General features: G+C 37.5%; 1 protein-coding gene and 1 long non-coding RNA gene across 8 annotated transcripts in view; both read left to right on the forward strand.

Moving 5' to 3' along the window:
* Positions 1-708: 708 nt before the first annotated feature.
* LOC135363890 (uncharacterized) lies at positions 709-44,094 on the forward strand. Of its 4 annotated transcripts, XR_010410184.1 has the most exons (5): positions 709-7,331; positions 11,788-12,003; positions 16,638-16,787; positions 41,076-41,133; positions 42,502-44,094. It is a non-coding gene; the product is annotated as an uncharacterized LOC135363890 (long non-coding RNA). The 4 variants fall into 4 exon arrangements; XR_010410182.1 differs by lacking the exon at positions 42,502-44,094 and having other exon boundaries at positions 711-7,331; positions 41,076-42,491; XR_010410183.1 differs by lacking the exons at positions 41,076-41,133; positions 42,502-44,094 and adding an exon at positions 38,290-41,066 and having other exon boundaries at positions 711-7,331.
* Positions 44,095-91,784: 47,690 nt separating this feature from the next.
* DYNC1I2 (dynein cytoplasmic 1 intermediate chain 2) overlaps positions 91,785-144,179 on the forward strand; it is a 54,984-nt gene continuing 2,589 nt past the window's right edge. The window contains exons 1-15 of one of the 4 annotated variants that reach the window (XM_045868631.3): positions 91,785-92,061; positions 93,767-93,883; positions 96,156-96,273; positions 104,703-104,793; positions 112,136-112,251; positions 124,091-124,186; positions 124,400-124,562; positions 124,686-124,785; positions 125,276-125,401; positions 126,283-126,429; positions 126,792-126,905; positions 127,209-127,342; positions 128,226-128,370; positions 141,935-142,075; positions 143,923-144,048. In XM_045868631.3, the coding sequence (XP_045724587.1) occupies positions 93,776-93,883; positions 96,156-96,273; positions 104,703-104,793; positions 112,136-112,251; positions 124,091-124,186; positions 124,400-124,562; positions 124,686-124,785; positions 125,276-125,401; positions 126,283-126,429; positions 126,792-126,905; positions 127,209-127,342; positions 128,226-128,370; positions 141,935-142,075; positions 143,923-144,048 (1,725 nt within the window). In that variant the 5' untranslated portion in view covers positions 91,785-92,061; positions 93,767-93,775. Of the gene's footprint in view, positions 92,062-92,090; positions 92,310-93,766; positions 93,884-96,155; positions 96,274-104,702; positions 104,794-112,135; positions 112,252-124,090; positions 124,187-124,399; positions 124,563-124,685; positions 124,786-125,275; positions 125,402-126,282; positions 126,430-126,791; positions 126,906-127,208; positions 127,343-128,225; positions 128,371-141,934; positions 142,076-143,922; positions 144,049-144,179 lie in introns of those variants that run through there. The other 3 variants (XM_045868633.3, XM_045868630.3, XM_064586677.1) reach the window with 3 other exon arrangements.

The raw sequence follows: 144,179 nt of genomic DNA on the forward strand, positions 1-144,179 counted from the left end.
TAAGATCATGTATTTTAACAAATATGGGAAACATGGGCCAAAATCAATAGAGACTGGTGTTTTGTTCCAGAAAAACTACACAGGATAAACATGGCCATAAAGGACATAATAGTGTCAGGAAAAGCTATTTTTATACTTCTCAGAAGATATTTAGATACATTGCTAGGCACAGCATTTTGTTTTGGTTTTGGTATATCATAATTTGATTGTTTTTCCTCATTGCACAGCAACATGCTTACCAAGAAAATTTAAAGGGCCACCAGTAGTAAACAACTAGAAAACAAACGAATTGAAAAATGCTCACATAAGGACATGTACTCACACTCAAATGCAAACTCACACAGACATGGATAAATGTAAGAAAAAGATAAAGGGGTGCCTGGGTGGCTCAGTTGGTTAAGTGTCTGCCTTCGGCTCAGGTCATGATCTCAGGGTCCTGGGATCGAGTCCTACATCCGCTCCCTGCTCAGCGGGGAGTCTGCGTCTCCTTCTCCATCTACCCCTCCCCCTGCTCATGCTCTCTCTCTCTCATGTTCGCTCTCTCTCAAATAAATTAATTAATTAATTAAATTAAATAAGAAATAAAAAGAAATAGGGGCGCCTGGATGACTCAGTTGGTTAAGCGTCCAACTCTTGATTTTGGCTCAGGTCATGATCTCAGCATCGTGAGATCGAGCCGTACATTGGGCTCTGTGCTGAGTGTGGAGTCTGCTTGAGATTCTCTCTTTCCTTCTCCCTCTGTGCCTCCCCTTGCTCTCTCACTTTCTCTCTCTCCCTCTCAAATAAATAAATAAATCTTTAAAAAAGAAGAAAAAGAAATATGAGATAATCAATAAGGAAAACTGACCGCTAATCAGAAATTTAACTATGAGAACAAAAATTCCTTTGGGCAAAATTTGGTGAGCACATTCCCTCTTTATGAGACTCCAAAGAGCCCACCCAATGTCATGGGGAACAAACTAGTTGAAACAATGTCATGTTATTTTAAAGAACTCCACCGTGCTCAGTTATCTTAGCCAAATATGGGGGTAGTAAAGTAGAAGTGCATTGTGTGTCAAAGTAGACAGCGGTCAAGGGGTAAATCAAACCTAGTTAGAGGCTCTGAGGTCAGGACTGAAGATGTTCCTGGCCAGTATGACAGTTTGATTCATTAAAAGAACACTAACAGCAAACGAAACTCATTTTTCATTATACAAAAAAGTAATAATGTTCTATGATTCATAACTATATATTTCCTTTACTTGTGTTAAAAAGCTAAGAAAGCTCAATTGAAATTATTAATGTTTACTCTTTGGAATCCAGAAATGTGCCATTTGATGATTTTTCAGCTATTACATGCACGCCCAGGTGCTCTGTATAGATTCTAACATTATTGGAGTATTTTGTATGTGCAAAGGCCTGTTAGAAAACTTCTGCCCTTACCTCCCTCTCCTTCACACACATACATCTCTGCTTTCCTAAGTAAAAGGCTGTAGCATTGTGCTTTATAGATTGTACATTACATATTAGGCAACGAGATATGTGAAGTACACTTGATCCCAAGCCTTATCCCTCACTGATTGTAAGATCTTCAGCAAGTCCATTTCTGAATTACAGCTTCTACATCTGTAGAATGGAGCTAAGAATACCTTTTTATTGGTGGTTTTATAAACAGGTTCTTTAATTTTTTGACACTCCTCCCATCCTCCCATTGAGAGGTAGAATCCAATTCCCTCCCTTAAACATGTCCCAGACTTCGTGACTCATGTCTAAAGAATGGAATGTGGCAGAAATAATACCATGTGACTTCTGAGACGAAGTTCTCCCTGGCTCTCTCCCTTGGAATGATTGCTCTTGGAACCCAACCACTTCACCATTTGGTGGAAAAGCCAAGCTGCCACAAGGAAAGATCCCACATAAGTATTCCAACAACGGTTCCAGATGAACTCCCAGATGACAACCAACATCAGCTACCAGATACGTGAATGAGTTTTCAGATTGTTCTCTCCCCCAATCTTTGAGCCACCCCAGCTGACACTGAGCACAGCAGAAACTGTCTCCTCCAAGTTCTCCCAAAATTATAGAGTCAGGAGCAAATAGATACTGTTACTAGTTTAAGCCATTACGTTTTTGGGTGGTTTGTTGTACAGCAACAAATAATTGGAACAGATTTTGGTACCATGACAAAACTGAAAACATGTAGCAATGACTTCAGGACTGGTCAGACTGCAGAATTTGGGAAGGTCTTCGAGAAATTGTTAGTGGAAGCTTAATGGCTTTTTTTTTTTTAAGATTTATTTATTTATTTTAGAGAGCAGTGGGGGAAGGGGCAGAGGGAGAAGGAGAGAGAGAATCTCAAGCAGGCTCCAAAGCCAATGCAGAGCCCACACGGGGCTCCATCTCACCTCCGTGAGATCATGACCTGAGCTGAAATCAAGAATTGGACGCTTAACTGACTGAGACACCCAGGCGCTCCAGCTTCATGGCTTTTGAAGAGGTTATTGGTGAGGGTTGACAGGAAAGTAAGGAAAATGTTATTGGGAGCTGTCATAAAGTGGTAGAAAGTTCAGCAACACTGTCGATCTGTGGTAATACGGAAAACAGAAAATACACAGATTAACAGAATGACCTAAGGCAGCATGACAGGGGCTGCCTGGTTTTTCCCTGGCTGCAGCAAAATGCAAGAGGAGAGAGAGAAGAAAGAACTGTTGCGTACAAAGGACCCAGGAACTGCCGGGTTGGAAAATAACAGTTTCTCTTTTCCCACCTCTCCAAGTGGCAAATGAAATGGCTTCCAGGTAAAGATCGGATTCAGAGTGATCTCAGGAAACCACAGTTCAAAGGTGAGGCCACCAGTGTGACTAAGTGCTGGCAAAGATTTCAGGTGTTGCTTTGTCGACGTTTGCAAGTGGAGGAAAAGGCCCACAAATGGAAAGGGGGTTACCAGACGGCAGCTTTGGAGAATCTAAGGTAAAGAATGGCTAAGCGAGATTTATGGGAGTAGCTTTTGCCTGAGTTGCTGATACACTGATTCATAAGAAGCCCACAACTTTTTTTTTTTTTAATTACAATCATTCTAGACTGAGAGGGCCAGTCTGGCTATTGGATCCCCAGACTTCTAAGGTCTGAGAGCCACCTGAAGAACTATGAGCGGTAAACATGGGCTCTTTTAGTGGAGAAGGAAGACTGGCTCCAGGGATGGAACCAGGGGTGCAGTGGGTGGAGCCAAAAGCTACTTCCAGGAAGTAGCGCTGAGTCCTGATGGAGGAATTGGCGAATTGAGCTCAGGTGGGATTCGGAGCTCTTGTGTCCCAGGGATGGCTGTACGCCTCCTGCTTTTCTTTTTTGAACAGAAGTGTGTATAGTGCTGATCCTGGGAGTGTCCCACCACCGTATATTAGACGTGGTTGGCAGCTGGCTTGTCTCTTGATTCATCGGCCTTCAGATTGAGAGGAGCTGCATCTGGAGCAGAGTACCCAAGGAGCCTCTGCTCCACCTGCACCTGATTTATGTGTGCAGATCATGACCCTCAAGCTTGAGTGTGAGGCTACAGCAGGTGCAACGTTTAAGTGGTCTAGGTATGGGGTGTGTGTGCGTGTGTGCGTGTGCTGGGTGATGAGTGTATTTTGCATGTAGGGGAAAATGTAAATTATTTATGTACAGTGGGTGCGTTGTGATCATCTTAAAACATATCCATAAATTATTTCAAATTCTTCCCAACAAAAAACAGAGCCTAATTTCCCTTTCTTTGAATCATAGTTGGCTTCAGTGACTTGCTTCTAACAAATAGAATATGGCAGAAGTGATACTGTGTTACTTCTCAGACAAGATTACAAAACGAGAGACAGCTTTCACCTTGTTTTCTTTTTCTTGGGATGTTTGCCTTTGGTAACCCAGCTGCCATTTTAGTAGGAAGCCAACAGCCACATGAAAAGGCCATGAATAGGTGTTTGGCCCCAGCTGCAGCTGAGGTCCCGGCTCACAGCCAGCATGAACCAGCAAACTGTGAGTAAACGAGTTTCCTGAGGGCCTCAGCCATCAGTCTCAAGCCACCCCAGATGATAGGGGTGCCATATCCTTACTGGGTGCAAAGGGAGCAAAGACAAACTGTCCTTGCTCAGCCCTGCTCAAATTACAATTCATGTGAGAAATAAATGCAGTCATTGTTTTAAGACACTAAGCTTTGGGGTGGTTTGTGAAGCAGCAGATACCCAGGTACTGATTTGCAAATCTCTACTAGAAATATCCACATATCTAAACAAAACCTTGTAACAGTTACAACATTTTATGCATTATAAATTACAGTTGCTTTATGGTCCCTAGCTTTATCACTGCCTAACTCTGGGGCCTTCAGTAGACCAGTCTTCTGAGTTTCATTTTCTGTGATTGTAAGATATAAAAATACTTGTCTTTTAAAAAACCATTTATGAAGATTATATAGCAACAAGGAAAATGATGATATATTGTAGGTTATAAAACTGGATTCAAATGATTACAACTGTAAAAATGTGCAGATGAGAAATAGATTAGATTAGTGGGCTTAAAATAATTTTCCAAATTTCTGTGAGATTATTTACTTTAGTAATCAAAAAAACGTTAAGTGCTTAAAAAAATCCCATTGCGAATTCCCAGCCCAAACTTGGGGAATGGGTTGGGTTATTTCTTCTCACTGACCTCCCTGCTGGTTAAATCATGTAAAGTGGCTTGGAAGAGGAATGGGGACAAAATAACATCCTGTTACTTGGAGTTTGGAGGGCAATCAAGGATATACTCCAGAACTCAGATTTCCTGCCTCTCTGGCCAGTGCACCATTCCCTTACACTGTAGGCTCTTAATACTAGTTAGTTTTTTACCTATATGGGTTAAGCATGAAAACCAATGCCACATTAAATATTCTTCTTTTAAATAAGCAGCAATCCCAGCTATCTGAGCTCAGAAGCCATGGAATCCAATGGTCAGGGGCATGGGTTGGAAACCTGCCTCCCCCAAGTACTGTTTGGGGTCTTTGCAGATGTAAGTAAGGATCTTGAGTGGAGATCATCCTGGATTACACAGATGGGTCCTAAATCCAATGATAAGTGTTCTTATAAGAGAGGAAGACAGCAGAAGACCATGTGAGGATGGAAGTAGAGATTGGGGTTATGTAGCCACAAACTGAGGAATGTCTGGAGCCATCAGAAGGTGGAAGTGGCAAAGAAGCGTTTCTCCTTTAGGGCCCCAGGGGGAACACAGCCCTGTGGGCACCTTGATTTCAGGCTTCTAGCCCTCAGAACTGTGAGAGAATACATTTCTGTTGTTTTAAGCCACCGCGTGTGGGCTAATTTGTTATGGCGGCTCTAGCAGACTAGTGGAATGGGTGAATCTCACAACCACAACATTGAACGAAAAAAATACTCAGGATACAGGGAAAAATGATATTTAAATAAAGTTTTAAAAACATGAAAACTGATACTTTGCATTATATTAATATATATTAATATATTATATATTAATAAAAACATAAAGAAACAAATGGGAATGATAAACACCAAATTTAGGAAGTGGGAACTGTGAAGGAAAACGAGGGAACACAGTGGGGGTACACAGAGGGCTCCAGATGTATTGATAATACTGTGTTAAGCTGAGTGAAGAGGTCAAGCATGATCAATATCATATTTTAATTTTTTATTTAATTTTTTATATTAATGGGTCTTGCTGCTTTTTGTTTGTTTTAAGATTTTATTTATTTATTTGACAGAGAGAGACACAGCGAGAGAGGGAGCACAAGCAGGGGGAGTGGGAGAGGGAGAAGCAGGCTTCCCACTGAGCAGGGAGCCCGATGCGGGGCTCGATCCCAGGACCCTGGGATCATGAGCTGAGCTGAAGGCAGACCCTTAACGACTGAGCCACCCAGGCGCCCCTCAATATCATATTTTTAATACCATTGTGTAGGACTAAACTATTTCATAATAAATTTAAAATCATGTTTAAAAGGAAAAAAGGAGAAGGACAAGAAGGAAGGTTGATAGCACCTTGAGGGCGGGAGCTTCTTTCTTGGGTAATGCGTGACCTTTCAAATGTCAGCCAGAACAACATGATTTGGTGCATGTGTTGTCTCCTGATACTTAATAAGCAGATGAAAATCACTTTGTTAGTATTCAGAGTTCTGATGTCATTTATAAATAATTCCAGTAGTAACCTTTTTCATTGGAAAAACACCTGTGTAGTGCTGACTCTGATTACTCCCTGTGGATATTGCTTAGCTAAAAATTAATATATCATACTTTCTAGAATGACAGACTGTGGGCTGGAATAAGAGAAAACAGTAATTTATAAGATGGAGTAATCACTGGACGATCCAGGTACTATTTACTGACTTTCTTCTTTGTTCTCAAGCCAGCAAAATTATTGAGTCCACAATCCCAGAGTCCTTTATTAGGCTTAATCTTAGGTTGTCTATCAAAAACAATACTGTCGTGGATTAATAAGCACCACAAACCCATAATAAGCGGCACAGGCCTTTCGTCCTCCGTGGCAGTAAGTGAGCTCAGCTGAAGCATTATCAAAGTGTGACTGACTAGCTGGGCTGCCAAGCCCTTGCTCCCTTAGTGTGGCTGAAGCGCCTCCCTGGCTGCGCTCTCTGGAATATCCACGAGGTGGCAGCAACTCCTCGGCAGCCAACCAGGGGCTCCACGGGCAACTGCGGCCGCCATTGACTTCCTCCTCACCAACAGGGCGGTTGTAGTTTCAAAGTCAGATTTGGTTGTTTCTTTTAGAGCTGGGATTTAGAGCAGTCTCACATTTCTTCCTTCGTTTTTTTCGGTACACTAGGTGAAATACTTTATTATGTTTAAAACATGCCTATTTTCCAAATTTACTAGGCCTGTGAATAATTTTAAGTAAGACATTTATATTGTGAAGGCACAGGGGAAGTCAACATCTGCAATAACCAAAGAAACAGATGATCTTTCAAACAATTTGCATTTTATAAAGGGCGGAATCATGATAGCAGGTAAAATATGGCTGGTACCAGGGGTCTCTTCTTGCAGGGCGCTTTCGCCCAAATCCAGACTCAGCTGGGAAATGTCACATCAAGTCTCTAGTCTGCTTACTCTGTCTTACAGTGCCCAGATTCGGAAGCTCTGAGCCCTTGAGCACCTAGGCCCCTAAAAGGATGATTAGATAATAGTGGTCCTCAGAAATTTCTGAGCTGACACTGCCTTTTTTTTTCTTCTTTTTTTAAGTTGGCTCCACACCCAGCATGGAGCCCCACAGGGGGATGAACTCAAGACCCTGAGATAAGATTTGAGCTGAGATCAAGAGTCAGATGCTTAACTGACTGAGCCACCCAGGTGCCCCACCTAATTTTCAGTGTAAGGAAGACTCTCTCACATTCCTCAGATATAAACATTCTAAGCATGCTTGGGATGTATAAAGAAAAAGAACCGTGAACTAGAAAAATGCCTTCTCTCAACTGTTCATAAATGTAGAACACTAGAAACAATGTGGTGAGAGAATGAACACTGGCTTTGGCATCTGGGAACACAGATTTGAGCCCTTTGCCTAAGGAACTGTGGGATCTGGGATATCTCTTCTGTGTAATGGATTTAATAATATCTCTCCGCCTGACCTCCTGGGTCTGTGAGACTCACAAAGAACACATAATCTAGATGCTCAATAAATGTTTGTTGAATATAGTTGAAATCAGTATAAATGATGGTGACAGGAATTTGAAAGATGTATTTTAATAAACAACCCAAAATACATAACTGTAGGGTTTTATAACTAAAACATAATGTAGTAATGGTTTTCAGAAATGAACAATGAATATCCTTCCACCCATCCTGAGTAGTGGTTTTCAGTTCTGGGAAGATTTTCAAAATTCCCAGTGACCAGGGGTTTTTGTGTTGTTTGGTTTGTGTTAATTGGTTGGTTGGTTAAGCCCTCTGGGTGATGATAACAAACAGCCAGGATTGAGAACCACTGCTCTAGGGCAAAAGTAAGTTAGTGCCATTACTGAGTATTGGTTATAATTGAATCAGAGTAGAAATGAGTTTCTAGTTAAAAAAAAAAGTCTACTATTTCTGGCCGGAAATACAGGGCTATGTCTGGATCGCTTTTCTTTATTATGACACTCTTCTTTTTCTCTTTGTACAAAAGAAAAACTGCTTGATGCAGAAAATGTGAAAAACATGATGAAAATAAAACAACAAAAAAAGCACTGTATATCTGTAGCCCCCGGAAATACGGGGGCATGCCCTTGCAGTGTCTTTTTTCTTGTGTATATTTCTAGAATGAAAATGGAATCAGGCCACGTTTTGTAGCCGGTTTGTTTACTTGGGAATATGATGTGGACATCTTCCCATACCAATGAACTTTCTTCCAGGACATGGCTTTTAATGGCTACTTTGCGGCTATTAGATACGTCATCATTTCTTTATTTTCTTGTTATCTAACTTTAGATTGTTTTCAGTTATTCTATTCTTTTTTTTTTTTTAAGATTTTTATTTATTTATTATTGAGAGAGAGAGAGAATGATAGAGAGAGAGCATGAGAGGGAGGAGGGTCAGAGGGAGAAGGAGGCTCCCTGCTGAGCAGGGAGCCCGATGCGGGTCTCGATCCCGGGACTCCAGGATCATGACCTGAGCCGAAGGCAGTCGCTTAACCAACTGAGCCACCCAGGCGCCCCTCAGTTATTCTATTCTTTTTTTTTTTTTTTAAAGATTTTTATTTATTTATTTGACAGAGAGAGACACAGCGAGAGAGGGAACACAAGCAGGGGGAGTGGGAGAGGGAGAAGCAGGCTCCCTGCAGAGCAGGGAGCCCGATGCGGGCCTCAATCCCAGGACCCTGGGATCATGACCTGAGCTGAAGGCAGTCGCTTAACCAACTGAGCCACCCAGGCGCCCCAGTTATTCTATTCTTATAAAGATATTACGATAAATTCCTGTAATACAGTTTTTGCACAAAGCTCTGATAACTCCTTTGAATAATGGCCCCACCTTTTATATTTACTCCTGATCAGTTTGAGCAGGCTTTAGATGAATCACAAACAGGAAGATGAACTTCTCAGAAGTCCTGATGCCAATGACCTACCTCCACATTCCAGAAGTAGCTCCAGAACAGCTGAATCTGTTAGCCAATACTGTCAGGTAGGAGAGCTCAAAATTAGCCGAATATTCACTAGATTAGTGGTGCTCAAAGTTCAATGTATGTATGAATCTTGTCAAATGCAGAGCTTGTCAAATGCTGATCTGGGGTGGAGGCTGAGGTTCTGGTTTTCCATCTGGCTCCCAGGTGATGCTGATGCTGCTGGTCAGTGGACCACATTTGAGCAGGAAGGACCAAGATTATATTCCCATTAGACCAAGTATACCTATGTCTCATCTTTGCGTTTCCTAATTGTATAAAACACAATGACGTCCACAAATAAAGGGGCAGAGTTGAAATGACTATCTATTTTCAATAATGTGTTTATTCAAGCCAGTTCATTTGGACCTTGCTTTTGGAAGAAAAATTTAGCTCTTTATTTTTAGCATTCTCTCTAATTTCCAGAGGACCATAGGCAGCTTTTCTTTCCATATTAGTAATTCTATAAAAGAGAAAAATCAAGGATTTATATCTGAGACTGATGCTATATCATGGATCCCCAAATGTGAATGAAGCAGCTTGCCCTTTCCTCCATTCATTATTGGAATCTTTCAACTATCACCGGTGGCCTGTTGGAAATCTGAATTGTGAAGAACACGCTTAGTGATTTTCAGGAAATATCACATTTTTTTTTTAACCAGGAAAAAATAAATAAACAAATACTTCACCGTTTTTGTTTTAACAAGGTAAGGTAACCCACCATATACTTTGAATATTGACAGTTGGCATTTAAACAACTTCTATTACAAAAGAACAATGCATGTTCATTGTAGGAAATTTGGACACGTTAGAAGGTAGAAAAAAGAATTAAATGCCATCACCCAGAGATAATTATCATTGTTAATAATCTACTACAGGGATGCCTGGGTGGCACAGTTGGTTAAGCATCCGACTCTTGGTTTTGGCTCAGGTCCTGATCTCAGGATCATGAGATCTAGCCCTGTGTGGGGCTCTGTGCTCAGGGCAGAGTCTACTTAGGATTCTCTCCCCCTCTCCCTACCCCTCCAGCTCATCCTTGTGCGCTCTCTCTCTCAAATAAATAAATAAATCTTAAAAAAATCTATTACAAGCATCCCCATGTACCTCAGCAATTTAGGAAAATCCTCATCCCCTCTTTGGTTCATAAAATCCACTTCCAGACACAAATCTCATGCAATTTTTCTGCTCCTTATCCTAGGAAGTAGGCATAGTAAATCCAACACACCCTTAAGAACTATTTCTTTTTCACATCCTTTGTCAGTCATATTAAATTGTTTTATTGGGGGAAAATTATTAAATCACCTAAACTTTTATAATATTTATTCACATAGTAATATTATTCTACTTGTTTTTATAAGTGGATATTTAATTATTTAATGGTTTCTAGGTTTTTTTTTTTTAACATCAGTTTAGCAACCCTTCCTTACCGAGTCAACAGCCCACAATATGACAAGCTAATTAAATTAATTAACCCCTGCATGTCAGCTCACATACTGTGTTCAGTCAGTTAAAATACCACAGATACTGTAGAATAATTATTAGACCCATGATTTGATCAGTGTTTCAGACTTTATAATAGGTCCACATACAGATATTTCGTATATACTTTATTATGTTGTCACCACAGCAACTCTGTGAAATGTTAGTTTTATCTCTGTTTTATAAGTGACAGAATTGAGGTGCGAAGATGTTAAGTGATTTACTAAAAATCTCACATTCAGGGAGTGGTGAAACAGTGAAAATGGGACCTTTTAAAATTTTCTTCTACTGACTCATTTTGTTCTTAATTTCTCCATTAAAATGTTCAGAATAAAAACGTCTTCATTTAAAAATATAAGATACAAAGATGCAGATGTTTATGCTTCTTCCTATGCTGTAAAAATTCCTTTATCTCTGAAAATAAAGGTATAAGATACATACGGGAACCCTGCACTATCTTTTCAGTTTTTCTGTAAATCTAAAACTACTCTTGAAAAGTTTATTTAAATGGGGGTGCCTGGGTGTCTCAGTCAGTTAAACTTCTGCCTTCGGTTCAGGTCATGATCTCAGGGTCATTTAGGTCATGAATTTGGGGTCCTGGGATTGAGCACCGCATGGGGCTCCCTGCTTGGTGGGGAGTCGGCTTCTCTCTCTGCCCCTCCCCCCTCGTTTTCTCTTTCTCTCTCTCAAATAAATAAATAAAATCTTTTTTAAAAAGTTTATTTAGGGGCGCCTGAGTGGCTCAGTTGGTTAAGCGACTGCCTTTGGCTCAGGTCATGATCCTGGAGTCCCGGGATCGAGTCCTGCATCGGGCTCCCTGCTCGGCAGGGAGTCTGCTTCTCCCTCTGACCCTCCCCCCTCTCCTGCTCTCTCTCTCTCTCTCAAAAAAAAAAAAAATCTTTAAAAAAAAGTTTATTTAAAAGTATAAAAAGATAATCTTATAAAATGACATACATCAAAAAAATTTTACATATACCTTGTCAAAATATCTTTTATGTAAATAGTTGTTAACTAATTTCCACTTCTGCCTTCACAGCCTTATAATCCTGTGGTGTCCTACAACCACAGACCTCTGGTCCTCGTGATATTCAAGACGGCTGAGACCATCCAGCCAAGAGACACACCCCACAGAATCTAGAGTCTCTCAGTACAGTGGAGTATCTTTTCTAGTGTGGCCAAAGACACATTTCTCATCTAGGTTTCTAATTCTTTCCATCCCAGGAACATGCTGGCGTCCATAAATTAAATTTCACCCTTTGGAAGATGAGCATTGCTCGGGGTGATTGCCTCAGCACCCTGGCTGCCCTTCAGGGCCAGTTCAACATGGATGTGTCCCCTCACTGTCCAGGAGCCCACAATCCCGCCATAGGCTTTTCTGGAACTGCACAACCACGACTGGCTGACAAGTCTTCCTGTAGAGTGATAGCACAGGATCAGGTCAGTTTGCCTGCCTGATGGCGTTATACTAAAAGTTACCTTTCTTTTAGGAGTAAACAGAATTTAAGTGTTTATCAACCCCTTTTTGTTAAAAAAGACTCATCTTTGCCTACTCTTTTCCTTTCCATCTTTTGCTTCCAACAATGGATCTGCCAGAGAGTTTCTTGGAGCTTTGGGAAATTGAATTTGGAGGAAAGACTGAGAATGAGAAGTGCTCAGGCTGGTGGTGGTAGAAAAATTGAACCTCTGATTTTTAGGTGGGCATGCAGCCTTCCAGAACCTCTAGCTCCCTTGCAGCTAGGCATGGCCATATGATGTGGCCATATGGCTAAATTCTGGCCAATGGGCCGTGAGCCAAAATAATGTGTGCAACTTCTGGGTTATGCCTCTAAGAGGAAGGGGTGTGACTTCCTTCTCTCCCTCTTTCTGCTAGCAGGAATATGGGTGTGGGAAGGGAACATCCTGGTCATGAAGATGAGAGCAATATTCGAGCGATAATAGAGCAACAAGAGAGAAAAAAACCTGGGCCCTTGACTACTTTACAAAAGAAAGCCACCAAACTTTCACATGGGAGAGAAATAATCTTCCAACTGATTAGAGCCATTGCATGCCATTCTTACCTACTTGAGTGGATTTCCTCCCAATGTCAATATCTGTGTCAGCCCCTGGAGTACCTTTCAGGCGCTGGGCCCTCCCAGCAACCCCTACTCCACTATGATTAACTAGGCCAGGTTTAGGATACTGCGAAGTATAATTTGTTCAGTACTTTCTCTACTCTCTCTTTCTCATGTGGTTTGTAGATATGCTGTCTGTGAAAAGCATTACACAATGTTCTTGTCCTCATTCTGTTCTTTGCTTGAAGCTTTCAATCAATCAATCTTTCTTACTCTCTCTAAGGCTGTTACTAAGCTCACCACTTTTGTGCTGTTGGCATTTATTAAGGCTGTACATTCTGTGGTTCTGCGGCTCATTCCCAGCTAGACTTGTTGCACAGTAGAGTGGGGCAATTTATCGCCTTCAGAAAATTTTATCTGCACTTACGTAGGAAAAGGACAGGCTCTCTCACATAAAACTGCTGGGAAGATTACTTTTCCAAGGAAAACAAACACATTCTCACTGTTCTATCTCTCAACACAGCCCCTCTTGCAAGAACTGGATCTCGACCAGATCCAGAGACTGAAATCAGCTCCACCCCGTCCCTACAGGAAAGCTAGCAACTGTGGGGGATGGAGGGTCATTCACGCCAGCCAGAGAAAATTGCATCTTGAGACAGAACAATTGGTAGTCCAGCCAAGCTGTTGGCGCCAGAAAGATGTTGCAAGAATTACAGTGGCCTCTTTATTGGAAAGAAGAACGTGGCCCTGAGAAACCCAGGAGCAAGTTATATTTGGAGAGCTAGGCTGGTAGTTGGTATTAGAGAGGTCTGTCAGCAGAGAGCAGGACTCTAGGCATCAGGCACAAGCTTAATGACAGGACTTTGGGCCCTAGAGTGGTGATTCCCAACTAGAGGTGATTTTGTCTCTCCGGGAACACGTGGCAATATTTGGAGACATTTGTAGTTGTTATAATTGAGGGGTGCTAATGGCATCTAATGAGTAGAGCCCAGGGATGCTGGCAAGCCTTCTATAATGCGTACAGCAGCCCCTGCACACAGACAGACACAATAAAAAATTGTCCAGCACAAAGTGTCAGTGGTGCCAATGCTGAGACACCCTGTCCTAGAGGGACTAATCTTAAAAGGGCAGAACCCCCCATCTCTGGGACGTTGGGGGTCCTGAACAGCCTGCCAAGGTGCAGGCTCAAGAACAGGAAAGTAAGATCTGGCCCTGATACCAAAGTTAGGCTGTAGGTCAGACAGGCAGGACCAAATCTCATTATCAGAACTGACATAGAATGTCATGGCCAGATTAGGAGCAAAGTACATTCGTACCAAATCCCTAGGGGATCCCACTAGCACAGCTTAAACCCTCGAGAGAACTAGGAGGATTGTTTTACAGCAGGATTCTTAACCTAGTTCCACAAACTTTTGGAGGCAGGGAAAGATCCATGCATATAGATAAGGGGATCTTGACCTTCCTCAAATTATATGCAAAATTATGTGTTTTTGCATTTTGCTGGAGTAAGGATGCAAAGCATCCTTTGGGATCTAAACATGGGCAGAAGACCCAGAAAAGGTCAAAACCCACTGTTGATGGCCTGGGGCATCAAGTTGAGCCTGCAGGAGAGGAACACAAGGTCTTAAGGAAGAGGAAAGATGAAAAACTAATGAAAACATCTAGCAGTAATTACACACAGCATCTGGCTCCTGTTCTGCTGCCTAACCCAGATCATTTAATCTTCGTAATAATCTTATGAAGCACATACTTTTTCAATCCCATTTCATAGATGAAGAAACTAGGGCTAGACTTTCTCTGAGACAATGCTTCCTAACTTTCCTCACAGCATGGCACACGCACACACACACATACACACACACATACACACACGGGCTATGATATAGAAAAACTGTTAGAATTAATAACAGACTTTAGTAAGCTGGCCATAAATCAGATCAATAAACTACAATTGCAAATTTATACTTTGGCAACAAATATTTAGAAAACACAATTAGAAGAAAGATGCCGATTGCAATGATGACAAATTATGAGGCACTTTGGAATAAATCCAACAAAACATATGCAAGATCTTTATGGAGAAATCAAAAAGTTTAGTAATATATATCAAAGGCACAGTGGGGTAAAGGGACAAGGATGCCTATGACCAGAGGCAACTTGGCCAGAGCAGCCCCACGTCTGCTTCTCACCTGCCTGTCTTGGCCTCTTCGGGGCTGAGGGCTTAAAATCTCTAAAACCCATTCAGAACCCGTCAGTTTGCTTCCATGGCACACCAGATAGAAAACCCTGCTATTGCCATTAAAGAAATTGAATTATAAATCTTCCAACAAAGAAACCACTAGGCCCAGCTATTTCTAATGGCAAGAACAGCCAAACATTCAAGAGACAATTTCAATCATACATGAAATCTTGCAGAATAGGAAAAGCGGGCATAGTGTCCAACTCATTATCTGAAGCTAGCGCAACCTTCATTCTAAAACCAGGCAAAAACTGGGAAAAGAAACTTTCAGGCCAATCTAAGGTCAATAGACAAAACATAATTGCAAATCTACAATTCAGCGACACCTACACAGAAAGGAACAATGCTAATTACAATGGCAACAAAAAATATAAGGCACCTTGGAATAGATCTAACAAAAGGTGTGCAAGTCCTTGATGGAAAAAAATCATAAAACTTCAGTAAAGGACTGGGTGGCTCAATTAGTTAAGCTAAGCTTCTGCCTTCAGCTCAAGTCATGATCCTGGGGTCCTGGGATCGAGCCCCCCATCAGGCTCCCTGCTCAGTGGGGAGTCTGCTTCTCCCTCTCCCTCCCCACCTCATGCTGTCTCTCAAATAAATAAATAAAATCTTTTTTTAAAAACTTCAGTAAAAGACATTAAAGATGTCAACAATATTTCCCTAAAACGACCTATAGATTTAATGATATTCTGTTCATGGAAGTTGATAAGCTGGTCCTAAAATATCAGTGAACAAAGAAACAAGAATGGCCGAAACAGTCCTGGAGATGGACAAATAGAAGGAATAACCGAAATACCAACTATTGAGATTTATTATAAGGTCTTTAGTAATTTGGGACGTGGTATCAGTTCAGAGATAGATCAATGGACCAAAACAGAGTCAAGAGTAAGATCCATGAATAGATGAATATACGGAAAACTTATTTATGGCATTGCAGATTAGGAGGAGGACAGACCCTTCAGTACTAACTGATGAGTCATAAGAGGGAAAGAGTTAAGTGAATTCCTACCTCACACTATACACAAAAATCCATTCTAGATGGATAAAAGACTTAAAGGCAAAACTTTAAAATTTTAGAAGACTACGTAGAATATTGTTTCTAATTATGAGGTAACAAAGGATTTCTTGACACAAAACTGGCAGCATAAATTCAACTACACTAAAATAATAAAACTGCTGCTCCTCAAAAGATATCAAGAGAGTGAAAACAGAAGCCAAAAACTGGAGGAGGAGACACTCAGGTTTAGTAACCAGACATACGCACTCCTTTGAATTGATAAGAAAAAGATAACAACCTACTAAACAGATGAACAAATAGCAACAGCCTTGAACAGAAGAACACATCTAGGTGGTAAATAAACGTATGAAAATACGCTCACCCTCATTAGCTGCTAGAGGATTACAATGAGTTCCTGTTTTATACTCATCAGATTGGCAAATATGAAAAAGTCTGACATTAGCAAGTGTTGGTGAGAATTTGTAGTAATGGTTACTATCATATACTGTTAGATGGTAATCTGTAACTATCCAGGAAAGCTGAACATGTGCATTAACCCTCCCACCAAGCAGTTTCTCTTCCGGTGTGGTAAGCAGACTTTCGGGATGGCCCCTCATGAGCTCCCCCTCTTAGTTCCCATGCCTGTGGGTAATTCCCTCCCCTTGAGCTGGGCTGCACCAACAGCATACAGCAGAACTGACGGGCGCCACCTCTGAGACAAGGTTTCCAAAAACTGACTTCTGCCCAACTCTCATTCTCTCTCTTCTTGCTTACCTCTGAGAAGCAAGCTGTAGCTGTGGAGAGAGACCCACAAGGCAAGGAATGAGGACCAGAGAGGACAACCAGAGAGGAACTGAAGCTCTGAGACCAACAGTCCAGGAGGAACGGACTCTTGCCAACAGCCCAGGAGGAATGGACTCTTGCGAACAACCAAGTAAGTGAGCCTGGAGCAGATTCTTCCCCTGAAGATGACTGTAGCACTTGCCCACATCTCGATAGCAGCCTTGGGAGAGCTCAGGGTCAGAGGACCCAGAGGAGCCGCATCTGGATTGCTGATCCAGGGATCCCGGAAACTGTGAGATAATAACTGTGTTATGTTAAGCTGTTAAATCTGGGGGTGATTTTTTATGCAGCAGTAAATAACTAGTACGTCTGAATACAAGCACATCAGTACATGGAGTCTGGGGTACAGGTGAGCCCAGGAGGTTGATCCTTCAATCACTGGGGCTGCCAAGAGCAAGTAGGTCGAGGCGGGGCTGGGATCAATAGAGTTCAAGAGCAGACTCATCTGTTTACCCGAGTGCGCTATACAATATTATGGGGTTTTTCTGTATGTGTGTGCCATTATGTGAAAAAAGTAGGAAAGCATGAGGCTATAAAATAATCTCTCTTTCTTGTGAAGAGTGTTTGGTAATTGATATTTTCTGGGACAATGTCCTCAATGGTTCATCACCTGAGAACTTGCTAAAAATGCAAACTTTCAAACTGCATCTCAGATCTATGAAATCAGGGACTCTTGTTGGGTGGGGGCAGCAATCTGTGTTTTTAAAGGCTTTCCAGATGATTGGGTACAGGTGAAAGTTTGAAAAGAATTGTTCTAAGAATTTGTGCATTTCATCTGTTTTCAAATTTATTGACAAAGGTGTTCCAGTATTTTCCTAAGTCCTTTTAGCATCTAAGTTATGTAGTCTTTTCATGCTATGTTGTTGGTGTTTTCTCCTCATTCTTGGTCAAGCTCTCTGAGGGTTTGTCACTACTCTTACTCTTTTCAAAAGGTGTACTTTGCTGTTTATTTTCTGTTTCATTAATTTTTTCGCTTATTATTTCCATCCTTCTACTTTCTTTAGGTTTATTTGTTATTCCATTCCTGTTAACCAAATATTTGGGAGCACTTTTAACCAAATATTTGTCTTAGATTTATTAGGGAGTAGATAACACAGATGGTATAAATTCTGGCCCCAAACGTGCTGTAACAAATTTGTGGTTAGATATTCTCCAAGTATTTTCCCCCATTTTTTCTTTTTATTTAGATCTAAAGATGACAGGTAAATTCCCCTCACTGTCTCTCTCTGTAGGGTGTTCCACCCTCACCACCACCCCCCAGTTCAACCATCTTGAATGGACCTAGTATAACCTTTCTAGAATTCTGGCTTCATGTGGGAAATTTCCAGGCCGTCCTCTCAGCACTTACAGGCCTTGTGTTTTTGTCTATCCTCTTCAGCATATGGCTACCAAAGTTAACTAGAAACCTCTGGCAAACACCAGCATCAGACAGGCCTACCTCTTGGGACTTTTACTTTTTTATTATCTGTGGCAGGGATATTCTTCCTTTTCCCAATAGGCCAGCCAAGTATTTTAAAAGGTATTTAAAAGTATGTTTTGGGGCCCCTGGGTGGCTCAGTCATTAAGTGTCTGCCTTCGGCTCAGGTCATGATCCCAGGGTCCTGGGATCGAGCCCCACATTGGGCTCCCTGCTCCGTGGGAAGCCTGCTTCTCCCTCTCCCACTCCCCCTGCTTGTGTTCCCTCTCTCGCTGTCTCTCTCTGTCAAATAAATAAATAAAATATATTTTTTAAAAAGTATGGTTCGGGGTGCCTGGGTGGCTCAGTCAGTTAAGCGTCTGCCTTCGGCTCAGGTCATGATCCCAGGGTCCTGGGATCCAGCCCCACATCGGGCTCCCTGCTCAGTGGGGAGTCTGCTTCTCCCTCTCTCTCTGCTGCTCCCCCTGCTTGTGCTTGCTCTCTCTGTCAAATAAATAAAAAATGAATAAATAAATAAAAGTATGTTTCATCCAGAATTTTAAATTCCATATTGGAAGACATTCTCTGGACATCTAGTCTTCCATAGAACTAGAAATAGAAGGTATCCTGTTTATAACATAAACATCTTCTTTGTCTTTTCCTTACTTTCTAAGTTGAATACTCCTTTCATTTTTAAAAGCTTTCTTATTTTTTTATATTTTAAGCTATAAATTTCCTTCTGAACGCTGCTTTACCCCACAATAATGATCTAGATAAAATTTTGTTACTATGCAATATTACTATTGCGTAGGTGCAGTGCAAAATGATCTTTATATATATTCCCAATAATCTTCACCAACACCCAATGAGATATGTATTATTATCATTTATCATTTTATCAAGGAGGGAATTGAAGTAAAGAAAAAGTAAGTAATTTCCCTAGGATCATTAAAGATAGGTAGCATGTAGGGAAGCTAAGATTCCAACCCAAGTTTGCCTGAATTCAAAATGAGTTCTTTCAACCAAATCAATCTATTTTCTGGAAAATTAAAAAAAAAAAAAAAGGAGGGGAATATTTGAATTTGAGATGAGAGCGAAAAGGAAAAAATGACATCATTTGATTTTAGTGTTAGAGTAAAAAGTACCTCACAGTTTGAACTAAGGGAAGGTGCAGGTTGTTAAGGGAATAATAACAATCCAACCCAAACTCAGAGAACATGTTGCAAACTGAGGACGTGTTGCAAGTAGTAACAGGTGTGTACGAACACCGTCTGGGCTCCCAGGTGCTCTGACAGAAACTCGTCTTTCCCAACCATCCAAATTGTTATTAATTTGCACCTCCTTGGCAATATCTCAATTTATGAAAAAACCAACTTGCCATCCAAACGGCCGTATTTGTAATGTATAGAACCATCACTGACCAACATATTTTTAGCCCCAAACAAAATGGTCTCTTCTACTAATCCCAGACCTTGGCTCCAAGCCAACTGGCTTCTTGCTTTTATTATTTGCAACAGAATCCAGGATTCAGAGCGAATAAAAGAGCTGAACAAGAATATAACTCCCGGTAATATTGTCTCTGCACCTCGTGCACTTATCCTTTTTGTCTCTCCCCAGGGGAAAAGCAGTTATTCTTACTTATGCTCAATCCAGTTGTTCCCCACAGCGGCCATGTAAATCTTGGCACCGAGTATGCAGCAGAATAAAAAGTCAAGGCGGTGGGAGGTGCTCACGACAGCAACGGGCGGCCGCAAAGCCCCAAACTGTTCCATCCATTTTCTGCTAAAAATAAAGGGTTCTATTCATCAAAAACTTTTATATATTCTTATGGTTTTTCTTACAAAAAAAAGCGCCAACATGATATGCAGGCAAAGAATAACAACTCCCAGTTCACAAACCATGCCATCCTTTCATTTCCCAGAGTAAGCAAATAATCCAGAGAGAGGACAAGTGGGAGAGGTTGGCATTTGCCGTATTCGCCAGACAAAAAACGTCTTCTGCTAAAAGGGATCTGACCTCAAATTAGACATCGAAATTGTTCAGTTTGAGGGAAACGGTCTCCTTTCTGCACACCCATTTAACCAAATGAATTACCCAGAGCCTGCACGGGAGAGATGTTATAGCTTTGTTTTAATGCGGCTTCTAAATATTCTAGGTTTCTTATCATTTCTTCCCAGCCAAGGAGAACTGATTAGTTTGAATTTACCAAAATTGAAAGGTTATTTAGGCCTTATTTTTTTTACTGTCTCCCATTTCCTTTCAATCTTTAAGAACGATCTTTCTGTTTTAAGTCCAAATTATTGTATGCTTTAGAAAGTTTCCTCTACTTATTAACATAATAGTACTAAAATTTTTAAAGAGTTAAAAAATCACAATCCCACCCACCCTACTAAAAAGTCAGCTGGTTTCCATTTTCTAGGCTTCCTCTCTGCTCTAAATTTGCATGCATTCATCGTATGTCCACACATACATAGTTGTAAAATCCTACATAGATTGGATTTTAAAAATCCCTAACATTTTTTCTGTTTCTTTTTTCCTTTTGTGTTAGCAGATCAGTTTGCCTAGAGAAGGAATCACATTGGCCCAGTAGGGCTACTCATTGTTTGTCATTATTCCACACATGTAAATCCTACCTCTCTAACAAGACCAGAAAATCCTTTTTTTCCTATTTTCTTTTGGGCTTTCCACAGACTCTGGGAGAGTGTTCAGTGCATAGAAAGTGCTTCAATGGTAGAATGTTTTCAGTTATTCATTTGCTTTGCTAGGTATTCCCTTGAGTGAAATGAGAGTTTATTGAATTGGATTTATTGAATTGAATTTAAATTTCCCATTAGTAAGACTTAAGTTACTTGAAAGACACAGGAATTTTACTAACCAACACCTCCAGAGCAGCAAGTCACTGTGTGCATGGTCTCCCAAACATACCAGCCTCTTCCATGCCTGTCTGTCCTTGCTTCTGCTATCAATCTGGAAAGCACATTTTCGTTCTTTTAAAATGTTGTACAAAGTCTGCCTTCTTTAATGAAGGCTTTCTCTAACCCCACCCCAAGAGAGAAACCACCAATCTCTTCTTCAGGCCACTCTAAACTTTGTGCGTACTTTATTATAGTAATTTATTTATTATATGACCACTTCCCCATGAGAATGTAAGCTCCCTGAAGTTAAGAACTGTATTTTATTCATCTTTGTGCTTCCAGCATCTTCCATGGTTCTTTGGATATCATGATCTCTTCAGAGCATACATTGGATGTCACATGGCTACTGGACACACCTACCTTAGTGGTCTTACAGCTAATGTAATGGGAAAGCAAGTTTAGGTAATTTCACAGCATGAGAAGCATGTCAGAGAACAATGCAGCAGACCGTAATGCCACCATTTCTCTGCTTCAAATGTTCTGACAAGGAGAATAAAAAAATATGACAACAAAAAAATGCCAAATGGCTTCAGACCTATTCTATGAATTTAAAAGATAAACCAGTTATTTTAAAAAATGTTTTTTTCTTTTTCTTTTTCTTTTTTTAGAGAGGGAAAAAGAGGGATGGGGAAGGGGCAGAGGGAGTGGGAGAGAGAGAATCTTAAGCAGACTCCACACCTAGCATGGAGCCCCATGTGGTGCTCGATCTCACAACACTGAGATCATGACCTAAGCCGAAATCAAGAGTTGGATGCTTAACCAACTGAGCCACTCAGGTGCCCCTATATGGAAAACTTCAGACATATACAAAAGCAAGAATACTTTAATGGAATGTCCAACATCAAGAGTTATCAACATACAGCAAATCTTAATGCCCTTTATGTCCTGATTAATTTTCTTTGCCTACTGGTTTACTTTAAAGCTAAATATAGACATCAAATCATTTTTTTTGGTAAAAGTTTAGGGTATACCTCTGTAAGATAAGGGATCTTTCATTAGACATAACCAAAAATATCACTATTCCTTAAAAAAATACTTTCTTCCTATCACCAAGTATCATCAATATTTAAATTTTTCCACATTAATGTGTTTCAGAATTTTACCATCAGGATCCAAAGGGCTCATGCTTTACATTTGGTTGTTTTTCTTAAGCCTCTTTTAAATTGTCCATTCCGTCTCCCTCCTTTTTTCCCCTTGTAATTTATTCGTTGAAAGGGCTGGGTCATTTGTTCTATAGTTTCCCATATCCTAGATTTAGTGGTTGAATCCTCATGCTGTGTGAATCACGTTCTTCAGTTCCCTGTACTGCCTGTAAACTAGTAGTTAGAGTTTCAGCCCTGTCCGGTAGAATTTTCTGTGGTGATGGAAATGTTCTATATCTGCATGTGTGGCTATTGTACTAGCGGGACTGAGGGATAGAATTATTTTATTTTGCTATAATTTATATTCACATAGCCACAAATGGCTGGTGCCTGCCTTACTGGACAATACATACAGGTTAAGTCAGGGAAATTGAAATTGAAATAGACATAGGTTGTTGACACCTCTATTGGATTCAGGTTTGCTTATCAAGAATATGTCATAATGGTGACTTTCCACTAGGGGGCGGAAAATGTCTGGTTGTCTTCTGTAATGTTAGCAGCCACTTGATGACCATTGTCTATATGCATTAATTCATTAGAAGGTGGCAAAATGATCATATTCTATTTTTATCATTCTTCTTCACTTATTAGCTTAACCCTATCAAGAAAACTTCCTTTTATCAGCAGTTTTATGGTCCTAAGGTATAATTTATACAGGAAAGGCAGAATAAATGCTGGATTCTTTTCCTTTTTGTAAGAAAAATGATTTGGTTCCCTAGCATTCTCCAAAGATGACCAATATTTTTTTGTTTGCTTAGCATCATTATAACCTCACAGATTTTAATGTGTTTCATTCCATTGCAGTTATTACTCATCTTGATGCTTAAATTTGTCCCATGGGAGCCTCTTCAAATTGGCCTCTGAATCCGTTTATCACGACCCCCATAGCTTTTCATAGCTTCCTTGCTTTCTAATATGACAAGATATTCCAAACTCATCAGAATCATGTTTGCCCCAGTTAATTAGCCATTTCCCCAAGAGGCCAGTTCCTTTTGGTGAGAAGTTGTATTTAGAAACTACAGTCTGGTGCTACGGTAGACTGATGAGCTGGGGTTCATCATTGTCCCTAGGCTTTTCTAATAGATAGAACCAGGGAATATTTTTTAATAGAAATGCATTATGTTGGGGCACCTGGGTGGCTCAGTTGTTAAGCGTCTGCCTTCGGCTCAGGTCATGGTCCCAGGGTCCTGGGATCAAGCCCCGCATCAGGCTCCCTGCTCAGCCGGGAGCCTGCGTCTCCCTCTCTCTCTGCCTGCCACTCTGCCTACTTGTGCTCTCTCTCTGTCAAATAAATAAATTAAATCTCTAAAAAAAAAAAAAAAAATGCATTATGCATTTACATTTCTAATTCAAATTTAGGGTTACATGGTTTTTATTTAACTTCTCTGATTTTATATTTGTAATTTTTTGTTGAATATCTTGGCTCTCCTTGAATTAACATAATTACTTATTTGCTTTATCCTATTACATACATAATAGTTTAGAATAAGCTATAACAATGTTATTGACACTAACAATATGACTACTGGAAAAAATTCAATTTTGTTTGTTTTTGCAGTTCTTTTTGCCTTAGAGTACATCCCAGTCAAATTATTATGTTTTAAAATACCTTGAAATAGTTCTTCTCTGTGCAGTTAAGCTACCCACTCAATACACAGTCCGGTTTACTAACTGGATTTTTAAATTTTCATAGTTATTCCATTTTATTTTAATCACGCATCACATTCACATGATTCCAAAGACATATCTTTAAGTAAAGTAATTTGAGAAATGTCTGACTTCTGGTAGTGTTCCCTCCTTTTGTTCCTTCTACGTCTCTGGGAAATTTATTTTAAATTGGATGTTGGTTTATCTTCCACTTAAGCTAGTAAATCTGGAACTTTAAAAAATCACCGTGTACCTTGAGCCACAAGCATTCCCGTCTTATTTCACCAGGGCTCATCCCATCCCTCATTCTTTCCATTTCATTTGCCCAAAGTGAGGATGACGGCAGCAATGACTCATGTGACAGTTTGCATAAGTGTGGCTCTGGTCAGCAGTTGAAAATACCAAGTCGCTTCATCCTACTTTTATGTTTGTTAGGGTCACAAAGTAGATCTGAAACCATTTCGTATTTTCTGCTGACATAGCCTTCGCTCTCTCAGAAGCAGAACGGTCGCAGCAGGGAAATAGCGGTGTCAAAACTCATGTACCCTCAGTGAGAAAATCAGGACCATGCACTTACTGAATCCTGGAAAAGGAAATCATTTGGGGGAACTAATTTAGCCCATTACTCTGCTCAGAGCTGCACTTAATGCATTTTAGGTAACTATTATGATCAACACCAAAAATATACTTGTAATAGGTCTTCGTGTGTGGCCGCCATGAAAAGGCACCTCCTAGATCTGCAACTGCAGGGAGTGTAATTGACTGAGGCTCCCGTGCTGATGGGCTCTGCAACCCATTGCGGCGTTTTAAAAAAATAGCATCTTTAGTGAGATATAATGCACGTACCATAAAACTCACTTTGAAAGTATACAGTTCAGTAGTTTTTCCTGTATGCGCAAAGTCGGGCGACCGTCACCATTCTCTGATTCCATAGCATTTTAATCGCTCCAAAAGGAAGCTCTGTTCCCATGAGCAGTTGCTCCTCGTCGTTCTCTACTCTCTCCAGCGACGGCAACCACTAAGCTACTTTTTGTCTCTATGGGTTTGCCTGTCTTTACTATTTCGTGTAAATGGGGCCATACAACGTGCGGCCTTTTAGGTCTGGCTTCTTTGGCTTGCCACAACGGTTTCGCGTTCATCCACCTAACGGTACATATCGGTACTTCATTCCTTTTTTTTTTTTTTTTTTTTGCCCATTTTGTTTTGCCCTTTTTGAAATTGTGGTAAAATACACATAAACATGAAATTTACCATTTTAACCATTTCAAGTGTACAGCTCAGTAACATAAAGTCCATTCACATTGTTGTGCAACCAATCTCCAGAACTCTTTTCATCTTGTAAAAATGAAACTCTATGCCCATAAAATGACTCCTCCCTCCCTCTCACCCCCAGCCCCTGGCAGCCACCATTTTATTTTCTGTCTCTATGAGTTTGACTACTCTAGGTACCTCACACAAGTGGAATCAAATATTATTTGTCTTTGTGTATCTGGCTTATTTCACCTAGTATAATGTCTTCCAGTTTCATCATGTTGTAGCATAGGACAGAATTTCCTAACTTTTTAAGGCTGAATAATATTCTGTTATTCATTCCTTTTTATGACCTAGTTATATTCCATTTTATGGATAGACCACGTTTTGTTTATCCCTTCATCAGTTGATGAGCACTTTTTGGCTAATATAAATAATGCTGCTATGAACATTTGTGTATAAGTTTTTGTGTGGGTATAGGTTTTCAATTCTTTTGAATATATACCTAGGGTAGAATCACTGAGTCTTTTTAACTTACGAGGAACAGTCAGACTGTTTTCCAAAGCAATTCCGCCATTTTACATTCCCACACGCAATATATGAACTTTCCAACTCTCTACACTATGGTCAACTCTTGCTACTGTCCATCTTTTTTTTTTTTTAAGATTTTATTTATTTATTTGACAGAGAGAGACACAGCGAGAGAGGGAACACAAGCAGGGGGAGTGGGAGAGGTAGAAGCAGCCTTCCTGCAGAGCAGGGAACCCAGTGTGGGGCTCGATCCCAGGACCCTGGGATCATGACCTGAGCCGAAGGCAGATGCTTAACGACTGAGCCACCCAGGCACCCCACTGTCCATCTTTTTAATCATAGCCATCCTAGTGGGTGTGAAGTATATCTCATTGTGGCTTTTATTTGCATTTTTCTAATGACTAATGATGTTGAGCATCATTTCACGCTTACTGGCTGTTTGTATATTTTTGTTGACGAAACTTCTGTTCAGATTCTTTGCTCATTTTTTATTGGGTTATTTATCTTTTTATTATTGAAGTATTTTCTTTATATATTCTGGATACAAGTTCCTTATCAGATATATGATTTGCAAATATCTTCTCCTATCCTGTGGGTTGTCTTTCACTTTTCTTTTTATTTATTTATTTATTTATTTATTTGAGAGAGAGAGAGAGAGAGAGAGAGAAACAGCATGAGAGGGGATAGGGTCAGAGGGAGAAGCAGGCTCCCCGCTGAGCCGGAAGCCCGATGCGGGACTCGATCCTAGGACCCTGGGATCATGACCTGAGCCGAAGGCAGTCGCTTAACCAACTGAGCCACCCAGGCGCCCTGTCTTTCACTTTTCTGTCCATCCTAGCAGTTACACAGAGACCATGATGCTCATAGCTGCTCCTGTCCAATGGCTGAATAGGGCAGGGATACTAAGGCAGGCTCATTCCTAGGAGGTGTGGGACTTCTCAGCTTTGGTTCAAGGTGACTCTGGCTCCAGAGTCATCACCCTCATAGCTTATTTTGGCTAAGGACTTCCCAAAAGCTTTCTAAGCTTCCTGAGATTGCTTAGTGGTCCAGGAACCTTCCATCTAATCTTCCTTCCCTTTCTTCTTCACTGGGATCAGACTTGCTTTGCAGTCTGATAACTCTCAACCTTTTCTCATTCCTGCCCCATATTCTGCCACATCAACATTTCCCCTAATAAAATCTCTGCACATCTGATCCTGTTTTGGGCTCTGCTTCTTGGAGGACCTGGACTAACACACCATGTGATGGTGATATCTACACTAAAGAATGAGTTGAAAAGTTCAAGGCCAAAGTCCTTCTGTAATGGATGGCAGCAGTGACCAGAAGCAAAAATAGAAGTAGAGATTTGAACTCTCTAGTTTGCCATGGTGTTTCTACTCAGTGAAAGGAGCAATGATTTTCCAGCCAGGTAGATCCTACAAGCTCTGCCACTTGCTAATTCTGTGATTTTGACAAGTTATTTAACCTTCCTATGCTTTAGTTTCCTCATGTGCGTAATGTGCACAACAGTGTTATCTCCTGCACTGTTTTGAAGGATTAAATAAAATAATGTAAGAAGCATCTAGCAAAGTGCCGGCACATAGTGGGAGCTCGCCAAATGTTAGCTTCCTTCCTATATCCCCTCAGTCAAGACTTAACAACATCACACTTGACTATTTGGTTTCCCCCCCACCCCCTTGGCTTTATATTCTTTTTAAAATTTTTTTAACTTAAATTTTAGCGAGTGAACATACAGTGTATATGCGTTTCTGGAGTAGAGTTCAGTGATTCATCACTTACATAGAACACCCAGTGCTCATTACAGCAAATATCCTCCTTAATACCCATCACTCATCTAGCCCATCCCCCACCCTCAACCCTCGGTTTGTTCTCTATCGGTAAGTGCCTCTTATGGCTTGTTTCCCGCTCTCCTTTTTTTCTTTCCCTCTTCCCATATGTTCATCTCTTTTCTTGCTTACATTCCACCTATGAGTGAGATCATACAGTATTTGTCTTTCTCTGACTTATTTCACTTAGCGTAATACACTCTTGCTCTATCCATGTTGCAAATGGCAGGATTTCATTTTTTGATGGCTGAGTAATATTCCAATACACACACACACACACACACATACTACATCTTCTTTATCCATTCATCAGTCAATGGACATTTGGGTTCTCTCCATAGTTTGGCTATTGTTGATAATGCTGCTATAAACATCAGTGTGCATATATCCCTTTGAATCTTAATTTTTGTATCCTTTGGGTAAATATCTAGTAGTGCAATTGCTAGATCATCGGGTAGTTCTGTTTTTAACTTTTTGAGGAACCTCCATACTGCCTTCCAGAGTGGCTACACCAGTTTGCATTCCCACCAACAGTGTAAGAAGCTTCCCCTTTCTCCTCATCCTCGCCAACATCTATTGTTTTTTGTATTGTTGATTTTAGCCATTCTGACCTGTGTGAGGTGGTATCTTATCATGGTTTTGATTTGTATTTCCCTGATGATGAGTAATGTTGAGCATCTTTTCATGTGTCTGTTAGCCATCTGGATGTCTTCTTTGGAAAAGTATCTATTCATGTCTTCTGCCCATTTCTTAAGTGGATTACTTGTTTTTTGGGTGTTGAGTTTAGTAAGTTCTTAATTTTTTTTAAGATTTTATTTATTTGAGAGAGAGAGAAAGAGCACAAGTGGAGGAGTGGAGGGACAGAGGGAGAGGGAGAAGCAGACTCCCCATAGATTATATGGTTTGGGATGTTGAGTTTGGTAAGCTCTTTATAGATTTTGAGTATTAACCCCTTATCAGATATGTCGTTGGCAAATATCTTCCCCCATTCCATAGGATACCTTTTAGTTTTGTTGATTGTTTCCTTCACTGTGCAGAAGCTTTTTATCTTGATGACGTCCCAATAGTTCATTTTTGTTTTTGTTTCCCTTGCCTCTGGCAACGTGTCTAGTAAGAAGTTGCTATGGCTGAGGTCAAAGAAGTCACATGTGGCTATTGGAAGGCAAGTAATAATTTCTCTCTAGGATCAGTCACACACACTTTTTAGAAGTAAGCAGAGTGCTAAGTACCAATTTTTTTCTTGCCTGTTTCTCAGGCTCCCTTTCCTTGATCTACTCTGGCCATTGCCCTCTTGAGTTCCTGGACACTGGATGGATGAGCCTTTCTCAGCAGGGTTCCAAAAGTAGGTCCCAGGCTCAGAGCTACACACCAGGACAACCCAGCTACCTACCCTGGCAAAGCCTCTCTTCCTCCCCCTCACCTCACTAGAACATTCATGTTGCTCTGGAATGTTTGTCTTTGCCTCCAGCACCTATTACTTTTCCAAATGCTATGTCCCTTACACACAGTGTTAACAGCTTACATCTTTCTTTTTTTAAAAAAATTGTTAGAGTCTGCTCCTTTCATGCTTCATCTTGGCATCTCCCCACTCTCTTCCCTTCCACAGACACTCTAATTTCAAAGGGTCTTTGTGTAAGGATGAGTTTTGAAGTAAGTCTCTAGTCATTCTAGCATATCCCTACCCCAGTAAAAACCATGTCATGGTTGGAAGTGTGGATTATGGGTATATACTGCTGTGTGGTGAAAATTACAAAGTTATTTTTTACCTGTCAAAATACATAGAAAATAAAAATATAAGTTTAATTCTGTAAGTTTGTATTTTAAAACTTTAAACACTATAAACACCCTGTTGGCTAGAAATGTTCTAGAAAGCATTATAAAAGAGCTGGGATAATATCCAGGGACTACTTTTATTTCCATGTTAAGTAAAGACATCCGATAAGGCATGGGATTCTGCGTTAAAAAAAAAAAAAAAAAGAGTAGGGACCCCAAACCTGGACCAGTAGTCAAATATTTTTTTCTTAATACAATACTGTTTGGTCTACACTTGATAAGTAAATAAAAATCTCAGCAAGCTGCCCTATAGGCTTGACAGAGTGTTCCAGCTCTCCATCCATTTTCCAACCAATCCCTCGGCTCCCTGCCCCTAATCTCAGCCACACCCTGGGCACAGCAGGCCACCCCCAACCCCCCACTCCTCTCCTGACTCACCTCCTCTCTTCCTTCCTTCTTATCCTCAGATTTGAGATGTAGGAGGGGAAGAGGGAGAAAATAAAACCATTTTTGAGAGAGCCACAGGGCTCTCTTTCTTTTTCCTTGGATTGTTCCTGACTTACTTCATGGTATGATGGTCTGCCACGGAGAACAAAAGAATCTTAATTAATGGATTGGACTTCTATTCACAACTAACTCAGTTGTTTGCTATTATTTTATCTACCATCTCACATGCACAAAGTACTTGTAGACACCACTATCTTACAATTATAGTGGCTTATTTTTTGATTTTGTAAATCATAAATGCTCATTAAAACAAAACCAGACACAGAAAATTATAAAGTTCTAAAACAACAGCAACAACAACAACAAAAAAACAAACAAAAATTATAAAGGTAAAAACCACCTAAAATCCCACCATCCAGAGATAGCCACTGTTTCTATTTTGGCAAACATCTTTCCTGGTATTTCAATATACAACCTATGTACTTTAATATTCTTCAAATAAATCTTGGCTAGAGAAAACAAAGGGAGGGATGCTACTTATTTAGGACACACACATAACAGTTGTGTTGGCTCAGAGCTAACAGTCTCAGAGGAGAGACAAACACAACACAGAACTTTCCCAGGAACTTGAGTTGCCTCTGTCAGATTCCCCAGAATTTCTCTCTGTTCCTTTGTTCCCCCAACCCTGCCCCCTCCCACCCCCGGGGCCACCTCCTCATAGGCACCTGTATCACTCTCAGAAAACATGTCAGGGCTTGTTTCTTTCTCTTGGGGCCATGTTGTGTTGCAGGGGCTCAAAGGCCACCTTCTCTTTTTCCTTCACATCAGTGTTTTTGTTAGGTACCTCTTCTGTTCCTAGGCCAAGAATTTCCCAACTTGGAGGTCATTTCAGAGAAGCTTGAAAGTAAAAACAGGTCAGCTTTGAGTTTATGGAACTATTTGAACACCTGCTGTTTTTCTTGGGAGCCTTTAGCATCCTGTGGAAATTGTGGATACCATTGTACACAGGAGGAGAGCTTCCTGCATTTTTTACTTCTATAAATATATACAACAAATATTTGGAAGACCAAAGTGGCTTTAAGCTAAATTATCTTTCCTTACCATTTTAAATTATGAAAAGTAAAACCACTGAACATATCAATGGTTCTGAAAGTTTAGGTGACTAATATTCATGAGAGGAGCTTGTTAAATAAGCAGATTCTTTGGCCTCATCCCTGGAAACCCAATCAGGTGGTATGGGGTGGGCCCCCGGAATTTGCATCTTTAATAAGCACAACAGGGATTCTGAGGAAGTAGCCCTCTGTTTTGGGTTGAACTGTGTCCCCCTAAAAGGGAGTTGAAGTCCTAACTCCTGGTACCTATGAACATGGCCTTATTTGGAAATAAGGTCTTTGCAGATGTGATCACGTTAGGATGAAGTCATATTAGATTAGGATGGGCTCTAAATCCCAGACTGATGTCTTTAGAAGGAGAAAGAGACAACACAGAGACGCACAGGGAATAAGGCCATGTGAAGATGGAGGCAGAGATTGGAGTTATGTTCCCATGAACCACGGGACACCAAACAACCACCAGAAGCTAGAAGAGGCAAGGAAGGAGTCTTCCCTAGAGCCTTCAGAGGGAGTCTGTCCCCGTTGACACCTTCATTTTAGGCTTCTAGCCTCCAGAACTGTGAGATAATAAATGTCTGTTGTTTTAAGCCACGCCAGTTTATTATGACGGCCCTAGGGGATTAATACACCCTCACACTTCACTTTAAGAAGCACTGATCCACAGCAAACACAAACATGTAAAATGCATATCAATATAATGTACTTGATGGTGGGTACTATGATATTTCAAATTAACTAAAAACTGGGAGCCTTACCCATGGATACCTTAGTTTGCATAACAAACACCCGATTATGGTTAATAGTCTAGAGAGACCCATTTTTTGTTCTAGGGTGTTAAGGACCAGTGCCATCTAAAACATTTTAACCCAATTGTATTAATTTTCTATGGGTGCTGTAACAGATTACTGCAAGATTAGTGGCTTATAACAGCACAATTGATTATCTTACCATTCAAAATCCAAAATGGATCTGACTGGGCTAAAATCAAGTGTTGGCAGGGTAGATCTGGGGGCTCTAGGGGGAGAATTTGTTTTCTTTTCCAGCTGGAGGCCACCTGCATTCCTTGGCTTGGGTCCTCTTCTATCTTTAAAGCCAGCAATGGCTGGTTGAATCTTTCTCACATCACATTGCTAACCCTAGACACTAACTCTCTGCCTCCCTCTTCCACATTTAGAAACCCTGTGATTACATTAGGCCCACCCAGATAATCAAGGATAACCCTAAATTAAAGTTAGCCAATTAGCAACCTTTATTCCATTTGCAATCGGAATTCTTTATTATTTAATGTAACAAATTCACAGGTCGGGGGATTAAGACATGGATAGCTTTAGGAGGCCATTATTCTGCCGCTCACAGTAACCAATCTTTGTACTCATTCAAAATTCTTTTCCTTTCCTCCTTTTAAAAATCTTCACAGTGATTCTCTGAGAGAAGTAGGGCAGATATCATAATTACCATTGCTGTTTTGCAAATGAAGGAGATGTAGTAAGAGGTAATGGTAAACCCCACATCACTGAGGCAATTTGCTTACTCATTCAACACGTATTTATAAATCATAGCAAAGTTGGGATTAGAACTCAGATGCCTGACTCTGGCAAGTTCTCTCACCACCATTTGACTCAGCTCTGCTCTTTTCTAGAACTGAATAAAAGTCATAGCCAGGGCAATTGATGAAGATATTTAAATCTACATTGTCTCACAGTTGTAGGAGATTAAACAAAATAAAAAGGTCATTCTTTTCTCTTCCTGCCTTCTGCAAGGAGAGCCAAACCCTTGGATTCTTGAGGCTAGCCTCTTTTTTTCCAACCCCCACACCCCACAACCTCATACCCCATCACTTCCCCTTTCAGAGAAGAGGATTAAAATCTTCTTAGAGGCTTTTAGGGGCTAGTCAGTGTTTTGTTTTGTTTTGTTTTTTAAAGATTTTATTTATTTGACAGAGGGAACACAAGCAGGGGGAGTGGGAGAGGGAGAAGCAGGCTCCCCGCAGAGCAGGGAGCCCGATGCGGGACTCGATCCCAGGACCCCGGGACCATGACCTGAGCCGAAGGCAGTCGCTCAACCAACTGAGCCACCCAGGTGCCCTTTTTTTTTTTTTTAAGATTTTATTTATTTATTTGAGAGAGAGAGAATGAGAGAGAGCACATGAGAGGGGGGAGGGTCAGAGGGAGAAGCAGACTCCCTGCCGAGCAGGGAGCCCGATGCGGGACTCGATCCCGGGACTCCAGGATCATGACCTGAGCTGAAGGCAGTCGCTTAACCAACTGAGCCACCCAGGCGCCCAGTCAGTGTTTTGTTTTAAAGGTTAACCCTTGAAGGAGCTAAGCTAAGCTTGCTCCCTGAAGCACAATGAGGTGGCTGACTGGTGAGGTAGATTGTGGTGGGTCCCCCAGAGTGGAGAGTGTTAGCTTCCTTGAGACTGGGAGGGAGAGCCGTTAGGCCTGTAGGAGTTTCTATGAGTGTTGTACCCCTGGGACCTACTTGAAAGCAACATTTCAGATGGAGGTGGCTCTATGGATATCTTAACGGAGCTGGGTACATAGTCGATGTTAAATAAGTAAGTAATAAATAAATGTGGCTGAAAATCCCCAAACTGGATTTCAATAAAAAAAATAATAATTAAGCAGTAATTTTGTTTTATCTTCCTGTGATCATTAAATTTGTGTGTCAACCTGGCTAGGCTATGGTGCCCAGTTGCTGGGAAGGTATTTTATAGATGTGATTAATATCTACAATCAGTTGACTTTAAGAAAAGGAGACTACCCTCAATAATGTGGGTGGGCCTCATTCAATCAGTTTTAGATTTTTTTTTTTTAAAGATTTTATTTATTTATTTGACAGAGAGAGACACAGCGAGAGAGGGAACACAAGCAGGGGGAGTGGGAGAGGGAGAAGCAGTCCTCCCGTCGAGCAGGGAGCCTGATGTTGGGCTCGATCCCAGGACCCTGGGATCATGACCTGACCCGAAGGCAGATGCTTAACGACTGAGCCACCCAAGGACCTTTGGCTCTTTAGATCTTAAGAGCCAAAAACTGAGGTTTCCTAAAAAAGAAGGAATTCTGTCTCAAGACTATAACATAGAAATTTTGCCTTAGTTTTCAGGCTGCTGGTCTGTCCCATACATTTCAGATTCCAGGCTGTGCCATCAACTCATGCCTAGTTTCTGGCGTACTGACCTGCCCTAGATTTCAGACTTGCCAGCCTTCACAATCTCATGAGCCAATTTCTTCAAATCTCTCTCTCTCTCTGTATAACACAGAGGAAACACAACTATCACTCACTTATAAAAAAAAAACCCAACTCATTGTAAAGGGATAAATGAAAAAAGAATACAGATCTACTATTAAATTGAAAGATACTAGAAACCAGGAGCTGTCATCAGCTCCACTGAGTTTTAAAGACAAATGGTTTTTGAAAATCCGAAGATGGCTATTTGAGGCTGGTCAGTGGTCCTCATCCTGATTTTCCTTTACACTGTCTATGCCCTATGGCAAGTCTCCATCCTGCCCCCACACAATCTGAAACAGCTTAGGCAAAAGGGGAAATTTGTTGGCTTCCACAGAAGTGGTAGAGCATAGACAAAATGGTCTGCAACCTGGACTCAAACTTCCTGGTCTTACCTTTAATTTCCATGGAAATCTGCCTTATTCTCTTCTACTCTACATTGACTTTCTTCATGTGTGGAGGAACATGGCTTCTGGCAGCTCTAGGCTTTCATCTTTCCCCCTCCCCCACTTTAGAGCAGGGGCCAGCAAACTTTCTGTAAAGGTCCAGATAGTAAATAATTGTAGACTTTGCAGGCTTCTAGTGGTCTCTGGTGTCTCTCATATGGTCTCTGTTGCACCTTACTCAATTTTGCCAGTGTAGCATGGAAGTAGCCATAGACAATACATAAATATTTTTTTACGTAAATATACGCAAGTTTATGTCCCAATAAAAATTTCGTTTATAAAAGTAAAACAGAATTCCAATAAAAATTTATTTATAAAAACAGATAGCAGACAAAATAGAATAAAAGATTTTGCGAAGCATGTATCTTACAAAGAATCCATATCTAAAATATATAAAAAATTCTCTAAACTCAACAGTAAGAAAACAAATGATCCAGTTAGAAAATGGGGGAAGACTTGAATAGACACTTTCCCAAAGGAGATATATAGATGGTAACTAAGCACATGAAAAATGTTCAAAATTGCTAGCCAGAGGGAAAGCAAATTAAAACAATGAGATACTATTACAATCCTATTAGAATGATTAAAATAAAAATGCTGACAGTACTGGAGCCCCTGGGTGGCTCAGTCGATGAAGCGGTGAAGGGTCTGCCTTCAGCTCAGGTCATGATCCCAGGGTCCTGGGATCGAGTCCTGCATCGGGTTCCCTGCTCAGCAGGGAGTCTGCTTTTCCTCTTCCTCTGCCTCTCCCCCGCAACTTGTGCTCCCTCCCTCTCTCTCTCTCTCAAAAATAAATGTAATCTTAAAAAAAATACTGACAGTACTGATTACTTAGAAGGATACAAAGAAGCTAGATCTCTCATATATTGCTGGTAAGAATGTAAAATGGTACAGCCACTCTGGAAATCATTCTGGCAATTTCTTTCTTTTCTTTTTTTTTTAATTTTATTTTATTATGTTAATCACCATACATTACATCATTAGTTTTTGATGTAGTGTTCCATGATTCATTGTTTACGTATAACACCCAGTGCTCCATTCAGTACCTGCCCTCTTTAATACCCATCACCAGGCTAACCCATCCCCCCACCTTCCTCCCCTCTAGAACCCTCAGTATGTTTCTCAGAGTCCGTAGTCTCTCATGGTTTGTCTCCTCCTTGGATTCCCCCCCTCCTTCATTTTTCCCTTCCTACTATCTTCTCTCTCTCTCTCTTTTTTTAACATATAATGTCTTATTTGTTTCAGAGGTACAGGTCTGTGATTCATCAGTTTTACACAATTCACAGCACTCACCATAGCACATACCCTCCCCAATGTCCATCACCCAGCCACCCCATCCCTCCTACCCCCCACCACTCCAGCAACCCTCAGTTTGTTTCCTGAGATTAAGAATTCCTCATATCAGTGAGATCATATGATACTTGTCTTTCTCTGATTGACTTATTTCACTCAGCATAATACCCTCCAGTTCCATCCACGTCGTTGCAAATGGCAAGATTTTGGGTTTTTTTGATGGCTGCATAATATTCCATTGTATATGTATACCACATCTTCTTTATCCATTCATCTGTTGATGGACATCTTGGCTCTTTCCATAGTTTGGCTATTGTGGACATTGCTGCTATAAACATTGGGGTGCATGTGCCCCTTCGGATCCCTACATTTCTATCTTTGGGGTAAATACCCAGTAGTGCAATTGCTGGGTCGTATGGTAGCTCTATTTTCAACTTTTTGAGGAACCTCCATACTGTTTTCCAGAGTTGCTGCAAGTCTGACAATGTCCTAAAAAGTTCAGTGTAAACTTGACATAGCAATTGCACTGCTGAGCATTTATCCTAGAAAATGAAAACTTTTTACATAAGAACCATATATGAATGTTTATTTATAATAGCCAGAAACTGGAAACAACCTAAATGTCTTTCAAAAGGTGAATGGTTAGGCAATCTGTTATATATCTATAGATGGAATACTACTCAGCTATAAAAAGGAACAGACTATCGATACACACAACAACTTGAATGGCTCTCAAGGGTATTATGCTGAGTGAAAAAGCCCAATTTCAAAAGGTTATGTGCTGTTTGTTCCCACTTATATAACATTCTTGAAATGACAGAATTATAGAGATGGAGAAGAGATTAGTGGTTGCCAGGTTTGGAGAAGGAAGTGGGGAGTATGTTATTAAAAAGGGGTAGCAAAAGGGAGTTCTTTTGTGGTGATGGGACAGTTCTGTATCTTGATCATGATGGTGGTTATAGGATTCTATACACATGATAAAATGCCATGGAACTATACATAAAGACAAAAAGAAAGTGAACAGCTGGTGAAATCTGAGTAAGGTCTGCAGTCTAGTTAATAATATTGTGTCAGTGTCAATTTCATGGTATTAATAATATATGATAATTACATAAGATGTCATTGGGTGAAGCTTAATGATGGGTATTGGGATCTCCCTACTATTTCTGAAATTTCCTGTGAGTCCATAATTATTTCAAAAAATAAAAACAGGGCGCCTGGGTGGCTCAGTTGGTTAAGCGACTGCCTTCGGCTCAGGTCATGAACCTGGAGTCCCGGGATTGAGTCCCGCATCGGGCTCCCTGCTCAGCAGGGAGTCTGCTTCTCCCTCTGACCCTCCTCCCTCTCATGCTCTCTGTCTCTCATTCTCTCTCTCTCAAATAAATAAATAAAATCTTAAAAAAAAAAAACCAAAAAAATAAAAATTTAAAAAATAAAAATAAAAACAAAACAGGCAGTACTCTGAATTTGGCCAGGACATAGTTTGCTGATTTCCCTTCTTTGGAGAAAAGAGCTTCTCTCTTCCATTTCCATTTCACAAATATCCCAGAAGAAGACTCTGATTGTCCTGGCTTAGGTCATGTGCATCTCCCTAGGATCAATCACTGTGGATAAAAAAGCAAGATCGTGTGATTACATGTTGGAACTGGCATGGGATGAAGGAGGAGTTGATCCCCCAAACAAAGGAAAGGGCGCAGGGTAGACAAAAGCATATATGTCCACTGAAATGGATAACTTAAAAGTCTCAAAGGTAGGAAGTACAGATGGGCCTCAAGCAGAATGACAGCCAGGAATCCAAAAACCATTAAGAGCTAAAGAAGCTATACTCTTCATGGAACCACATGGCCTCTTGTCTCTTCTCTGTGCATCTGCATCATCCGTCACTTATTCTTCAGTGTGGTTTTCTCTGCTTTTCTGTGGGGGCTCAATATGGTTGCCCCACAGCCACTGTGTTCATATATTTTCCTAATTAAAATGCTTATACTATTATTCTTGCATTTTACATTGTGTTGAAGAATACTAAAAGATAGTAACCTTTTGCTTTTCCACTTTGTGAAATGTGTATTACCAATTACAGGCAATTTTTATTTTTATGGTGCTATACATCTAGCCTAGCCTAATAAGCTGTGTGTATTATTTTTAAAGGCCCAGACATATGTAACATTTGGAATCGATTTAAAACAAAATGTGGCCTCTAGTGAGGGTCTGTATATACCATTTTAGTTAAAAAGTTTAGTAAATGAAGAATACTTAAAAAAAAAACAACCAAACAAACAAACAAACAAAAAAACAGAAAAACTGTCATCTCTTAGTATGTGATCAAAATTTCTAGAAAGATCTTTGGAGCCAATATCATCCTTTAATTCAATAACTATCTATGGCAAGTGGTGGTGTTAGATAGTAAAGACATGGCCAAAGGGGCCCACCCTCTGGAAAGCTATACTTCTCAGAGATGGGGGTCATTTACTGAGCAGATAGCTGCCAAATGTGTCTACCACACTACAAGAGACAAACAGGTCCTGACTAGGCATAGCTATGGCATAGACAGCTTGCTGTCCATCAAAATCATGATCCCACTCACTTCCTTAGGGTTGAATTTGCACTGGGAATCAGCTACTCAGGACTACATCTCCCAACCCTCCTTGCATCTAAGTGGAGCCATATTACTAATGTCTGCCAATGGAATGGGAGTAGAAATGATGTGCACCACTCCAGGCCTGGCTGCCCCCACCACCTCCCCAGCACCCACTTCATATACACTTCGTGTCCCTTCACCGGCTGGAGGCAGAGGTCTAGTAAATATTTTAGGTTCTGTTAACCACATAATCTCTGTTAAAACTTCTCTGATCATTTTGCAATATATACAAATATCAAATTATTATGTTGTATACCTGATTAATATAATGTTGTATGTCAATTATACCTCAATTAAAAAATAAGTAACTAATGGGTCCTGTCCTTATGCTTTAATAAAACCGCCTTTTTGCACCAAAAAAAGGTAAATAAAATGTGAAACAAAACAAAAACAACCTGTTCAATTCTGACAGCATGGCACAAATGCAGCCATCAACAATAGAACAAGTGGCTGTGGCTGTGTTGCAACAAAACTTTATTTCCACAGACAGGCAGGGGTGGGCTGGATTTGGTTCTCAGGAGGTCTATATTTTTGCGCTGCCTTTGTCATGTGACCTTGGCTACATCATGTAAGTTCTCTGAACCTCAGTTTCTTCATCTGTGAAATGAAGAATTTGAACTTGATCTCAATATCTCTGATAACTCCATGACTCTATCATTTTGGTCCATCAACTATTATTTCCACTCAAGTTCTAGCCAGAATGAATTTCGTGTGCACACGTGCATGCGTGTGTGTGTGCATTTTAAGAGTTGCATGAAATACCGATAACCTTCATAGCATCTTATAAAATTCAGAGAAAATTTACTAAAAAATATATAGCAATTAACCTTTTTCTCCAAGTTTGGGGTTAAGTAGAGGAGAAAATTGTTAAGAGAAGACGAAAAACATCAGGTACCGCTACAGTTAATAGAATTTAACAGATTAAATACAGCAAGCAAGGTAGTGAGTGAGTTCCCAGTATACATTCTCATTGAACCAGACTGCAGGGTGCTGGAGCTTGATCACAGCCATCACACAAGAGGAAAATTGGAAGTCTTTCTTTGGGAACTGCACAGCATCATTTATTAAATAAGCATCCTGGGAGCTAAAGAATTGTTTAGTTCAACAGCAACAAGACACATCGAGAAGAGAGGAATGACGACATGAGTCCTCCAAACAACTGAGCAGTTTGTTCAGCGGAGGGAAGTTAATGTGTTAAAAAAGAAACATCAGCTATAATGATAGTAGTAATAACAGATTTATATTTGTGTTTGGGAAGCAACCAACTTCTTCAACTTCACATCAGTGGAACATGAGCCAATGCTATATGATTATTCTATTAAACAGATGAAAAAAGCTTGAAAGGCACGTATTCATGTCACATTTATGTGTTCAAGTTTCAGTGTACCTAATATAACTTTAGGGGACATATTGAATATTGTATAGAAGTTATCCACACCTAAAACAATGGGAGTAACTATTTTGGTATGATCAATAATATAGGAACAGTAAAACTCATTTTTCAAATAGTAGGTTCCATGTTATTTTAATCCTCACAGTCCAATGAGGTAGGCTGAAATCATGGTGTGAATCCCTTAGTTAGCTGAGGAAATCAAGGCTAAATGGCATGTCTTCCCTCACCTACATAGCTACAAGCAGGATAAATGCCAGAATCCAGGTCTCCTGACTTAGAAAACACATCCTTGTGTTATTCATGGTTAATATGCAGAAGTTTCATCTTGGATAACTGAGTGAACTAGAACCAGTAACGTCTTTTCAGGACTGGCATCATAAGTTGTATGTTCTGATGCTCATGCTTCCTTATACTGACATCTGAAGAAGCGTTCACCTATGGTAACAGTGGTACTACTACTCATGGGAAGTGTGCCATTATGGTCACAAAGCAAGCCTGGGACTCTAAGAGGAGCCAGAATGACTGAGGAGGTGAGAGGCAGCCCCTACTCATGTTTTTCTTTAGCTCTGCCAAAGAGGATGCCAACCTATCTTTCAGTTCAACTCTACAGTCATTAATCTCAACATAGACAAGAAGTATTCATTGGTTCCTCCATCTTGAGTACTCTTCCCCCACTCAGTTAAATCCAACCCAGACTTCACCTTTCATTTCAAGCACCACTTCCTTAGGGAAAGAAGCCTTCACTGACCTCTAGTCCTTTGTAATGCGCTCTCCTTTCCTTCAGCACACTTAACTCACTGAGCAATTATATATCTACCTTGGTGATTATATGATTATTGTCACTCTCCCCAGCTGGAGAGGTTGAAAGTCCCATGAGAGCAGGAATCTTATCTGGTTTTGCTTATCACTGTGTCCCCTGCACCTAGCAGAGTGTCTGGTCACATAGCAGGTGCCCAGTTAGTACCTATATGAATGGATGGATGGATGGATGGACGAATGGATGGACAGAAGGACAGACAAATGAATGAGCAAATGAATAAATTATACTTAGGTCTAGGATTAGGGTGGCCAGGTAAAATGCAGGATGCCCCGTTAAATTTGAATTTCAGATAAACAATGAGCACTTTTTAGTATAAGTATGTCCCATAGAATATTTGGTATACACTTTCACTGAAAAATTACTTGTTGTTTATCTGGAATTCAAATTTACTGTATTTTTATTTGTAAATCTAAATGTTGAAGGTAGGGGAAAACTTAGAAGTGATAGCTCAAATGTTTTAAAATTTAATTTTGTTTTAATTTTTCTTTTTTTAATCCCAGCATAATTAACATACAATGTTATATTAGTTTCAGGTGTACAATATAGTGATTCAACAATTCCATACATTACTCTGTGATCATCATGGTAAGTGTACTCTTAACCTCCTTCATCTATTTCACCCATCCTCCCACCTGCCTCCCCTCTGGCAACCACCAGTGCTCTATATTTATGAGTCTGGTTTTTTTTGTCTCTTTTTTTCTTTGTTCCTTTGTTTTGCTTTTTAAATTCCACAGATGAGTGAAATAATATGGTATTTGTCTTTCTCTGATTGACTTATTTCACTTAGCATCATACCCTCTAGATCCAGCCATGTTGTTGCAAATAGCAAGATTTCATTCTTTTTTATGGCCGAGTAATATTACATTATCTATATCTATATACATGTGTGTATGTATATATCTCACATCTTTTTTTTAAGATTTTATTTATTTATTTGACAGAGAGAGATAGCGAGAGCAGGAGCACAAGCAGAGGGAGTGGGAGAGGGAGAAGCAGGCTTCTCGTGGAGCAGGGAGCCCAATGCGGGGCTTGATCCCAGGACACTGGGATCATGACCTGAGCCAAAGGCAGACACTCAACGACTGAGCCACCCAGGTGCCCCATATCTCACATCTTCTTTATCCATTCATCAATCGATGGACCCTTGGGTTGCTTCTATACCTTGGCTTCCATATCTTGGCTATTATAATTAAAGCTGCAATAAACATAGGGGTGCATAGATCTGTTCAAATTAGTGTTTTCATTTTCTTTGGGTAAATACCCAGTAGTGGAATTACCGGATCATATGGTGATTCCACTTTTAATGTTTTGAGGAACCTCCTTACTGTTTTCTACAGTGGCTGCTCCAGTTTGCATCCCTACCAATGGTGTGAGGGGGTTCCTTTTTCTCCGTATCTTTGCCAATGCTTGTTGTTTCTTGTGTTTCTGGTTTTAGACATTCTGACAGGTGTGAGGTGGTTTCTCATTGTGTTTGATCAAATCTTTCATTTTAAAGACAGAGAGTGAGCCAAGAGAAATGAGTCTCAAGGGAGATTTTCCTTAATGGTGATTGTATATATGACCTTAATGTCTTTAAACTGTGAGTTTCCTTTCTAGCTCATCTAAATCTTTTCAAGGAAGGCAGAGCTAAGAGATCAGACATGAAGACCTAGGATCCAGCAGTACCTAAGCAATTCTTGAACTTTTCAGCAAAATGAGCCAATAAATTCTCTTTATCACTTGAGCTGGTTTGAATGGTATTTCTATCCCTTTTAACCCTGAGAGTCCTCACAAACATTATAAGTGCTTCTACATTTTCTTATTCAGTTTGTTAGGCTAATCATGATAGTGCCATGTACATAGCAGAAGCTCAATAAATATTTATTAGATAAATCATAGCCTTGGTTTAGGTTATCATTTTCATGTTACTATTTAAACATTTTCTTTTTTTAAAATATTTTATTTATCTGACAGGGAGAAAGAGAGAATGCACAAGCAGAGGGAGTGGCAGAGGGAGAGGAAGAAGCAGGCTCCCCGCTGAGCAGGGAGCCCATCGTAGGGCTTGATCCCAGGACCCTGAGATCATGACCTGAGCCCAAGGCAGATGCTTAACCGACTGAGCCACCCAGGTATCCCTATTTAAACATTTTCTTGGGGCATCTGGCTGGCTCAATCGGTAGAGCATGTGATTCTTAATTTCAGGGTCATGAGTTCAAGCCCCATGTTGGGTGTAGAGCCTACTTAAAATAAAAAAAATTAAATTAAAAAAAAATAAAAATTTTCCTTACCCATACAATGTGTTATTGTTGTTTACATAGGCTCCACCCGGCATAGGGCTTAAACTCACAACCCTAAGACCAAGAGTTGCATGTTCTACCACCGGAGCCAGTCAGGTGCCCCCATGTTGTTGTAGTTGTTGAAGAAAGTCTGAATTTCTTTGCCTGAGTTCAGAGAAAATAAACAAATTCATTATTGTTTTTAAATGTAAATACATAAAATAAGGAAACTGGGGGTCAAATTGTATATCTGTATTGCTTTCTGAGGATAGCTTAAGCATGGAAATAGCCAGATTAAAGAATTCTGTATTTTCAAATTACTTCCATTCTTCTTCCCCAACCAGTCCTAATTTTTCAGAATAAGAAACCGAGATGTAGACCTCCATAGTACCATTAGAAATAAAACAGGTATTCTAAAATTAATAAAATCTTGGATAATATATTTCTTTTTTTTTTAAAGATTTTATTTATTTATTTGAGACAGAGAATGAGAGAGAGAGAGCACATGAGAGGGGGGAGGGTCAGAGGGAGAAGCAGGCTCCCCGCCGAGCAGGGAGCCCGATGCGGGACTCAATCCCGGGACTCCAGGATCATGACCTGAGCCGAAGGCAGTCGCCCAACCAACTGAGCCACGCAGGCGCCCCGGATAATATATTTCTAAGACTAAAATCCCCTTTCTTATAATTTCTTAAATTTTTCTCTCGGGACTAAAACCTCAACACAGATGGATGATTTCAGCATATTTGCTTATTCACACCCAGATGTGAACATTTAAACCCCTACCTGAAAAGCCAGTTGAACAGCTGAGTCGATGTTTGCCCTTCTTTCTCTTAATTTTCCAAAGAAAATGCCTTTCTGCATTTCTGAATGCAGATTCCATAGTCTTTGTTCAAGCATCAGACCTTCTATAGACAAGCTTCCAGGACATCTGAGAGCCCAGCCCCAAGAAATTCATGTGAATATCTATTTCTGGATTGGGAATGGACTCACAAACACACCTAAACACAGTCTTCTAAACCATGTGGTGTTCAAACATGACATTCTGACCCCTCCAACCCCCACATCAAATGAATTCATTGCTTTGGATCAAATTCCATATTATTTCATCAACAGTCTATTATAAATCTTCTTCACATTGACATCTAGTTTTGGGTGTGGAGGCAAATTTCCTAGTAAAATTAACACCTGGAAAATGTGTTAGACACAAGATTTAAAATCCTTTAGATGCTTTTGTCTTGTTTTGTATCCAAACCCTAAATCTCAATATTATTAAAAGTGAATTTTCCGGGCGCCTGGGTGGCTCAGATGGTTAAGCGTCTGCCTTTGGCTCAGGTCATGATCCCAGGGTCCTGGGATGGAGTCCCACATCGGGCTCCCAGCTCAGCAGGGAGCCTGCTTCTCCCTCTGACCCTCTCCCCTCTCATGCTGTTTCTCTCTCGCTTGCTCTCTAAAAAATAAAATAAAATCTTAAAAAAAAAAAAGTGAATTTTCCTTAGATAATCTGGAAGAAATTGATGCATTCCTAGAGATGTATAAACTACCAAAACTGAACCAGGAAGAAATAGAAAACCTGAACAGACCTATAACCACTAAGGAAATTGAAGCAGTAATCAAATATCTCCCAACAAACAAAAGCCCAGGGCCAGATGGCTTCCCAGGGGAATTCTACCAAACATTTAAAGAAGAATTAATACTTATTCTTCTGAAACTGTTCCAAAAAATAGAAATGGAAGGAAAATTTCCAAACTCGTTTCATGAGGCCACCATTACCTTGATCCCCAAACCAGACAAAGACCCCATCAAAAAGGAGAATTACAGACCAATATCCTTGATGAACATGGATGCAAAAATTCTCACCAAAATACTAGCCAATAGGATCCAATAGTACTTTAAAAGGATTATTCACCACGACCAAGTGGGATTTATCCCTGGGCTGCAAGTTTGGTTCAACATCCGCAAATCAATCAGTGTGATACAATACCTTAATAAAAGAAAGAACAAGAACCATATGATCCTCTCAATAGATGCAGAAAAAGCATTTGACAAAATACAGCATCCTTTCTTTTTTAAAGATTTTATTTATTTATTTGAGACAGAGAATGAGAGAGAGAGAGCACATGAGAGGGGGGAGGGTCAGAGGGAGAAGGAGGCTCCCCGCCGAGCAGGGAGCCCGATGCGGGACTCGATCCAGGGACTCCAGGATCATGACCTGAGCCGAAGGCAGTCGCTTAACCAACTGAGCCACCCAGGCGCCCTACAGCATCCTTTCTCGATCAAAACTCTTCAGAGTATAGGGATAGAGGGTACATACCTCAATATCATAAAAGCCATCTATGAAAAACCCATAGCGAATATCATTCTCAATGGGGAAAAACTGAGAGCTTTCCCCCTAAGGTCAGGAACAAGGCAGGGATGTCCACTATCACCACTGCTATTCAACATAGTACTAGAAGTCCTAGCCACAGCAATCAGACAACAAAAAGAAATAAAAGGCATCTGAATTGGCAAAGAAGAAGTCAAACTCTTTGCAGATGATATGATACTTTATGTGGAAAACCCCAAAGACTCCACCCCAAAACTGCTAGAACTCATACAGGAATTCAGTAAAGTGGCAGGATATAAAATCAATGCACAGGAATCAGTGGCATTCCTGTACACCAACAATAAGACAGAAGAAAGAGAAATTAAGGAGTCGATCCCATTTACAATTGCACCCAAAACCATAAGATACCTAGGAATAAATCTAACCAAAGAGGCAAAGGATCTGTACTCAGAAAACTTTAAAATACTCATGAAAGAAATTGAGGAAGACACAAAGAAATGGAAAAACATTCCACGCTCATGGATTGGAAGAACAAATATTGTGAAGATGTCAATGCTACCTAGAGCAATCTACACATTCAGTGCAATCCCCATCAAAATACCATCAAATTTTTTCAAAGAAATGGAACAAATAATCCTAAAATTTGTATGGAACCAGAAAAGACCCCGAATAGCCAGAGGAATGTTGAAAAAGAAAAGCTAAGCCGGCAGCATCACAATTCCGGACTTCAAGCTCTATTTCAAAGCTGTCATCATCAAGACAGTATGGTACTGGCACAAAAAACAGACACATAGATCAATGGAACAGAATAAAGAGCCCAGAAATGGACCCTCAACTCTATGGTCAACTAATCTTCAACAAAGCAGGAAAGAATGTCCAGTGGAAAAAAGACAGCCTCTTCAACAAATGGTGTTGGGAAAATTGGACAGCCACATACAGAAGAATGAAACTGGACCATTTCCTTATACCACACACAAAAATAGACTCCAAATGGTTGAAAGACCTAAGTGTGAGACAGGAGTCCATCAAAATCCTAAAGGAGAACACAGGCAGCAACCTCTTCGACCTCAGCCGCAGCAACTTCTTCCTAGAAACATCGCCAAAGGCAAGGGAAGCAAGGGCAAAAATGAACTATTGGGACTTCATCAAGATAAAAAGCTTTTGCACAGCAAAAGAAATAGTCAACAAAACCAAAAGACAACCGACAGAATGGGAGAAGATATTTGCAAATGACATATCAGATAAAGGGCTACTATCCAAAATCTGTAAAGAACTTATTAAACTCAACACCCAAAGAACAAATGATCCAATCAAGAAATGGGCAGAAGAGATGAACAGACATTTTTCCAAAGAAGACATCCAAATGGCCAACAGACACATGAAAAAGTGCTCAACATCGCTCGGCATCAGGGAAATCCAAATCAAAACCTCAATGAGATACCACCTCACACCAGTCAGAATGGCTAGAATTAACAAGTCAGGAAACGACAGATGTTGGCAGGGATGCGAGAAAGGGGAAGCCTCCTACACTGTTGGTGGGAATGCAAGCTGGTGCAGCCACTCTGGAAAACAGTTGAAAACAACTCAAAAAGTTGAAAATAGAGCTACCATATGATCCAGCAATTGCACTACTGGGTATTTACCCCAAAGATACAAATGTAGGGATCCGAAGGCATATGTGCACCCCGATGTTTATAGCAGCAATGTCCACAATAGCCAAGCTATGGAAAGAGCCAAGATGTCCATTGACAGATGAATGGATACACACACACACACACAGGAATATTATGCAGCCATCAAAAGGAATGAAATCTTGCCATTTGCAACGACATGGATGGAACTGGAGGGTATCATGCTAAGTGAAATAAGTCAATCAGAGAAAGACAAGTATCATATGATCTCACTGATATGAGGAATTCTTTATCTCAGAAAACAAACTGAGGGTTGCTGGAGTGGTGGGGGGTGGGAGGGATGAGGTGGCTGGGTGATAGACAACAGGAAGGGTATGTGCTATGGTGAGCGCTGTGAATTGCGTAAGACTGTTGAATCACAGACCTGTACCTCTGAAACAAATAATACATTGTATGTTAAAAAAGAAGATAGCAGGAAGGGAAAAATGAAGGGGGGGAATCGGAGGGGGAGATGAACCATGAGAGACTATGGGCTCTGAGAAACAAACTGAGGGTTCTATAGCGGAGGGGGTGGGGGGATGTGTTAGCCTGGTGATGGGTATTAAAGAGGCCACGTATTGAATGGAGCACTGGATGTTATACGTAAACAATGAATCATGGAACACTACATCAAAAACTAATGATGTAATGTATGGTGATTAACATAATAATAATAAAAAAAGTAAATTTTCTTAACACCATGATAACAAATAAGATTTTCACTCCAGTCAAACCATGACCATTTGAATATAGTCAGTAACTGTAATACAGGAGGAACTTCAGTGGTTTTCCCAAAAAGTTATGTATCCCTCTTCCTCATGCCTCATTGTGCATTGACCAGGCTTTTCTTTGACCTTCAAAAATAAAACCCTTGAGATTCATTTTCCTGTTAGCTCCTGTAACAATTACATTAAACATTATGGAGTTCACTTGTTTGTTTTGGTTTTGGGTTTGTCTGTTTTTGGAATCTGAATTGTCTTTATGTCTCTTTAGGCTGCTAGAAACCACAGCAGAGTTCGGTCATGTTTCTTGGTGCTGGAGTTTGGGTGGAGTCATTATGCCAAGAGTTTCTACAGTTCTCACAGGTCTAATGCCATTGGACAGACTTGTAAGCTTCACACTAGGGTTGGAAACACATATTTGTTGCTTGATATCTGATTCCTTCAGTCTTTCATTGGACTATGGCTTTCATTACCTTTTGCTAAGCTTTTGGAGTTTCTTCATGAAACTGCTTTTTGTCTCCACTTCTTGTTCCTTTTCCTCGGGTCACAGGTTAAACCTTTCTCCAGACTGTGAAGGACTCAAGGTCTTACCCATGTATGACTTTGATCTTTGTCCATTCCCTGTCGTATGGAGAGTAACATAGGGAATGAAATAAAATCTGAAACCAAGAGCTGGAAGGGGGATTTCCTAGAAAGACAATAATACCTTTCAAAATTTGCCTCTTAAGAAAATAAGGTCTGAGATAAGTCTTTCTTTTCCCCAAGGTTGATCTTGTTCAAATGACCTGGGACTTAACTCTCTCCTCCAAAAATTGTGGGATGAAGAATCAGGATGATATCCACAGAGAATCTCAATTTAAATGTTGTTTCTAACACTTACTGGCTCTCACAGCAAGGAGAAAAATGTTATGTATGTTCTTTTAAAAGCTATGTTTTTGAAATTGCGTCTTTTGATACCTGTTCTTGGTTGCTGTTACTGACTAGGATGACCTATTTGCCAGTTCCAGCAAATGACAGCAGTTTCCTGGGCTGAGACTACTCTATAAGCTTATGGGGAGAAAAGAAAAAAAAAAAAATTAAAAGCAATTAAGTTGAGGTAGGCTTGTAAAACAATGAATTAAAAATCCAAAGGGAGCAGGGAATGTAATAATTTCTCTGCCATGGCAGTTTCTCTTTGTTATAAATGTCCTTATTTTTAACATGAGTTTCCAGGGTACTAAACCAATTAAACTGAGGCTATGCTTAACTATTCTCTCTTAAAGCCTATTTTAAAACATAAAGTGAAGCTTGACTTGAAATTAACCTTTCTGAAATAAATAGTTCTGACTTTTTGCTAAGGAATGGAAGAGTTAGCTGCTGTCAAACATGCATTTTCTCACAAAATGTACAATTACTGTTCTTTAAAATCTGAACAGAGAAGATAAAAGCAACTTGGTTTCAAAAGCATAAAAATTCAAGATTTAAGGTAGCTTTACACTGATTTTTTAGGGAGAATGTAATATTTTCATCAACTGCCCCTTAGATATATTTATTTCTTTGGTGTCAAATCTTTGTTGACTTTTTGTCATTAAATTTAAAATTCAACTACATGAACCCAGGGGTGAAGAATCTGAGCCATTTATGGCTCTTCAAAGCTTGTCCAATCTTGTAGGTGTATTTTGAAAATTTTGGACTTGCTTCTACTGCTTACAAATGCCATTACGAATTATATACACTGTGAATGTAAACAATACATTCTTTGAAAGGCTTAAAACGACATTGCAAGGCAGAGACACATGAGGGCACTGTAACCAACCCCAGCAATCTGAGAGGTGTTTTTATAACAGCCTTTGTGAGGGTGATGGGGAGAGATGGGCAGAAGGGAGGGTGGGCCTTTATCAATGACATTGATAAACCTGACTTTTAAACTTGGCCAAGACTTGTATTAGCTTTTTTTTTTTTTTTTTTTTTTTTGCAGTTAAATAGTGGCTTCTGTTTTGTTTTGTTTTTTCTTTTTCTTTTCCTTTTTTTGGTTATTTGTTTATGTATTTATCATAGTTGACATATAATATATTAGTTTCAGGTACACAACATAGTGATTTGACAATTATGTACATTATAAAATGCTCACCATAAGTCTAGTTACCACCTGTCACAACACAAAGTTATTAAATATTATTGACTATATTCCCTGTGATATACTTTTCATCCCCATGACTTATTTATTTTATAACTAAAAGTTTGTACCTTTTCATCTCTTTCACATATGTCACCCACCCATCCATCACCTCCCCTCAGGCAACCACGAGCTTGTTCTCTGTATTTATGAGTGTTTCTCTTTTTGTTGTTTGTTTGTTCATTTGTTTTTTAGATTCTGCTTATAAGTGAAATCATATGGTATTTGTCTTTCTCTGGCTAACTTATTTCACTTAGCATCAGCTTCTTCTTTTTATACCAACTTAATGTTATTTAAAAAATATATTGCTTTGATGATATTTGCGCTCTTAAGTGTAGCCACATTCTTTGGAAAAGAAAAAGAAGAAATGATGATTATTTACATTACATTAGTAATGTAACAGATAACAGCGGTGATGGTGAAAGGTCAGCAACTCAGTATAAATCACAGATTGGATGTATAGGTCAACTTAGACAAAAATGACCTGGAATCAAAAGTGGGCACTATTAGACTATTACCAGGAAGGAATGGGGGAACCCACCAAGAAGCCTCTCCTCTCATCCAAAATTGCAGATCTGTGAGTTGTCTGCATTGGTGCTGGAAAAACCTCTGAGAGCAGAAACAGAAAGGAGGGCGCTGGCCCACGTGGTCTCTGGCTTGTGGTGCTTCTGTTCGTGGGTTTGCTGGATGGTGTGTCCCTGTGGGGGTCTTTTGCCCCAGGATCCGTAGGGCCTTCATGTTCATCCTCACCTGGATTGTAGTGTTTGAGCGTCTGGACTATAGACTGTAGATATGCTCACCTGGACTGTAGATTTTAGTGTCTGAGAGCCTCCAAGCGGCCCAGCTGCTACATTTGAATTGTGCCCTTTTCCAGGGTCTGCGCATCGATCAATCCATCCCTTCTGTTCACTCCTGCAGTGTGCCGAGAACCACAGGAAATGAAAGTTGGCTACTGCGACTGAGGGTGTGCAAATGAGAATGAGTTACCGACTTCATGGTAACTACAGCAATTATTTGCTAACAGTTCAAAAGTAGCTCAGGCTTTTGCTAATGGGACAGACATTTTCTGCCTTCAGGGTGAGTTGGTGAGGTGGGACATTACCAAAACAACAGTACCTCCCAGAATTCTACAGAGGTTTTAGGTAGATGTTTATTCTTGCCAAATGCATTTAAGCTTTACACAGTTTTATTGGACCTAATTTTTAAAAAATGAGGCTTGTTTTAGGTTCCAGTTCTCTTTTTCCATTTAAAGTTGGGCACATTTTTTCACTAATCATTCATCTACATTTCCAGATATTATTTTTTACCTAGTCTGAGGACCAGAGTTTCTGGAAAAATTGGAAAAGCACCCAAAAGTGGCTTTGCAAAATTTATTCTAAAGGAACTCATTGAAAAAATTTTTTTCTTGCAGTCTTTAAAATTATGCATATGAGTGAATTAACTTTGAGGGCAGCCAAGTGCAAACCCAGATGCCAATTTTCCCTTCGTATCCAAGTAGATTTTTATGCTTTGCCTACACAACATAAGGGTATTTTCTCTGTCATTAGTTTGTTAATGGGTCAGCTGCTGGTAATTTAATGAAGTGGTTCAAAGGGAATATATTCCAGACCATTTTAAGATTGGCCTGCATTAGAAGCGGTCCAAGTGCCCACTGATAGATGAATAGATAAAGGAGATGGGATATATATATGTATGGAATAATATATATAATAATGGAATATTATTCCATTATTCCATAAAAAGAACGAAATCTTAGCATTTGCAGCAACATGAATGGATCTAGACAGTATAATAAGCCAGTCAGAGAAAGACAAATACCATATGATTTTATTCATATATGTAATTTAAGAAACAAAACAAATGAACAAAGGGAAAAAAAGAGAGAGAGACAAACCTAAAACAGACTCTTGACTATAGAGAACAAACTGGTGGTTATTAGAGGGGAGGTGGGGTTGGGGGATGGGTGAAATAGGTGAAGGAGATTAAGAGTATACTTATCTTGGGGCACCTGGGTGGCTCAGTCAGTTGAGTAGCCGACTCTTGATTTCGGCTTGGGTGGTAACCTCAGGGTCCTGGGATGAGCCCAGCGTTGGGCTCTGCACTCAGCGGGGAGTCTGCTGGAGATTCTCTCTCCCTCTCCCTCTGCCTCCGTCCCCACTTGCTCTCTCTCTCTCTCTCAAATACATCTTTTTAAAAAAAGGGTATACTTACCTTGATGAGCAGTGAGTATTCTGTGGAAATGTTGAATCACTATTGTACACCTGAAACTAATATAGCACTACATGTTAATTATAATGGAATTATAATTTAAAAAAAGAAAAGTGAGATTGGCCCATATTATATGGTGTTTAAAGGTGCCCAAAAGGAGCTGGTTTGCAGAACATTTGGATTTTGCTATACCCTTCTGTGTGACCTACATAATAGTAAAGCAGACTTCATTGTGCAGATATTTCAAGTCAGTACTGATTTAAAATCCCTACATTCTTAGGCCTTCCTTTTATACCCATTGAATTAGAATCTCTAGAGACTGGACTAGAATTCACACGGCACTCCCCATGCCAGGTGGAGAATGGGCCGAGAATGGAGAATGCCTAGTACCACGGGGATCAGCCGTGGGCCATCAGCCCTTCCTACTGCCCCTCCCAGAGTGAAGGGAGTACTGCAGCCTGGCTTTGCGCACCTGAACACACAGGTTCAGAGATGTTAAGAAAGCCACACGGTAAGAGAAGAACTGAGATTCATCTGTAACCAATCAGTGCCAGGGCCAGGCTCTCCCCACTTCCTTGCAGGGAGAGAAGAGGTTGCAGAAGAGAACTAGAGGCAGAACATTATGAAGCAATGGCCCGGAGTCCCACGAGACTCCTGACCTCTTGGCAATGACCTGCTGCCCCAGCTGTTTCTGAATTTGCAGAGGGATATTTTCCAGTTGCTTCTAAACCAGTCTGCAAGCTCTAGTCACTCATAGTGTCCCCTCCATTTCCAATCCCTGCTTGCTAGTTTGTGCCATCTATGTCTTCAAAATGCTCAGTCAGCATCAGTTGCTTCTTCATGTTTGTGAATAAAGTAGACCTGTAATATCTCTGACTCTGACAGTGGCTTCCAAAGTAAGGGGATCAAGAGCGAGGGCTCTGCACCTGGATCAGTTGGTGGCTGATGTGGAGCCCAGAACTTTGCTGGGTGTGGCAAGGGGGTTTCTGGGTAGACCTTTCCAAGTATCTGGGAAGGAGTGATGAATGCACTTGATTGAAAGGACAGATGTCTGAAGATTCTGAGCTCAGCTCTATGATCTGCCTAGATAGGAGAATACAGTATAAAATCAAGTGCTTCTGAAACATTTTCTGAAGAGGGTGAAATGTAAAGTTCTGGCAAATGCCCGGCAGTTTTGAAAAAGCAGAAATATTTTAAAATGAAGAATTAAAATGTTCCCTAATGCATATAATAAAAATATTAATTGATATCAACCTATGGAATCAATTTTAAATGTATATACATGTCATTTCTCCCTTTAAAGATACTAATGGTTGAGTGATACTGTAAAAATCTAAGAAGTGTTGGATAATGTATTAACAATTAAAGTCACTCTCACAGTTTCTTGGACATCTTACATGATTCCCCTTAGTGGATTTTGAGGGGGCTGAGATATCCACCAGGGCAGCAAAGAATCTCTCAGGTTAATTACAGCTGTTGAAGGAGAACATATGATTCTTTGCATCCACGAAAACAGAATTTTCCAGAGACCAGTCTCCATGGGAAATTAAATACCACTGATGTGTTCTTTTTGTTCTATCCAAGCTCTGGTTGAGTGGGTGTGTGTCTGACAGTGAGGATGCTGTCAGCTTCTGGCTGAGGCTGAAGGAGGTAAGGAAAGAGAACCAGTAGGGACAGAGAAGACAAAACTGAGCACCAGATAATGCTTGATATGGGATGAAAAGAATTTTTGCACCAATGAACTTTCCAAAACCATTTAAGGGATATCAATGTCCTGGAATACTCTTCAGCCAATAAAATGATAATTATGTTGATAATTTTGACACATGAAAAAAGGTACATAAAATAGTTTAAACTGCAAAATAGGTGAATTTAAAATGCCATAGTATGTCTTTTGAAAGTGTGTCAAATGTATATGTCTTTTGAAAAAATTAGAAGCTAATTTGATGTGCAGGAAATGTGTAGAGTTCATTGTCAGTTTACTTTTGTGGCAATACATTTAAAAAATACCACTTTGGATGAATGTATAAAGTAGCCTCTATTTCATTTAATACTAATTTGACAATCAAGTGGCATTCAATATTTGCTCTATAGTATAAAGGGTGAAAAACCACATATACAAGCATGTGAGTAGAGAGATATCGGATATTACTCCAATAACATGGCAAGCCATTGTTGGTCCAGGGGTAAGTTTTGAAATAGATTTTTTTTAAAAGTTTTTGCTTAAAACTCTCAGTCAACTGTTTGAAACATGGAAACAAAGTGTAATGCAAAATGCATCTATTTGTTGAGATACATGAGGCTTTATGTATCTCAACATCTGTTGTTATGTAGCACAACGTGTATGTAGCACATGTATGTAGTACAACATGATTTTTTTTTTTGGTAATTAACTGATCAAAACAGAGTCTCACTGAAATTCTACTTAACATTTTTATGTCCTTGGATGAAAGTCTGCATTTTGAAAAATTGCCACCGCTTTCGTCTCACTAAACTTGATGGCATTATGACTTGTCCTTCAAATTTTATGTTGGGCTTAGTTTCTAGACTATTATTCAGCAGCTCAGCCCATAAAATTTTTTACCTTCAAAGGAAAAGAGCTTCCAGAAAGCAACATCTGCCATTTTCCTTGCGGAGGGAAAGAGACATATCTTCATGAAGACATCTAGTAACAGAATTTCAGACATTTAGAATAGGGATTATGGAGTTTTAGCCAAGATTCGAGATCATCTCCAACCTTCTAAAATCATACTACATATAAAGGAATCTTATAGTGCCACCTTGGGTAGATGTTAGATTTCTATAGTTTTCTATCACCATTTTATAACAAAATCCATAATGGATGCACACACAGAATTAATGGAGTATGTATTGAAATAGTGCTGATCTGTTTTCCCTTTCTTCTTTTTTTCAGGCTTAGGTCTATCTTGGACAAAACCATCTCTTTCTTCCCCAGGGCCTAATATCCAGTCCCCATCAACTCTGCTCTCTCATTCTACCTATTCCTTCCCCAGCCTGGAGTTTTCACACCCATCCTCCTGGGCGCTGTTCCTTCCCTGCCATACCACTTCCCTAGTTTACCTGACCCTAACTTTCATCCTTTCCAGGTCCAAGTTCTCAACTAACTAATATAATCAATCAGTGTAAAATGTGCTCGTGGCTCAGGTATTTAAGTTGATTCAACATTCAAAAATCAATGTAATCTATCACATCAACAGACTGAAAAAGGAAAATCACATGATCTTATCAATAGATGCAGAAGGAGCATTTGATAAAATCCAATACTCATTCATGGTAAAAACTCAATAAACTATAGATAGAGGGGAACACCTCATCTCAATGAAGAATATCTACAAAAATCTATAGCTAACATCATCCTCAATAGTGAGAGATTTGAAGCAGTTCTACTAAGCTCAGGCAAGGATGTCCCTTCTCACCACAGATGACATGATTGACATCTGAAAGAATTGACAAAAATACCTGGAACAATAAGCAATTTATAGCAAGGTTGAAGGATACATGATAATATTCAAAAGTCAATCACTTTCCTATGTACCAGCAATGAATAAGTAGAATTTGAAAATGAAAACACAGTACCACTTGCATTAGCACCCCAAAATTGAAATATTTAGATATAAATCTAAAAAAATATTTGCAAGTTCTATATGAGGGAAATTACAAAACTCTGATGAGTAAAATCAAAGAACTAAATACATGGAGAGATATTCCATGTTCATGGGTAAGAAGACCTAATATTGTCAAGATGCCAATTCTTCCCAACTTGATCTGTAGATTTAATGCAATTCCAATAAAAATCCCAGAAAGTTATTTTATAGATATCAACAAATTAATTCTAAAGTTTATGTGGGATGGCAAAAGGCCCAGAATAACCAACACAATATTGAAGAAGAACAAATTTGGGTGACTGATACTACACAGCTTCAAGACTTACTAGAAAGCTACAGTAATCAAGATAGTTTGTATTGGTGATAGAATACACAAATAGGTCCATGGATTAGAACAGACAGCCCAGAAATAGACCCACACAAGTGTAGTCAACTGATCTTTGATGAAGAAGCAGAGACAATACAATGGAGCAAAGATAATCTTTTCAACAATGGTGCTCGGACAAGTGGACATCCACATGCAGAAAGAAATCTGGACACAGACCTTATACCCTTCACAAAAATTAACTCAAAATGAATCAAAGACTTAAATGTAAAATGCAAAACTATGAAACTGCTGGAAGATAGCATAGGAGAATACCTACATAACCTTGGGTATGGCAATGACATTTTTTTTTTTTTTATGAGGTTGGGTTAGCCAGTTTAGAGTGTCTATCACTTACTGATTATTTCTTATATGCCAGACAGATTATCCTAGAATCCTACAATGCAGGAAAGTGAGACTTAGAGTTAGTGAACTGCCCAAAGCCTCAGGGCTATGAAGAGATAGAAACAGGATCAAAGCCTAAGAGTGGTCTCAGAGCCCATATCTTTCCAGCATTCCCTGGGGCCTCTAGATTACTTGTTTATCATGAAAGGATATAACTCAGGAACAGCCAGATGGAAGAGATGCATATGTTAAGGTGTGTGGAAAGTGGGGAGAAGCTTCCATGTCCTGTCCAGTTGCACAACCTCCCAGAATCTCCATGTGCTCACCAATTCAAAAGCTTGGCAATGGCTTTTTAATACAACACCAAAGGCACAATTCATGAAAGAAAGAAATAATTGATAAACTAGACTTCATTAAAATAAAAAAATTTCTGCTATTTGAAAGACAGTGTCAAGAAAATGAGAAAACCACAAAGAAAATATTTGTAAAAGCCACATCTGACAAAGGACTGTTACCCAAAATATACAAATAACTCTTAAAACTCAACAAGAAAGCAGCCTGATTAAAAAGTGGGTCGAAGACCCTAATAGACCTCTCATCAAAAAAGGTGTACAGATGATAAATAAGCACATGAAAAGATGCTCCACATCATATGTCATCAGGGAAATGCAAATTAATACAACGAGATAGCACTATACCCCTACTGGAATGGCCCAAATCCTGAACACTGACAACACCAAATGCTGACGAGGATGTGGAGCAACAAGAACTCTCCTTCACTGCTGGTGAGAATACAAAATGGTACACTGTGGAAGACAGTTTGGTGGTTTCTTACAAAACAAAACACACTCTTACCGTACGATCCAGCAGTTGAGCTCCTTGGCATTTACCCAAAGAAACTGAAAACTTATGTCCACACAGAAACCTGCACATGGATGTTTATAGCAGCTTTATTCATAATTGCCAAAAGTCAGAAGCAACCAAGACATTCTTCAGTAGGTAAATGGATAAATAAACCTACAACTGCTCTAAAAAATATTGTCTTAATAAAAACAAAAATGTGCCAATGGAGGAAGACTATGGGCTCTCCCAGGTAGTCAGTGTTTTGTATCTGGTGATTTCCAGAGACAAGACACCAGGCAGGAGTTTACTCTCTGCATTACAGAATGTGGATTGGTGATGTCTCTTAGTGCATTATTTTTTAACAAGTTGGTTAAAGAGATGGTGGTCAGATTTTTAAAACACCAAAACATATTTCTAAAGCCGTCCTACCTGGAAATTTCTTCTTTCCTCTTCTCTCTCTTTCTTCCCATTGTTTTACTTTCTAACTTCCTCTTTCTTGTGGTTTTTGGTTCCTTTTTCCTCCGGTTATTAACATCAGCACATCACAAACAGATTAATCTGATAAGCACAAGTAAGGGCCTCACTTGCCCCATTTGTAAAATCAGACTTATTTTTGTTCTAGGAGTGTAGCTGAGGTGGTGTTAGCTTCCTCTCTTTGAAATGTTTCATAAACTAAAAATATATGTATATTTTATATAAAAAAATAAAATGAACTCCCACGTACCCGCATTTGCCCATTATTTGCCTCTCCCTAGTCCTACCCTCCACCCAAAGATAATCGTTATCCTGAAATTGTGCTTATGATTTTCTTGTTTTAACTTTATTTCTTTACCACATAGAGTTGCAGTGCTAAAAGATGTGGCTTAGTTGTGCATGTTTTGGGCTTCATATAATGTACTTTTTATTTCTGCAACTTGCTCTTCCTCTCAACTTCCTCCCAATATCATGTTTATAAGACTCAGCTCTTGATCTGAGCAGTCATAGTTCATTTACATTGTTCCATGGGAGTCTAAAGGATGAACATATGGCCATTTTGTATCCATCCTTTTGTTGAAGGGCATTTGAGTTGTTTCTAATTCTTAGATAATATGAGTATCAGTGTTTTTGATGAACATATGAATGTATTTCTGTTGGGTATACATACAGGGAATGGAATCAGAGAGGATGCCCATCTTTATCTTTATTAGATAATGGCAAATTGTTTTCCAAAATAGCTATATCAACTTCTATTCCTACCAATAGTATATGAGCGTTCTTGTTGCATCGTATCCTTACCATCATTTGATATTTTCTGACTTTTAAATGTTTGCCAATATGGTGGATGAAAACTGATAGCTTCTTATGATCTTAATTTGTGTCTCCCCGATTACTAATAAGGTTAAGCATGTTTTTCATACATTTATTGGGCACTCATATTTCCTGTTTGTGAAATGCCTGTTCATGCTTTCTGCTCATTTTTCTATTGGGTTGTTCTTATCTTTTTATATTGATTTCTTAACATTTTTATATGTTCTGGATGCCAATAACTTGTTCATTATATGTGTTACAAATATTTTCTTCCAGATTATGACTTGTCTTTTCATTTTTTTTAAGATTTTTATTTATTGAGAGAGAGAGAGAATGATAGAGAGAGAGCATGAGAGGGAGGAGGGTCAGAGGGAGAAGCAGACTTCCTGCTGAGCAGGGAGCCTGATGCGGGACTCAATCCTGGGACTCCGGGATCATGACCTGAGCCGAAGGCAGTCGCTTAACCAACTGAGCGACCCACGTGCCCCAATCTTTTCATTTTTTTATTGAGGTATGCTTGACATTCAATGTCATATTAGTTTCAGGTGTTTAATATAGTGATTTGACATTTATATACATTGAAAAATGGTCACCATGAGTATAGTTACAATCTGTAAATCAATACAATATTATTGACTATATTCCCCATGCTGTACATTAAATACCCACAACTTACTTTTTTTGCAAGTTATTGGGGCCTTGTTTATTTTTTTTTCTTTAAATTCAATTAGCTGACATATCGTACATACTTAGTTTCAGATGTAGTGTTCAATAATTTATCAGTTGCATGTAACACCAGTGCTTAGTTATTTTATAACTGGAAATTTGTATTTTTTAATCCTTTTTACCCTACAACCCCCCTCTGCTCTGGCAACTACCAATCTGTTCTTTGTATCTATGTCTGTGTTTTGTTTTGTTTTGTTTGTTTGTTTTGTTTTTTAGATTTCATATATAAATGAGATTGTGCAGTATTTGTCTTTTTCTGACATATATATATGTATATGCATATGTATATATATGTATATCTTATTTATCCACTCATTCATCCATGGATACTTGGGTTGTTTCCATATCTTAGCTGTTGTAAATAATGTTGCAATGAACATAGGGATGAATATATCTTTTGGAATTAGTGTTTTCCTTTTCTTCAAATAAATACCCACTAGAGGAATTGCCAGATCACATGGTAGCTCTATTTTTAATTTTTTGAGGAACCTCCATATTGTTTTCCATAGTCGCTGCACCAATTTACATTCCTACCAACAGTGTAAGAGAGTTCCCCTTTTTCCACATCCTCACCCAACATTTGTTATTTCTTGTGTTTTTGATTTTAGCCATTCTGACAGGTATAGGGTCATATCTCATTGTGATTTTGATTTGTATTTCCCTGATGATTAGTGATACTGAGCATCTTTTCATGTGCCTATTGGATTATTTTCTTAATGGTGGCCTTTTGATAATCAGGGGTTCTTAATTTTAATGTAATAAAATTCATCAAACTTCCTCTGTTAGAACTTTGTGTATCTTGTTTAAAAAACTGAGGTCATAAAATAGTTCTTCCATAATCTTTTTCCTAAAAATTTAAAAATTTTACTTTTCACATTTGAATCTTCAATGCAAACTGAAATTGAAATTTGGGGTATAGTACAGATTATGGAGTCCAATTTCATTTTTTTTTTTTTTCTGTTTGGGTATCTAGTTCTCCAGTACCATTAATTGACTAACTCTCCTTTTTTGAGTGGTCTGTAATACCAGTTCTGTGCTTGAGCAAGTTTCCACATATGTGTGGGTCAGCTTCTGGACTCTACATTCTATTTACCCCTACACCAGTACCATAGTGGCTTAATTACTATAGCTTTATATTAAGTTTTAATATTTGGGTAGAGCAGGTTTCCTCATTTTGTTATCCTTCAAGAGTGTCTTGATATTTCTTGACCTTTGCTGTTCCATACCTGATTTTAGAATCAGCTTGCCAAGTTCTATTGACAAGCTCTGTTGGGATTTTAATTGGAATTACATTGATTTTTAGATCAATTTGGAGAAAGTTTATACCATTATGATACTGATTCTCTCTTCCTATGATTATCATATTTCTTTTCTTTTTACTTAAGTCTCATTTAATATTTTCGTTTAATATCTATTCATAGGGGTTTTTAATATAATATTTAGATGATGAATATATTTAGAATTACATTTTCTGTTTGGGGATTCTAGAAATGTGTTGACTGGGGCAGTCTGGATTTGTGATCATTTGTGTGTTCTTTTAGATTTTCTATGTAGACAAACATATCCCCTGAAAATATTGGCAATTTTACTTCTTATTCTCCTTTCCTTCTCCCATTATCTCTCCAATGCAATATTGAACTGGAAGTAGTAATAACAGTGGGCATCCCTCTCTTATTCGTGACTTTAAAGAGAGGGACTTTAGAGAGGAGAGGAAGCATTTCACATTTAATGTTTACCCTATGTAATTGGTAGCTGCCTTTTACCAGAGTGAAAGTTCCTTCCCATTCCTGGTTTGCTAAGCATTGTTTAAAATCATGAATTCTTCTTGCTGTATGTCAAACATTTTTTCTACATTGATCAAAACATTCCTGTGCTCTTTCTCCTTCATTTTGTTAATAGGGCAATGATAAAAAAGATTTTCTAATGTTAAACTAATTCTGCTTTCCTGAAATAAACCTAATGTCATCATGGTTTATTATCTTTTTTATGCATTGCTCAATTCAGGCTACCAATATTTTATCTGCAATTTGCTCATCCATGTTCATGAGAAAAATGGCCCTGTAAATGTTTACCCTTAGAGTGCCCAGATCTGCTCTTTGGTGTTATGGCAATACTTGCTTTGTAAAATGAGTTAAGTAGTGTTCTTGGGTTTTCTGTTCTCTAGAAGAGTTTGTTTCAGACTGGAAATCTCTTCTTTGAATGCTTGTCCCATTTGTTTCTGTGCTTTTTAATTTGATTCCTTTCATCCCACCTCCCCAGTATTCCTTTCCCACATTTCTTCCTCCTCTCTCTTTATTTGTTCCCTCGTGCTATATTCACTTTCTTTTTCCTTAAAGAGCTTCTTGGACTTAAAAGCATCAAGGAAATTGTACTGAAGCCCAAGAATCAAGATATTTTAACTGATGTTTTTAACATTTCCAAATATAACATTTCTCTGTGTTCAGTGTGACCAATTAGTACTGCCTAGATGTGAAAAAAAATCTTGCAGTCATTTAAAATAATACTGATTGTTAAATGAGAATTTCAGTCCTCTGTTCATAACTACTTATTTTGAAATATTTTTGAAACCAATTCAATCACATTCATAACATGGTAATTCTAGACCTCTCTGCCTTGTGACACTCAACAATGAAGGGAAACAATTCAGTTATGTAAAGAACACCTCAAAATTTCATGAGGGCAAGAGCCTTTTCACAAATAAGCTATGATGATTTTCCAGGTTTTTCAATGAACCTTTAGTTCTATGCTTTATATTTCATAGACATATATCCTCTCTTCTTTCAGATAACACAAATGCAATTTTCTTGGTGGGTCATTATTTCTGAATGGTAACGATTGCTTTAATTCTCTGTAAGAAAAATGTGGGACTTTTTTTTCCTTTATTTTAGTTGAAATGTAAATACTTTAAAACGCTTCATGTCAATTTGATTTCTTTTTTTTTTTTTAGTAACTTTGTGGCTAAATACCAAATGCTCTTACAAAAATGCAAATCTCTTATTCAAAATATAATTAAATTATAACATACACAGTTTATAAGCAATTATAGTCATATAATGTGTATAATTTGGAATTTTTTTGTAAAAAGCCTTGTAAAAAAGAAAGAAATATTTCTTTCTGGAAATCTCATCTAGAGATTTTCAACTTAGTTACATCTGCAAAAGCTTGGAACAGCCCAGCTACCACATTAGGACAAGAAATATTTCTTTCTGGAAATAAGTTATACTATAGCAAAAATACCATTTCTAGGTAAGAATGAATGTAAAGTAGGTCTCCCTGAAAGAATACCAAGTAAGCGTTCCTCTTTAGGAATTCTACAGGGGTCCTGCCAGGTAATTAGGTCATTTTATGCTGAGAACAGACACCAGCCTCAGAATCTATGTGACCGTAATTCTTTGGTCACATATAACGATTGTTAAGATTGTCAGTGTCTATTTTGTATCACTTCTTGTGAGCAGTCCCTCCCCAAAAAACCTTAACTGAATTGGAATACTCCAATACTGGATTTTTGAGTTTTCATAGATTTTAACCAGAAACCCCATTTTTCTCAATCCTAGTTTTGGTAGACACTATGATGAGTTACCCAAATACTCATTCAGGAAGAAGGATTTCGTGTTGGTTTTCTAGGAATGATGGGGGAAAGTGCCATAAACTGGGTAGCTTAAAACAACAGAAATGTATTTTCTCCCAGTTCTGGGGACCAGAAGTCTGAAATCCAAGCGAAGCAGGACCTCACTCCTTCCAAAGACTTGAGAATAGAATCCTTGTTTCTTTTAACGTCTTGTGGCTCCAGGTGTTCCTTGGCTTTTGGTTGCAGAACTCCAATCTCTGCCTCTGTCTCCACCTGGCCTTCTTTCCTGTGTACACTCTGTGTCTCTCTCCTGTCTCTTCTAAGAACACTTGTCATGGATTTAGGGGCCATTTGGGTATTCCAGGATGATCTCATCTAGAGACCTTCAACTTAAGATCTTACATCTGCAAAGGCTCTTTTTTCAAAAGAGGTCATATTCACAGGTTGTGGTAGTTAGGATGTGGACATATTCTTTCTGGTGATCAATATTCAATCTTCTGCAGACTTATTTCTCCAACTACTGGTGGGGCTACCCAAAGGCAGTCTGTCCTGTCAGCCTTCTTTGGGGATTGCCTCTTCAGGGAACTGCTTTGTCTAAAGCTTCTTTCTATAGGCAGCCCATAGGAAAGTGGATATAAGGTGGATCAAAGTGATCAGAGGGAATGTAGAGGCCAGACCTCCTTGGCCCAACTTGGAGTAACACTGCAAAAACACTCCAGTTCTAGAGCCCTGCTGTGGTAAGGTGAGGTCTTCATTTCAGACTATACCAGAGCTCAACTTCTCTGATCATCCTCCTCTTCCTCATCCTCTTCCTCCTCCTTCTCTTCCACCTTCTCCTCCTCCTCTTCCTCTTTCTCTACGCACATTCCCTTCCCCCTCCTACTTCTCTCTTTCTCCTGAGTCTGCTTAACAGGGAACCCAGCCTGAAACACTTTGATGAAAATCATTCATTCATTTATCCACTCACTCAATTTATTTAATTACATCAACAAATATTTATTGATTACCTACTGCATGCCTGGTGCTTTCTTTCATAAGTATGTCACAGTGAACATATTTGAATCTTTTTTTGGTATATCAGGATCTCTGGGTGCCTAAAGCTGACCATCTTGGGGCCTCATTTGTTAGTTGCAGATACTAAGGGCTTAGGAGAAGACCACACAATTTGACCTGGAAGGTCTCTTCTGTTTTGAATTAATCCCAACCTGACATAAGCTTCTTTTGCTGTGATTTTCACTTTTCCCCTAACAAAAGCACCCACAAAAATCCATCAATTGAGTGTCCTGATCTCACAGAGCCTGTGTTGATTCTAGACTTTCCATACTGTTTTAGATCCATCTCTTAAACTTTTTAAATCTCAGTATAGAGACATGGAAAGGGGAAATAATGACAGATTCACAGTGTTAGAAGCATCATAGAATTACAGAATGTTAAGGCACTATCAGAACCAAAAAATTATATGCAGCCCAACCCCCTTTCACTGCCGATGGCCACAGTTGCCTGAATCATGTAGTGTATGTGACTTTGATTGTTTTATGTAGGGGTTGTGGTCTCCCCATCCAGTTTGTTAAGTTTTTTTGGACAGAATCTGAACCTCATACTTTCCTACTCTGCTCAGTGTCTAGAAAAATAAGAGGTGGGGTTTTTTTTTAAAGATTTATTTTATTTATTTGAGAGAATGAGCATGAGAGAGAGCACAAGTGGAGGGGATGTGCAGAGGGAGAAGGAGAAGCAGACTCCCTGCCGATCGGGTAGCCATGGAGCTTGATCCCAGGACCGTGGGACCATGACCTGAGCTGAAGGCAGACGCTTAACTGACTGAGCCACCAAGGCGCCCCAAGAAGTGGGTTTTGAATAAATAATTGACTGATTGAGCCCTCTTCATCTAGCAAAACTATTTCAATCAAATAGGTAGGGTTTTAATCTTATGTATATGCAGAGACTTCTAGAGGAAATCCAAAAACCTCCCTTCTCACTCAGATCCTAGGCTTAGCAATGATCACTATGAGGGAGTTCCTCCTAAAAACATAACCCAGCCTTGCAGAATAGTCCAGAAATGTCATATGTACACATATAATTTGTACTAGCCCTGTTCCATCAAAAGAAGTTTACAGAGAATGAAACAGGTTAGAAATAAAATAGCACTGTTTTTAAATTTAAGTGTTTAAATAGCTAATCATTACTGGTTTTATTCCATCTCATTCTAAAAAGGATTTGTGTCATTTATAATAAAACACATATTTCAATATATTAAAAAACCAAGAAGGTGAGAAAACTGAGGTAGAAAATAAGATAAAGCTTGGGGTAATGCTAATATCCAAAGTTCATGACATTGCTAGTGGTAGGCCTAAAATTTTGTTGTGAGCATTCCAATTAATTAATAACAGTTGCAGTAGAGTGGTCTAAGCTCCCAACTCATCAGAATCTGTCCACGCCCGCCCCCCCGCCTTGTTGAATCTAAGTCAATTACAGTAATCCTATTCCTCTTCTCAGGAAGTAGTTTAAGACTGTGTATGTGACCTATTTTTGGTAAAATAGACATGAGAGAAATTCTTCTAGGAGAGGAGGAGCTTTCCAGGAAAGGTCTCCTCATTCTTATTCTTAAAAGAGAGACAAAAAATATGCAGTCCCTTTCTTCCTCTGGATGTTGTCTGTCTGGATATGATGCCTGGGCTGATGAGCCATCTGGGGATCAGCCTGAGAATGAAGCCAAAACATAGGAGGTGAGGGTGGGGCAGAGCCAAGGGGATCCCTGTGAAGAGGAGCTGGGGCCCAGGGGAGTTCCATTCTCTCTGACCTCTGGTTATGTTAGTTATGGCATTTTTTGGTTATTGTGTAAGGCAACTCGACTTGGGGTTTTTCTGTTTCTTACAGCCAAAAGCATCCTAAATGGTTTAAAAGCAGCAGTTAAGGATAAAGTTCTGAAATTAGACAAACCTGGATCCATCATTTAACTTGTTCTATGTAAACACGAAAAAGAATTAAAATCTTTAAATATCAGTTCTTTCACCTGTATTTTGGGGGATGTAATACCTACCATACGGAGTCATTGTACAAACTTAGTGGAGAAACAAAGCATGTGAAATATTTAGCACAGAACCTAATGCATTGTAAGTGCTTAATAAAGAGTAGATTTTAACACTGAGGAGCAACACAGGTAATCAATACCTAAGTGACTAGCTCTTTGAAATGGCAATTGAACTTTCTCAGGCTGTCATTCAGGCTCTCAACCTGCCTTTAGTGAGGATGGAAGACAACTGACCACTTCTCACTTGTAAAGCAATCCATTACATGCTGCACAGTCATCATTAGGGGTCTCATCTGTTAATCTCAGCTAAATATCTAAAACTGAAACCATGAACTAAGCAACCTATATCCAATTAAGTTGTGCTCTTACTGAAAGGACACAGTAGTAGGACAAGGACAGGACTCAAATGTCACTGCCAAGTGCCCACCAAACAGTTACCAGGATGGTCTTTACTGTGTCAGCTCTTTTGGGCTTCAGTCTGCTTATCTCTGTAGATAAGTTCTTTTGAGTCTGGGGGGTGCTGTCAATGTTAGGGACCTTTGTTATAAAGGTTCCTTCCTCCTTCAGGCCTCACCAAAACAAATCCTTTGGAACCAGCCACCAGGAGACAACACAGGATTTTTTCATTTGTTTTCAAGGGGCTGTACGTGGTCAGTCACTAGGCCATCTCCAGACTGTCCAGTGATCTCCTAGCGTTAAGTCTTGTCCATTCAGCTGGAGAAGGATTTCAATCTAATGCTGTTTGGTCCAACTGACTATCAGAACGCCCAGCATTGCATTAGCAGCAAGGGTTGGGGAGGGTGGATACGGGAAGTGGTGGGAGCTGAGGGAGAAATGTAGCAGACTACCCTGAACAAATCTCTCTTGTCTATAGACCTACTTTTCACCTTTCTCCAAGAAGCAGTAAAATATAGCTAATTTAGGGGTGCCTGGGTGGCTCAGTCATTAAGCATCTGCCTTCGGCTCAGGTCATGGTCCCAGGGTCCTGGGATGGAGCCCCACATCGGGCTCCCTGCTCAGCAGGAAGCCTGCTTCTCTGTCTCCCACTCCCCCTGCTTGTGTTCCCTCTCTCGCTGTCTCTCTCTCTATCAAATAAATAAATAAAATCTTTTTTAAAAATAGCTAATTTAATTGTTTCTTGGGGACAAGGATTGTACCTTCATTGGTGCCATTTATTGCGTGAAAGTGTTAAGCATAGTTTGTTGTTTTTCTTATAAATTTTTAAATAAAGTTTAAATGTCAATATCTTATAAAGACATCAGCATTTTTTTTTTAAGATTTTATTTATTTATTTGACAGAGAGACACAGCGAGAGAGGGAACGCAAGCAGGGGGAGTGGGAGAGGGAGAAGCAGGCCTCCCGCTGAGCAGGGAGCCCGATGCGGGGCTCGATCCCAGGACCCCGGGATCATGACCTGAGCTGAAGGTAGACGCTTAATGACTGAGCCACCCAGGCGCCCCCAAGCACATTTTTGAAAATAAAAGATATAACAAGGTAATTTACTTTTTTAAAAAGGAACATGCTACATTGAGGAGGAGAATCAGGAGCACCAACCACAATGAACTCAATAGCAGAGGCTCTTCTCCAGTGTCCTGGGAGTTCTTTTATATTCTCAAGAAAAGGGAGGGGGTCAGAGAATTACTGATTGGATTCCCTTGGTTTTAAGAGAATAATGACAAAGCCAGGTTTAATTGTAGCTGGAACAATATATAACGCTTTTGGCACTTTGGGGCAATTCATTCCTATTGTTTTAATTTTTTAAATATGCAAATCAAAAAAAGAGAAACAAAATGAAAATTAAAAGCACACATAGCCCACCACTTAGAAATCACACTTTATTTTGATGGCTACTTTTCCTGAAAACATACACATATGCATCCATACGTATATTCATGTATGTGGAACCATACATATATACTCTTGTATAAACTGCATTTTTTAAGGCAGCATAACATTACAGATATATTTCCATGTCAATAAATACATTTCTGTATTATATTTCTACAATGTAATTTTAACAGCTACATAGTATTCCATTATATAAGATCTATATGTTTTATATTACAATGTGCATAACTAAACCATTAGTGTGAGATTGTTAGACTTTTCCAATGTTTTTGTTGTTATAATTAACAGCACTATGATAATTGTAACTAAATTCCTTTATACCTCCTTATTAAATTCCTAATTTCCTTAGTATAGTTTCTGAAAAGTGGAATTGCTGGTTCAAAGTGTTTGTACAATGTTAAGTTTTTAAACCTAGATTGCATAATTCAGTAGGCACTTTAAATATTTTTATGAAGTATATTTTCTACTTAGAGATAATTCTGTTGGCCTATTAAATCATCATACCAAAATTTTCACTTTCTTTCTCTATATTTAACAGATTCATAACCGATTGTAATAGGTCTTATTTTTACTCAAAGTTAAAATTTTTTTATTTACTAACGGATCATTTTCTTGAATTTCTTCTAAACTCAGAATCCCAGTAACTGGGTTTGTAGCCCAGTGTTTTGGTCTGTTAATATAGGCAAATCTCTCTAGTAATTCTATTCATTTTTTGATTAAATTGGTCATATTGCATAGAACAGTAAGCTGTCACTATTTAAATTAAGTGAATTTAAAGTAGAATATACTAGGCCTTTTGGATTTGCAAATTTACTTGTAAAAGCCATGCCCACATAGCAGTTAAATGCTCAATCTTTTGATATTAGCACAGCATGAAAAGCAACAGTTTTTATATTTTGGTGACAAACATTTACTTTAAAAATATGTATATATATATACATATATAATATATGCAATATATATGTATATGCATATGTATATACACACACATATATAACATTTATTCTAGAAATATGCTTTATTGCTTACAGATATGGAATAAATTAACTACCAAGCCAAATATTGGCAAGTATGTTTTGTTATTGCTCGTAATCTGTATGGAAGACCACTAGCTAGATGCTCCCTTTCCTGCTATTTCAACCTTAGCAAATAAGAATGCAATTTAGCACTTTGCTTGGTGATTAACTCAGTTCAAAGGCTCAGGAGACGCTAATGGTTAGACAATAAACAGAGTATTTTAACTTTAAATTTTAGCCTAAGTTCACAGCATGGGCTACTTCATTCAAATAAAACTGAGAAAAATGTGGAAAAATATGACGCTTTTAGGGACAACTGTTATGACATACATGGGTTTCCTAAAGTAAGTGTAATTTGAGTATAGAAGATGCATTAAGAGACAATATACTAATTCTTTATATTTGGGAAGCATTGTGGACATGGGAAGTGATAAGTCATTTTGATAGGAAAATCTGATTTTTAGAAATATAACAAATTGAGCAGTGGTTATGACTTTAATCATCTGAATGAAACAATGAGCTAATTATATATAATGACTCACTGCTGTACTTTCAACACCTTCGGGGATCAATTTCATCCCAAAGTGAACAGAGCCAGCACCACATGGTCTGCTATCAAGCACTGACCTCTCTGATTCAAATGCAAAATGCTATTGCAGATGAAATTCACTGGGACAAAATGTTCAATAGAAAGATTACATTTCCAGTGGGGCAGAAAGATATTTGCCAGCATCTCATTAAGGCTTTGATACCAAGTCTTGGATTTCAATCAGCATTGAGATAGAATGGCAATAATCCAGTAGCAAGAATGTGTCTAGGGCTTTGTTTCCTGTAGCATTATGCATTTTCCCCATCTACAATAAAATCTTGAAAAAATTTCCAAGGGAATAGATATGGAAAGAAATAACCTTGTAGTCATTTTAATGTCAGCCACACAACGCATTCAGTGAAGCCTCTGCAGCCCGATAACTTTGCCTCTCACTAGGGGAGGAGAAGGTGACATCATTTACATTTAGCCCAACACGTGAAAAAGCCTGAAATTCTCTGCACGGTAAATGTACCATCAATTCTTCCATCTTTGCAGCCCCACCTCCCATCATTAATATAGTCCAGCCATCTTATTGCTGGCATTTTATCCTCTTCCCCTAGAAGTAATTTACTGACTTAATGGAAATGGGAAAGATTTGCTTTAACAGAGTTTATGAATTTAAGCAAAAGGTCCCACTGAACATTTCCCTTGGGAGAGAGGTTATTCTTTGGCCAGGAGGCATTTGTAATAGTTCAGTAATCAAAAAAGATTTGCCTCGGACTTGCTAATTTGCTCAGTCTCTTAAGTAACAAAAGGGTCTAAACTCTGCCTCTCAATTTAAAGTGAGCCCATAAAAGCTTCCAGCTTAGCAAGAAATCTAAGAATCCATAATCCGAGCTTTTAACCCCATTTCAATTTGTGCAAGTGTAATATCATTAGGGACTGATTTCTACTACAGGGTAGCTGTGGCTTTTCATGGAATTTAGTTCTTTCCCCAAGAGGTGGTGGGGTGGGCGAACACTCTGAGGAAGACAAACTACTGCAGAAATAAAGCTTGTTTCCCCTAAAGGATCAGAAGCTGGGAACACTGCAAATTTCTTGGGAAAGCCTCTTTCCCATGAAACTTGGGGTCACATGCAGCCAGGTAAGAACTCTGGGTTGGAGGTGGAAATTTTAACTGTATTCTTTTTAATTTGCGGCGCTGCCTCTGAAAAAGATACAATCAGGCAGAATTATGACACCGCATCCACAGATGTATCCCCAGCATCGAGAACAGTGCCAGGCACTGGGATGCTCGGTAAGTACTAGCTGAATGAATGAACTGTAATAGAGCAGATCCACTGTCATTGTTTGGTCCTGGATGCTGTTGCTTTGCCTCAGGCTGCCTCCACATCCTGCCATTCTTTGGCTGGCTTCCTTGGACTGGTTGCTCCAGCTCCTCATGCTTCCAGACGCCTCTTCCTGGAACCAACTAGTCAAACCCCACAACTTAGTGGGAAAATGTGTAATGAAGATTAGGGACTCTTCATTAACCCAGAAAACAAGTAGAAGAAAACGAACCTGTAAATCTAATATCTTGCCCAGCAACCTTGGTATGTAAGAAAAAATTCACGCAATTAAGAACCTGGGATAACTGTGATTTGCTAGATTCCTGAGACAGTTCTAAGTTCCACCATCTTGTTTCCCTGCCGCTTAAATCGTTGGCCAACCAATGCTTATCATAATCAGACTGGAAGGTGGGGAGAGGAAAAAAAATAAGATCGCAGAAAGGAGGGAAGAGGTTTTGCTACAGCTGAATTGAACTGAATTATCTCCTCTGAATACGTCATTCTGAGAATTATTAAAAACCCCCCCAGTAAGCATGGGCAGTCCCCCACACATAAGGTAGAAGGGTTAACAAAGAAACGCAGGTGCCTCAGCATCTTCTGATATGCAAGATAATATCAGCAGTGATGAGACTAGTTATGGTTGGTTCATAAATGCATATGAAGAACCGACTAGAAAGGAAACATGGCACACTTAGGCAACTGAGAATAGTTCTGTTCGATAGAAACATAAGCAAGACTTCTTCCTTATTGATCCCATCTTCATCTCTGTTAAATTCTTCCTGAAATATCCTGCCATACCGGTCCAGTTCTTCCTGATCACTCTGTACGGACACCACCAGGACCTTTACCTGGCCTATCTCATTGCTTTCTTAGTTGGCTAAATCATGCTGAAGTGTTTCAACTTTTAGAATCAACGAATAAAATAAATATCACTTTGGTTAGAATGAACATTCCTGCGGACTACTACTTGCCATAAGCGAGAGAGAGAGAGAGAGAGTAACGTGTATAGGGATTTTAGCCTTTGTAAATTATGCCTGCATTTGTATTTTTTTTATTTTACAAAATGTGGACAAATTTTTGTTTTAATTTTGTAGTTACTGTACACATGTAATTTAAACAGTCAAATAATAGTGTAAGGGCTGTGCCACAAATTTCCCCACCAATAAAATCTGCTCTTTTACCTGTTTATCTTTCTTTTTTGTTTTTGTTTTTGTTTTGAGAAAGAGAAAAAGACAGCTGGGGAGGGGCAGAGGGAGAGAGAATCCTAAGCAGGCTTCACACTCAGCACAGAGCCCGATGCGGGGCTCGATCTCACGACCCTGAGATTATGATCTGAGCCGAAATCCAGAGTCGGACTCTTAACCGACTGAGCCACCAGTGCCCCTATTTATCTTTGTTTCTAAATAATATTCTTAGGCTACTATTTCTTCATTTTAGATTTTATCTGACTATCTGCAATGGAAAATGAGAATTTTTTTCTTACCATCATATTCTCTCCTTCATCTCCTCTTCATCTTCCTATGTAGTTATAACATAATTTCATTCAATCAGTATTCAATGTTTACATTATTATCATGTTGTTAACATTATTCACAGCAAACTACACAGTATACCATAAATACATTTTCTTTATGATACAATATTTGTTTTCTCTGGCAATCATTGCCTCAGATTTTCATTTGTGTAAGTTTCTGGGATTCATCCCCAGACTCTCTGAAAGAAGTGTAAACATCCTTCTAGTCCATTTAGACACATCAAATAATCTAGCAGTTGCATTTTAATTGTTTTACTGACATCCTACTGGAGTCCCATGTTGGCCAGCTCCCATCTGGTTCAATGCCTGTTAAATGCTGAGAATTCCCTTCTCCCTCATCCTATATTGCCTTCTCTGTTTCAAAGATCCTATGTCTTTTTTCTTGGCTTACTCACTTGTTTTTGCAGACACTGTCACCAAATTTCTTTTCTTCCAAATATTATTATTATTATTATTAAAGATTTTATTTATTTATTTGAGAGAGAGAGAGCACAAGCAGGGGGAGTGGCAGGCAGAGGGAGAAGCAGACTCCCCACTGAGCAAGGAGCCCGATGGGGAACTCGATCCTGGGATCATGACCTGAGCTGAAGGCAGACGCTTGACGACTGAGCCACCCAGGCGCCCCTTTTTTTCAAATATTATAAGTTTGTACAGGCAATGGAGACTATTTCTTTGGGTTTTTTTTTAACTCCCTATTTTTCATACTTGAATTTTAATGCAACTTGCATAATATCTGAACATCAAATACCACCAAAACTCCATAGATCACCCTTTGAGACTTTTACTGTGTTAGTTCAATAATCAACAAAAACACAATCATACTTAGACCTATTCTTGTTGCTATGAGAAATAGAAAAATGTGACACACAAGGAGTTTACAGTCTGACTGAGAGATGTGGTAGTCACAATAACGGCCTTCCGAAGATGGTCACATCCTAACTATTAGAGTTTGTGAATATATTGTTACATGGCAAAAGGGAATCAAGGTGCAGATGGAATTGGGGCGCCTGGGTGGCTCAGTCATTAAACATCTGCCTTCGGCTCAGGTCATGATCCCAGGGTCCTGGGATCAAGCCCCACATCGAGCCCCACATCGGGCTCCCTGCTCCATGGGAAGCCTGCTTCTCCCTCTCCCCCTCCCCCTGTTTCTGTTCCCTCTATCGCTGTGTCTCTCTCTGTCAAACGAATAAATAAAATCCTTTTTTAAAAAAAGGTGCAGATGGAATCAAGGTTGCTCCTCAGCTGGCCTTAAAAGAAGGAATTGATGGTGATGATGATGATGGTGATGCTTCAAATGGGTTCAATGAAATCACAAGGGTCCTTAAACATGGAAGTAAGAGGCAGAAAGTCAGTGTTAGAATGATGCAGTGTGAGAAAGGTTTGACTGGCCATTGTTAATTTTGAAGGTGGAAGGTGGCCGCGATCAAAGGGATACAAGTAGTCTCCAGAATCTGGAAAAGCCAGAAACACAGATTCTCCCTTACCACCTCCAGAAAGGACTACAGCCCTGCCAATCATTTTTACCCAGTGAGACCCATTTCAGACCCCTGAACTACGAAACAATAAAATAATAAATTTATGTTGTTCTAAGCCACTAAGTTTGTGACAATTTGTTATAGCAGCCATGAGAAACTAATACAAGGAGATAAGATAACTATACATACACAATTAGCAGTTTCCATCAAGTAGGATTATGTCATTATTACCAGCTTAAGTTGTGTAGTTTGTATAAAAGGTAAAGGAAATCCAGAGACATGAACGTGTAATGACGTTCATTGAACATGTACGAGATGCCAGGCACATGTAAGATGCCTTAAGTCTGACGTCTCAATGGGTTAATTCCAGTGATTTGATAGTTGTAAAGGAAAGATGGAAAATAGAGAAAGACAACTGCCTGTTCATAAGAGGCTTACATACTCATCAGATGTGAATTTAAGTGGAATTTAGGAGGTTGTGCTCTCTTTTAATTGTGTTGCAGAATGTTCCATTTAAAGTAGCGATCACTTTTTAAAGTGTGGCTGAGCATGGACCTCCGTCTTTTGAGTTGAAAGCAAATGCCTTAACTCTATCCATTCCTATGCACCATTAAACATGCAGAGATACAAAGACACATACACCTGGACTGAACTAGCCAGCCTACTGAAGTGCCAGGGAGAAGTTTGTATGCTGAGAGTATCTGGCATGATGCGCATTAACTTGGTTGAGTTTTATTTATTTTTATTTTTATTTATTTGACACAGAGAGAAAGAGAGAGCACAAGCAGGAGGAGCAGGAGAGGGAGAAACAGGCTCCCTGCTGAGCAGGAAGCCTGATGCGCAGCTTGATCCCAGGACCCTGGGATCATGACCTGAACTGAAGGTAGATGCTTAACCAACTGAGCCACCCAGGCGCCCCCTGGTTGAGTTTTAAGTATGTGAACAAATATGTTCAAATCTCTTCATGAAAGCACATTCTCTCTGAGCCATTGATGTATGCCACCTGAAACCTGCAGTTAAACAAAGAGAACAATTGTTCTAGTCCCCCAAAGTAATCTGTTGAGTCAGCGATTTTATTTCCTCTCATTAAGTAGAGTTTGGTCTTAGAGCTCCAGAAATTAATTACTTATTTGGACGCAAACTTACACCAAAGAGCAGAATTGGACATTGACTCTTCCTTATTAAAGAAGATTAACCCTTCACATGAGGATAAGGTAAGACTTTCAAAGTCACCTTGATTAAATCCTCCTAAAACAATTCTACCTCAAAAGCAGTGCAAGAAAAGAAATGCTCACCTATGCATTCCTTTCACATGCTACGGATATATCTTGCTATATTTTTGCTTTTCTTTGCAATAAGCATCGCCAGTTGTCTCGCCTGTGGGCATTCACCAGACATATAATCTTTTCTCTGAGAATCTGAACTGTTGTTAGTGGTTGGAATTCCAAGGCAAACAAGAAATGACTACAAGGGCCTGATTATCCTATAAGAATATTCTTCAGTCCTTAATTATTTCTCGCATTTGGCCTTAGCATCAACAAAACCTTCTTCCCTTCCCTCCATAGGAAGTTGCAATAATGTTTTCACTGGAGGCTCCAGTTGCCAGGGCTGGTAGGTATCCTCAGTGCCAGGAGTCCTACTACAGTGCCAAGAATATGGGAGTTTTTAAAAAGAGGAGTGTGGGTTTTCAAAAATGACATTAAACAACTCCCTTACGTAAATCAAGACATTCCTTGTCTGGCCTCTCCCTGGTTGCAAGTTCTTGTGGTTTACAGTAAATAGAGGAGAAAGAAAGATGAATCCTCTGTCCTGACTGCTTTGTCTCATATGCCATTTGAAGAGAAGCATCATGCATCGACAGTGCAACCCTTTTTTTTTTTCTTCACACACTCCAGACTCGAAAAGAGAAACTACCCCAAAATCCAAGGAAACGGAAGAAAAAAATCAGAAGAAGATGGAGGTCAGTAAACATATTAAAGGATTAAGGGCCAAGGATGAAAGAAAAGAATTCTAAAAGACCCTCAGTTCATTAGATTAGATTGTTTAAGCAAGTCAGCAAGCCAATGGGCTTGGGAAGCTCTAGGGGTTTTTTTTTGGTAATGTTTTTAAGTTTTTAGCCTCTTAATAGCTGCGTTACATATTTGGTCAATTAATGTTTAACCAATAGAGCATATATAGTTTCAAGTTCTTAAAATGAAAAAGACTCAAGGCCAGGAAATATTATATAAGGGAATATTTTGGTTAAGACAATCAGGACTTGAATAATATCTTCCTCTGTTTCTCAGGATAACAAATCTATCTTCTGGTTTTGGACACAACGTCTTAATTATACTCTATGCTATTTCTTTGGGGATATTTGAAAGGGAAAAACATTGATTTTTTTTTTTTTTTAGTAACTTTGCTGGAGTGAACTGAGTGAATGGCAATAACCCTTCAGGAGAAAGAAAAAGGAAATTTTGGGGGTGCCTGGGTGGCTCAGTTGGTTGAGCATCTACCTTCTTTGGCTCAGGTCATGATCCCAGGGTTTTGGGATGGAGCCCCATGTCGGGCTCCTTGCTCAGCAGGGAGCCTGCTTCTCCCTCTCCTTTTGCCTGCAGCTCCCCCGGCTTGTGTGCTCTCTCTCTGTGTCAAATAAATAAATAAAATCTTAAAAAAGAAAAAAAAAAGAAAAAAGAAATTTTCAAGATTAAATTCTGAACTAAGAAAGCAGTGTAATCTATTTTAAATTAGCATTTTATAATAAAGTAAGTATAAAAAGCAAGGATTTTATATTGTTTTCCTAGTTGCAGAAGATCCTATTTAATTCACTGAAAAATTAAGGAATAAAGGAGCTAATGTATACAGAGTACCTACCGTGTGATTTACAGAGTGCCTACTACGTTGTGGGCACTGTGTAGTCATTTACAGTGCGTGGAAGCCTTAATTAGGTACTAGTATCCTCATTTTTCAGATGAGAAAACTGTAGTTCAGAGAGGTGAAGCAATTTTGTCTGAGTGCATATAATCTGTAATTGACAGGACCAAAAAAAAAAAAAAATCCAGCTCTGTCTTAGTCCAAAGCATGTCATCATTCCACCCCCCACCCCACCCACCGACTGTGCCCTCAGGGAGTTAGCTGTCTAATGGTAGATACGACAAACACTCATAAACATATATACTATTAATACCTTTAGAGATGAATGTCTTGGTACTTCAAAGGAGAGACAGAGAGGTCATCGGGTTGGAAATGGCAAGCCTAGCCTCAGCCTTCTGAATGATTTGGAATAATTTGCACTGCAGAGTGGCAACCACCCCACCAAAACCCTTCAGCCCCACCTTAGAGTCCTGCTGACCGGAAGAGACACATCTGATTAGGACACGTGAGCTAGTCACATCTCCCTGAAAAAAGGCTAGGCCTAGCACATTTCTGACTTCTGCTATGGATACCTGCTCTGTCTCTTGACCGGCTCACCAGCTGTATTCATCTCCACTTGCCACCTTTCTCACTAAAGCCAGCCTCTTCGGTTCATTCTCAGTTCCCCAAACACTCCAAGCTCTCTCTCACCCACCCTCCCATTTTCGGGCTTTACACATGCCCGTACCTGCAATGTTCTTCAGCACTGCAGTGTACTCCCATACCTTCCCTCCACTGCCCCTTCCCTATCCATCAGGATACTTAGATGAAATCACCAGAAATTGACCCTGGCTGCTTTAACCTAAGAGAAATGCATTGGAGTATATTGAGCGGATCACAGAATTTCCAGGAAGGCTGGAATACCAGGTTTGGAGAACAAGAAAAAAAAACAAAGCAAAGCTAGACAAACAGAACTTCTGGCAACATCATGCCTAGAACCAGTCTGAAGAGAACTCTGTTGCCTTTGCCTCTGAATGCAAAGCTCTCTTACACAAGGGAATCCTGGAGTCATTGCTCCAGAAACTCAAGGTTACTACTATAGGCATTGCTGCCAAAAAAAAAAATTCTTGGCTCTGCTTCTTGGTATCCCTGGCTCTTGATTCACTGCCTTGGGCAGGTAACTCTGTTTGTGTGGGTCATGCACCTAAACCCTAATGCAAGGAAGACTAGGAAAGTGAGTTAGAGTGGGCTTTGGAGAAGCCTGCTTCTTACCAAGATTCACATAGTGGGAAGGCCTTAAATATAGGAAAGGAGTTCAGTTGCCTAGTAGCCAAAAAATTCCATTCCTTCTTCCCCTGCTTGCCTTTTCAAGGCTGGCCACTTTATAATTCAGGTCTTTGTACTAACCCTTCAGAGGCTTTCCCTTGACCACCTTATCTTAAAAGATCTTCAGTCTGTTATTATCTGCACCAGGTTTGTTCCTTCATAGCACTTACCTCAGTTGATCATTATTTGTTTGGACTATATGGTTCAGGGACCTTGACTGTATTGTTCACATTGTTTCCCGGTACCCAGGACCATGGCTCACACAGAGCACTCTCAGTAAATAGTTGTTGAGTGAATGACTACATTCATTAATACGTAGAAGGCAGAGACTCTAACTGCTTAATTTTCTTTAGATTAAATGTAGCTTTACATTGAAGAGAGAGTTTCCACAAATTACACTGGGAATTAATCAAATTACTTTAAGCCAGAGCCACAGTCTTATCAATCAGCACAATACCATGTACAATTTCGCATTTCCATTTTCTTATTTGGTGGTAATATTTACCTAACTGGCATATTATCATGCTATGGGTTTTCACTCAGCAGTTTCTGCTCAAAATTAGCCACTTCTCTTACCTGAAAACACAGAGATTTTAAAAAATACCTCTTAAAAGGTATATCTTGTTCTCTGTAACAAATTAGATATAATCTTGTATGCTATTATATGCCAAGTGTTTTCTTTCTTTTTTTTTTTTTAAGATTTTATTTATTTATTAGAGAGAGAGAGAGAGAGAGGAGCCTGCTGTGGAGCTTGATCCCAGGACCCTGGGATCATGACCTGAGCCAAAGACAGGCGCTTAACTGACTGAGCCACCCAGGCACCCCCCAAGTGTTTTCTTATACAGAACTTCATAATTGAAATCCAGAGGTGGCATTAGTGACTAATGGCTTTCCATCGGTGTCATTATACCTTTTTAAGAATGTCTTCCCCCCCATTACACTGTTGAGTCCCTTAATGGTGCCTTACTTGGTGCTTTTATCAACTGCAGCAGCTAAATAAAAATGTTTTTAATTCACCATTAGCTTTATAGTAATGTTGTAGCCATCCAGGCGCCACTTCCAACAAGCTGGCTCCTGGCCCTGTGCCTCTGGAATTTGAGTATGGGCTAGTACTTCTCCACCACAAGAGACCTTGACTTCTAGGGTCTTGTCTTATAGATTTTTGCGTTTTCCATAATGTTCAACATAGGTCTGGACACGACACACATTTTTACTTGGTGAATGTTGGCTGCATGAGGCTAGTCGCTATTTTATTATTTATTATTTTTTTTAAAAGATTTTATTTATTTATTTGACAGAGACACAGCGAGAGAGGGAACACAATCAGGGGGAGTGGGAGAGAGAGAAGCAGGCTTCCCGCTGAGCAGGGAGCCCGATGTGGGGCTCGATCCCAGGACCCTGGGACCATGACCTGAGCCAAAGGCAGACGCTTAACGACTGAGCCACACAGGTGCCCCGCTAGTGGCTATTTTAAAACCTCTTTTATTTTTATTTTTATTTTTTTTAGATTTTTTTTTTTTAATTTATTTGAGACGGAGAGAACGAGAGAGAGAGCACACATGAGAGGGGGGAGGGTCAGAGGGAGAAGCAGGCTCCCCGCCGAGCAGGGAGCCCGATGCGGGACTCGATCCCGGGACTCCAGGATCATGACCTGAGCCGAAGGCAGTCGCTTAACCAACTGAGCCACCCAGGCGCCCCTTAAAACCTCTTTTAAATGTGTGTGTGTTCTCTCGCCACCGCCGGTGCTGTCTGCCGTGACTGCAGCTCTCTCCCCGTCCCACACCCCAGGACGTCTAGAGCTGACACTAAATGGGCTTTTAAGGATCCTTTTCCCATTTACAAAATTGTGTGCAATATTTTGTGTGTAGGTGAATTTATTCAAGGAGAGATTGCATTTTCCATCCACTTTTCTAATGAGTTAGAAAAGTTTAAGAATTACTGCTCCAAAGTTTTCTCAATCTCAAACTGTCTGTTGGAAGTATAGGTAGAAAAAGATTCTCCCTACACGCAGACTTCCTCTACCCCTGTATTCCCTGGAAAAGTTGTCATAGTTGTAACAGTAATAATAAAAAACATAAACATCGTGGACACTTATTATGAGATAGTCACTTTTCTAAGTATTTTTCACGTATTTCTTTTTTCTTTCCTTATTTCACCCTGAAGCCCTATGAAATAGGTAAGTCAGCTACCAAAAAATCTGTTTTAATATATAAATTAGAACATATAACGCCTTGGGTTAAAAATACATCAGTGATTCTCTGTTGCCATTGAGATAACCCGCAGGCTCATTAGCATTCGTAATGTGGACCCTGACTCCACTTCCACCACTTTTGCACAGTGCACAGCTCCAAGAGGCGGACTGTGGACCAGAGCCCTGGGGACCCAGATGGCAGAAGTTTCCACTTCTGTTTTTAAACAGCAGAGCCTTTTTTTTTTTTTTTGTCTTTTTACTAACAAAATTGTCATTAACCCTGATATGCAAGATAGGTAAGACCAGCATTTTCTCAGCATGGATTTATTTCACGCATTCAGCTTTATAACATTTAACATTTAATAAGTTAGTCAAACAGCACACTTTTGAAACTGGGGTTAATGGAGTTCATTGCAGTCTTTATGGCAACGTAGACACCAAAGAAATTTGACTCGGAGGCTTATGGCCTTTCTAAAAATACTCATACAGGTTTCAGGGATTCTGTGGAACACAGTTTGACAAACACTGCTTCAGCCTCAAGTTCTTCCCACAAGGCAAGCCTTTCTCAGCCTTACCTGTCCAAAAGCTGCTAAAGATGCCATATTCTTTGATGTCACATTTCCTACGTTTGGTATATGGATGACATCATGCTTTCTTCGAATGTTTGGATCTTTCTTTCTTTTTTTTTTTTTAAAGATTTTATTTATTTATTTGACAGAGAGAGAGAACAAGTAGGCAGAGAGGCAGGCAGGGGGAAAGGGAGAAGCAGGCTCCCTGCTCGCTGAGCAAGGAGCCTGATGCGGGGCTCGATCCCAGGACCCTGGGATCATGACCTGAGCCGAAGGCAGACGCTTAACCGACTGAGCCACCCAGGCGCCCCTGTTTGGATCTTTCTGAGGGGTTTTTATACCCACACCTGTGTGAACACCTTTCTCTCTAGGACCATCTAACTCTTCTTTGCCAACTCCTCCTCTGGGTCCTGCTGTCTCACCACCCAGAGCCATTCACTGTTGACATATTGGCTAATTTCCCCCTAGTTTCTTCCCTCGGTATAATTGTTTACAAGTAGTTGAAGTCATACTTTACGTATAAACTTATATTCTTATATTTTTCACTTGCCATTATAACAAGGCAGTAATGTTTTCTCACATCATCCAACTCTTTGAAACATCATCATTTCAGCAGTGGTAGATGTTTCTGCCATGTGGCCCTATGCCACAGTTGACTCCAGTTATTCTCTGGAGCTGGATATCCAGGTTGCTTCTAATTGTTCTCAATTATCTTTAAAGGTCATGAAATGTTTGTAAATATTATTTTTAAATTTTTTTGGGGGGGTGCCTTGGTGCCTCAGTCGGTTGAGCATCTGCCTTCGGCTCAGGTCATGATCCCAGGGTCCTGGGACCCAGCCCCACATCGGCCCCCCTGCTCAGCGGGGAGCCTGCTTCTCTCTCTCCCTCTGCCAGCCGCTCTGCCTATCTGTGCTCTCTCTCTATGTCTCTGTCAAATAAATAAATAAAATCTTTAAAAATAAATAAAATTATTTTTGTAGGATGGACTTTCAGATATTGAACAAACTATTTAATGATGCAAACATTTTTCAAGCACTGGAAGTTATTTTCCTAAAAGCAGCAACATCGTGCACACTTATTGAAAGCAGGTAAGAATATCCGTCCACCTCTTGAGGCCTAGAAGTTTTAAATAGTTTCTAACATGAGAGCTACAAAGTTATACTTCCTTATTTAAATTTGTGTATCTTCACTCCTAGGAATTAATCATTTTCACACATATTAGCCATTTGTAGGTACTCTATTGCAAACTATCTTTTCCTTTGCCTATTTATTTCTGAGTGTACTAGTAATTTTTCTCTGATTTCCATGAGTTCTCTGAATGTCACAAAATAATTTATAAGTAGTACATTCACTGATTTTAATCCAAATGTTTTGCTATACAGCTGCTTGAAAACAATATATCAAGCTTCACTCCTAATCTTCCTTGTTTACTTTGTAACAATGAGAAAAGCAAGATTCCAGTTTGTGACATCTGAACTATTAGAATTGTAAATCTGTAAGGTCCAAAGCAGTAAGTACTACTATAATTACATTGTAATCCATCCAAAATTCAATGACTATTTCCTGAGAGCCCATCATGGGCTAGACTTGTTCTTAGGGCTAGGGACACAATGGCACCAAGCAACGTAGGGGCCTGCGCCCCTGCAATTTAGTCTTCACTCAGGTACCTTGATGGTCTAGAAAACACCTGAAAGCAGCCTAACTGATGACACAAATACTGTTCTTTTTTTTTTTTTTTAAGATTTTATTTTTATTTATTTGACAGAGAGAGAGAGACACACAGCGAGAGAGGGAACACAAGCAGGGGGAGTGGGAGAGGGAGAAGCAGGCTTCCCATGGAGCAGGGAGCCCAATGCAGTGCTCGATCCCAGGGTCCTGGGATTAATACTGTTCTTTTTAAATTGTGCAATTGTGCAGAGAAAAGCTTCGTAGGCAGTAAGTTAAAATGATGAGGGGGCTATTAGTGAGAGAGTTACAGAGGGCACCTGGTGATAGCTGATGTGATAACCTCTCTGGCCCCAAAGTCGTAGAAGCTGACAGTTGGGATCATCTAACTCCACCTACTCCTTCATTTCTATTCTAGTTTCTAAGATTAATTTGGCTCCAGGGTCAGGGAAATATAAGGACAAGGGGACCCATCCCTTTTTGGCTCAGCCTAAAGTCATGCTTAATGCTGATCCAGTTCTCACCTTATATCTTTTAGCAACTTTTTTTAGCCCACGTGTGACTGAAGGAATGATGGTTTCATTCAGTGAGACTGGGCACAGGGGAGTTAGCAGGCTTGCTGGGAAAAATGACAGGTCAGTTTTGGACATGTTGAATTTGAGGTGCCTGTAGGATCTCCAGGAGATATCCAGTGGAGAGTTAGATGTATGGCTGGAGAACTCAGGAGATAGTGTTACACTGCATAAATATTTCCTAGTGTATAAATATATATATTTATATATTACATATATTTATACATACACAGAGACATTTTTATTTATTTTTTGAGAGAGAAAGAGAGTGCATGTGCACGAGTTGGGGGAGAAGCAGAGGGAGAAGGAGAGAGAGAATCCTAAGCAGGTTCCGTACTCAGTGCAGAGCCTGATGCAGAGCTCGATCTCACGACCCTGAGATCATGACCTGAGCCAAAATCAAGAGGCAGATGCTCAACCGACTGAGCCACCCAGGCGCCCCCACACAGACAGCATTTTAAAAGCTAAGCATCTGTCAGTGATCAAGATTTCTGGAAAGATCACTGAACAAACCAAAGTTCTTTTCCCATTATGCAAATCTGTACATGTTATTAATCAACAGTTCTGTATAACTAGAAGTTCATTTCCATGTTAATGTAGAAAGTCATAACCATGCCAAAATTTGCCTAAAGTCAGTAAGGTCAAATGTTGAATAAATATTTATTCAAAGAGAAATATTACAGGTCAAAGCTTCTGACCTGAAAATTAATCAATCTGAACTTCACATAGGGTTTGTGGTTGTTTAACAAGGTTTTGCCTGCCAATCAGTAATTATTTCCCACCCTTACACTCAAAAGACAACATATTGAATACCCGGTAGTAATTTTAAAACAATAATACATGATTGATTCTACCACAAGAAACCAAATCAATACAAGAGATTCTGGGGGTGAAAGAGTATCTCCCTACCACATTTGGGGGGTACATATTCCTTTAATGGGGCACTCATAATTCCCATTACAGTTAATGTGTGTATCAGCAGGCATGCAAGCCTTGCTTTCTCTATCAGAAAATGATTCCTTTTGTGTTGATCTTCTAGCTGTGTTTTCATTCTACCTTTTAAAACCATTACACCTAACAGAGTTTTGAGTGCATTATAGGTAACTTTCAGAAGCCATCATTATCTCCTCTTTCTTAACCACATAATAGGGGGTAGAAAAGTGAGAGCACAGTATATACACCACGCTGAGGAGAAGGAACTTGCCTTGAATTTTTGAACCCTCAGCCTATTTTCTGTAATGCTCAGTGGTGAATCACTCTTAAGTGCTCCATCATTCACTAGGATATGTGCTTCCTGCCAAAGGTTACCAGATTACAAAAGTATCCTCAGCTCAGAAGGGACTCATAATTTACCATCACCTTATTTTGACACTAAGAAAGAAAATATGTGCATCAAGACAAGTAGAGGAAATAATGAAAAAAAAAAAAAAAAAACACCCTATATTAAGTTAACAATGCAGCAAACACTCCAAAGGGAAAAATACAGACTAGAACAATAATAAGGATGATAGAAAAGTAATGCTGTTAAATTATGAGGAGAGATTTGCTGGCCAGCTCATCAACACTCCCCTGAGTGAAGATAGTTTCTTAAAGAACTTCATTTAGGCATGAGAGGAAATGGGAAAGTTAAGATAGTTCCCAAAGTTGGAAGAAAATAGGTAGTTGTGCAAATGTCTGAAAGACAAGGTCAAATACATTTCTTGAAGGTGAAGGAAGTATCTGGAAAATTTTAAAAAACACAAATGACTTTGGAAGGAGTTGTTAACATACAAAAGATGAACAATGTAAGGTCACAGAGGCAGGGTGGCAGAAACTTCATGAACTTAGACCATCAAAGTGAAGTATTAGCAGATTAACATGTAGAAAAAATAGGAGAGATACAGTATTTATGAAAAGGTCCTGAGAAATGCTGCATGCTCTTTGCCTGGTAAAAAGGCCATGGAAATGTGTATCTTAAATTTTAGTATATTTCATTTTAGCAAAGTTATAACCAAACAAGTGACATTTTACAGAAGAACACTAAAAGTATAATTACCAGAAAGCTTCATGCATTGCTAATGCAACTACAATTTTCTTTTTTGCAACATAATTTCATCATAAACTTTGATGAAAATGCATTATCACAAGGTTGTCAATGAACTTTTATAAATGCTCTAGTAGACTGTCTTGGAAAGACTTACTGAAGCCCCTACAGTATTTTGAGATGCCTGGATCACTGAGTAGTATAACACATTTCTATTCCTTCCTCTCCTGATTTGGGTATTGTATTTTTCTGATGGGTTATATGTTTGTGGGTTGGTTTAAAGGTGCCACAGTTCAATATGCTACTTTTTTCTTAACTTTTTTATTAAGTATAACATATATACAGTAAAGAAGGCCCTTCATAGGGGTAGAATTTTTTACAGATTATATAAATACATAAAATTTATACACTTTTAATATGTACAACTGTACAATAAATTTTTATAGATTATATAAATTTATGTAACCTACACCCAAACAAAGATATGTAACATTACCAGCACCCTCAAACTTCCCATGCCCCTTTCCAGTCAGTACCTCCATACCTTCATAGCTACTATTCTGACTTATAGCATTAGATGAGTTTTACCTGCTTTCAAATTTCATATAAATGAAACCCTGCAATGGTTGCCTCTATAAAATTTTCCATAAGTGGGCATATTGAGTTCAAATGTAATTCTGGATATGAATGTGTTCAACAAATGCATTTTTCCTCTATTTCTACCCTCTTTTACAAACTATTCTGAGAAGTTTTAAAATGCAGATCCCCCCAGCCATTCCCCCCAAACAAAAAACCCCTTCAGTACTAATGCTAACTATGACTCCTCTCAGCCCTGCCAACTTAAGTAGAAGTGACATAGTGGTTTGAACTAATATCTGGAGTAGTGACCTTTTCTTAGTCATTACGGTCTTTCTAATCAATGCTGATAATGAGGATTTCTTTAAAGTGTTAAAATGAAATAAAACAGAAACATGTGTGGGTTCTTTTTGTGCTTTTTTTGTTTGTTTGTTTACACATTTACTTCTTAAAAAAAAATTAAATGGGCCACAGGAGAAAGTCTTTGTTTTACCCTAGATCCCAAGACAACTAACCCTCTTCTCTAGAAACATTCATTATTCTTAGGAGATAAAATTTTGAAATAAAAAACAAACATTCCAGCAGAAATACAAAATTCTTTTAGGTAAATTCAAATTAGCAAGTGTTATGTTTCTTTCATCTGATGGATAAACTTTCCTACAATTCCACTGAGTCTCTTTCAGATGATAGACTAGAAACATTCATTATTAATTCACTTCTTGTGTATCTTTGTAAAAATAGTACACACATGCATATGTTTCTTCTTTTTCTACACACATGGAATAATTCTAAGCAAACTATCCTGTACACTACTTTTTCCAATTATAAATTATATTGGAAGTTATTTGCCATCAGCACATAGAGAACCACTATGCCAATTTTAATGGCTTCATACTACTGCATTCTATGGCTATATCCTTATTTACTTAATCAGATTTTAGGATTTGAAAAACAGGTAAGCATCCTTGTTTGGCCAGTGATTCTTTAATCACAATGAGATAGAAATTTTAGGACACTAAGAGACAGAAATTAACTAAAGGATTTTACATATCCTTTATTCCCAGTTAAGTGGATGGAAATTCCAAACAATATCTAGATACTTCCCACAGCACTTTCAGCTCCCTGCCTGAAAGCAGGAGTCTTCAGCTGATGTAGTTACCCGGGTGAGTAGGATCAAATAATAGTGGGCGGTGGGGAGCCGGAGCGGGGGGGTTGCGCATGGTCTTAGAGAAACCAGACTCCACAGAATAATCTTGGCTACTCTTCTAATGAAAGGAAGAGGTATTCTGCTTCAAAAAGCAGTAGTTTCAAGACTGAAAGTTTTCCCCCTGAGATCAGGAACAAGGCAAGGGTGTTCTTTTTCACCACTTTCATTCAACATTGTACTGGAAGTTGTAGCCAGAGAATTAGGCAAGGAAAAGAAATAAAGGCATCCAAATTGGAAAGGAAGAAGTAAAGCTATTTCTATTTATAGGTGACATAATCTTATAGGTAAAAAATCCTAAAGAATCTACCAAAAAGCTGTTAGAGCAAATAAATCTGGCAAAGTTGCAGGATACAAGATTAACACACAAAACTCAGCTGATTTTTATACACTAGCAATGAACAATCCCAAAAGGAAATTAAGGAACTAATTACATTTATAATAGCATTTTAAAAAGTAAGTGCTTAGGTAAAATTTAACCAAGGAGGGCAAGACTTGTACACTGAAAACAAAACAAAACAAAACATTGCTGAAAGAAATCAAAGGGCTAAATAAATGGAAAGATATTCTGTGATTGTAGATTGGAAGACTTACTATTGTTAAGACGGCTATCTTCCCCAAACAGATCTACAGATTTAATACACTCTCCACCAAAATCTTAACAGCCTTTTTAGTAGAAATAGAAATATTCATCCTAAAATTCATACGGAATTTCAAGGTATTCCAAATAGCCAAAACAATCCTGAAAAAGAAGAACAAAATTGGAGGTCACACACTTCCTGATTGCAAAACTTACTACAAAGCCACAGTAACCAAAACACTTCCATTGCTCTAAAAAGTTCCTTTATGCCCCCTTGGCAGTGAGTCGTTCTCTATTCCAGCCCCAGGCAACCAATGATTTGCTTTTGTCATAGTTCTGCCTTGTCTAGGATTTCACAGAAATGCAATCATACAGTATGTAGTCATTTCTGTCTAGCTTTGACTTAGCATGATGTTTTGAAGAATCATTCATGCCATTACACATACGAGTAGTTCATTCCTCTCTATTGTTGAATAGTGTTCCATCATATGGATATATTAGAATTTTATCTGTTCACCAGTTGATGGACATTTGGGTTATTTCCAGGTTTGGCTTTTTTGTTGTTGTTGTTTTGTTTTGTTTTCCTTTCTTCTCTACAGTTTCATTCTGCGGTGTCAAGTTCTAGATTTCATTTATCCCATTTGCAACTAATTGGAATTCTTGAATCTGTGGATTGATGATTTTTGCCCGTTGTGAAAAAGTGCCTTTTTGGATATTTCCTCTGCTCTCTTCTCTCTCCCTTTCCCTTCTAGAACTTCATTAGATGCTTGTTAAACCTCTTCCTATCCTCCATGTTTCTAATCTTTCTTCCATATTACCTTTTTGTCTCTCTGTACTGCATTCTGGATAATTTCTTTAGTACTACCTTCCAATACAAATATTTTCTCTTCTTGATCTACCCCTAATATTTCTAGGACCCTGGAAAAAAGTTCAAATGAAAGGACACATACTATAGAGACACATTTAAAAGTCAGAAATCAAACTAACAAAAAATTAAATAAAATATATTCCCTCCTCCTATCTTGACAAAAACCAGGTTTGAATTTAAAATTCTTGGATACCTAGAGCTCTGCCCTATAATATGGTGGCACAGGGAATGCTGACTCCTAACTGCTAACTCTAAACCCCTCTCTTTTTATCCTCAGCTCCATTCCATACTGCAACGGCCATTGAATGTACACACTTAGGCAGCCAACCTACAAATCCAAGTCCCATCATAGTCTTATGAGAGCCATTTCTTGGCCACTCCCTGAGAGTGCAGGCTACCCTCAGGAGGAGAGACCTGGAGAAGAGGTCTCCATAAGGAACCGGAAGCAGGCTTGGGATGATTTGAGGTGGGAATTTCAGGGTCCCTGATGTCAGAAGTATGATCTGTAAGGGGGCATATAGATTTCATATGACTGGCCATATCCTTAGCCATTCAGATTCCTTGGGGCTGGATAAAGGCCAGAGCTGACTCCAAAGTACAGGGCCCAAGATTTGGTATAAGGGTAATACTGCTCTCTTTAGCTATGTTCAACTCATCTCTTGAGTCTTTTATTTTAGTTAGTATATTGTTAATTTCCAGATGATCTAGTTGGTTCTTTTTAAAATCTGTTTTAGTCATATTTTTAATTCTTTTATCTTTTATAATAGTTAACCATATTCATTTTATATCCTGTGTCTGATATTCTAATATCAGAAGTCTTTGTGGGTCTTATTCTGGTATCTGTTGTTTTGGTTGGTTGGCTCTTGCTTTTGGTGCCTCCTTTCTTTGTGTGTTTTGTGAATTTGAGCTCATATTTCTTGAAATTTATCTATGTAGAATTCTTCAAAGTGTTGAATTCTTCAAAGCTTGGAATAAGAGGAACCCCTCCAAAAAGATTCATGTTTGCTTCTCCCAGGCACCTGAGTACATGATAAGTCTGGATAACTTTAAATCACATTTTCAGCCCATGTTTTTATGAACCATCCAGGTACTGAAATTTCAGGTTGAAAAGCCATGTGAGGGCCCACCTGTGATTGCACATTCTCATAAATTTGCCTCCTCATTCCCATCCCATCAGTGTCAAAGTTGCTAGGCATTTATTTCTTCAGGAGTGGGGGTAGATTTCTTACATCAAGGATGTATTTGGAGGTTTCCTTTTGAAATAGCAGTCTAGAGTAGGCCTTGGGCTTTGTCTTTTGTGGTCTCCTGCCTACAAGCTATGAAAATTCACCAAGTTAGGCATATGCCATCTAGATTCCCACCTTCTTTTGTCCTAAGTACTCTTTACTTTCTTGCCAGCTCATTAAAGCAAGAAGGAAGGTATTTTATCCTGCATTTTTAATTCTTTTCAGGAGGAAGGCCAACTGGGGTAGCTAACCTGCTTTACTGTTCTAAAACCTTAACATTTCTCCAGTCTATTTTTCTTAATTCCCACCGTAAATGCATTGGCTCATACACAAGTAGTTTCTGGCTCCATCCAAAAGCCTTCCAACTATATTCCCTGCTTCTAGTCTCTACCCTGCCTCTTCTCTCCATCTCCCATCCCTTCAACCAAGCTATATCAATTAGGGTCTCAGCAAGAAACAGAGTTCACCAGAGTTCAAATAAAGATACTTTGATGAAAGGACCAGTTACAGAAGGGCTGACAGAGGTAAGTGAGCAAATTAGAGTTGATGAGGCACTTGGAGACTAGCTACCGAGGGGATGCTAAGGAGACAAAAGGAGAAAATAAAGTTTCCAGAGCCCAGTGAAAAGTAGAGTCATGAAGGAGGGGCCGCTTGCAAGAGCTGTAGCCAGGAAGGAATGAAGCTACTATTGGAGATATAACATCAAAGGAGGGAAGAAGTAGAGAAGAGAAGTCAAATTTCACCTTCCATCTGCCTTCTGAGAACCTTGCTTAAGCCTTTCATTAGGCAAACCCAACTACAAGGGAGTCATCAAAGAAGCTGATGTCACTCCCCAGAGGCATAAAGCTTGGCAAAGAAGGGTAGGAAATGAGTCTAAGGGCCAAAAATATCATCATATCAGACTTTCTTCAGAACACTTTGAAAGGAGGGGCGTCTGGGTGGCTCAGTTGTTTAAGTGACTGCCTTCGGCTCAGGTCAGAACACTTTGAAAGGTCAATGTCTAATATGCTAAACTTACCATACCATCCTCCTATTTAAAATCTGTCAGTGGATTCACATCATCTTCAGGACTCTAAACTGGGATATGTGACTTTGCCCCTGCTTGTGACTTCATTCCCTTGTTCTTGCCCTAGCCTACAGCCGTTTTGAATTATTTCCAGATTTTCCAGTAGTCCATGCTCTCATATTATGTACATTGGCCACATTCCTTCCTCTTTCTAAGGCAACTTTCCGCATCTTCTTTGCTTGGTTAACTACTATTCAGTCTTTCAAAATCAAAGATTGATCTCTGGAATCACCTCCTTCTGAAAATTTTCTTTTCCAGAGTGTCTCCATCATTTCTCTACTGAATCTCATCATAATATTTAGTTGAACTGAGTGTCCTGATAGAGATATGCATTTTAGCTCTTACATACAGCACTCAGGACCATTCCTGGCACGTGGTAGGCAATCAATAACAAATTTTCAAATTAATAAATGAAAACTAAATATTACAAAAGAAGAAAGAAAACAAAAAGGAGTACTGTGTATGCTGATTAACATAATAAAAACAAGGAGTACAGTTATGGGGCTCTTTGAAATTTTAGGTTATGGGGAAAAGTCTTGAAATTGAAAGAATTTTCTTTCTCAAATTTATTTCTGAGTTATTTATCGTGTATATAGGCAGGGTAAGATAAGGAAGAGACTAGGCACAGGCCTAAGGACTTAGAATTTGAATCCTAAAGGTTAATCCTAGATTTGTGCAATGTCGCTCTAGACTATAAGAAAGACATTGCTTTGGTGTTAGCTTTAATTATTTCCAAATAATGCTTTATTTAAATAAGAAAATTTTAAATGTGTATTGACCCATAAATTTCTGGTAAATTCATATTCCAATAACTTTTCCTTTTTTATATGTTAAAACACCTAACAACTGTGGAAATCATTCTTGCTTGGTCTCAATAGTATAAAATGATTGATTTCAATAGTGTAAAATTCTCTTTTCAAAAATTCTTGAGAGAAAATCAAAATGCTACCTACCACACTGCAACAAAGTACTGGAGAATTATTTGCAATGCTGAAAAACATTTATTTATCAATTTATTTATTCCAATAGTAATCATTTTATTTATAGTCTCAGATGAATATTCCATGTTTACATGATGAAACTAAGGAGAAAATAGGGTAATTAGAAGTTTTTATTGCTGGGGTGCCTGGGTGGCTCAGTTGGTTGGACCACCTGACTCTAGACTTTAGCTCAAATCTTGATCTCACGGTGCTGAGTTCAGGTCCAGCTTTGGGCTCCACGCCTACTTAAAAAAAGTTTTTATTGCTAATTTTCATAACTGTAACACTCCAGCTAAGCAAGTTTACAACTGCACGAGATTACTAGTAAAAATTGAGTAAAGACTTCCAAATCTTTTTCTAATTAAAGACAAATGGTCACATTTCTGACAGAATGGGTTACACTACATTTTCAAAATTTAGTTTTGTATTTTAGCTATTGCCTAAGATGCCACATGAAACCTCTATAAGGCATTTTTTCCCTAAAACTGGTGTATATATCTAAAAAAATGTTCTTCACGTGCAGTGTAATACGTAAGTTCACCACTGGAAAATAAGCCTTCTTAAAATCCGGCCAATGTTGAGTCAAAGATCTTAATATATAACACATACAACATTGTGAGCAGGGACCAACGGACCAGAATACGTTAAAGGGAAGTGCTGGAAGCTTCTCTTTGGAATACTGAAGATAGAGGGCCTTGAAGTGGGAAACCGCAAGCCTAGAAATCACTACACGTCCCAGCATACTTTGCGACTACCATTGACCATAACTCCCAGAATGCATTGCTCGAGGCACGCAGGTTTCCCTTGTAGCTGGGGACTGTAGTTCTCTCTGGTCGTGTCACTCTGTAAGACGAGGGTGGTGTGGTTGCTTACCTAGCCGGAGAACATCAGGCGTATTCTTCCAGTTTTTGGCAAAGTGGAAGCACTTCGGGCCCCTAGGCTGACTGGGTTCTTTGTCTTATCTTTCGGTTTCTACTTTACACAGGTAAGTTACGGAGGGGCGGCAATTCACGCAGCGGGGCCCCACCCCTTCTTTCCGGGAGCGACCTCGTTCTGGTGAAGCTATTTGTCCCTAAGCTCTCGCCGTAGTAGCCGCCGCCCAACCCTCTTTGTGTGCTTCGCGAAGCCGCGGAGCTAGTGGCGGCGACTCTTGGGAGTTGGGAGTGAAGGAGAGGGACGTTACCCGGACGTTGCAAGCGGGCGGACTCTTTTTCCCATCACGCCAGCTGACAGGTGGGTTGACTGTGCTTCCCTCAAGGCTTTTGTGCCTGCTGTGCCTCACGTCCCGGCTCAAAGGGCGGTTTGGCAGTTTCTGCTGACAGCGCTGCCCGGCCCGGCTCCTGAAGGGGAGAGGCGGGGAGAGCCGGGTGCGGTGACTCAGGAAAGCCGGGGGAGACGAGACCACTCGCTCCCCTTCTTGACCCACCGGAGGATGGCCCGCGGAGCCTCGAGGCTTGCTCGGCGCCCTGTGGCCCCCCTCTCCCAGACGCCCTATGCTGGACCGCGCCCTCTTAGTGGTGACCTCAGAGGAAAATGCCTCTTTTTCGCCTTGCTCCATTTTATAAATGAAAGTCATTCCTACATGGCGTTGACAGCGTCTTCCCTCCCCGTGTATGTTGGAAAGTACCCGAACGTGGAGGCTGTAGCATAAAATGACAGAGGCTTTCTCTTCCTTGTAGTTTTGAGAAAGTGAACTTGTCAGTCACGGAGCTTCCGGCCTGGGAGGATGAGCCGGTCAGACTTTGCTGTTGGGCTTTGACTAAAAGTATACTTACTTTAAATATATTTGATAGTTAATGATGGTAAATTTTGTGTTTTACTTGTCCTGAATATTATTACTATTACACATCATTTACGGGAATTTTGTCTGACGGCATATTTTTTTAATTTCTAGGGATGAATGCAAAGCTCTGGTAATAGATTTGATCTGTGTCATATAGCCTAAGAGCTCTTTAATGCCAACCCATGTCCTCTGTTTTAAGAGTCAGAGACATTGTGTTAAATCTGGGCATGTGAACATTAAAGAGCTTACTGTGTGCCAGCTACTTTGTTCAACTCTGAATATTTATATACATTTCTTTATAATGTTATTCAAGTCTTAGTAATATATTATGCTTCCATATTTAAAAAGTAGAGTTTATATGTTGTCTTTTTTTTTTTTTAAGATTTTATTTATTTATTTGACAGAGAGAGACACAGCGAGAGAGGGAACACAAGCAGGGGGAGTGGGAGAGGGAGAAGCAGGCTCCTCGCAGAGCAGGGAGCCCGATGTGGGGCTTGATCCCAGAATCCTGGGATCATGACCTGAGCCGAAGGCAGACGCTTAACGACTGAGCCACCCAGGCGCTCCCAAAATCATTTTTTTTTTTTAAGATTTTATTTATTTATTTGACAGAGACAGACACAGCGAAAGAGGGAACACAAGCAGGGGGAGTGGGAGAGGGAGAAGCAGGCTTCCCGCGGAGCAGGGAGCCCGATGCGGGGCTCGATCCCAGGACCCTGGGATCATGACCTGAGCTGAAGGCAGTCGCTCAACCGACTGAGCCACTCAAGCGCCCTATATGTTGTCTTTCGATAGCAGTGAACTACAGGCTTCTTGAGATAATTCTCTTCTTGAAGACTAATTTTTTTAAAAGAGCGCTACTTTTACCAACCTAATGATGATTGTAAATGATTGTATGTTTTTTAAGGTCACAAACATGTCGGACAAAAGTGAATTAAAGGCAGAGTTGGAACGAAAGAAGCAGCGGTTGGCCCAAATTAGAGAGGAAAAGAAGAGAAAAGAAGAAGAAAGGAAGAAAAAGGAAGTATGTTTTATTTTTTTAAGTAAACCATGTAAAATAATTGGGTTTAATATCAAATACTTATACCTTTATGTAATACTTTCAGAATAGTTAAAAATCCAGCAGTTGTGACTGCAAATATAGCACTGTAGGTGAATTTTACTTTAAAGAAACCAGGTATGTGAAAATGACAAAATTGATAAATTAAAATATTTTTGTTACTGAATAAAAATATTTCATATAGATGATGCATTTTGAGGATTTGGTTTATAAAAGTTCAATTTACATATTTCTCCTCTAGGCATATGTTTATTATGTAAAGTAAGGGACATCTGCCTTGTAATAGCTCATAAAACGGCATATATATCATAACTTAGTTTGGAATTTGAATTTACTTATCTGAATGTTTTGCTAGCCTACACTGCTAACAGTTTGTCAGAGTAAATAATAGAAAAGAGAAATATATAATAGATTATTTAAGTGATTAGAGAATTTATCTCTTTCATCATGAAATATTTTCCTTGAAATATTTTTGCCAAGCAGTAGGTTTGATATTACCTTAAAGATAGACCAGATAGGTATGTCTTCTGATTTTTCACACCACCATTTCATCATGTATGGCAAATATACATTGACCCTGAGCTGGAGATATTTTACTTGTTCCTGTATTGATATGTACATTTTTCCCAACTATTTGGACAGATATGTATACTTTTACCACAGATATGTTTTAAATGGTCAGTGTAAGATAATGTTTCCTAAGTGTTACATTAGTACCGAGGTTTCTGTTTGCTAGAGACTTCTAGAAATCTCTTAAGGGAAAAGAAAAATCAGAAAAAATTGAATCACAGACCTGTACCCCTGAAACAAATAATACATTATATGTTAATTTAAAAAAAAAGAAAAATTGAAAGTACAATTTTTGTATAGCATTGCTATGATGCTGTAAAGGCCTTTGAAGAATTTTCTAATTTATTCTGAACCTTTCTGTGATACATTATTGTAAGACCGTTGGAGGTTTAAGTTAGCTGTTTGATTAAAAGTTAACTGATAGAAACATGAGTCTGATAGGCAGAGCCATTCCAAAGTAGTATCTATAGCCTTAAACCCTTCAGTACTGAGAGCATATTTGATTTTTGTTTTCTAAGGATGGCCGTAAGTGGCGTAAATAGCCTAGGGATATCTACTACATGATTTACAGCTAATTTAAAAGTTATAAAACATTGCAAGAGATAATTTAATAGTACTAAACAATGAGTCTACTAATACATTGCTATATAATACAGGTAAAGTGTCAACTTGATAATATAGCCTGTTTGGCTATTTTGATGAAGTTCACGGATGACTTTTTTTTAAATGGTATCATAGAATATTATGATTGACAAAATTCACTACAGATAATTGTGTGAGTAATAGTTGTCTAGGCAAAACAGGGCATCTGAGCCTTTTTTTTTTTTTTTTTTTTTATTCTTATGTTAATCCCCATACATTACAACATTAGTTTTAAATGAAGTGTTCCATGTGAGCCTATTTTGTATATATAAAACTTTTTCTTTGAAGGCTTAAATTTCATTTGAGATGTTTTGGATGATCTGAGGTTATTGAGGCTTATCTGGTTTACCTGGGAGATTTTGCTAAAACTATAGGTGACTGAAATAAAAGCTGGCAATAATTTTGATAACAAATGTTTTGTGTTGTGCGAAAGTGAATTTTAACTGTACCAAATTCAACCATGTTTTTATTATCATAAAAGTAAGACCTATAATTTAAAAACAAAAATAAAAACCTTTCTTCAGATGAATTTTTGACAAACATCCTCTACATAAAACTGCAAAATACAATGAAGACTTCATACAGAAGTTTGAGGTATTCATACTTGATTTTCAACAAATCACATTGTCCATTTACTTAAAATTTGTTACCTGTTAAATAATTTTTTTATAGTGTTGTGATACTTGTATCTAAGCTTTTGTGCCACTGGGGGAGGTTTCCACAATTCCTAACTGTGGATAGCAATTTCATACTGTAGATAAATAGAAGTTGACTATACTTTTTGAATTTATCTATTAGGTAAAAACTTTTGTGGGAACTCCTTGATTACATATCATTTGGCGATTACTTACTAGAACTCTATTGAGAATGGTTTTCACTTAATGAGTATAATGTGTGTTCAAATCTAAGTCACCACCCCCCCCAGAGTAAACAGTGTTAGCACACATTATTTAAAATACACTTTTTTGGCAAGCAGAAATGTTTCATATCCTATGTAAATTTAAATTTTTAACTTTAAAAATAGACTGATCAGAAGAAGGAAGCAGTTGCGCCTGTGCAAGAAGAATCAGATCTTGAAAAAAAAAGAAGAGAAGCTGAAGCATTGCTTCAAAGCATGGGGCTAACTCCAGATTCCCCCATTGGTAAGGATAAGAATATATCCATTTATAAGAGCCAAGAATAGATGCTATTCAGCTCAGACATATCTGAGATGAATGTGTTGACTTTAATATATTCTGCATATTTTTCTTATTTGTGTCTCTTAAAAATGATTAATCTTATACTTAAAATTATCTTTTTTCACATGTGCCAATACATGGTTATTTTGTTTGTTTAAGAGAGCTGCAAGATTATGTGTACTTATTAACATACACTGAACAACCAATTGACTTTTCTTGTTAAATCGGTAATTTTATTTCAACATTTGTTGAACAAGTTTTCTGTGCCATACTGTATTTAGCTAAAGATGACTGATTCCTGATCTTAACTCTATATTTTTTTCTGTAGGTTAAAGAGAGGTATAATGAATCAAAGTTCTAGAAGTATATTAGTTTCAAAGGTATAGGAGTGGAAGGAAAAAATAGCCTTCTGCTCTCACTGCTAATAACGGAAATAATATTGGTAGCCTATTTTGACAGCAATTTGACTTGTTCTTTTTTGGTCCATTCATTTTGATAACAGTACTAAACCAAAAAGCTGAAATAGTAGAGGTACTGAAGACAGTCTAGTTACATGTCAGAAAGCATTAAACACTTGCTTAAAATAATTCTGACCTGGATGTTGTTACATAGTATTTTAATTTGACATGGCCTTTGTCATTTAGGCTAATTCCATCTGGTTCAGGGGACAAATACCAGAAGTAGAAACTGCTGTTTGCCTGTTGTGAACTACAACATGACTATTTCTAGAGCTGATATTTCTAAAAGGTTTCAAGATGAAAAAGCTGGTTACTCTCATGGTCTGCTTCATTGTTATTTCTTTCACCTCATTTGCCTTTTCCCTAATGGTAGAATTTGAAGACTGAAATATATTTGTATGTCTTTATTTAATAAGTTTACATTCATATTACAATTTTAAAAGTAAATGCATCAGAACAGTATTGTTAATAAAATAGTAACTAAACTAAGTTGCTTATTAGTTGTATAGTCTTTGATCAGTTTTTCTGTCATTGGCTTTGTTTTCCTCCAATAGGAATTTTTTTTCCTTTTCTATTTTTAGGATTTCAGTTTCACTGAATTCACATGTTCATATTTCTGAGTCCATGGCCCTCCTCCATTATCGAGTCTTGAAAGACTGTTCTTCAGGGGGGGTGGGTGTGAGTGTGTATGTTTCTCCCTCATTCCCCATCTCCAGTTCCATTCCACTTCCCAGTCTTGCATTAAGCCCCGTTCTTGCATTTTTAACATATGTCCTTTTGATCTGTCCTACATGTGTTTACGTATTTCAAGGTTTCATATATATATGTGCATATACGTTTTATACACATAAAAGACATTGTGTTATATGTATCATTCTGTTTGTATCTTTTTGTCAAGCAGCATTTGAGACCTGCCCATGTTGCTGAATACAGATCTAGTTACTTATTTTTGACTGATGCATAATATTCCATTATATACCATATTTTACTTATCTGTTCCCCAAATGATAGGCATTTAGATTGCTTCCATCTCTTTGCTATCACAATCATCACTGCAAAGAATATATACTTTCCCTTTGAGAACTGTGGAAGAGTTTCTCTGGGGTGTATGCCTAAGAATTGACTTGCTGTGTTATTGTGTATAAGCTTACTTACATTTATTAGATTCTATGTACCGCTCTCAAGAATGACTACAAGTCTACCCTCTCAATGCCAGTGGTGAGAAAGTAACTATTTTACCATATCCACATCATCACCTAATTTTCTCCAACTTTCCAATTTTTGCCAACTTGATGGGTATAAAGTGGTATACCAAAATGTTTTAATATAAATTTATCTGTTTACAGTGAGGTTGACCATTTCTCAAATATCTATTATTTTCTCTTCTATGAATTGCATATTCATATCTGTAGCCCATTTACAGTTAGAGTTTTTTATCTTGCTGTAGGATTCCTTGTATATTTTAGAGGAGGACTTCTTTGTTTTAGTTTTTTAAAAAAAAAAAACCTTCTCCCGGTCTATTACCTGTTATATAGTATCTTTCACTGAACCTAATTCTTCATTTTAATATGTTCAAATCCTTCATTTTGATAATAGTCAGGCCTGCCAATTATAACCCTTTTTTGTGCTTTTTGGTCTTTTTTTTTTTTTCTTTTAAGAAATCCTTTCTTTGAAGACACAATATTATATTTTCCTACATTTTTTCTGTTAGGCTTTATAGTTTCAGCCTTCACCTTTAGACGTTTGGGTTATATTTTTGAATGTAGCATAAGGTAGGGATCCAGTCTAGTTTTTCTCCATATAGTTAGCTAATTTTCTTAGTACTGTTTATTAAATAGTCCATCCTTTCCCTCACTGATACTGATGCCAACTTTGTCATAGAGTTTCCATATATTCATGACATTTCTGGGCTCTGTATTTTCACTGTTATCTAATTTGTTTGATTCTATATTATTAAACCACAGTTTCAATTACTATGACTTTGTATTCTATGTAATTTTCTTGTACGGTCCACATTCATTGGCCATAATGGTTATACTTTTAAAATAAATTGGACAGCTTTCCCTTTTGATATTTTGTAGAACAGCTTGTAAAGAGTAGATGTTACCTGTTTCTTTAAAACTTGGTAGAATTCAACTGTAAAACTGCCTGGGATTACAACTTTTTTTTTCCAGGGGATAGTTGAGAACGGAGGTTATTCACCATTTCAAGTCTCTTTTTAAGGTTATAGTCTATTCAAGTTTTCTATTTATTTTTGTATTGGTTTGATTTTTTTAAAACAATAATAAATATTTATTATCTCTCATAGTTTCTGCCTATCAGGAATTTGGTAGTGGCTTAGCTGAGTGGTTGTGGCTCAGGGTGTCTCATGGCATTGAAGTGAAGATGTCTGAAGGCTTGCCTGCTGCTAGGATTTGCTTTCAAGGTGCCTCACTCACATAGCTGGCAAGTTGGTGTTGGTTGTTGTTGGTGGAAGGCCTGAGTTCCTATCCACATGGGCCACTCCACAGAACTGCTGGAGTATCCTTGCAGAATGTCAGGTTCTTCAGAGTGAGCAATCCAAAGATAAAGACAGCTGGGAAAAAGCTACTATTTTTATGACTTACTCTTGGGAGTCATCAGTTCCACTACATTCTTCTGTTGATTGGAATTCACAAAGAATTTGGACATTCTTTAAAACTGCCAAAATATTTGCAACAAATTCATAGGTCTCTTCATATTTTGAGATGATCATATGCTTTTTTTTCTTTTAATGTATTAATTTGATGATTTATAATGATAGCTTTTCTAATGTAAAAGCATCTTACATTCTGGAATAAACAATTTAGTTATGAGATGATTTTTTTCTTATGCATTGCTGAATTCATTTGCAAGTATTTTGTTTAGGAGTTCTTCATCTATACTCATAAGAGAATCATGCCTATAATTTTTTTCCTTTTATTATATCTTGTCTGGCAATTATAATAGATATAGTGGTTATAGTAGCCATATTAAAGGGGTTGTGTGGTTTTCACCTTCTTCTATTCCCTGACAGATTCCTAAAGATCTTTCCAGTATTTTTTTTTTAAATTAGGCTTGAAGAATACAGGATACAGATGAAGGCAGTGTCTACCAAACTTTCTTGACAGTAACCCAAAATAAAAAATACATTTTATATCATGACCCAGGATGGATACTTGTTTTTCTTTTCACTACAGAATGTTTTTAGTAAATATTTTTAAATTATAGAAGTGTAAAAATACTGCTAGAATATTCAAGAGGATTTATTAAAAACATCAATCTCTTCTTTTCCTAAAACAGACTTTTTTCTTTTTTTTGATTCTGAAAAGAATATTTTTTAAAAAAGATATAGCTAATAAAATCTCTTTTAGCTTCTCATCATTGGTAGATTCTTATATATTTGGTAATTGCTTTTTGTCAGAGATCCTTGAGAGCAGAGAAAAGCACATTTTTATCCCTGGTGTCCAGCACAGACTAGACACTTAAATGTTTGTTCAATTATTATTAGGTCGTATATCTTTCTACCTTGTAAGGCCAAATAAAAGCGATCTGCTTTAAAGCAAAACCAAAATCTGGTTGTTTAAATTTCAGAAAAAAACATAGTGGAAATTGAAATTTGAACATTTGAACATTTCATAAAAGAAGCATGGCTTTTTTTTTTTTTAAACTAAGTGGCCAGTCTTAAGAAAGTTAAATTTAGGTACAACTTTCAAGACATGTTATATCCAATGTGGAGTTCTTAAGCATTGATGATTGAAAAAAATAAAGTGAATCTCTTTTGTATGTATAACTACTGTTTTAAACATCTTGTAAAGAGATGAAAACAGACACTGTCAAGTACTCTGTAGCCTGAGTCTGTATCAGTAGGGCACAGAACATTGATTAGTATGACAGTTTATTATCTGGATTTTCTCTTACTAGGAAAAAACAAAAGAACTTTGCTAGTCAAAAATGAGTATTGCTTCATTTATTTCCCTCACACTCCTTGTAACTTTTGAATACCTTAAATCTCATTTTTTCCCAGTTTTATTGAGAAATAATTGACATATATCACTATATAAGTTTAAGGTATGTTGTTTTTATTTACGTATATTGTAAAATAAATACAATAGGTTTAGTTAACATTCATCATCTTACAGTATACTAAGCAGGAAAAAAAATTTCTTCTTCTGATGACAACTTTTAACAATTTTCGTATGTATCATATAACAGTGTTAACTATAGTCTTCATGTATGTTATATACCTAGTACTTATTTATCTTATAACTGGTAAATCTGATTTTTAGATGGAATGAATGCTTCCCATGCACCAAGTCATTTCTTCAAGTTTAGCCTAATTTTAACAAATTGTTCATTATAGTATTTTAATACCACAGAATTTTATTTTTATTTATTAATTTCTTTTAAAAAATTTATCTGATGCTCTGAATTACATTGAAGAGAATAAAGGAAACGAAACATTTAGAGATTAGTGGAGGATATTTAAACTTCATTATCAGGAGAAAGAGGCCATCGAAGGGGAGAAATTAATATTTAAGAGAGTTAAGGTTTAAAGCAGTACCTTTCAGGACAAAAAGAGGAAGTTATGAAAAAGTTATTTAAATGTTGTTATTCCAGGCTAAGAGTATCCCCAAGGGGGCATTATTGTAGTGTGGGCTATGTTTGAGTATTAAGTATCCTAGATTAGCTAGAGGAGGCTTTACAACTTTGGGTTAGCTCAGAAGCTCACTCCTTCCATTTTACTGTCTCTACCAGCTTCTGCTCCCTACATTCACCTTCCTTGGCTGTTGACCTTTTCTAGGTTCTTCTTCCTGGCAAAAGCCCCTTCTTGCCAGAGGCTTTCTTCTTACTTGAAAAATAATTGGACTGTGCATCATCCTTCATCTCTAAGACGTTTGTGTAGTTCTGAGTGGTCAACTCAAACTTAATTTTAATCATAAATCTAGGTGGATTCCTAGGTGCTTTCTGGTTTAAAAATATTCTAGGTGTTCCTTTGCAGACCAAAAGGCAGCAATGTTGATTTTATATCCTTGGAAGGCCAAGATCTAAGCTGGCAGGAAAGGCCTTCTTGATTGGGTTTTTGTTCTAGATAATTAAAGAGTCACAGTCTTTCAATATTACTTACGTGATCAGTGAATGCCATGGTGTAGATTTTTCAATTTACTCCATGTTTCTCGTCTCATTCTCAAAGAAGGAAATAAGTATCTTTGCTCTAAACTTCTAATAAGTTTAAATTCATTCAAATATTCACATGTGTTAACGTTAAATCTTTTATTTTGTGCCTTTCCTTGTTTTAGGCTATTTTATAGATATAAATATATATAAAATGATACATATTTTTATATATATGTAACTGGAATAAAAGTAATGTGATTGAGTCACTGTTCTTATTAAGCTGATTATATCTGAAGATACTTGGCAAAAGCTAATTAGTAGTGGCTTTTGTTATTTTCAAAGCTGTTTGGACTCTAAAATCATCTTTACAAATGAATTCTAAAATTGAGTCTTTTTGAGATTTGGGGGACTATGAGTTCAGAGGTTTTTTTAACCTCCCTGAATGCATGCTGTTTGTTCTTGGACTTGTTTGTTGAATCTGGGAGTATGGTGGCATTGCCTTATTGTGCAATTATGGTAATCTTTGATTTTTCTAGACTAATTAGGTTGAAATATGGTAGTGACCAAACAATACTACCATTCCCTTTTTTTCTGTTAATATTACTCCTTTTTCAATAATGGTAATTTTCTTTTTCTAGGTTTGTCTCTTCTGTAGTATACATTATTTATGATTGCAAGATGAAGTGGGTTAGCCAGATAATAACTTTGAGTCTTTAATGAGTCCTTTCTCTAAACTGGCTTGAAAACTATCTTTTGTGAGAAATGATACAGTTCTGGGATGGAGATTTTTACTGAATTACAAATGTGATGCCATGGTGATTAACCTTGCTTCTGGCTGACAAACTATGATAATTTGGTAGCATCACCCCTGTAATTTATTTTTTATCTTGGGAACTTTTATTTCTGACACTTTTATTGGCTAGGTTAGTGTATTTATGTACATATAATTGCTGTTTAATCTGTTTCCATAAAGAATTTGAGGTAACATTTTTTTATAAAGTAGTTTTAACCAAGTAAGATACTATTTATTCTTGCATCAGTTGGGACTTAGTCTAGAGAAAGCCTCACATTGAGAAACAGACAAAAAGATGAGGAATATAGCCTAAAGGAAGTTAGGGGACATTAATGTTCTTTTATTTTAGATACAAATCATAATTAGCTACTTTGAGTTGTACACGCAGCACCTAGCACAGTGCCATCCACCTGTGAACTATGTGAAGGTGATCTGGTTTTATCATTGTTTCTGAGAGATGTAGTCACAAAATTAGAACATTCAATTAAGTTTTTATAGTCCTTTAGAACTTAAGCAAGAATTACTCACTGTATCTCAGGAAACATTCTAGTTATGATTTTTTTTCTTCTAATCTTACTATTGGTTACCAATAGAATTTGCCATTGGAAAAATAAGGATCATTAGTTTTGTACCTATGTTTAAGATGTAATTCATCATGGGGCACCTGGCTAGCTCAGTCAGTACAGCATGTGACTCGGGGTTGTGAGTTCACGCCTCACGTTGAGTGTAGAGTTTACATTACCAAGAAAAAAGAAAAGGCAAAAGATGTAACTCATCATACTATACTTGTACATTTTGTTAGATTAGCAAACCTACCTTTTTTATTGTATCATGTATAAACATTTAAATATAATTTTAAGGGTTCAATGAATGTGACTGTCCCCAAACCATAGATTTTTAATTAAATACATAGTTCTTTAGATTAGTTCATTTATAATTAGGAACTTACCTTCTTTTCAGTAGACTATTAAAAGAAGGGCGTGCAGCTCAACATAAAATGTGTTAGTTACTTAATATTATATACTGAAAAATTATTTTACAAAGATACTTGGGATTGGGGACATTTATGGTAAAATTTAACCAGAAGATGGCAGTGATGATCCTCCTATACTCCTGCAATGGTAATCAAAATGTTTTACAAATGTAATAGCATGAAATGTGCACGTTCAACTGTTGATATATAATGTTAAGAGTGATGATTTAGGGGAAAGCATTTGCTGTTTGTTTTATATACTATGAAAAATGTGTATTTTTCTATAAGAAGGGATTAAGAATATTTTGGGTGTCTGTATCTTTGTCTGTACACTTCAGTTTTTTCTGAATACTGGGGTAAGGAAGTTATCATAAGTCTTGCCTTGTTTAAGTTGCATGCATCATTTTATGTTATGCATCATGTCTAGAAGGCATGCTGTTTTATGGCCTGTTTGCATTTTTCACCCAAATTGCTGGAAACTAATGGACATTTTAAAGGAGCCATTCCTTTAGCTGTGGTCATTTTCTCTAAATTGGCCGAGGGGAAAATGAAATCATTTAAGGCATTAATTTCTGAAATAAAAATTGTTAGACAAAAATTAACATTTTAAAATAAATCTCAGAAAACCAAGGGTAAATGACTTTTGAAGGATATTTCAGAGTTTTTATTTTTAACAAGTAATATTTATAATCTGGTGATCTTAAAAGTGAGAAGTTAGAAAGGTGGGGGGAAGGAATGCTCTCCTTTGAAAATAAGTACCCATATTTGGTGTTGGCTGGGATGAAGATGCATCTTTTCATAATCTTGCTTTTTTTTTAATATAAAACCCAAATGCATTTTGCCAGAGAAATTGCATGAGTCTTCAGCATGCATTGTTAACTTTGTCTTTCTCCTCTTCTTTCTACTATTCATTTTCATTCATGTATTTTTGTTTTTTGGTTTGCCATTTTTTCTTTTTTGTTAATTACTTCATGTTAAATTACTTTTGAAACGTCATAAGCTGAGCAACCTCTCCGTGTAGTAACAGCGGATACCTGTCTATTTCACTATTTAGTCCCTCCTCCTATGTCTCCATCCTCCAAATCTGTGAGCACACCAAGTGAAGCTGGAAGCCAAGACTCTGGAGATGGCGCAGTGGGATCTAGGTACAGTAAATTTCTTTTAAAAGTTTAATGATAGAATGTATTTAGTGCCTACATGCTGTTGATGCTTTAGAGGAACTCTAAATAGTTATGTTAAAATTAACATTTTAAAATCTAAGTGGCATAGAAATTATTTGTTTTAAATTGGGGGAATTTTTTTAATAGAATTATAACTGTCCCTCTTGATTAATTTAGACTCAATAGTTAACTGATTTCACACTAATTATTTTATATTAAAATAAAGAGATTAATTTTTTCTCTTTAAGCATACTTCACAGGTTATTGTGTAAATGTTCTGTATGTATAATATAATATAAACAATGTAAGTAGTGTGTAAATAGTGTATGATAGTATAAAATAGTATAAATATAGTATAAAATAGTTTATAAATAATGTAAAACCTCTGTTGTGCTTAATTGTCCATTCAGTAATTGAAAATCTAAACAATTCAGGTAAGCACTTCAATTGTGTTCTATTGAGTCACTAGTTCTAATTAAAATAGAAAATAAAATATCAAATAGAGATAACTGCTAAGGAAATAGGAATGTTTACTGTCTTGAGGGCATTATGCTAAATGAAATAAGTCAGAGAAAGACAAATACTGAATTATGTCACTTATGTGTGGAATGTAAAAAAAAATACCCCAAAACCCAAAGAAATCCAAGCTCATAGATACAGAGAACAGATTGGTGGTTGCCAGAGGTGGGGGATAGGGAATGGTCAAAATGGGTGAAGAGTTTCAAAAGGTACAAACTTCTAGTTGTAAAATAAGTAAGTCCTGGGGATGTAATATGTACAGCATGGCAACTACAGTTGATAATACTATATTGCATATTTGAAGATTGCTGAGAGAGTAGATCTTAAAAGTTCTTATCACAAGAAAAAAATACGTTTGTTAACTGTATATGCTGACACATGTTAACTAGAATTGTGGTGATCATTTCACAGTATATACAAATATCAAATCATTATTTTGTACACCTGAAAGTAATATAGTGTTATATGTTAATTATACCTCATTTAAAAAAAAATGTTTTCTGCCTAGTTTTCCCATACTCATGTCTTCCTTGTAAAACTATATTTCATATTTGTTTTAGGATCCTGTACACATGTTGGGATTTGCTCTCCAAAAGTTCAGTAAGATTTCAGCCTCTCTCCAAAGATTGTCTTGGGGAAAGTACTTTTACTTATTCCTCTTTGTCACACACACACACACACACAATAACAGCAAGTCTTTTAAAAACAGCATCATACTGTTTGACTCCTTGTGTCAGCTGAAATGAGATTAAACATAGTTAAAGTCTTTATTCAGAATCCTTATTTTGGGCAGGAAGTTAAATGTCTTCCTCAGAAAAATATCTTAACATCTTAGCATACCTCTTAATAAGAAATAAACTTGAGAAGTCTCATCTTCTTTGTGCCTAAGTTCCTCTGATTGAAGTTATAAATAAGTAATGAGTATCTAAAAGACAGGCAAGAAAAAAGCAAGGAAGGTATATAATAAACTCAATATTTTAATCAATTCCTGAATAATCAGGTTATCATTAACAATTAGAAGACAAAAAAGTCTCACCAGTTTGGATTTGAGATGTGTTTTCCAAAACTGTTTTATAAATAGAACCAAAATTGCAAATCTAAGCTGTACTGTCATTGGAAGTAAATAATAAAACCATCATTTAAGAAAAATCAAAACTTTTTTTTTAGAAATAATAGTACCTTATCAAATAGTATATATTCTAGATTAAAGGCTAAATTTATTTAGTCTGAACTCATTTTTAAGACTAAATTTATTTCATACTTCATGCTTTATTTTTGTACAAATATGTTAATATTCCTCTGCTAATAAGCAAGTGGTGTTTTCAAGAAAAGGCTTTTTTTCCCCTTCTACAGCTTTACTGTAGTACAAATAATTACCCAAACAAAGAATTATTATATTTATTAAATTTATTTGTATTATAAATTATTTTTATGTAGATATTGTGCTGTGTTCATTTTGAACTCTGTGTTCTTGATTTTGAGTAGTAGAAAGATTATTTTAAATGTTGCATCAGCAAGTTTGCTTTCAAAACTATGTAACATCTACTTGACTTTGTTCTTTTTTTTTTAAGATTATTTATTTGAGAGAGAGAAAGAGGGAGAGAGGGAGTGCAAGTGGGGGGGAAGGGTCAGAGGGAGAGTGCAGAGCCCTGTCATGAGGCTTGATCCCATGACACCTGAGATCATGACCTGAGCCAAAACCAATAGTTGGATGCCCAACCAACTCAGCCATCCAGGCACTCCCATCTACCTGGTTTTTGAAATTAATGTGAATTAGAACATGTCCTTCTGAGTTTCATTGGGAAGCCTAGAGTTTATTAGAGACCCATTGGAATATTGTGAATTGGTACAGGGAGTAAATACTGTTAAGAAAAATATTTATTTGTATGTAGAACACATATTCATCAAATTGCCAATTTAATGTTAAATACTATATAGATTACCACAGAAAATGAAATATTCATGTCCCTGTCTTAATGGAACTTATATTCTAGTGATTACATCATTAACTTAAAGATATTATTCACTGTACTGAAAAGTTCCAAGCTAACTTGTGTTTAAGTTTAAAGTATAAATTTTTAATGATAAGTTATAAAACAAGAAAACAGGTACTTAAATGATCTTCAGGGGTTTGTTCTTATTAGAGAATGAATGTAAAATTTAGTTTCTTCTAGTTTAACAGGAGAGCAAAAAATACTCCTCTTTTTGAATGAGATGACCTTGTATCTTTTCAATCTTACTACATACATTGTCTCCTTTGAGAGCAGACTTGGTTTTAATCATTAATTTTCAAGAAGGCTGCATATGTTCTTTTTTGTGTATATATGTATACAAACAAGAGTAAAAACTGAGTTCTACTACATCATCTCCAGATTGCATAGTAGAGAGATAATTAATCTTGTTGATTAATTGGTGCTATTGGCAGTGAAATAATAGCATTTCTAAATATATGGCTTTTGAAAAGTATACTAAGATCTGAGAATGAAACTGAATGAACTTGAATTGAGCAGGCATGTTTGTAATGAAAGAATGAAGAGAATATGAAGAAATATCACAGGAAAATACATGAAGATGTGTGGGATGTATGAACCTACACACTCAACTCTGTTAACTGGGCAAGACAGTCCAAGATTAGTACACTCAAGGAGTAAGAAAAGATATATTAGACATTACCAAATATGGTATCAAGACATATCTGAATGCCAAAAATTTCTATTGGGCCTGGTTGTAATTTATGAATAAATGTTAAAAGGCCATGAAAAGTGATATCTCTCTAACTCTGCAGATTTCGAGTTGAATTTCATTAAGTTTCTAGTTCTCTTTCTCAGTCACTTCTGTTATCTCTACAATTTAGCTGACAGTTTCTCAATTAGGTAATCCATGTTTCTTCCTTTTCCCATTCTTGATCAGTTTATCTCTCAGGCTTTTGGATTATACTGGAATTTTACTTTATGTGTCTGCTGATGCCTTTAATAAACATAATTCTGTATGTTGTGCAATTTATTTTCAGTACTGGCTATATTTTTAGGTAAAGTTTTGCTTAATTTTTTTTTAAGATTTTATTTATTTATTTATTTATTTATTTATTTGACAGTAAGAGAGAGACAGTGAGAGGGGGAACACAGGCAGGGGGAGTGGGAAAGGGAGAAGCAGGCTTCCTGCCAAGCAGGGAGCCCGATGCGGGCCCGATCCCAGGAATCCTGCGATCATGACCTGAGCTGAAGGCAGACGCTTAACAACTGAGCCACCCAGGAGCCCCTGCTTAATTTTAGGCTTAAATGACATCCTCAACAAGGAGCTGTAGGTCACTGATAACAGCTGTACCTCTCATATAATGTAAAGGCTGGGGACAGAACATTCGTTGGAGAGCACCTAATAGAACCCCTTCTGATTTAACAAAGCCTAAGTTTGTTGCTGTTCATTGCTTAGTACAAAGTAGATCTTCAAAGTGACCTTTTCTTTGCATACACACAATCCTGTTTAAATCCCCAAGTCTTTCTTTATATTTTTAATATGAAGAATTTGTCTAGTTCAATTCATCTGAGTGTTTTTATTGATAAATTATATAGACAGCTAAAATATAGAAATCATTTGTTGTATTTAAATATTGTAGCTGTTTTAGTTGTTTGTTATGACTTATGTGAGTATATATATAACCAAAAATAGTAGTACTGAATATATTGTGCTTAACTTTTTAATAGAAACTATGAGTATCATACAGTACATAATTATCTTATATACTGCTACCTTGTAAGCATGCCCATGTGATAAAGTACCTTTTGTTCTAGTCATAGAAGATTTGGCTTAAGTGGAAGAGATCCTATGTAAGTTATTTACCCAGTAGGCAAGGCTAAAACACAACCAAATATTTATTTAGAATTGATACTCTCTAGAAGTTTAGTTAATTTAGTTAAGTCCTTTGAACATAAAATATTTTTCCTGGGAAAATTTATTTTTTCCTAGAGACAGAAATCTTTAGTTGTTTTCTAAAGCAGATGACATGTAAGCCCAAGGCAGTGCTTAACCCATAAATTACATAGGGGTCACATTTTGGAAACTTTAGCTTTTTTGAATCCCAGTGGAATAGTCTTTGGTTTTCTTACCGAAAGGCTTATGTGTTGATTCGTTTTCTTTACCAATATGACAATTTACTGCACACATTTAGTGCTTTGCGCAAGATTATAATATGTTAACTAAGATGTTTTTACTAATGCTTTTTTAATTAAGAAAATTAAAATTTTAGCTATTTTTATAGCCTAGCTTGTTATCCAAAAATAATATATTATTTGTGTTGTTGGATGCTTTGGCTGTTCTTGTCCATTATTAGGCAATATTAGTTTCCTGTAATCTGAAAATACTGTCTTAACTAATCTGGGTTGTATGTTTGCATCTTTAACCACCTTCTGCTTATGACATGCACGAGAGCATTGAATGATACCTGGTGTTTTTTTTCTACTAACCAGAACATGCGGTTTTTAATTGTGAACAGTATTTTAGCTTTACCTATTCATAGAATGTATTTGCTTGACTAACTTATGGCCTTTTTTGCTAACGCTTCATGGTTGTCCTACAACCATTTAGGACGCTGCATTGGGATACAGATCCATCAGTTCTTCAGCTTCACTCAGATTCCGATTTGGGGTATTGAATAGATTTTTTACCTTCCCTCTTTTATAATTAATTTGATTCTTTGTGAAATTGTCCTAATTTTATTTAAGTTTCTAATGTACATTATACAGTTAGGAAAAGGAAAAGAGTTAATATTTTACTGTGACACCTCATTTATCCTCTATCATTAGTGAAAGAAATATTTTATGTATCTGATTTTCTAGGTTCCCTAAGTTTACCCATTTAAGTGTCCAAAGTCCTTTGATTATGTCTATATTTTTGATGTGAAATTTTCTAAGCTGTATTACAAACTTCCCAGACTTTTTCTGATACGTATTCTACATATAATTGAACCTTTTCTGGGTTACTTGATATAAATATTAATTTATTTTCCTATATTAAAATTTCCTGATGATTTCTAAGGTTTTTAAGAGGAATAGAGCTGTTGGTCATCTACACTATGGCCCCAGATTGCTATTGATTTATTCTTTAATTCATTTATTCACTCATTTATTTATTCTAGTCTCCAATGCAAATTATGTTTGTTGCTGCCATTGTGCCTTACTCAGATAGTAATTTGGTAATTTGTACCTTCTAAATCATGTGACCAACACCTTTTGGAATTATGTCTAAAGTAAGAGTAAATAAGCCTTAAATTAGGGCACATAAGAAAAGTATATGAGCTTCTTGTACATTAACGGGAAGCTTCTCTGTTGGCTGCCCTGAGACTCCCCCCACCCCTAGTTGCTTCTTTATTCTCAGGAAAAGTGGCTTTTAGATAAGTGAGATATTACCTCCCTACCCTTCTACCCCTAAATCTTAGAGTATTTTGTTTGTTTGTTCTAATGTGATTTTTGTCTAATTAGACCCTATATGCAGCTAAGTTAGTGACTTATTCTTAATGTTCTTGGCTTGGCCTTTTTTTCCCAGATATGTGAGTGACTTACTTTTTAAGTAGTTTGTATCTTAAAATTCAGAATACAGTGTTTCTTATTTTAAATTTTATTCTTAGAATACAAGATTACTTCAAATCTGCTTAAGTTTTCCCATTTAATTCTTTGATTATGCACCTTTTTTTCTCTTTAAAGCTAAGATATTCCTAAAGTGGAAAACACATTAAAAATTTATTATAGCCCACATTTGGGACCTTAGAGAAAACTAACCCATTTAGTGTACTAATTTTATTATACTTTTTTGTATAGGATTTTGAAAATGTTTTATAAGAAAATAGTTATTATTACATATATGTATATATTTCAGGTATCCTGCTTGATATTCTAAAGTTACAGCAATGCTTTTATTAGATATCCTTTTAAGACAGTCTTATAATTGAGAACTTCTTTGGGAGCTTGTAAGCATACTGTATTATTTGATTGAGCATTTAGATATCTAATAAATCAAGAAAAGATCCTCCATATATCTAATAAAAGATATTTTTCTTTTGATCCATTTTCCTCAGCTATAATTCTCTTCTTCTGTTTGTCAAAAAAGAATGTATTCCCTCTATTTAAAACCGAAGTGACTTTAATATAAGTTTTATTGTATTCAAAATATCTGTTGCTTTAATCCAGGTGTAGAATATCTGCATTGTAGTTTGTCCGTATATGAATCAAGGACAGTACTGACCATTTAGAGATTAGAGATTTAAAAGTTTAAATATTTCATCTTAAAATCTAAATTGACTGAATGATTCTCAATTTCTGCAAAGTATAAGTAGAAAAAAGGTTTTCAACAGAAACTTATTTTTCATTCTTAAAGTTTAAGTATCCTAATGGTGAAGGAAACTAAACGTGGTCTGAGATCCATGTATCTGCCTCTTCAAAAAAGTTTGAAATCAATATCCCTTCTAAGAAGAGTTCTCATAACCAACCATATTTAGTAGTCCACTCTGAAATTCCTATCCTCCTAGTCTATTATTACCCACACATTTGCTCTAAGAAACTAAATTATTTGCCTTTTTAAAGTGAAAAACAAACATCTTGAATGATTCAGAAATATCTTGTTTTTGCTATCTTCTAAATTCTTTTGTTAAAATAAAGCCAATTCGTTGTTCATCTAAACTTTCTTGAATAAAACAGGGATTTAAATTACAATGTTAGATACACAATGTTTAATTCTTAATTTTCCAAAAAACATGGTTTGATGTAGTTAAAATGTCTCATTTGTTGTATTTAAAAACATTTGTCTTCACTTTATTTAGACGAGGACCTATTAAACTTGGAATGGCTAAAATTACACAAGTTGACTTTCCTCCTCGAGAAATCGTCACATATACAAAGGAAACTCAGACTCCAGTTATGGCTCAACCCAAAGAAGGTGAATATCTATCCTTAATATGATGATCATTAAATTCCCATATTGAATAAATAGATTCTTTTTTTTCTCTTTCTTTTTTGTTTTTTGGCATATTTTCTAAGGGAAACATCCTAAAACTAATGCTTTAAGGTTTCTGTATTGATGTATTTGTTTCTTAGAGTTTTAAACCTTTTTCTTTTAGAAGTTAATAAAAGTATAAACTGTATATATAGTTTTTAATTTTGTTGACATAAGCTTAAGTTTTTAATCTTCATTTTGTCATTGATATGTGATGCTTTAGAATCAGAAAAGCTTAGGAATGATCTATTTCTCGGTCACTGAGCACAATCCTTCCTAAAAGAATGTATCACACAGTAAATGAAACCATGTAAATTATTTTCTTTAGAGCATATGATATTCTGATATGCTGTCGTTGTTATCCATATTAATGAACACATCTAGACCTAATTATAAAACTTTTGCTTTTATGATTTAAGGGCTCTATTATGTTGATTTCATAAGCAGCCTTTAATTTGTGTGTAATAGAGAGATGTATACACAGACATTATATTGAATGTCAAGTCTTTTTATTCTTTTTTTTTTTAAGATTTATTTATTTATTTTAGAGAGAGAGAGAGAGAGAGGAGGAGCAGGGGCATAGGGCAAGGGAGAGAGAGAATCCTCAAGCAGTTTCCCTGCTGAATGCAGACCCTGACGTGAGGCTCGATTCCAGGACCCTGAGATCATAACCTGAGCTGAAATCAAGAGTTGGCCACTTAACTGACTGAGCCACCCAGGCACCCCAGGAGTCTTTTGATTCTTTTTTTTTTTTTTTTAAGATCTTATTTATTTATTTGACAGAGAGAGACACAGCAAGAGAGGGAACACAAGCAGGGGGAGTGGGAGAGAGGGAGAAGCAGGCTTCCCGCTGAGCAGGGAGCCCGATGTGGGGCTTGATCCCAGGACCCTGAGATTATGACCTGAGCTGAAGGAAGATGCTTAACGACTGAGCCACCCAGGCACCCCAAGTCTTTTGATTCTTAAACCAGGAGTTACCATTTTTACATTGGGGACTAATTTTTATTTTTATTTTTTTTCTTAAGATTTTATTTATTTGAGAGAGAGAGAGAGCACCATTGGAGAGAGGGGCAAAGGGAGAGGGAAAGGGAGAAGCACACTCCTCAACTGAGCAAGGAGCCCAATGTGGGGCTCGATCCCAGGACCCTGGGATCATGACCTGTGCTGAAGGCAGAAGCCTAACCGACTGAGCCACCCAGGCGCCCTGGGGACTAATTTTTAAAATCTCATCAGATAATGATTCAAGCATAAAGTTAATATGATAGTTCTTGTTTTTTCCAGTTAGGCTAATAAATTTATGTCACACATAAAAGAGATTTACGTAATAGCCCTACTACAGGTCCATAGTTCCTTACCTGAAACCTTTGAAGCCACATATGTATTTGAATTCAGAATTTGTCAGATTTTAGAAAAGTTACTAGTAAAATCTATGTACTGTAAGTAAACACTCCAGAAGCAACTTGGGCATTAATACTTTAGCAGCAGAAGATATGAGTATTCAAACTAAGTAAGATAAATAATGATTATCAATAGCTTTACCTCTAGTCATGTCAAGGTTTATCACCAAATGAGCTATGGATTTTAGAGTTGTTGATATTTTGCACTGTGGTCCAATAATAAAAATTCCTTTTAGCAGTCTGTGCATAAGGAATCTTTTTTCTCTTTGGCCAGGAAAATTTATTCTGGTTTAATTATGGAATATCAAACATTAAAACTTTGTTTATCAAATATTTAAATTAATTTATTTTAAAAATTTGAGTTTCATTACCACCTTTCTCCATTAAGGGGAATCAAAAACAATATTCATTTCAGAAAGCCCAGAAAATACAGGTAAGCAAAAAGGAGAAAAAAAAATCCTTGGAGCGCCTGGGTGGCTCAGTTGGTTAAGCATCCAACTCTTGATTTTGGCTCAAGTCATGATCTCAGGGTTGTGCGATCGAGCCCATGTCCCAGCATGGAGTCTGGTTAAGATTCTCTCTCCCTCTCTCTCTCTCTGTCCCTCCCGCACCCCCAAAAGAATCCTTGAAACCTTTAGCTGTTACCAAAGAAAATCTTTAAATTTTCATGTTTATATATACCTCAAAAGAAATTAGGATTATACCTATTTACAATCTATGTACTTTTTAACAACTCTCCTTTCCCTGTCCATTAAGGATGGAAGTGAAATAAATACCTTAAACTTTTCTGTTTACTTTCATCTTGTTCCCCAAAAAGAGTTGACATTATCATACATACTATTACACTTCAAAAAATTTGAGGAAATCAGGGTAACATTTTTATCCAGGTTCTTTTTTTTACTTGATCATGTGAATGTTCATTTCTGTGGATACATTTTTTTCATTCCTACTTGCTCCATTGATTGGTAAAATAGCTTTCACAGGAGGAAAATCCTCATCTTAACTAGAAAAAAAGTCACTGATGGTAATCATGAGACATAAGCAACTTAAACGAAAAAAAGGAAAGATGAAGTGTTGAATTAACAGTATGGAGAATACTGCAGGATTCCATAATTTCTGGAAAATAATATTTTATTAATCAGTATATTCAAGTATTTTAATGTCTGTCTTTCTGAAGCTACATTATTATATATGTTAACTCAAAAAAGTGAGCAAAATAGCCAAAATGAGGGCTCAGTGACTCATTTAAAAAATATATTAGGCTGGTTTTCTTCATCTAATAACTTGGAGATTTATTTTTAGTTATTCCATCATACTTATGCAATGCATTTTGGATTGTTTGAAATGTAAAGCATTCTGAAGCTATTTGGGGTAAGGCCTATCCTATTCAGTTTAAGTGAAGAATTCCTTTTTTTAAAAATAATTTTTTTCTAATTATTAGAGTAGTATATCATGGAGAATTTAGAAAATACAGAGAATGAAACTAGGCCACTATCTTCCATCATATACAAAAATAAATTCAAAATGGATTAAAGATTTCAATGTAAGACCTGAAACCATAAAACTCCTGGAAGAAAACATAAGCAGTAAGCTCTTTGACATCGGTCTTAGCCATACATATTTTTTTAGACCAGTTTCCTCAGGCAAGGGCACCAAAGGCTAAAATAAACAGATGGGATTACATTAAACTAAAAAGCTTTTGCGAAACCATCCACCAAACTAAAAGGCAATCTGTTGAATGGGAGAAGAACTTGGCAAATCATACACCTGAGAAGGGGTTAATATCCAGAATATATGAAGAACTTAGACAATATCAAAAAAACAACACAATTAAAAGATGGGCAGAGGATTTGAATAGATATCTTTCCAAAGAAGGCCTACAGATGGTCAATAGACACATGAAAAGATGCTCAAAATCATTAGTCATCAGGGACATGCAAGTCAAAACTATAGTGAGATATTAACCTCATACCTGTCAGATTGGGTAGTATCAAAAAGACAAAAAATAACAAGATTTGGTGATGTAGAGAAAAGGGAACCCTTGTACACTGTTAGTGGGAATGTAAATCGGCACAGCCACTCTAGAAAAGAGTATGGAGGTTCCTCAAAAAATTAAAATGGAATCACCATACAATCCAGCAATTCCACTTCTGGATATTTATCTGAAGAAAACAATCTTCGACCAATAGTTGAAGATATGGAAGCAGCCTAAGTGTCTGTAGATAGATGAATGGGTAAAGGAGATGGAATATTACTCAGACATAAAAAGAATAAAATATTGCCATGTGTGACAACATGGATGGATCTAGAGGGTATTATGCTAAGTGAAATAAGTCAGATAGAGAAAGACAAATACTGTATGTTTTCACCTGTATGTAGAGTCTAAAAAACAACCAAAAAAAAAAAAAAACCAAGCAAAACAGAAACAAGATTCATAGGTATAGGAAACAAACTCTTGGTTGTTACCAGAGAGGGGGCAGACATTGGGGGTGGGTGAAATAGGTGAAGGGGATTAAGAGGTACAGACTTCCAGTTATAAAATAAATAAGTCATGAGGATATAATGTACAGCATAAGGAATATATTCAATAATATTACAATAACTTTATATGGTGACATATAACTAGACGTATTGTTAGGGTCACTTTGTCATGTATAAAAATACCAAATCTCTATGATGTATACCTAAAACTAATAGGATATTTGTGACAATTATACTTCAACTAAAAACAGAAAGGATATAAAGGAAATGTCATGATTCCATTGTGTAATAACCACTGTTAATATTTTGTTTCCAGTTTTCTAGAATGTATTTTTTCCAAAATTCCCTGTATATATACACACATAAATATATATATACACATATGATTTTATATCCTATTTGAAATGTGCATTTTTAATTGCTTATTTTGAGATGTGTGTAAATGTTTAAATATTAACATGTAACTTACTGCCATTGAACTAATTTGAGTGTATAGCTGTATAAGACTGGCATTTTTAAAAAAATTCTTTTTCCTATTTTTATTTTGTAAGTAATTAAAAATGTGAAAGATCATGATTTGTTAGATAAGCTGATGATCCAGAAGCACAAGATAAACTCTATTCTTTCCAGTTTTAAATTATTTGGGGCAAGGCTTTTAGCATTACCAAACTTTAGCTTCTTTGCCAGATTTTCTCTGGGTATAGAGACTGTTTCTTCTTCATTGCTGTAATGCCTGCCTGGTTGAATAGTGCCTGGCATGTAGTAAGAACATAGTATTTGGCGAAGGAATTAATTGCTTTTATCTACTAAGGAGAATGATTTTGCTTACTTGTATTGTTTATTGTCATGCATTTACTCTGGAAGTAACTACTAGGAATAGGTTATTTTCAAATGTTAATGCTACAGTATAATTATTGATGAAATTGGGTGAAAAAGTATGATTAGTCTCAGTTCTTGGTTTTAATATGACTATATCATATTCTAGTCTTTATTTGCTCTTATATCCATAAATGAAACCATTATAGATTCTCCTTAAAGCCTTCTTGAGTTCCATGTTGACAAACTATGTAGATACAAATGTGTTATTTTGTGTTCTATGTATCCCTCTGAATGCTTTGAACAAAATTGAACCTGTTAACATCTTTCAAATATATTATTTTAGCTATTCGTTTGTAATGGTTCTTCAAACTTTGTTTAAATTAATAGCTGAAAATTTTAACCACAAGGAGTGCTCACATATCAGGTACAGTGTGAAGCACTTTACATTTAATCTCTAATCCTCTCACCAAAACTGTAAGAGTTAACTATAGGTTCTATTTACACATGAAGAAGGTAAAACTCAAAGAGATAGTTTATCAAGGGTCACATAGCTGGTGTAGCTAAGATTCTAAACCAAGTCTGATTTTAAGGTGAGCTTTCTCTCTCATGCTGCCACTGAAGCAGCATTTTTGTGCTTTTATGGTACTAACCTATGATAAAAAATTCAATTTATAGTGTAATACAGTACAAGCATGGATACAGATGTATAACCGAAACAAAAGTTTTATTAAATAGCACCTCCCCTTCTCTTGTTATATTTCATTTTTAAATGACAAGTGACCATAATATGCTAAATTCATTGGTTTATTAGTTAGACCAGTAGTTTGAAAAACACTTTGTTAAAGGATAGCGTGGTTTAATTAACTTATTTATTGGTATATCTGCATCGGGATAATATTTTATAGTAATTGTTTAAGATAAATGAATAAACAGCTTTGTTCTTTCATAGTGCTAAATATAATTTTTCTTATCTTTACTGATCGAAGGTGAAAGTGACAAGTTAAGTGAACTCAGCCCAGTTTCTAATGAGTATGTCTGCGTCAGCACCACTACCTTTAAAATTTTCCTATGTGGACTAGACTTAAATGCTAATTTTTAAAGGTCCATGTTTATTCATTTGCAACCTAACAAGCATTCATGATTCTACAATTTTATTGAGTATATGCTATATATATGAAGGCACTAGGTCATCCTTTCTTTGTTTTTTTTTGTTTTTTTTTTAGTTATGTAAGTGAAGGAGAATGAGAAATTTATCCTGATACCATGGGGCCATCCTTAGCCTTTGAAGCTATTTATAAAAATGAGATCATTTCCTTTCTATATTATTATAATTATTTTCATGTCTAGGGCTCTTACCATTAAGTTTCTTTTCCCAATTTGTGGAAGTTTTAGAAAGAGGGAAAGAGAAACCCTGAAATTAAGGTTTTATAATGAAAACACTTTGTGCCTAACTATACTTGTACTTATCCATTGCTTTAATACAGTGGTTCTCAAACTTAGCCTGGTTGGTTTCCATTTAAGAATTATGTAACAAACTCCAAAACTCACTATGAGACAAAATTGCTGAAATTACAATTTGAGTGTAGCAGACAGTAAATTAAACTTGGGTAGGCAGTGTAATCAGTGCAGGAGTAATATGAGTTACTAAATTGAAGATAAAAATTGGTCTTAGGCTTAACTCTTATCTTTCTACCATTTTTTTTTTAAATGGCTGAATCTTAATCTTTTAAAAAAGCAGTGGTTTTTATTCTGCCTTGTTTTTCTTTTTCACCATTCTAGCCATCTTCTTGCTTTCAAGTTTACTCTGTAAGTTGGTAGGACTGTTTCTGAACTGAGGTGCTTTGCTGTCTTAAAGCACCTACTGTGAAAGAAATTGACTAAGAACATGTGACCTCAGTCAATTTCACTCTCTGCAGGTAAAAAGCTTCTCATGGTGCCCACAGAAAAACTCCTGGAAAAGTTACTTTCTTCCCTTAGCTTTTAAAAGTCTGTTAACTCTTTTGAAAATGGCATTATTTTTTATCTACCTTTTCGGTATGGATTTTTGTTGTTGCTATTTTTAGATAGATTTTTAAAGAGGAAGAAATCCTATGTTATCTAATATTATCAGTTTATTTATACCTGAGGAAACTGAGGCCTGAAGAAGTTAATTGTGATGAGCCTGTGGTCACAGTGTGGGTGACATAGGGCTACAACCAGAACCTGGCTTTTGATTTCCAGTGAAGTGCAGTTCTTACACTATTCCAATTTCTTATCTGTGTGGAGTTTTAAAATTACTTTTGGTATTGGTTTAGTAGCCAGATATTTTTCCTTAGGAACATGTCGATTAGTATTTATAATGTATAGAAAAGTATTACATGTAAATAGCTCTAAATTTTTTCTTGCATGATCTTAACATTTGTCTGTAATCCATGCTTCCCAGGTAGACTAAATTTGGGCCCTCTGGTTAATATTACCTTTGTCCAAAATGGAATTTTTAAAAATTCTAGAATAAATAAGACCTATAAAAATGAGTTTTAACCCTCAGAGAATCTGTGAGAATATAAATATAATTGAAAATTAAAGCATTTCTTCTTAATCTTAAAGACTTTTAATCAGCATATCTGAAATTACGGTGTCAGAAAAATGTAATATTTATGAGATCATAGATATCAGGGTCTCTGTCAATGATGCCAATATTGCCTAGATAAATCTGAATTTTGTATTAAAAAGACCATACAGAGAAACAAATTGTGTTAAAGTAAATGGTATAGTTGAAATTTTACTTCTTTTTTTTCCCCCAAGTTAGCATTAGATCTGTATTCAAAATATTTCCTGATTTAAAAGACTGCTACATATTTTTGCTTGTTGAAGATCTAAATTATTAAGGAAATCCAAGAGAACTTGCATATCATTCTAGATATTTAAAAATATAAAAAGAATGGAGTCCATTGATCCATTCATGAAGCTTTGTCCCAATACAAGTTTCTCTTAATATTGATTTTAAAGAGTAAGGTATAAGTAGATGAAATTATGGACAACTGGATTGAAATGAAGTGATTTAAAATGATTTTGATCTAGAAAAGAAAGGGTTATTTTGAAAATATTAAAGGAAAACTGTTTATATCTAACTTATATTTTAAAATTAATGATTAAAGCATTTCCCTCTAATCTCATGAAAGATTTTGTGACGTTATTCATAAGTTGAATTTTTGAAAACTAAATCATTTTTATATACAACAAATTTTCTGATTTTTAGAACTTGGTGGCAACTTCCTTTGTACCATAAATACTCAGGCTACTTGGTAAATAAGGAATACTCCATAGGACATTAAAACTATCTTAAAATACGGCACACCAATATAATGAAACTACATTTATAGACAACAAACATATTTTCTGAATAACATTAATGCACTAATGATGGGACTTGTTTTTCACTTGATAATGAGAATTAATCATGATAAGTGATAGATTTAAAAGTATCAGTGTTTAGTGAGGATTTCCTAGGATGTTGCATATTACCTGTTAAATGTGTTGTAACATTTTAAAATAGTTCAAAGTATACTTTGTGGCTTATTCTTGGCTTAGATGTCTCTTAAGTGTAATGTGACATACAGATGAGAAAACTTGCTCTGAAGACTCCTTCCTTCAGCTTAACAAAAGCCACCCATTTTACAGATGATTTAACCTTGATTAACCAACTCCATTGTAACAGATTATTCTGACAACTGGAATTTCACTCTTTGGTGTTATTTCTAGGTGCAGCTTAATTTACAGAGCAGCTTTTCTTTCCATCTCACCAAAATACATAACAATTTTGATGTTAACTCAAAGTAAAAATTCAGTGGTTCATTAAACCTAGTCTTAGCATTCATTGACAAGAGATTTGTCATTTTAAAAGTAACTGCTACTTTTATGCATTCTTTACTGCTCAGTTTATAACCTTAGATTCCCTGTCAGAGAAAGCATGGAGTTAACCACTTAGCATATTGCAATGAATATTCATCAATAAATTGATGTGACATGGCAGTCCCATTTTTCAGTCTTCCTGCTCTGTTGCATTCTTTTTCTGTTTTAAATACATTATAGTTTATCATGTAATAAGGACTAGCTTAGAAAATCTTCAGAATTATGATGATATATTTTTGATCATGTCCGTAGTCCTTTAGTAGCTGTCATATTAGTTTTTAAAAAGAGAGTGTATTTATTCAGAGGAACATTCTCTAATCTGGTAGTACTGATGGGTATTTTTGCCAAATATTTGATATATATAGATAATTGTTTAAGACCAGCTTTATAATAAAAATACGATGTTTTGTAGTTTTTAAGAAGAGCAGATCATTTGTTTTTTGTTCCTTGAAATTTTATTTGGCTTAATCTTTTGACCTGTCATAGTTTTTAGATCAGTTTTTCATCCGTGTAGAAAGGGAGGTAGGTACATTAACTCTAAAACAAAATCCTGAAAACATGTATCTAAATAGTTGGTAATCCATCATTCAGCTACAACTAAACTGATCTATATGGGCAAATGGGCATAGCAAATGCCATATAAGAGGCAGATATAGATCACTGTCTAACATACTTCATCTACATTTTAAATTTTAGAAGGGAAAGATGGTCTATAAACAAGATCTTTTCTGTTAAATATGTAGATTATGAGGTCACTTGGCGCTAAAGTACTGACCATATGCATTATGACAGGAATTTGACACCTGTCATTGGAAATAGTACTTAGAAGCCGTATAATGCAACAAAGTTGAGGGAGGAAAATACAATGTGGCTAGGAGGCTGTAATTTATAATTCACAGTGCTCAAGAAGACCTGTCCAGGGTGTCTCAAAATCCCCCTCTTTGATTTTAGGATTTACATACCGTAAACCCTGCTAGTAAACAAAATTGGTTAGGATAACTGATAGCCAGAAAATGAAAATATATATATATTCTCAGACTTAATTTTTAATTTGTTTAAATATATCATTATTCTAAAAGTCAACCTCTGAGTTAAATGTAATTAAACTGTTTTATTACATTACACCTACAGGTGATTTTATGGTAGAATTTCATCATGTTGGAGCAGTACAGTATAGAATTGTCACCAGTTATACTGTTTTCAGATTAATAATCTGTTGTATATGAGAATTCATCTAAAAAGGAGTACTGTCTTTCTGTTTCTGTGTGATTATTTTGCCCAAAAAAAGCTTTCATTTTTTTAAGTAGCACAAAAGCTGTAATTGGCATGCTTTGTAAGGAAGTGTCAATGTGCAAGAGAGTGGCGATCACTAAGAATTCTTTTACGTGTTCTTTCCCCTTTGCACCACCGCCTCCTCAGCGGGGTCACTGAGATCACTAGCTTTTCTTGAAATGGCCATTTTCACTGGCAGGTGCATTATACCCTGTATTTTCAGATTGTTTTTCCATTCTGAATGTTTGGCAGGTTGATTGCTCTGGCTGCATTGACAGAGAAAGGGCTGACAAATGCGGTTGGGCTGGCTGAAAAGACAGTGATTACTGTTTTCCTTTGTGGCTGATTGAGGCCCTTGAAAGGAAAAATTTTAACCTTCACCATTTGGTTCAAAAGTATGAGCATATATTGAAATCATTCGTGCCATTTATCCTAGTTCTGTAAACTTGTCAGAACGTAAAAATCGCTCAATTTCAAGTAATGTAGGATTGGCATACGTCATTATCATTTTGATTAAGTTGGAGGTTGTATCATTGTGTGCATCATACAGTGTCATTTAAAGCTTTCTTTCCTACAGGTACAGCTATATTTTTATTGCTTATACTATAGACTTTGAAAGATTTTCATAGCTCTCCAAACCTAACACTATGTGTGTGGTTTGGCAGCTGGTGTGGCCTACAAGCTGCATTTTGTTTGCAGGGTAAAGGCTTATCTGTAGGCCTCCTGGAGTGTGGGTAATTGCACAGTCTCACCATTGGGGAGAGATGGGATTGGAAGCAGCCAAGCGGAAGAATGTTGTGCCATCCCTTTGCCACCTTGTAGCAGAAAGACACAATCCCAGCAGTGCCATCTGGTTGTTGCTATCTAGTCAGCTGGCCTGGCTGCTGGGACCATGACTTGGCAGCTGGTTCCCATCCTTGACCATTCTTTTGTGTATGGAGCATGTATGTGTGCTTTAGATAATTTTGAACATGGGTCAGGGAAATGACTATAAATAACAAGTCCCCTTATTGAATAGGCCCTCATTACTTAAGATGCACTCTGCTGCAGACGCCTGCTGCCATTCCCTTATAGACAAATGACACATCTGTTTAGGCAATAAAAATAAGCATTTTCGTCATAAAAATCTGTCTCAGTATATAGTAAAAGAGAAGGTATGCAGAGTTATATGCTCTATAACATTTTAAAGTAAGTGATTTTAAGTTAGTTCTTGGTTTGGAGAGGAGATTTAGTAATAAAGTCTTCTTATAAACATTGTATATTATCTCAATATATATTTTTGTTCCAAGTTAAGAAAACATTATTTTAAGTGCTTATTGCCACATCATGCAACGATAGATAATGAGACTTGCATTTAAAATGACAGAATAGAAAATGTGGTCTCATAGCTATTATCTTTAAAATCTGCCTCTCAAATAGCAATCTGAGAGTTAATGTAAGCCGTCTTTATGCCATATGAAGACCCATTAGACACTGATGGTTTCAGATCACAAGTAAGCAGCCAGCTCTGTAGGCTATTTTAGACATTTGATTTTCTTCATTCTACAGCATTAATGTGTCAGCATGCTACATAAAACTATGCAGGAGTTGCATGTTGTTCTGTCTGGAATGATAAATGCTTGCAAGCTTTTAGAGATTTCCATGAGGAATTTGTCCTAGTTGCTTATATATCTTAATTCAGTTTACATGCTACAAAATTTGGAATGACTGTTAGAGGTACCACATAGGTATATATAAACACCAAGAAGTTCCACTTATTTCTTTCTTTAAAATTGTGTTGATAAAATTCATATTATTCTTGTTCTGTCTTATCAGTAGTTTACTTTTGTGTTTATGTAAAGTTAGTTGTGTACCTTCTGAACTGTTGCTCAGAAGTTCAGTTATTTTCATAATAATTTTTGTGTTTTTCTGTTTTTTTCCAGATGAAGAGGAAGAAGATGACGTAGTGACTCCTAAACCACCTATTGAACCCGAAGAAGAGAAAACTTTAAAGAAAGATGAAGAAAATGATAGTAAAGGTATCTTAAAGAATTAACTTAAAAAATTTTGTTGATTCTTATTAAAATTTTTTTTGTTATTTATGTGTTAAAGTAGACTACAATGCTCTAAATGAAAGAGGTGAATCTGGTTGGAAAAAAATATGTGGCATTCATTGATCCAAACTGATAGTGAATTGACAGGATTTGACGGACGTAAATTAGACTGACTTCAGGAAAATATTTGTTTTTCAGCTCCCCCTCATGAGCTGACTGAAGAAGAAAAGCAACAAATCTTACACTCAGAGGAATTTTTAAGTTTCTTTGACCATTCTACAAGAATTGTAGAAAGAGCGCTTTCTGAGCAGATTAACATCTTCTTTGACTACAGTGGAAGAGATTTGGAAGACAAAGAAGGGTAATGTTTAATTGCTAAAATTATGGCTTTAGCAATGTTACTTTAAGGTTACTTAAATTACTTTCAGATCAAGAGTGAGAAGTTGTAACATGATCTTTTTTTGGATTTGGTTTTTTTCTGTAGAGAGATTCAAGCTGGTGCTAAACTGTCATTAAATCGACAATTTTTTGATGAACGTTGGTCAAAGCATCGTGTTGTTAGTTGTTTGGATTGGTCATCTCAGGTAAATTGTAACAAAATTGGTTACTCATTTTTAAATTAAAATTAACAAGAACTTTTAATTATGGAGACTTTGTGTAATTAAATCAGTGTGTGTCATTTAGAGTAATAATGGATGATGGTTCTGTTATTGTATTCATTTTATCTTAAATACTTTGGAAGAAAGGATTGGAAACATCATGTAATTTAAAACTCAAGATTGAATTTATGCCACAACCCAGGTTTACTAATTTCAGTTGCTCACCATATTCTTTGGTTAAAATTGCAATGTGTTTTAATAAAATGTTTTAATGTTAAAACACTTTAAATCAGTAACTATACTAATTTAGAGTTTTACTAACACCCCAGTAATCGTAACTCTCGTGACACCTTTCTTGGGGAAATGTTAAGTATTTGTATTTTCAAAATAATTTGATAAAAATAGTTGAGTCACTAAGAGTGTGAAACATTTCTTATGCGTAGCAATTTTTTCCCCACTTGATTCTTGTGAGCAGTATCCAGAGCTACTCGTGGCTTCTTATAATAACAATGAAGATGCTCCTCATGAACCTGATGGTGTAGCCCTTGTATGGAATATGAAATACAAAAAAACTACCCCAGAATATGTGTTTCACTGCCAGGTAAGATGGTGTTTTAACAGTCTTCCCTAAGTTTAAGAATTCATTAATGAATTTAGACAAGTGCCTTTTTTCTTTTCTTGTCAACATAATGATTTCATTGGATTGGCATTTACTAAACCACCTCATATTTGCAAACAGATGTTAACAGAAAACTGAAGACTTTTCAGTTCAACATGATCAGCCTTTTGTAGCTTTTCTGACATCTCTTATATTTAATCACACCTGAAGTCCTTTGCAGTTGTGATTTTCTGTTATTGTGATTGATTATATAAAAGGAATCTTTTATAAAATGTCTTCTCTACAGGGAGTTTCTCATGAACTTATTTGCTGAAAAAACAATTAGACGGTCAGCCCACTGAATTACTTATACATGGCCTGAGGAGTTGGAACTAAATAGTTTTAAATAGAAACATATGTTTGAAGTAGGAAACAGATGCAGATTTTTAAAGTGAGTTTAGTGGAAGGTTAGAATTTGCGAGCCTTTTCTAGTTGCATAAGTTATCTTTTAATAATCATAATTCTGAAAAAAATGCTTAACTGAGTCAAAACTAGCTTATACTCTGTTGTCAGATTACTGTTAGAGCCAGTTGTCTTTTGATTTAATACTGTAATCAAACAAAATAATATTTTTGCTTTCTTTATAAATTGTTTGAATACATTTATGTAAACAATCATTACATTTGACTTAAGCAAAAACTATTCCAAAGCTATATTTTTATATTCTGAAATAAGATGAAATTTTTAAACGAATTAATTTACTCTCTTTATAATCTCTAATACCTTACAATAAAAGGGAAAACGTTTGTGTGTAGATTTATTTTTATAACTTATCAGGCTTCTTCCATTTGAACCTTAAGTATAGAAATCTTACTTATTTACAGTCAGCTGTGATGTCTGCTACATTTGCAAAATTTCATCCAAATCTGGTTGTTGGTGGTACATATTCAGGCCAAATTGTGCTGTGGGATAACCGTAGCAATAAAAGAACTCCAGTGCAGAGAACTCCGCTGTCAGCTGCTGCACACACAGTAAGTAGTAAAGAGGTTATTTCCATTAGACTTCTGTGCTGCTTCACCATTAAATGCTTAGTAGTGTCCATCAGAGTAGTCTCAGAATGTGTTTCCTTTGATGGATGAATTCTTCATCAGTTGGCCACCAAAAATAAAGGCCTTTTTTTTGTATTTTTAGAAATCTGTTTTATTAAAAACTCATCTATCTTCTGAGACAAGCTTTTATTAATTAACAGAATAGCATCAAACTTCACATTAAAAATACCATCAAGATATGAGACTGTTTTGATGTGAAACAGAATACCTGTGATTTTAGTATAAAAATGGTTCCATCTTTTTGGCAAAATAATCTCAGAAAATGTCTTTTAACATCTCTTTAGCATCCAGTATATTGTGTAAATGTTGTTGGAACACAAAATGCTCACAATCTGATTAGCATATCTACTGATGGAAAAATTTGTTCATGGAGTCTGGACATGCTTTCCCATCCACAGGTAGGTTAAACTTGGAAAACTGAAATTTTGAGACAAATGTTATTCTTTAAGTCCATGTAAATCCCAGCTTATGTTTTTTCATAAATGTTTTATAATAGTATTATGATAACAGCTTATAAATCTAACCTGTTATAGTTTGTCATGAGATACTTTATTTTCAAACCTACTTCATTTAATCAAAGTAAATTTGTATAAGTATTATAATAAAAGAATTGTTTATAAACCAATTAAAACTAGAAATGTTTCTTAGAAAATTAAAAGTTGCAAACTTAGAAAATAATTTCCTCAATTTTTTCTACATAGGATAGCATGGAATTGGTTCATAAACAGTCAAAGGCAGTAGCTGTGACATCTATGTCCTTCCCTGTTGGAGATGTCAACAACTTTGTTGTTGGGAGTGAAGAAGGTTCGGTGTACACAGCATGCCGCCATGGCAGGTAAATCTAAACTGGAATTTGCAATTATTTAAATTTCTTCCTTTAATAGTCTCATTAAAACAAATTGCCCCTTGTTTAAGTAGAAATTTGTCATAGAGCCACTCATTATTTTTGACAAATTGTATTTGAGTTCAGGTATATAAAATTAAAACCTAAATACTTTTTAAAATAAAAAGTTATTTTGGATCATGATATGTTCTGGATCTTACGGGTTGTGGTGTGCTATGGTTTTGTATGTATGCATGTACTCACAGAAGTTAATGGTAGGAAGTAGCTTTCAGCAGTTGCAAATATAATATGCACATGCCACATACTGACCCTTAAAGTTGTAAATAAGATTTTCAGCCGTTTTTCCATTTTGATTTATTTGGACTTTGAGCTTTAGTTCATCTTCCTGATAATTGTGTAGTAATGTCACGTACACATTTTAAATTGACTAGTATTTCTCCTGCTGTTCAATCTGTTTTGAAATTGCCTAGCTGTACCTTATCAATTGCTTCCTTAAAAAAGAAAAATGGAGTGTCCAGATTTCATCTCAAATACAGATCACCTTCACTTCAAAGCTTTTGATATAAAAATAGTAGCCCAGATTTTCTCTCTTACATATAGCCTCCCTTTGTCTCTATTCCATCACCTCAGATAATTGGACTTGTGAGTTGTATTGTCAACAAGCATGTTTATAGTTCAAACTGTACTTACTGTTTTAGTAGTGTTACCAAATCTGGATTGAGTAACACTCAACATAAGTTACTCTGATGTGTTATGAGCAGAGTTAGGTTGGTTGAAATTATGTAAAAATCTGATATATAATCCTTAATAAGATGTATTTATAAGCAGTCTACTTCCAAGAGATTTTCCTAATATTTTCACTTTTATGAAATAGCAAAGCTGGAATCAGTGAGATGTTTGAGGGACATCAAGGACCAATTACTGGTATCCATTGTCATGCAGCTGTTGGAGCAGTGGACTTCTCACATCTTTTTGTCACTTCATCATTTGACTGGACAGTAAAACTTTGGACAACTAAGGTATCTAAAAACACCAGATGGCTGCTCATTTCCTTGGGTTTCTGACACAAGGTGGTGCTCTAATACTACACAGGAAAGGCGAAAAGCTTTCTAATAGCTTAGAATGATTCATTGATAGATCAAACCTGCTAAGAAGTGATACTGAACGTGAGTGAGCCACTGGATGTTGTAGTTTTCATAAAAGTGTGCTGACAAATATGTTAACCCCACGTAACCAAAGACCAGTCTTCCCATTTCAGGCTCTTAAAGCACAGAACTGTTTACTCTGAATTGAGTTCAGGAAAAAGCACCTGAGTATCTCTCATAGCACCTTACATAGCTGTGTATAGCCCAGCACAAAAGCCATACATTTGCTCTTGGAAGAGCTTTTAGAGGCTGCAGCGGCTCCCGGAGCTGCTGGAAAATGGAGAAAAGACAGATAATGGATGTACAATAAGTCCTATACAATAAGGCTATAATAACAAACTTAAATCATTACGGAAATATTGTTAAAGGCAGGGATGAATATATATTTTTGTTTTCCATAATAAAAAAATTAGGGTTTTTTTGCTTTTAATTAGCTTCAGTTATTTGAAAAACCTACTATGTTAAAAGTGATTCCTGATCATCTAGCAATTCCAGATAAATGTGACATTGTCCTGCTCCAGTGAAAGTCTCAAGGCAAATCCAAGTAGGGAATGTTACTTCTTGTGATAGGCCTTACAGTTTCATTTGACCCCATATTAAATTTAAGAAGCCTTGACTTTTCTGTCTGGCTTTTCTGCAGTATTACATTGTAGTTGGCAAAGCTGCATAATCAAAATATCAGATTCTATTTAAATGAAGTTAAATTTTAAGCTGTATTTTTTCATGTTTCTATTTGCCTTACTCTAAATGTTGACTTTTTGAATAGATTACCATGAGACAGAGTTTAGAAACTTTATTTGGTTCTTCAGCTTCTTTGAGGAAACCTAGTGGTCTTAAGAGATGTTCTTTACTGTTACAGTGAACTCATATTTATATATCAAAGGTTGGCCTCAGAAATCTGGGATGGACTTACTGTCCACTCTTGTTCTTTCATGATGCTTTCTTTCAATGTAATATGAAGTGAGTTAGAAAACTCTGCCTCTAAAAGCTTGCCTTTTAAATTTGAGCATTTTCATGTTTGGCATTAGTGAGCATAAAAATAGCACTTAAGGCTAATGAAGGAAATATATAGAAAAGTGCTTAACACAGTGTCTAACATGTAATAGGCACTTAGCAATGTTCACTTCCTCTTTCATGGGGATCAGACAGAGCCCTGAATGCATTTAATCAATCATGTTTTCTTTCTTGGATTGTTCTTGAATTTTTGTTTTTTTTAATGAGAGTTTTCAGTGAAAAAGTGTAGAAGAAGAAGATTCTTACAACCGTAAGCAAAGAAACGTATAATCTAGCTCGTAAAACCAAAGCAAGGTGTAGAATAGGAGAGATGAAGCCAACTATTTCTGCATAGGCTGCAGGTAACCATACAAGTAGCTATATTTCTTGATGTGCTTTCACCTTGGTAGTCCTTTATATAGACACGGAAGACATCTTTGTTAGGTTGTTGGCCAGCTTCCTTTTTCAGTAATTGAAAAGAATCTTTTATAAATTTGTAGATTTATTTTAATGTCTCAGGGCTTCACTTGCCAGTCTTTAGCTTTAAATTTGAGGCTTCCATCCTTGCATATATTACCAGCAGGATTGGAAAGTGAAGAATTCCTCTTCATTGCCTAAACAAGAACAGAACTTATGTCTGTGATAGCAGACTGATTGATGCTTGCTTTTGTGGTACTCACACAGCTGGTTGATTGGTGGTTGGTATTTTTTGTTCTGGTATTTTGCTGTATTTCAGCATAGAACTGCCTTCTGAATAAGAATGACAGGAAGACATATCTCTTTCTTTGCTAGTTGAGCTAGGCATTGCTTCCCTCTGTGTGCTTCATTTATTCATTCAACTGTGATACGTGTGTCTCCTCCCTCCACACACATACTCATGTACATACCTCTCCAGTGTTAGTGGCCAAAGGATGAGCCAACAGAGAACAGAGTGTTTTTATACATGTTTAAGGGCCCTCTAAAACTTTATCAGAAGATTATCTTTTATTCTAATTTTTCTGCACACAAGTAATTCTCTATGAAGGCTAGAACAGCAACAATCTGCTGAGTAAATATTTTTTTATTCGGTTATATCATGGCTCCCAGTGTCACTGTTTTGATCTTGGATTTATACTTCATGGTACTTGTGTTGCTGGTATTTATTTCTACCCTGCCAAAAAACCTGATAGAGTCTCTGTGCTCTCCAACACAATGGTTATGAATAATAGGCAGGTGATTTTTTTTTTTTTTAGTTTTTTTTTTTTTTTCGGTAGTTTGTGGGTTTTTTTTTTCTTTTTTCTTTATTTATTTTTTTGAAGTTTATTTGAGGGAGAGCCGGGGGGTGGGGCAGGGTGCGGTGGGGCAGAAGGAGAGTAGGAAGAGAGAATCTCCAGCAGATTCCTGCTAAGCCTAGAGCCCAACACGGGGCTTGATCTCATGACCCTGAGATTATGACCTGAGCTGAAACCAAGAGTCAGTCTTTTAACTGACTGAGCCATGCAGGCACCGCAGGAGGCAATCTCTTTAGAAACATTGTTCCAATTCCATTTTAAGCTTTTTAAATCAGTATCTTCACATTCGTGAATTTAATAGACTTTAAATGTTTTTCTTTTTGGCCTCTACTTTTTTAAGGGTTTTCTGACTCAGGGGATTGAGCCCCCATAAACTAGAAGGAACGAGTTACTAAAAATTGTTGTATCTTTGTATCCTTTAAGAGCTGGCTCTGCCCTAATAGCAAAACAAGATTTCTCCTTTTTCAGAAAGGAGAACCCTTCTATACTGTTGGTGGGAATGCAAGCTGGTGCAGCCACTCTGGAAAACAGTATGGAGGTTCCTCAAAAAGTTGAAAATAGAGCTACCTTATGACCCAGCAATTGCACTACTGGGTATTTACCCCAAAGATACAAAATGTAGGGATCCAAAGGGGCATGTGCACCGCAATGTTTATAGCAGCAATGTCCACGATAGCCAAAATATGGAAAGAGCCTAGATGTCCATCGATAGATGAATGGATAAAGAAGATGTGGTGTATATATATATACAATGGAATATTATGCAGCCATCAAAAAAATATGAAATCTTGCCATTGCAACGACGTGAATGGAACTAGAGGGTATTATGCTAAGTGAAATAAGTCAATCAGAGAAAGACAATTATCATATGATCTCACTGATATGTGGAATTTGAGAAGGCAGAGGATCATAGGGGAAGAGAGGAAAAAATGAAACAAGACGAAACCAGAGAGGGAAACAAACCATAAGAGACTCTTAATCTCAGAAAACAGAGGGTTGCTGGAGTGGAGGGGGGTGGGAGGGATGGAGTGGCTGGGTGATGGACATTGGGGAGGGTATGTGCTATGGTGAGCACTGTGAATTGTGTAAGACTGATGAATCATAGACCTGTACCTCTGAAACAAATAATACATTATATGTTAATAAAAATAAATTAATTAATTTAAAAAAATAAAACTGCCAGCAATATTCTTCACAGGTGCAAAAAAAAAAAAAAAAGATTCCTCCTTTTTCTCCCTTTTTATAAGTTCTCTAAAAAAATCCCAGAAATCTCAATTTGACACTGCCTCAAATTTAAAGTAATCTACTTCTGTAGTCAGTGTCTACTTTTTGCCTAGTCAGGAATTTATAATGCAGTGACAGAGTTCTGGGTCATCAAATTGTTTTCATGACTTTTTTTAAACTCAGTTATTTTTAGTAAAGAATATAAACAGAGGTAGAAGATTTTCCACATTTTGGTAAAGTTTATACCAACCAAGACATGGCTTCTAATATATTTGGAAGACACTATTACCTTTCAAAATGCCAAATTTGAAAATTCACAACAGAAGTACTTTGGCAGCCCTGAAAAATGGTAGGAAGAATGCGTGAGGAGTGAAACTACTGGAAGGTAACCAGAGGATTCTGTAAGAACTTGATTAGGGGTAGACCTGGTAAATTAGCTTAATGTCCTACCATATTTAACCATACTTGTTACAAATTACTTTGTAATAGAATTGTTTAGTTGGGACCAATATATTTTCATGTATGTACAGTATATTCTAGTCTCAGAACAAATGCCTGTCAGGACTCTATTTACCATTAAGTGTTGAGGTTAAAATCATTAATGGGGTAATTTCTTAGAGTAGGTAGTTTTCAGACTTCAGTAGTCTGTATACACCTTAAATTTTTTTCACAATCTCTGATGTCTTAAATCCTCTTTTATATTTTAATAGCTTCATTATTTAACTTTCAGAGAACACCAGCATTTAAAACAGGGTTAAAGAGATTCTCCTAATGCTTGGAATAGCAACTGTTGCACGTACTAGACAAGTTCAAATGAAAAAATGCTTCGAATTTGGAGTGTTTCTTGGGGAAGGCTGGGACCCGGTCCTCCGTGTTAGCATTTACTATAGTAACCTGCTGCTGGCCAGTATCCAGACTGTTCTTTGCATATTCGGAAATTTACTCTTGTCAGTCTACTAGAGTGATTAGCTAGGGAATGCTGACTGGAACTAAAGGCTTCTAAAACACTGATATGGAGAGGGTCAATTTATTAATTTAACAATGAGAAACAACTGCCAGAAGACCCAGATACTCATGCTGGCCTGACCAGCTCATTGTTTCCCTGTAGACAACTCACGTGGGAAGCCAAATTATAATCAGAAGATTGCTTGGTGAGCAAGGAATTGGAACAAAAGAAGTTTTCTAATTTGAATGTTTAATGGCATCAAGCAAAGATAGTGTGATTCATTCATTTTCACATGGAGATAGCCTTGCCATGGGTGGTAATTCTTAGAATCCATTGGCTGAGACTCTCTCCTGGACAATGCTTGAATTGAGTACTGTCTTCATTTTTCTTTTAAGACTCTGCTTCTTTGTATTTCCATTGCTTTTAATAGAAACATTCCTTCTCAAAAAGTTCATATTTTCAGTCAGGTTATATAGGAAGATATTTTTGACCTTGGAATTATTTCTTTTTAAAGAGATTCTGTTGGGGCGCCTGGGTGGCTCGGTTAAGCATCTCTCAGGTCATGATCCCAGGGTCCTGGGATCTATCCCCGAGTTGGGCTTTTTGCTCAGTGGAGAGCCTGCTTCTCCCTCTCCCTCTGCTGCTCCACCTGCTTGTGCTCTCTACCCCCACCCAAAATAAAATCTTTTTTAAAAAGACATAAATAAGTTTAATCTAATTTGCATACAACTTGTTTCATATTTTATAAAAATGGAATCATATAATATTTACTTATTTGTGGCTGGCTGCTTTTGCTTATTAACATTATGCTTGTGAGATTCATTCATATTGTTGAGTAGAGCTGTAGATTGTTCTCTCGGTTATATACTATTCCATTATGTAAGTATATCACAATTTATCCATTCTACTGCTGATAGTATTTGGGTTGATTCCAGTTTGGGGCTGTTATGAATAGTGCTGCTACTAGCATTGTTTATACTTCTATAAAGTTTACCCTCTGGGGCGCCTGGGTGGCTCAGTCGTTAAGCGTCTGCCTTCAGGCTCAGGTCATGATCCCAGGGTCCTGGGATCGAGCCCCGCACTGGGCTCCCTGCTCAGTGGGAAGCCTGCTTCTCCCTCTCCCACTCCCTCTGCTTGTGTTCCCTCTCTCTCTGTGTCTGTCTCTGTCAAATAAATAAATAAAATCTTTAAAAAAAAGAAAAAGAAAAGTTTACCCTTATGAATCCCTTGTAGATGTCTTTTTGATGGACATAAGCACTCATTTCTATTGGGCATATATCTAGGAGTGAAATACTTGGCCATAAGATATGCCTACATTCTGCTTTAGTAGATATTGCCAAACAATTTTCCAAAATGGTTTTACCAGTTTGTAATCCACTGGTAGCATATGAAATCTCCCTTTGTTCTGCAGCCTTCTCAACACTTGATATTTTCTACCTTTTTTTCATTTTAATAATTCTGATAGGTGTAGTTGCATTGCATTGTGGTTTTATTTTGCATTACCTTGAGACTAATGAGGTCAAACACCTCTCATGTGTTTTTTGACCATTTTGTGACATTCCTGTACAAATATTTTACCCATTTTTCTGTTGATAACCCCTTCTTTAGAAAATTATGTAGGCCAATATATATGCTTACAGAATTGAGCATGTGAACATGATTTTGATTTTGAACAACTGTTTTAAGTCCTTGATTGGAGACCACAAAATTGAAAATGGGATGTTCTTGAGGAAGTACACTATCACCTCAGGAATAATATACCTTAGCCTGGTGGCTCCTAATTATGGTGTGCATCAGAATCACTAGTGTAGCAACACCAGAAACACTGATGAATTGTCTGATGGGTGTGGCTGCATGTGGAATTTAAAAAGCTCTACAGATGAATGCGATGCCCATCCTATGTTGAAACCCACTACTTCAGAGTGAGACTTCATTTGGTATTGTTGCCAAAGAGAGTTATAGAAAGTAGTGATCTTGAGAGGGGAAAAAACCTCTTAGTTTCAGTTTCTAGCTTACTTTTAAGTTTGGTGAAAAATTTCTTAATTACAAGCAAACAGTTTTGGCTATTAAGCCATGCTCTTGACATTTACTATAATATCTGAATGAAAATTTTAAATATTTTTAAACTCTTTTTTATGAAAAATTCCAAGTAGATATAAAATCAAAGAGAAGAGTATAATGAAGCCATAGTACCCAATACCTAGCTTCCATAGTTATCAACACATGACCCGTCTTGTTTGAGACAGTTCATGTACATTCCCTCCCTACCCCTGGATTTTATTTTATTTTATTTTTTAAATATATATATTTTTTAATTTATTTGACAGAGAGAGAGAGAACACAAGCAGGGGGAGTGGGAGAGGGAGAAGCAGGCTCCCCGCCGAGCAGGGAGCCCGATGTGGGGCTCGATCCCAGGACCCTGGGATCATGACCCGAGCCGAAGGCAGATGCTTAACGACTGAGCCACCCAGGCGCCCCTTTACCCCTGGATTTTAAAGCAAACCCAGATAGGTTATGTCATCTACAAATATTCAGTATGTATCTCTAAAAAATAGTCTTTTTTTTTTTAAGATTTTATTTATTTTTCTGATAGAGACACAGTGAGAGAGGGAACACAAGCAGGGGGAGTGGGAGAGGGAGAAGCAGGCTTCCCGCAGAGCAGGGAGCCCGATGTGGGGCTCGATCCCAGGACCCTGGGATCATGACCTGAGCCGAAGGCAGACGCTTAACTGACTGAGCCACTCAGGCACCCCTCTAAAAAATAAAGTCTTAAAAAATAGCTATGAGGGGCGCCTGGGTGGCTCAGTCGGTTAAGCGACTGCCTTCGGCTCAGGTCATGATCCTGGAGTCCCGGGATCGAGTCCCGCATCGGGCTCCCTGCTCGGCGGGGAGTCTGCTTCTCCCTCTGACTCTCTTCCCTCTCATGCTCTCTGTCTCTCATTCTCTCTCTTGCAAATAAATAAAATCTTAAAAAAAAAAAAATAGCTATGATACTCTATATTACACCCCCCAAAATAAACAGTGATTTCTTAGTTTCATTAAATAGCCAATCAATGTTCAATTTTTTATTTTTTTTACTATTTGTTTGACCAAGATCCAAATGAGGTCCATATATTTGCAATTGACACATCTTTTGAATTCCTCTCTTAAGATAGGGCTTCCTTCCCTCTCTTCTTGCTTCGTTGTTGTTGAAGAAGAAACCAGGTTGGTTGTCCTGTTAAGAGTTTCTCACAGTCTAGATTTTGCATTCTTACTGTATTGTTCATACTGCTGTGTATAGTTGTTGATTGTTTATACTTCTGTAAAGAAGAGTTTACCCTCATGAATCACTTGGTATCTCCCTGTCCTTATGTTGTTGTCTCCTCAGTTTTTTTGGTCATCTGAAGCTCATTTTGCAGTAGCGTGCTTGTGGATGCATTATTCTCATATTCACAAGAGCCTATTGGGTTACAGAGGTCAGTTTGGCTGTATGTAAAATCCATGACTTACGCTGTTTTTTTTATTACCTTAAATATATTATTCTGTCGTCTTCTGGCAAAAAGCATTGTTGTCAGAAAGTCTGATGACAATCTGATTTTTTTTTCCTTAATTGTGACCTGGTCTTACAAAACTTGGGTGATCAAATTTTTTTTCTTTTTCTTTCTTTTTAAAGATTTTATTTATTTGTCAGAGCACAAGCAGGGGGAGCAGCAGGCAGAGGGAGAAACAGGCTCCCCGCTGAGCAGGGAGCCCAACGCGGGACTCGATCCCAGGATGCTGGGATCATGACCTGAGCCGAAGGCAGACGCTCAACCGACTGAGCCACGCAGGCATCCTTTTTTCTTTTTCTTTAAAGGGTTGATTGTCCTAGATGCACAGGATACTCTTAAATATGTAGTTTCAAGCTGTCTTTTATTTTAGGAGAGTTCTCTTACTTTTTTTTGTATTCTATAGTATTGCTTTGGTTTTCTTCTTTAGGGGCTGCCTTTATAGGAATATCTTTGTTAATTTCTATCACTTTATGTCTTTTTTAAAAATAACTGTTATTGAGATATAATTCATACACTATAAAATTCACCCTTTTAAAGTGTACAGTTCTTAGATTCACAGAGATACGCACTATCATCACTGTCTAATTTTAGAACATTTTCAAATTTCAGAAAGAAACCTTAAGTCCATTAGCAGTCACTCCTCCTTTCCCTCCACCCAGCTCCTGGAAATGACCTACTTTCTGTTTCTGTTAAACTTCCTGTTATAGACATTTCATGGCATCACAAAATGTGACTGGCTTCTTTCACTTCGCATATTTTCAAGGTTCATCCATGTGTGGCATGTATCAGTACTTCATTCCTTTTATGGCCAAATACTATCCCATTATATGGATATACCACTTTTTGTTTATCCATTCATTAGTTAATGAATGTTTAGGTTGTTTACCCTTTTGGGCTGTTGTGAATAATGCTGCTGTGAACACTCATGTACATTTTTGTTGTGTATATATATGTTTTCATTTCTCTTGGGTATATACCTAGGAGTGGAATTGTTAGGTCATATGTTAACTCTAATTAGCATTTGGGTAACTTTTTCAAAACAGCTGCACCAATTTACATTTCCATCAGCATGTATGAGGGTTCTGATTTCTCACCTCCTCACCAACACTTGCTATTATCTGTCCTTTTTATTATAGACATCCTAGTGTGTGAAATGATATCTCCTTGTAGTTTCAATTTGCATTTCCCTGATGGATAATGATGTTGAATATCTTTTCAAATGATTATTTGCCGTTTGTGGATCTCCTTTAGAGAAATGTTTGTTCAAATTCTTTGCCCAATTTTTTGATTGGCTTATTTTCCTTTTTTAATAAATGAGTTGTAAGTGTTCTAGATATAAATCACTTATCAAATGATTTCCAGATATTTTCTTCCATTGTATAGGTTGTCTTTTCACTTTCTTGAAGGTATTGTTTGAAGCACAAGAGTATTTAATTTTGATATGGCCCAATTTATTGACTTTTTCTTTTGTTGCTTGTGCTTTGGGTTTCATATCTAAGAAACCATTGGCAAATCCTAGCTCACAACAACTTACTCCTATGCTTCCTCCTAAGAGTTATACTTTTACCTCTTTATTTAGTTTTGTGATACATTTTGAGTTCTTTTTCTTTTTTTTTTTTTTTAAAGATTTTATTTATTTATTTGAGAGAGAGAAAGAGAGACAGAGAGCACGAGAAGGGAAGAGGGTCAGAGGGAGAAGCAGACCCCCCCGCCGAGCAGGGAGCCCGATGTGGGACTCGATCCCGGGACTCCAGGATCATGATCTGAGCCGAAGGCAGTCGTTTAACCAACTGAGCCACCCAGGCGCCCTATTTTTCTTTTTTTAAGTTTGTATTTTAATCCCAGTTAACATACAGTGTTATATTAACATACAGTGTTATATTAGTTTCAGGTGTATGATATAGTGAATCAGTGATTCCATACATCACCTGGTGCTCATCACAATTGCACTCCTTAATCCCCGTCACCTGTTTAACCCACCTCCCCCATGTACCTTTCCTATAGTAACCATTAGTTTGTTTTCTATAGTTAAGAGTGTTTCTTGGTTTGTCTCTTTTTTTTCTTCCCTTTGTTTCTTAAATCCACATATGAGTGAAATCATATGGTTTTTGCCTTTTTCTGACTCACTGATTTTGCTTAGTATTATACTCTCTAACTCCACCCATGTCATTGCACATGGTAAAATTTCATTTTTTTTTATGGCTGAATAATATTTGTGTGTGTGTGTGTGTCTATCCATTAGTTGATGGACACTTGAGCTGCTTCCATATTTTGGCTATTGTAAATATGCTGCTATAAACATAGGGGTGCATATATCTCTTTGAATTCGTGTTTTTTTATTCTTTGGGTAAATACCAGTGGGTGTCATTGCTGGGTCATAGGGTTTCCTCTGTTTTTAACTTTTTGAAGAACCTTCATACCGTTTTCCACAGTGGCTGTGCCAGTTTGCATTCCTGCCAACGGTGCAAGAGGTTTCCTTTTTCTCCACATCCTCGCCAACACCTGTTTCTTGTGTTGTTGATTTTAGCCATTCTGACAGGTGTGAGGTGATATCTCATTGTTTTGTTTTTTTTTTAAAGATTTTATTCATTGATTTGAGAGACAGCACAAGCAGAGGGAGGGGCGCATAAGCAGACTCCCCACTGAGTGAGGAGCCCAATGTGGGGCTCAATCCCAGGACCCTGAGATCATGATCCAAACTGAAGTCAACCGCCTAACTGACTGAGCCACCCAGGTGGCCCTCGTTGTAGTTTTGATTTGCATTTCCCTGATGATAAGTCATGATGAGCATCTTTTCATGTGTCTGTTGGCCATCTGGACATCTTCTTTGGAGAAATGTCTGTTCATGTTTTCTGCATTTTTAAATTGGATTATTTGCTTTTTGGTGTTGAGTTGTATAAGTTCTTTATATATTTTGGATACTAACCCTTTGTCGAATATGTCATTTGCAAATATCTTCTCCCATTCCATAGGTTGCCTTTTTTTTTTTTTTTTAAGATTTTATTTATTTTTTGACAGAGAAAGACACTGAGAGAGGGAACACAAGCAGGGGGAGTGAGAGAGGGAGAAGCAGGCTTCCCGCTGAGCAGGGAGCCCAATGTGGGGCTCGATCCCAGGACCCTGGGATCATGACCTGAGCCGAAGGCAGATGCTTAATGACTGAGCAACCCAGGCACCCCATCCATAGGTTGCCTTTTAGTTTTGCTGATTGTTTCCTTCACTGTGAAGAAGATTTTTATTTTGATGTAGTCCCAATAGTTTATTTTTGCTTTTGTTTCCCTTGCCTCAGGAGACATACCTAGAAAAAAAGTTGCTACAGCTGATGTCAGAGAAGTTACTGCTGTGCTCTCTTCTAGGATTTTTATGGTTTCAGGTCTCACATTTAGGTCTTTAATCCACTCTAATTTATTTTTGTGTATGGTGTGAGAAAGTGGTCCAGTTTCATTCTTTTGCATGTATCTGACCAGTTTTCCCAGTGCCATTTGTTGAAGAGACTTTTTCCCATTGGATATTCTTTCTTGGTATGTTGCAGATTAATTGGCCATATAATTGTGGGTTTATTTTGGGTCTTCTGTTTTTGTTCCATTTATCTGTGTGTCTATTTTTGTGCCAGTGTCATACTGTTTTGGTTTTTGTGCCAGTGTCATACTGTTTTGGTGACTACAGCTTTGTAATATAACTGAAGTCTGAAAGATGGAATGGTGATACCTCCATCTTTGCTTTTCTTTTTCAAAATATCTTTGGGTATTTGGGGTCTTTTGTGGTTCCATATAAATTTTACAATTGTTTGTTCTAGTTCTGTGAAAAGTGCTGTATTTTGATAGGGATTGCACTGAATGTGTGTAGGTTACTTTGGTTCAAATTATAGACATTTTAACAATATTTGTTCGTCCAATCCATGAGCATGGAATGTCTTTCCATTTCTTTGTCATCTTCAGTTTCTTTCATCAGTGTTTTATAGTTTTGGGGGTACAGGTCTTTCACCTCTTTGGTTAAGTTTATTCCTAGGTATCTTATTATTTTGGGTGCAATTGTAAATGGGATTGCTTTCTTAATTTCTCTTTGTGCTGCTTCATTATTGGTATATAGAAATACAACAGATTTCTGTACATCGATTTTGTATCCTGTGAATTTACTGAATTTACTGAATTTGTTTATCACTTCTTGCAGTTTTTTGGTGGTCTTTCAGGTTTTCTGTATACAGTATCATGTCATCTGCCAAACAATGGAAGTTTTACTTCTTCCTTACCAATTTGGATGCCTGTTATTTCTCTTTGTTGTCTGATTGCTGTGGCTAGGACTTCCAGTACATTTTGAGTTACTTTTTGTGTATGGTATGAGGAAGGAGGGGTTCATCTTCATTCTTGTGCATGTGCAAATCCATCTTGTCTACCATTCTTTTCCCATTTAACTGTCATGACACCATTATTGAAGATCTGCCACAATAACTTTGGGTGGCATTTAACCAAGATCCTTTTTTGTTGCTTATTGTCTTCTAGTGAAATGAGTTTTTCTGTACTTTTAGAAGGGTGGGAATGGGCATAGGATAGTTTTTCTAGTTTCGTAGTCAAGGCTAAAGCTCTCTCTTCTGTGTTTTTTGCAAAGTTAATATTTATCTTTCTCTATCTTGTACTTTCTGAGATGTGCCTTTTCTGTTTTTCTCCACCAGTTTTATCTGAGCCTTCTCTTTCCCTTTGTCCCTACTGTGCTATCTGCTACAGCTTTGATTCTACTCCCAGCAGTTTCTCTCTGGTGAGACTTTGTCTTGAAAGGGAGCTTTGGTTTGTTAATTTTGAGAGTTTGTAGATCTCAGACTGCACCTTTAGACCTTACTTATATCACATTGGAGTCTGCTTGCACTTATTTATAAATAGAGTTGCATTGAACTCCCTCCTAGTTTCTGCTGCTGTTCTCAGACTCAGCGTATTCCCTGACACTGTCCAGTGAGTATCTGCTGTCAGCGATGAGGCTCATCTGTTCTGTTCTCTGGCTGTCAGAAGCCCCAGGCCTTTCCACACTTCTTCCTGCACAGATGTTTGTACCATGTAGGTCTTGTTATTGGCAGAAGTTTGTTTCTACTCACTTACATTTGGAGCTTGGTCACCTGATTTTGTTGTACATACTGTCTTTGAATCTTTGGTTTTGCTATCCTCATTGCTTTGTTTGGGTTTATGGGTAGAGTTAGAGGAATTCAAAAAGTGAACTGCCATTGCTGTCATCCTCCCAGCATCTTCTCATGGACAAATGTTTTTGAAGCACATTCTTTTCCTTTTTTAAAACAGTATGGTGTCTGCAAGTTAAAAAGAAACTGCAGTCCAATAGTTGATTCTTAGTTTATAACTCCAGGTAATTCTGTAGTGAAACAAATAGGAGGAACTTTTTCTAGGCTGAGTTAAATATCATAAAATGTTATCCATACCTATTGAATGTGTGTTGTCTTTTGACTATGCTAAGAATCAACTTTTCCCTTTCAGAATAACAAGCCTTTGTATTCATTTGAAGATAATTCAGACTATGTTTATGATGTTATGTGGTCACCCACCCACCCAGCCCTGTTTGCTTGTGTGGATGGCATGGGGAGGCTGGATTTGTGGAATCTCAATAATGACACGGAGGTGAGCAGGAAAATAACAAAAATTGCATTGAAAAATAGAAAATTGGAGATTTATTGAATAATTTGTGAAATTTCTTTTATCCCAAGGAATGTGAAAGGGCTCGGCGATTGTAGCTTCATCACAAAGAAACCAAATAAGCTTTGTACCCTTAATAATAAACACCATGCTGTGCAGTACTGAAGGGAGAAATAATGTTGCCAAGAGCACTGGGGCATTTCCTTTTACTTCTGAAAAGCACTATCATGTCTGTAATGTCCTGGCAAAGTCTCATTCATAAGGCAACTGGGATATTTTTCACTCACAGGCTACAAAGCCGATAGTTTCAGACTGTTGAAGTATGTTAACCTTAATTCTGAATTTCTAAATTATCTCTTAGCCTTGACAGAATTGTATTATCATCCATAAACATTAGTTTTAGCCTGACTTATTTAAATGAAAGAGAAATGCATTTTGATGACTTGTTCGATGAAGGATTGAAAACAGTGTTTATCGTTACTATAAAATGAATATAGAAACCACAAAATTTCCTAATTACTATGCTAAAATCACTTATTGGCAATGAAATTTAACTATAGCTATTACTTATTTTTAGGTATGTGCATTTTTACCAACTTAGGCTTAAAATGTTCCTTGAATTCTGTGTTGATATGAGGTGGTAAGAAGTAATGTTTTAGCAGTTCTGTCAGAAACAGTTACTGAGGGGAAAGTCTCTTGGTGCCTTACCCCACATCCCACTCTTTCCCACATTTCTTCGTATTTCTGGTGGCAGCCATCCAAATCCCTCGAAGTAAAATAGTTGGTTATACAGGGCAAGGAAGTTATGGATTTGAAATGTAAGAGTAGTTAAGTGTGCTAACTCGTGGTTTAGTAGTTTGAAGAGGAACATTCAGATACTCCTAGGAAAAGGTATTAAGCCCTGACTAGATGGTTGGGCTTAATTATACTTCTTCAGTTACCTAGAATGGTACCAATTGCATTTTTTTAGTTTGGGTTTTGGTGTTTGAGATTTGTGGTTACCCTTAAATTTAGGTCTTTCCTATAATCCTTAACTCAAAGAATATGTCTAAATTACAGTTTTTCTCTGTAACAGTTTTGGCATTCTAGGAGTTAAATTAGTCATCTGGGGATGACTAGTGTCAATTAAAAGGATTATTTTTAATCAGGTTTCAAAAATTTTATTGTGCTTCCAGTCTGAGTCAGACATTGGATGTTTGCTCTGTGTGTGGCAAATAAATTTCTTTTTCTTCAGCATGAGAGAAGTACAGTCAGATTCCGGGGAGGTGGTGCCATTGTCTTGGTGCTATCATCCTACCCTGTTCTACAGTTTATGGGAATAAGAGCTTTGGAAAAACCCATCCTGCACCTTCACTGTGAACTGTTTCTAGGAACTGTGGATCAAATCACAGGTTTCAGCTGACAGAGTCACAAGCTACAAAAGTAATTTCTGTTCTCTAAAATTGAACCGTAATCTGTTTATGAGGGCTTTTGAAATGTTTCTTTAAAATGGGGTTTTGGCCATCTGTTTTCAAACAGCTTGATTTCTTAAAAAAGTTAAAATAACAACAAAGAGTCCTTTATTAAAGAGAAGATCTTTCAAAATGATGTATGTATCCAGTCATATGAGAATTTCTTATATAAGAACTTAAGTTATTTTCCCAAACCATTTTCAAGGATTGACTGTAATGTCATTCATAATGTGTCACTGAACAGGAAGAAAGTTGGGAAAATTCTTTATTTTCATCTTTGTTTTAAAAAACGTAGCCCGATTGGAGGAAAGAAGAGTTTTACATGTTTATAGAAATCTTGATGAAACTTTTAACACTGCGCTATATTTTAAATGACTTCAGGTGCCAACTGCCAGCATTTCTGTGGAGGGTAATCCTGCTCTTAATCGTGTAAGATGGACCCATTCTGGAAGAGAGATTGCTGTGGGTGATTCTGAAGGCCAGATTGTCATATATGACGTGGGAGAGGTATGGGGCTCACTGCCTATAATTTTGATACATCTGTTTAGCTTTCAGGGCATTGTAGTTACGGTATCTTTGTGGCTAAAACTAGTCTTCAAGGTTCATGAGTGGTATAAACCATATGGTTGTAAAGATAA

The sequence above is a fragment of the Mirounga angustirostris genome, unplaced genomic scaffold, assembly GCF_029215605.1.
Source record: "Mirounga angustirostris isolate CCGP_5_RB_7025 unplaced genomic scaffold, mMirAng1.0.hap1 SCAF_3, whole genome shotgun sequence".
Classification (NCBI taxonomy): domain Eukaryota; kingdom Metazoa; phylum Chordata; class Mammalia; order Carnivora; family Phocidae; genus Mirounga; species Mirounga angustirostris.